The sequence below is a fragment of the Emys orbicularis genome, chromosome 18, assembly GCF_028017835.1.
Source record: "Emys orbicularis isolate rEmyOrb1 chromosome 18, rEmyOrb1.hap1, whole genome shotgun sequence".
Taxonomy (NCBI): Eukaryota; Metazoa; Chordata; order Testudines; family Emydidae; genus Emys; species Emys orbicularis.
This window is the reverse complement of record NC_088700.1, coordinates 9,431,703-9,575,044: the sequence shown is the minus strand read 5'-3', so window position 1 is coordinate 9,575,044 and position 143,342 is coordinate 9,431,703. Positions and strand designations below refer to the sequence as shown.

Sequence of the window (143,342 nt, the reverse complement as noted above, 5' to 3'; positions counted from 1 at the left end):
AGTTCTTACTCCAAAGAACATCCCGAATCAGCCCAGTGGGCCATGCAGTGTTGTCCAATACCCTGTCTCCAACAATGGCTGGTACCAGCGGTTTCAGAGGAAAGTGGAAGACTCCCTGCCATAGGCAGTTAGGGGTAATCTGCCCCCAGAGAATGTTTCCTCCTGACCCTAACAGGGAGAGGTTGGCTGATGCCCTGAATCAGGAGGGTTTGACCCCTTAAAAACACTTTTTTATTTTTTTAGTATTTCCTATTGTAACTTCCATTCCAAAGAGGCCAGGGAGCCACACGAAGGGAGTAGGACAAAGCTACAATATAAAAACACGTCAAAAATGTTGTCTGAATTGAGGAGGCAGCCAGTTCTCATGTCCCCCATAGTGTAAAGCAGTGGTCCCCAAACTTTTCAGGGTTGCACCAGTTCTTACCCCTGTTCGTGTCCCCGCCCCAAGCTGGGGCCGGGAGTGGGCTTGTGACTCCAGGGGGGATGTGGGGGACATGGACAGGGGTAAGGGGGCTGAGGCTGGGAGCGGGGCTGGGTCCGGGAACGGAGCTGCAGCCAGGCCATGGTGAGGGCTGGCAGCTGGGTCTGCGTCCGGGTACGGAGCTGTGCCGAGGCTGGGGCTGGGGCCGGGGCCGGAGCAGAGCTGGGGGTGGGGAGGGGCTGGGCAGCACTCCCTCCCCGCCCCCTGTGGGGGCTGTCCCGCGCTTTCCACACCCTGCCCAGAACATTCCTCCATGCCCCCCTAGGAGGGTGCGACCCATAGTTTGGGGACCTCTGATGTAATGGAATAGGGTCACATCCCTTCGAATACTTTGCCAGCTCTCTAGTGGCACTTACTCTGTTCTATGTTTTAGAAGCTGCCAGGACCCAACCAGAGCAGCAGTGTGTATGTAGCTAGGCCAGGCAGGTTGTGTATGTCCAGCAAACAGCCTGTCTGGTTCCTGTATCGTATGTGTGTTGTGTAATGAGCAAAAGACACAAAACCCCATTTATCCCAAAGATACAATATAAAAATTCTTATCGATAAACTAGGCAAATACAATTTAGATGGGGCTACTATAAGGTGGGTGCATAACTGGCTGGATAACCGTACTCAGAGAGTTGTTGTTAATGGTTCCCAATCCTGCTGGAAAGGCATAATGAGTGGGGTTCCGCAGGGGTCTGTTTTGGGACCGGCTCTGTTCAATATCTTCATTAACGACTTAGATATTGGCATAGAAAGTACGCTTATTAAGTTTGCGGATGATACCAAACTGGGAGGGATTGCAACTGCTTTGGAGGACAGGGTCATAATTCAAAATGATCTGGACAAATTGGAGAAATGGTCTGAGTTAAACAGGATGAAGTTTAACAAAGACAAATGCAAAGTGCTCCACTTAGGAAGAAAAAATCAGTTTCACACATACAGAATGGGAAGAGACTGTCTAGGAAGGAGTACGGCAGAAAGGGATCTAGGGGTTATAGTGGACCACAAGCTAAATATGAGTCAACAGTGTGATGCTGTTGCAAAAAAAGCAAACGTGATTCTGGGATGTATTAACAGGTGTGTTGTGAGCAAGACACGAGAAGTCATTCTTCCGCTCTACTCTGCTCTGGTTAGGCCTCAGCTGGAGTATTGCGAACAGTTCTGGGCACTGCATTTCAAGAAAGATGTGGAGAAATTGGAAAGGGTCCAGAGAAGAGCAACAAGAATGATTAAAGGTCTTGAGAACATGACCTATGAAGGAAGGCTGAAAGAATTGGGTTTGTTTAGTTTGGAAAAGAGAAGACTGAGAGGGGACATGATAGCAGTTTTCAGGTATCTAAAAGGGTGTCATAAGGAGGAGGGAGAAAACTTGTTCACCTTAGCCTCTAAGGATAGAACAAGAAGCAATGGGCTTAAACTGCAGCAAGGGAGGTCTAGGTTGGACATTAGGAAAAAGTTCCTAACTGTCAGGGTGGTTAAACACTGGAATAAATTGCCTAGGGAGGTTGTGGAATCTCCATCTCTGGAGATATTTAAGAGTAGGTTAGATAAATGTCTATCAGGGATGGTCTAGACAGTATTTGGTCCTGCCATGCGGGCAGGGGACTGGACTCGATGACCTCTCGAGGTCCCTTCCAGTCCTAGAATCTATGAATCTATGAATCTGTTGGCTAAATTCTTGTAGGTGTCCTGGCAGCAGTAGGGAGAATAGTAACCTTGAACACTCGCCCCGTGCCGTGAGGGGCATATGGGGCAGCATGGAGATGATTGTTGGAGAAGCCGATGAAAAGCTTAGCAAGGCTGGCGTCCCTGGCAGAGCAGAACGGAGGGGGTGTGGAATGATGCGGGAAGGGATGAGAGCGGAAAAGGAGGGGAGGGCAGAATTATGCAGCATCTTGAAGGGGAGTTCAAGAGGCTTCAGCTGGACTCATAATCCTTGCATGTTAACGGGTAGGAGAAACACTCTCAGTCTGAGTCCTGAGGGACTCCTGGTTGCATACGGCATTCAGTTAGTTAGGGACTAGGCAGGATTTACCAGTTTTCATTTCAAAGCGGTCTTTAATGGAACCGTTAAGAAATTAACTAAACCAAATCGGTGTCTTAGGGCTCCGGCTGGATACAAGCCAGCTCTTTTCTATATCTTTAGTGCTCACGCAAGAGAAGGCCTTATAGCACTGACTAGACCCTGGCATAATGCGGACAAGTGCTGTTCATACCTCTGCATGAAGCTCTGCCAGTGCACCCCAATCCTGACCCATCAGATCTCTGCTACTCCAGTCCTGGGCTCTCCCACAGCTCTGCCAATGCACCTCCATCCTGACGTGCTGCCCCCTCTCCTGAATAGAGGTGGCCCAGTTCTGCAAAGATGGTTTTGGTGTTGCAAGGAAGGGAATAGGATGGGACCACCAACCCTGTTTTCCCTGGGGGGAACAGACTTTCTTTCTTTCTTTCTTTCTTTCTTTCTTTCTTTCTTTCTTTCTTTCTTTCTTATCTCAAAACTATAAAGTGGGCTTTTCAGAAGTGCTCACTTTTGGTGTAATGCCATTCCCTTTGAAATTAATAGTAAAACGGCCATTGAAGTCAATGGGAACAGTTTTAGGCCAATGCTGAGTGCTTCTGAAAATCTCCTCCTTAATAGGCAGCAGATTTAAAAAAACAAAAGGAAGTATTTCTTCACACAACGCACAGTCAACCCTTGGAACTCTTTGCCAGAGGATGTTGTGAAGGTCAAGACTATAACAGAGTTCAAAAAAGAACTAGATGAGTTCATGGAGGATAGGTCCATCAATGGCTATTAGCCAGGATGGGCAGGGATGGGGTCCCTAGCCTCTGTTTGCCAGAAGCTGGGTATGAGCGACAGGGGATGGATCACTTGATAATTACCTGTTCTGTTCACTCCCTCTGGGGCACCTGGCATTGGCCTCTGTCAGATACTGGGCTAGATGGACCTTTGGTCTGACCCAGTCTGGCCGTTTTTACGTTCTTATTATTTCATGGACTAGGGCCCCATTGTGCTAGGCACTGAAGAAACACAGAACTAAAAGACGGTCCATGCCCCAAGGAACTTACGATCTAAGTATAAGACAAGAGACCACAGATGGATACAGACAGACGGGGGAGTACAAAGAAACAACCTTGAAGTGTGCTTGTCCTTTGAAAAAAGATCTTTGGTTGCTCCTCATTTGAGAGTGAACGGGAAGGTTCAGCTTCTGTCAACCAGGATCTGCAGGCCACTGTACTTAGTAGATGAACCTAAGCTTTTCTTTTCTTTTCTTTTCTTTTCGCATTGCTAGCATTTTAAATGAACTCAACTCTTATTAACACTTTGCACCTTCTCCTCCGAGGATCTCAACATTCTTTAAATGACTTTGCTGGGCAGTTTGCCTGAGCAAACACCGAGTAAGGAGAGGGCCAGGATTTGGCCCTGTATTTGAAGGGCCTGGTCACTTGTCAATGTCAGCAGGCCAGGCGTTGCACATTTGCAGTAATGACTTGCTCTGCCCAAAGATCCATCTACTAGAGCTTTGTCACGTGCAGCCTTGATTACTGCAATGTCTCTCTGTTGTTTGCAAGGGTCGTGTTTTCGAGACCAAGCAGCCAGCTGTGGCAAAAGCAGACCAATGTGGTACCACTGGTGGATTGATGGATGTAGGGGTTCAGAGGCCAGGGTGGAGAGCTAGGGAATAAGGCAGAGATTTAAAAAGGTGCGGACAAGAAGCTTGAACCTGATGTGGTAGGGAAGAGGGGAGTGACATCATCAGAGTGAGAAGCCAGGGAGATGATCACGGCAGCTCTGTTTTGCATGGACTGGAGGAAGCTCAGAGAGAAGGGGGTGGCAGTGATCAACATGGGGGGCAACAAGGACCCAGAGGAGAGTTTTAGCTGGGTGGACAGAAAGAAAAGGCTGGGTCTTAGAAATATTATGGAAGGAGACGTGGGAAGATTTGGACACTGCTGCTGCCCATGCTGTATTTGTTCCATGGATAAACAGAGACCTTTGGACCCAGGCCCTGTCAATGCAACACTTTGCACCCGGAAAAATCTATCTATCTATCTATCTATCTATCTATCTATCTATCTATCTATCTATCTATCTATCTATCTATCTATCTATCTATCTATCTATCTATCTATCTATCTATCTATCTCTAATCATCTTGAGACCATAACGACGACTATACTGGGTCAGACCAATGGTCCATCTAGCCCAGTATCCTGTCTTCCAATGCCAGATGCTTCAGAGGGAATGAACAGAATAGGCAATCATCAAGTGATTCATCCCCTGTCGTCAGTCCCAGAATCTGGCAGTCAGAGGCTTAGGGAGACCCCAAGCATGGGGTTTCATCCCTGACCATGTTGGCTAATCGCCATTGATGGACCTACCCTCCATGAACGTATCTAACTCTCATTTGAATCCAGTTATGGTTTTGCCCTTCACCACATCCCCTGACAATGAGTTCCACAGGTTGACTGCGTTGTGTGAAGACACAATTTATATGGTCCCCATTACCAAAACTAGCTGAGCACCTCACAATCTTTTTATCCACCCTATACCCCTGTGAGGCAGGGCAGGGCTATCACCCCCATTTTACAGATGGGGAACTGAGGTACAGAGAGGCTAGCACAGGACATCTGTGGCAGAGCAGGGAACTGAATGCAGCTCATCCATATCTAGGCTACGTCCTTAACCACTAGACCATCCTCCCCCCCCCCCCAAGAGCTGAATTTCTCCCATAAATCTTAATATGTCAGTTTTTTGGAATTCACCATCTAGGTAAACAAAAACAAAGGCAGTTTTAGCACCATTTCTTTTTTTTTTTATATAAGATCACCTTTTTTTTTTTAAACAGGAGACAGACGAAATTTAAAAGGCACCCCCCTCACACACACACGGAACAGATTTTCATTGCCCAAAACCTCTTGAGTGTGTTTATTTTGACTGGGGCCTGACATTTCATGGGTCGAAAAACTGAAAGTGACGGAGAGGCGCTCTGTCGACACAGAGAGATGATATCATCAAAACGCTCCGGGGTCAGGCTTGGGGGTGCTCCAAGCATTACTAGAGGTCTGGATCCCCATCCAAACGAGACCATTATTCATCATTCCTGCTATTTTCTTAACAATTTTGCTTAAGTACCTTATTTCTACCAAAAATGTTTTTTTGCCAAGCAGTTGGCTTGGCCTCTTGTATATGCATATATATACATGCTCATTATATATCTATCCATCCCTGTGTGTGTATATAGATATGTAATGTGTGTGTGTATGATATATGTATTCCCCTCTCCCCGGACAGCTACCATGTGTTTGGAATTAGTGCAGTGATTACAGTGGGGAGAAGTCAGCTGGGTTCCTCCTGAACATTTCAATGCTTAATCTCTGAAGAATGCAGAATGTCTGTCTGGGCATCCGGGCCAAGATCAACTCCACGGCACGGGGAGGCCAATATAAACGTTCATGTTTTGTGTCATAGAGATTTCATTAGATATTTTTTATGTAATTGCATAAGGAGAACTACTGTGATGAAAATGCCACAGCAAGCAAATGAGATGAATCGCAAAATCTCTCTTTCGAAGAGACATGGGCCTCATCCAGACGACGCACATGCAACTTCTGCATATTCCAGCTCAGTTGTGACCTTTTCAGATAAATAATGGGCTGTCTTTCCCACCCCGCTTCTTTCTTATACAAATGGTCTGACGTCATGGGGAAGTTTGAATCTCTTTTTTTGGGGGGGGGGGGAAAGGGGGAGGTCTCTTTAGTGCAATGGCTTTAATATGCTAACTGGTCACCTCTGGTGGCCTAAGTTTGAATCCTCATCCTCAGTGCCTTACCCATCCACAGCTCCAAGTCTGGCAATCTGAGCTCTGGAGAAGCCCAGGGCTGGAGAAGCAGAGGTATGTTTTGCTGCTCAGGATGGTTGAGGTGCATTGGCAGAGTGCTGTGGGGGCTGAGGATGGGAGTAACAAAGGGTGTTGCAGGTCAGGATTAACGTACTTTGGCTAGGTTTTGTCAAGGGAAAGCTTGCCTCACTATGCCTGGCTCCAACCAGACCTATCAGCCTGTCACTGAAATTCAGGGGGAAAGGCGGCGGGAGAAGGGGGGGAAAGAAAAATCTCCTTTTTTTGGCTGTCCACGGTTCAAGTGCTTTTCAGCATCTGAATGATATCATTGTGCTCTTTGTTCCTAGCTTAGCTCTTTGATGGGGCTGGGGGTGGAGAGAGATGTATTCCAAACTCACTACCACATGCCACAGGCTTAGTAAGGGACTTGGAGTTGATTTACAATCTGTAGCAGAGCTTCTCCATGTCCCTAATCTCTACCCACCGACCCTGCCACTGATTTAGAACGACTTGGTTAAAGTGTCACTTAAAAGGCCTGGCGGATGTCACCAATTATACAGATTAATGTGCATTTAATTAGGTCTTAATCACTGTCTGCTCATTTAAAATGAACACAGATTCCCAGGCGACCAATAATTCTGTGGTTCGGTCGCTGCATGGCTCATCCCTGTGTCAGTTAAGCTTTTTGCAGCCAATCACAGGAGAGAACTATGGTCCCTGAGCTCCTTTGCCCTGACACCTGCTGGATTCCCCAGCCGAGCGACTGTATAAATTGCAATTCAATAATGAGCCATAGCATGTAAACGTAAGCAAATAACATGACTGGGCACAAGAGCCAGTGGAGTGGGTGCCATCCATGCTGGTGGACAGCTCAAGCGTCATATACTTGCTCGTGAATGAGGCCAGCGATGTCTCTGTTAGAGCCTTCTCTGGTCCTGCATAGAGAGCCTGTGTAATATCCTTGTTAGGAACTCTCCCTGCAGGGCCCCCAAGATGACAGGCTGTTGTCTAGTGTCACTTGTGTAACCGGATGCTCCGAGTCTGGCCCTGTCCCAGTCATCAGCGCCTGATGTCAAGCAGCTTTTGTGAGCTGATTTGGAATGTTCACCTCTCCAGCCCCATCTCGCCCCAAGACACATCTGGTGGGTGGGGACGGCATGGAATTTGGGATATTGTTTTTCTCCCAGGCAGTGGTGGGTGCCAGAAGCCTGATAAATTAATCACCTCTGACGTGGGTCAGTTGAGGCTCTGGCATGTGACCCACCCAGGCCCCTGAACCACGCAGAGGAGATAGTGTTGTTGCAACTTTACCTTGGGCATGGAAGTGTGTTGTGAAATAACAAACTGGAAGCAGTAGCTCGTGAAGAACTTTGTTTCACAAGCTCTTGGATGGCGAATCTCGCTTATAGGGGGAGAGTGTTCTGGCCTGAGTCACTGTTATTTGCATATCTAGTTTACTTAGATGGCGGGCTTGTCTACACAGGGAAATTGACCGTTGGAGCTATTGAGGAACAAGCTATTTTGCAAACCACTGTGGGTGATTTTATGCCTGAATAATTACTCTGTTTTGGAAGCACACTAATTATTCCGGAATAAAGTGATTTTTATTCCAGAATAGAGTGTCGACATGGGGAGCTCTTCCACCACGGCTGTGCTGGTCAGTTTCCCCGTGTAGGCAAATCCAAGCTCTATTGAGTTTTTTTGTTCTGTGTGCGTACAGGGCCTAGTCCAGTGGAATCCTGATGCATGACTGGGGCTGCTAGGTGATACTGGAATACCAATAATAAATCATAATAATATAATTAGGATGTGGAGGTGGGTTTGAGGGGGGGAGAGTGGGCCCTGTAGCTGGGGTTTTGGAAGAGGAGGGTGGTATGCTAACTTGTCTCAGCTTCTGAGAAACGGGCTCAATTCCTAATATCTAATCTCTATCTCCCTTGCTGCATATTAAGCCCATTACTTCCTGTTCTACCTTCAGTGGACATAACCCTTCTCTTTAGAACAGTCCTTAACGTATTTGGAGGCTGTTATCAAGTCCCCCCACAGTCTTCTTTTCTCCAGAGTAAACATGTCCAGTTTTTTTAACTGTTTCTTATAGGTCAGTTTTCCTAAACCTTTATCATTTTTGTTGTTCTCCTCTGGACTCTCTCCAATTTGTTAAATCTTTTCTAAAGTGTGACACCCAGAACTGGACAGAGTTCTCCAGCTGAGGCCTCACCAGTGATGAGTAAAGTAGGACAGTTTCCTCCCATGTCTTGCATATAATCTTGTTAATACACCCCAGAATATTAACCTTTTTTGCAGCTGAATCACATTGACTCATGTTCAATTTGTGACCCCCTATACCCCCCCAATCCTTTTCAGCAGTACCACCACCTAGCCAGTTATTCCCCATTTTGTAGTTGTGCATTTGATTTTTTCCATCCTAAGTGAAGTACTTTGCACTTGTCTTTATTCCTCCCATTTGTTAAGGTTGTTTTGAATTCTAATCCTGTCCTTCAAAGCGCTTGCAACTACTCCCAGCTTGGTGTCATACGCAAGTTGTATAAGCATACTCTCCGCTCCATTATCCAAGTCATTCATGAAAATACTGACTAGGATTAGACTCAAGACTGACCCCTGTGGGACGCCACTAGATACACTCTCCGAGTTTGACAGCAAACCATTGATACCTACTCCTTTGAGTGCCGTCTTTCACCAGTTGTGCCCCATCCTATAGTAATTCCATTTAGACCACATTTCCTTAAAGCCTTACTAAGATCAAGATATATCCCATATACGGCTTCCCCTCTATCCACTAGGCCAGTGACCGTGTCAAGAGAAGGAAATTAGGTTGGTTTGGCATGATTTGTTCTTTACAAATATGTGCTGGCTATTCCTTATAACCCTATTATCCTCCGGGTGCTTACAAACTGATCGTTTAATAATTTGTTCCAATATCTTTCCAGGTATTGACGTTAGGCTGACTGGTCTATAATTCCCCACATCCTGTTGTGCTGGCTCTCACCCAGAGGGAGCTGAGCACCAGCCAGTGGCAGCTCCTGGAGCCCAGTGGTACATATTACCAGACGCGAAAGGTCTCCTCTGAACTCAGGGACCAAGAGGTCCTGGTGCCCCAGAGTTCCTGCCTTCAGCAGGTGTGAGTGAATGGCTACTGGATATTGTGTTAGACATTAACTCCTGTGCAGGTCCACTCTCTTGTGGAGTAGAGCAAAGAAAATGGTCTCTCTTTCTCCCGCTGACGGTGTAAAAATTAAGCGTTGCCCTAGCTGGAACGTGGGCCACGTGGAGAGCCCTGCTATCAGATCCCAGGCCTGACCCCTTGTTCAATGGTCTGGCAGGGTTGGAGGAAAGCAGACTGAACCCATGTTGCACCAGAGCTGCCTAGTAGATTAATAAGGTGGCCCATCACCATTGTATCTCAGTCCATTAGCAAATGGAGGCACCGAGGTTAAGTGATGTGGCGGCAGAGCGTGGAGTAGAATCCAGGGGTTCTTTCTCTCAGTTCCTTCCGTATATAACATCCCCACCTTTTGGTACTCCTCATTGTTCCTATCTCTGCTTCACCTGCATCTGAAATGCATACAGTGAAAGGGCACCAAAGAACCATTGCAGTGACTCCATTCACTGCAAAGAAATGAGATTTTTTTTTAATGAATTTACATACCTTCTCCCCCCCACACCTTTATTTTTCTCTTTACTATTGACTTTTACTCAGATTCCTCAACAACTCCCAGTATTTGCCATCTTGTCAGGAATAGTATTTGTTTTATCTTTTTCCAGGCTTTCTTGGGACTTTTATGTTGATTTAAAAAAAGGGGGAGGAGGGAAAAACCCTGAAGAAAGATTCCCATTTGCGTCCTTGAAAACATTACAGACTCTGTGTGCATCTTTATTATTGCCAGCTGAATTGCTCTGCGGACTGGCTTATATTGATAGGATGCTTCTGCTAAGCTGAGTTACATTGTTCTGTGTTTCATAAGTGGTTTAGAGCAGTAGGTGTTAAGATACAAGACATATATCTATAATCTTCATTTTGTAGCTGGGCAATTATCAGAATTATGCGTAAATTTCTTTCTGCCTGTCTGTCCAGATATAATTAATGTCAACCAAATGCTCTGAGCAGAGATCCTGGCATCCTGAAATAATCTTGTGTGCGGTCTTTCCTTTAGCCTGAACAGAGATGGAGCAAACACTGTCTCTGACCTGCTTGGGTAGAAACTAGCATCTACTGCACAATAGGCACCATTAATCTCCACCTTCCACTAGTGGAATGGAGTTATTCGGGGGCTAGGCAAATTGTTTTGGATAAAATAATCCAACTGTCTAGAACCTTCATCCTCCAAAATCCAGCCAAACCCAAATGGGACTTTTCCAGAAAATTTGCGTAACTGAAAATGCAAATGTCTTTCTAGTTTTCATGGCTGCCTCTGGCACTTCCTGGTTCTATCCAGAGCTGGAAGCTAAAGTACCAAAGCTATTGCAAAGGAAGGCAGTTTGTTCTTGTGATTTTTCTAGTCGAAGGACCAAATCCTGATCACCTTTCTCACTTCAAATTTCCACAGAAATTAAACGATGTTTTGCATGGAGAAAACAAGCAGGATCTGACCATCATTTTTCAGTTTCTAAAGGTCTGAGCAGCTGAATCTCTGACACACCTTGGAGGTTTTTCTGACAATGATTTGTATGAGACAGGCTCAGTGCTGCTCTCATTTACTGCAGTGCCAATCCAAATGAACTCCGCTGATTTCAAGTTGGCTGGGTGTCAGACTGGAGTGACTCCATTGACTTCCGTGAAGTCACTTTGCATTGATGAGTGCAACTCAGAGTAGAATTTGGTCGAAAAGGAAAAGCAACAGTCATTTCAAGCCTATGTTAGATGGTTCTTCCACTACTCATTGGTCCAAAATAGTCATTTAAAATGCAGCACAGCTTCTGGGATAAGCAGCTCTCAAGAAAGAAGAAAATTTGCAGATCGCTTTGTTCATCTTAGAATCATAGAAATGTAGGGCTGGAAGGCACCTCCAGAGGTCATCTTAGTCCATCCCCCTGCACTGAGGCAGGATTAAGTATACCTAGAACATCTCTTACAGGGGCTGGTCTAACCTGTTTTTAGAAACCTGCAATGACAGGGATTCCACAACCTCCCTAGGTAACCAGTTCCAGAGCTTAAATATCCTTGTTTTAGAAAGTTTTTCCTAATATCTAACCCAAATCTCCCTTGCTGCAAACTACACCAATTACCTCTAGTGCTTTAAGATCTTTGATGGGAGGCACTAAATACTAGTCGACACCTTGCCTTTATAGAGTCTTTTGTCTAAAGATCTTAAACATGGGGAATTATCCCCATTTAGTAGATGAAGAAATGGCAGCACCCACAAAGCAACTGACCTGGCCGGCGCCATGCAGTGAGTCAGTGGCTGAACATGTTGCAGACAGTTTCACAACGTGGGATCCTCTGACTGGCGTGGTATGGAATTGCTAAGGATTCCAGGGTGATTAAGATACAACAGATGCCTAAGAAACAAGATAGAGGGAGGTTTATTTATATTACACTGGTTGCTATAGAATATAACCTCTCTGAGTTGTTCACCTTCAAAGTAGTGAGGGGGAGAGTAAATAACATTTGACTATTGAAAGGAAATACACAACCTGAAGGTCTCAACTATACCCACACGAGAGAAATCACTGAAGCATGTTTATTCCAAGGGGAAGTAGGTGAGACACCAAAAGGGTTGGCAGCCTGATCAAAGGCAAAGTCCTGGTCCCATTGCAATCAAAATTGGAGTTTTGCCATTAACTTCAGTGGGGACGGGATTTTGCCCCAAATTTCCGAGTGATCGTTAGGTTGAATCTGCCAAGCTTCGAAGCATATCATTTGATTTTCAGATCTCTCCTGGGGAACTCTACCTTCCCTCTTGTTGTGACTATGGTTCAGGGGCCTGGCTTGGTTGTGGAGCCTTTCCCCCACCGAATCTGGTTGAGGACAACAGTGATTTACAATCTGATGGCTGTTCCGTGACTGAAAGGAATGGGTTTGAGGTTCTCAGTCCAGCCTCTGAAGGACAGAATCTTCATCACAAAACCCATCATTATAAGAAGCATCCTTGTGTATGGTCTGGACAATGAGGCCAAGCACTGAGTAAGCATAGAGACCAAGCTGTCTTGTTATGTATACCGATGACTCCCTCCAGGGAAGGGTTGAGGCTAGAGTTGTTCAAAACATGGCCTTTTTTCCATGGGAAATTTAGACTTTTTGATGAATAATCAAAAACAGATATATACTTTGACTAAAAACGGAAATATTTGGCTTTGGAAATGCTGCTGTGGTTCCTCATAAGACTTGTAGTTCAGGTGCCTCATGCCCCCATTCTCCTTTATAGGTGGTGCTTCCTGGTTGGACTACATTTCCCATGGTGCACTATGATTTTCCCTCATAGTGATGGGAGGTGGTTGCATCATGAGCACCTGTGACCATGATGCAGTATGGGAGATGTAGTATGTGGAAGAAGCCTGGCCCAAAGAGGAGAACAGGGACGAGAGGAAATTAAATACAACACCGATGAGATACCACAGTGAGCTATCCAAATTGAAATATTTCAGTTTTCAGGTGTTTGGGTTTTTTTTTTTTTTTTGACAAAAAAGCAGGCACTTTTCGAGAAAAATGTCATTTAGTTGAAACCCCAATCTTCCATTAAAAAAAAAAAAGTATTGATGGAAAATTTTCAACCAGCCATGTTAAGGTACACTGTGAGAAGAGCGTGAGCTGCCTGGTAAAGCTGCTGTCTGTTCTTGTGCTTATCTGTGCCTAGTTGGATGACAGTATCCTGGGGCACTGTATTTATGAAGAAATGAAAACCCTCTCTCCAAAAACGACCAAGCCAAGCGCCAATGTACTGTTGCTCACTGACTGGGAAATAGACTGTGATGCTGCACCAGAAAAACAGTTGTCTAAACACACTGCCCCACAGCTCCCAGGTGATGACAATTTTAAATGAGTGAGAGGTTGAAAAATGGCAAGTGAGATTTTTTTTTTAAAGGTTTCCTTGGCAAAGGCAGCCAAATTCTTCTTTGTGAGACTGAGATGCTTTAAGAGCTGCCTTAAAATTAATCCCAAACATGAGTCTAGCTCCAAATGAGTGGGACTTGGCAGGTCTGCTGCATACATTATCTTGAAATACAGGCAGGAGTCATGTGGTGATGGTGGTTTTTCTGGTCAATTCTGATTCCCCCGCCCCCATCCCTCTGTCTATGTTAATGTTTCTTTCAAGCTTTAGCCTGTTGTATTGTTTGTGGAGGTGAAAATGCCTAAAGTCAGGCATGCACAAAGAGGCGCGACTTGCTGTGTTGTAATATTTTGCTTGCTAAAGTACATTTCTTTTTTAAAACAAGGTGTTTGCGTGTGAGGGGCTTGGAGGATTGTTAATGAGGTGTAGAGTCTTTCCCCCTCAGGTCACTTTTTCAAGTCCAGCCTAGATCAGCAGTGGCTGATGGCTGTTTCATAGACTGCGGTAGATTTTCAAAGGCACAAATGGTAGCTGGCAGCTTACTAAGCGGGTTAAGTCCCATCTTCCAAAGTGTCTTAGCCCAAGTTTTGTTGTAAGTCAAAACTTGGGCTAAGACACTTTGGAAGATGGGACTTAACCTGCTTAGTCACTTAGGTGTGTTTGCAAATTGTACCCTAAGCTCTGGGGAAAAACCGTCTTTCTCTGTGTCTTGCACAGCTAGATCTGAGTACATTCTCAGCACCTAACAAATAATAATGGTAACCAGAAGCCTAGATACGACCCTCCCCCACTCCCGTGAACTTTCTGTGTGTGGATCGGCTGCACCTGGGACCCATCTTTCATAATGATAATTTGCCCTTAGTAGTGTCTTTCCAAAGAGGATCTCAAATAACTTTACAAACATTCAGGAATTATGCTTCAAAAGGCACCTGCTAGGATGGTATTTTTGTCCTCACTTCACAGATGGGTGAACGGAGGCAGAAAAATGAAGACATTTGTAGGATCATAGAATATCAGGGTTGGAAGGGACCTCAGGAGGTCATCTAGTCCAACCCCCTGCTCAAAGCAGGACCAACCCCAACTAAATCATCCCAGCCAGAGCTTTGTCAAGCCTGACCTTAAAAACCTCTAAGGAGTCGCTCAGTGCTGATTGCCTGTCCCCTGCTTTAACAACTACCCTGTGCCCCTTCTCCTCATTATCCCAGTGTGGGGGCTGGTCTCACAGGGAATGTTTGACTCATGAACCACACCCGCACCAGCTAAGGGAATGGAGTTTGTGCTTGTGGTGGCCAGGAGTACGACAAGGCAGGGCAGGGACATGAGCTGCAGGTAACATTCTTCCTACCGCTAGCTGTTATGGGCATATAAGGAACGGAGAGTAAGGTGCATAGTGACTGTGGATTTGCAAGCACCTCTCGTCATTGTATACTGTCGCTGTGCCGTGTGGGTATTATGGATGGCCGGGTCTCCATACAGTAATACAAATAAAATATAATAGTAATAATAATAGGTCATGAGGAGGTGAGTGTGGAACTGGAGATGCACACGGTTAGAGTGAAGAATAGCTCTGTGGAACGGAGATCATATCAGAACTCTAGAAGGAGGCTTGGTTCTGGGCACAGGAACATTATGATTGTTGTTCTGATTTAATATTTGTATTGCAGTAGCGTGCCCAGGAGCGCCAGGCATGGCCCACAACCCCTGGTGCAAGACACCTTGCAAGCAGAACAAAAAGGCACGACCCAAAGAGTTTATAGTCTAAGTAGCCAGCAAAGTGCCTGGGAGCTCCAGAAGGAAAAGAAAAAAGATCATTGTTAAGGAGCGTGTGGCTTTTCAACGAAGGACCACAGCCACCCGGAGGCCCGTCATTGATCTGTAGCCACAATCCAGAAGTCATGATTTCCTCAGTGAACTAGATCAGCCCTTAGAGCAGAGAGGATCTTAGGAGGCCAGCATAGCAAAAGGCTCAGAGAGATGTCGTAGAATTGAAAACTAGGACATGGAGGGGCGGTCTCAGCTTGCTAAAGCAAGTAGAGTGCTATTTCCAGGACAGTGACTGCTGAGGCTCCGGAAAGGGCACTAGGAGCACAGGCTATGCTGAAAAATATAGGACTGTTATCTGGCCCTGGTGGTGGTGGGAGAGGGACCTTGTCTGCACTATTTTTCAGACCTGTAATGCTCTACACGTGCATCACTAATGGTGGTAGCACTAGTAGAAACGAGTGCAGATTAGGTTCCAGCATTTTAACGGCTGTGCCGTCTAGAGCTGCTCCGAGCAGGGTTAGGAGGGATGGCGCTAAAGACCTCTCAGCCATGTTTAATCTAGAGTCTCCCCCCGTGGAGCTGGGAATTTATAGTCCCCAAAATCTCTAGTGTAGACACAGCCTGAGAGAGCTGATCATGAACTACTGACATGTCTAGGCAGTGAAGATCATAGATCCTAACCAAGCAGGGGAGAGAGCGCCAGTCCACTGGCCAGACATTGAAGAGTAACTTTGGGCAAGTCCTTCTTTGTTTACTTTCATTCTGAACTGAGACCTAAACCCCAGCCAGGAGTGCCCAGGCAAATCCCCACTGCATGGTTGTGTGTGTAAGTCATTTGAAAGGGTTTAGCAATATGGTAACACCAGAATGGGTATATCAACATGTTCTAGCAAACACAGCTTCCTATTGACTTGTTAAAACATTTGCTGTTTATCAGATTTTGCTTTTAAACTGTCTGTAACAGTCTGGGAGAACGTCTGTCAAAATCCCTTCCAGATGTGAAGGTGCTACCCGATACTTTGGCTATACCCCGGGCCCTCGCTCTTGCTCAGATCGGATTAGTTGAACTATTGTGAAAATAAAAATACCAATAAAGACATGCAAACATATAGGCATATAACATTTCCCCCCAAACGTTCCTGTCTACCTTCAAAATGAGTTCTTATTTAATGATCAAACTCACAACCTCTTTATAAATGTTTGCTCCATTAGAAAAACCCAGGTAGCTAAAGGAAAGGAGGTATATGGTTAATACAGTGCCAGAAGCAGCATGCCTGTGGTTTTCTTAGTGTTACTAACTTTTCCCCCATTTGTCTAATGCTCCTTAGAGTATGGTGCTTCCAGACACATTCGCTCTTTTTAAGAAATTCAGATTATGTGCACAATTTTAGGCCAGAATTCGTTCCCTAGCATTAAAAGCATGTGTCTCAGATAAAGATGATTAGTTAAATACTTATTGAAAGACTGTTATAGGTTTGGGGCTGTTTCTAATGGCATATAATATGCAGACATGCTACCTTGTTAGCCTCCAAATGGAGCTTCGGTTTCACAAAATATTCTAGGATTAAAAAAGAAAAAATCATCTAGCTCAGTGATATCGGTCAGATCATATACGATCTGATCCAGTCCCCATTGTAGTCAGTTGGGGGTTTACCACTGACTTTCAATAGAGTTGGATCTATAATCTTTGTGATATGCATCTGGTATGTGCATGAAGCACTCCTTGATGAGTGAATCTCTGTGAGATGGGCCTAAACCAAAACACTGGATCTGAATACTCTAGTATTTGGTTTGGGAGGGGTGGCTGGGTGGGCTGCAGGGATGGGGTAGATTTCATAAATGGAACCTGGATTTGGGTCAGAATTTTGCCGCTGCTCTAGTATCTCTGTAATGGGCCAAATGAGAGCTGAGGTCGAACAAACCCCGGACTGCAGAGGATTCCAAATTCTGATTTTGCAGCTTGGACGTGGCTCTAATCAAAATCTAACGAGCAAGCTCTGCTACTTGTGTGCTGTGGTATTTGTGCACCTCACCATCTTTAACGTGTTTATCTGCATAGCACCCCTGTGGCACAGCAAGTATAAGTGACTTGCCCACGGTCACACAGGAAATCTGGGGCCGAGCAGGGAATTGAACCTGGGTTTCCTAAATCCAGGCTGGTGCCTTTACTCCTGAACCATCCTCCTTCTCGAAAAGTCTCCGTTGTTGCAGCCGTCTGGGCTAATCACTAAAACTAGCTTTATAAATGGATTTGATCCTCCTTCCTGGAAACAATTAGAAGAAAATGTAGGCTGATCAGGAACAACCTTGTGCTATTTTGACTTTCATTTGGTTTTTAATACTGCCCACGAAGATTGGTTTCCCTCGGAGTAGGATGCCGGACTGGTGCGGATTCTTTGGATTGTCTTTGGAGCCCCGTGCAGGAAGATGGTCTGTGTCCAAGGTGGTAACATGTGAATGTGGTGCGGGTACTCAATGAACGCACCCAGCTTCTGAGATAAAGGACCACTGCAGGGGATAAAAAACCACAGCAGCAAATCTGTGCCCGTGTTGATATTATCACGAGTGTTGTGATTTGGGGCCCCTGTTGTGGGCACCTGGTGAGAAAAAGCTTGGCTCCTCGGGAATTTGGGCAGAGCTGTCAGCAGCTGTGCCGCTCCTACCGCAGGCAGTTATACCAGCAGCCACAGCCTGCCGCCCCAAGTTGCCTCTGAGCAGGGCAGAGCTCTTGAGCAGGTGCAGGACAGGGGAGCTGACCCCTCCAGTAGCTCTGCAACGCTGGCCTCACCACCCAGTACAACTGCAGGACGGGGAGTGTAGTGGAGGGGAGAGCCCAGGGGAAAGCCCTCCCTTGCAGGCTGCAGACAGAGAGCAGCTGCTGGAACCTGTCAAGGGGCTGGGGGCTAGAGCAGTGGGACGGCTGTAGGACCCCGTGGGAGAAGCCTGCCCAGGGGTGAGTGGAGGCTAGCAGATTGGGGAGGTATGGGAGCCTGCCAGCGGGGAGCTGGGCAGCAGAGAGGGCCCTGGGAGCTGGGGCCTGCATTTTTGTACATGCACATTTCATATGCATTGAAAGTTGAATTTTCAACCTGTGTCACACACACATTGTGAATGGACAGGGGGAGTTACAAAGCAATAGAAAACAGACCGAAAGATTATCATCTATTCTTTTAAAACAAATCTCCTGATTTTTAGCTCAATCTTAAGATCCCCCCCCCCCCCCCCCGATTCTGACTCATGATTTTTACACTCAGGGGGACTGGCAGGGCCCAGGATATATCTAGTACCATTTTTGAGGATCTGGCTCAAAAACGGTACTAGATGTAAATGGCTCAGTCACTGAGACTTACGGGCAGTTTACACAGTTCAATAACAAAATTAGAAGCATCGGAGAACTTGGTAAGTGAATTATCATATGTGCTTCCATTGGAATTCCAATTCTGTAGTCGATCCGACTCATGCAACATTAAATTTAAAGGGCTACTGGGAATTGCTACCGACAGGTAAAGATGATCCCATCTTGCAGAATGTATAGAATGTTTTGGATATTAGATTACCAGCCTACCTGTATGCCACAATATCTAATTCTCAATCGAACTCCAGGGCGCTACACACATGCTCCCACATTGTGGGAAATTGGTAATCTCATCTAGATCAATATCAAGAGGGCAATAAACATTTGGACAGGGAGCCGACTGCTAGGGGGTATGTGCCTCCTGCATCGCATTTTGTGCTTCCTCTTAATTTTACTGCTTGTTGCATGTGTTTTTTAAAAAAACCTTATGTCAAAATCAGACTCAATCCTATCTGGATGTCAGTGTAGCTAAATCTGGAAGCATTATAGACTAGCATATTAATACTGGATTGGTATCACTTTTCAGAACAATGTAGTAACATCTGTTCTAAATCCATCCTCTACGCTGCCCCATGTAGTTTTACAGATAGTGGGACTTTTTATTCTTATATTTAAAACCATCTATTTGAAAGCTTTTATTATTTCTGTATCGCTGCACCATAGATAGTGAATCCCGTCCTGCATGCTGGATGCACCCAAAACTCCCACTGAAGCCACTAAGACTCTCGGGTGAACCAGGAATGCACAATCAGGCACCATTATATATGGTTTTCAGTGATTTGTGGGGCAGGTGGTGAGGTTTAGTGCATAGTGCACAGGCCTGGGAATCAGGAGCCCAGAGGACTATTCCTGGCTCTGCCACTGATCTGCTGGGTGACCTTGGGCAAATCGTTTGGTTTCTCTGTGCTTCTGTTTCCTCTTCCCCCTTTGGTCTGTCTTGTCTCTTTAGACTCTAAGCTCTCAGAGGTGGGGACTGTCTCTTACAGTGCATTTGTCCAGTGCCCGGTGCAAAGGGGTCCTGATCCCATTTGGGGCCTCTGGGGGCTAGTCACACAGATAAGAAAACCCTTTCACCTCTGTAGACACAGGTTCAGATCCCTCAGGTTACCCATGAAAGTGAGCTTTGGTTGGTGGTCTCATCTCATTCCTTGTTCTTTCCATGTTGTAATGGTGCCAGATTGTGTGATGGATTTCTGAAGCTCAGAGGCTGGGGCCTGGAAGGGAAGGCCACGTGTCAGGATTGGAATGTACTGACAGAGGTCTGAGCGAGCCCCTCGTGTGGTGCTTCTCACGGTGTCCCGGCTGTCTCTGCTTCTCTCAGTCGCTCAGTTCCTTGAGGACTCACATTCACGCTTGAATTTTGAGGGAATTAAAAGCAGGATTTCTCTAGCCTTGCAGCGGAGACAGCAACCTTTCCTCAAGTGTCCTGTTCGGTGCATAACCTTGGGTTGTTCTGTCACTGTTCATAACGAGCTTGTATGTCACTGCTCAGAGTGATGGACCTTGGAGGATGCCGTGGTTTGGAGGATACAAAAAAGAAAAAGTTAGGAAAAAATAGACCCTGCTGTCTGTGAAATAATGCAGTGGATTTGGCTGGGTGTCTGCTGCACAGAGAGAGAGGGGTGGGGAACGACGTGTGGAAAAAACCAAGCCAATCTTTCAAAGCCCACATGCTGATAAGACATTTTATTGAGTGCCCAATATATCTGGCAGCAGAGACCGAGATTATATGTCTTCACCTGGCTAGTCCTGCTTCACGCACCCACATAACTGGTGGGGGGAGGGGCGATCTCACTCCCATTGCCCGCTGGGAGCGGGATCAGGTCCTCACTGCTCTTCCAAATGAAACCTCTCACCCCTGAGTTTGTGGCCTCAGTGACCCCAGAGCATTTGCAGTCGCTGCACTAACCTGTGCAGTGAGAACCCATTTTACATAACGGAGGAAGGGCTAATAATTGAACTAGGGCGGGAGCTGGAGTCTGGCCAGGGGGTTTGCTGTCTTCAGGACCTTCCCACTTCCCCAGCGTGATTCTGAAGCTCCACAGCCCCCGCTGAGCCCTCCTTCCCTCCCACTTCCCAACTGCTGTCCACATCTCTACCCCCGAGTGCCTCTCGGTTGCCTTCTCCCACTCCCGACTGGAATCCTCTCTTTCCTGGTGCCTAGCCCGTGTGCTTGGAGCAGTCTCCCCGTCCTTCTCTGCCAAACGCTCTCCCTCTCCAGCTTCAGAGCATTTCGAAGAGCCCTTTTGTTCCACAATGCCTGCCAGCTGCTCCTTGGCTGTGCTGTACCTGGGCCATTAGGTTGGATCCTGCCAGGTGCTGAGCACGGATTTGAAGGGGATGTTGAGAATGGCCAGCACCTAGCAGGCTCAGGCTCTTAGAGTATAAACTCTTCAGGACAGAGACTTCTTTTGATCGCCTGGGAAGGGTGGGGTCTCGTGTTCTGCATAAAGGTCTGGGGGCCTGGCTTCCAATCCACACTCGGACACTGACTTCATCTGAAGCGTGGGGCCAGTCCCTCCCCATCTCTGTGTATCAGTTTCCCTCTCCTTAGAATGTGGCTAATGACGTGGACAGAAGTTTGTGAAGGGCTTTGAGATCCACCACAAACCAGTGCTGCACAAGTGCAACGCGTTATTATTTGTATCGCCGCAGCCCCTGGGGCCAGAGCCCCATTGTGCTGGGCCCGTTACTCTGTAAAATGGAGCTAATACATAGTCCCGTCACAGGGGTGGCATGAGGCATGGGAGGATGGAGGGTGCCCTGGAAATGCTAAGCATTATTGACCGTACTATGTACTTTTCAAGCTGTAAAGCACCATGTCTACCTACTGTGCCGGATAAAAATAACACCGAACACGTTTTTCTCTGGCCATAGTATGAGCTGAGCTGACGCTCTCAGCTGGGAGGGTTGGTTCTAAGGGATCTCTCAGGTTCTGTCTCCGTCGCAGCTGAACTGAGTTCTGGGCGTTTCCTGCTCCGAGTGTGTGACTGAAACCGCATTCACTAATGAATACAAAACCCTTTAAAAACTGCATCGGAGACTCCAACTCTGCCTCCCCATGCAGGAAATGAACTTGCATCCCTCTCGATAGCTCCTTGGGCAAAATGCTTTGCGGTGCCCCCAGAAGGTCAATGAATCCAGTCTCTTGGGGGGGGGGGCAGTGGCGGTGACGAGTTGTAGAGCGGCGTGTGCCCTGTCACGAGCCCGTCCCATTTAATTCTGTGGGCGGGTGTCTCTAACTCCTCTGCGTGGCCTGAGGAGCCAGGACCCAAGCTATACAGAGTTGGATTGTGCTCAGTCCCTGCTCAAGTGCCTGGCAGGGGACGTGGTTTCTTCGCCTGGCACACCTGTGCTCAGGAGAGTGTAGAGATTGACGAGGTGCCAAACCTCTCCAAAAGGGAGGTGCAGAGGACACAGGGGGAACAGGGCCATAGCCTCTTCTCACCTGTCAGCAGAGGTGGCCAGAAGCAAAGCCACCTCCTGAGCAATGAAGCCTACACATTCCTGAAGCTCAGTCTGTTCCAGACTCCACCTGCCCTCAGTGTGGGGACGTGGGTCGTGTAGCTGCTTCAGCCCCTAGAGCTGTGTAAGTTGAACACCAATGGCTGGGAAGGAAGCAGAAGCCAGTGGAGACCGTGGAGCCTCGATTGGATTGTAAATTCTGTGGGGCAGGTGGCCATCTTTGTTTGTTCTGGTTGTCAGGTGTGTGTGTTTGTCCAGCGCCTCGCATGGTGGGGTCCTGGTCTGGGACTAGGGCTCCTAAACCCTACTGCAGTGCAGATAACAGGGAAAGACGCTCCCTGCCGGAAGCACCCCTCAGCAGAGAAGTTGTGGCATTCTGCACGAGCTGTAGTGCCTCCGCGCACCTGGGCAGTAGCCGAGAGGCGTGATAGCGGCATGCTGCACATCTGATAAGGGCAAATAGGAAAAGAGAAAAGGGGAACCCTTTAAAACCATCACTCCGCCGAACCAGGCTGAGGGTATTGCACAATTTAAAAGACAGGGCGGTGCCGCTCCCCCCCACCTTATTTATCCCCGGCTGGGCTCTGCACCCCATCCACATACGGAGTAGTACATGTCTGCATGAATGAGAAGCTAACTCCGCATGAGTAAAGCTTGCAGAATCTTGCCCTGTATCAGCCGCTCATGGTGCCTGTGCCCTGTACACAGACGCAGAAGCCCTATTAAATTAAAACGCAGAATCTCTCCCATCTCATTTCTTTTTTCTTATCCGCCCCCTCCCTTAAAAAGCCCAGGCAGTTTGGGCTGTGAAACCCAAATGCCTTTTGCAGCGTCAAGCACAGATCCCATAAGTAATATCCCAGTGTTGGAGAATAAGACACTATATGAAGTAGACGGGGAGCTATAAAGACGCTTTAAAAGGGGCAATAAAAGTTTTGGGTTTCATATCGCCTTACCGAAGAGGAGAATAACAGAGAGGCAGGAAATTTCAGTAGCAGACATGACAAAGGTCACAGCACTCAGACTGCACCTTAGACAAAAACACCTACTCTTATGAAAACAGCAAGAATTTTTGGCAGAGGCTCAAGAACTGTTACAGGCAAAACTCTCCACCGCGCTAAAAGGTTACAAGAGACTGTTTTGTCTACGTTGCTGTAAATGTTTATAATATTTCTCTGCATTTGTATTGCATGGGATATCCTGCCTCCGAGATACAGAATTCGGCTGTTGTGCCTCTCATAAGAAAGCCTGACTTTTGCTTGGTAAAGAGGGGAGCGGGTTTGCTTTGTTCTGTTATCTGTTTATAGGAAATATTGGCACCCGTGGTAGGGGGATGGCACTATGGGTATTGTACTGCATGTCAGCTACGTCACGTATGTGGGGCCTAATCCTGCGCCATTTAAACCAGTGGGAGTTTTGCCTTGATTTCAGTGAGATTGGGATCAAGCCTTTATGGCTGAGTCCTACAGTCCCAGCTCTGCCCTGGCATGGGCACATCTCCTTGACATCAGTGGGGTCGTATTCTGCTCTCTCGGCTACCTTGGGGCAATTCCACTGCCGTCAGTAGAGTTGCACTGGCATAACCAAGACCAGAATTTGGCTGGGTGAGGATTGCAGAAAGCAGCTGCTTGTGTGGGCTGAGGCGGGGGGGAAGCTCCCAGAGACATTGGGGGAGATCCTCAGTGGCTGAAATGGCCGGTGAGCACCTTGCTGTCCCCAGGAAGCAGACAGGGCCACCTCGCTGCCATTTGTGCCTTTGAAAATCTCCCTCCTAGTTTTAAAGCTCAGCGGCTGTATTTTCTACAGCGGCCTCTGTTTCCGGCTGCCTTGGTTTTTGGCTGTCCAACCTTGAGACTGATTTTTGGAGGTGCTGAGCTCCCACTGGCTTTAACCAGGCTAGGCACCCATTAAAATCAGGCTCAGGATGTCTCCAGTTGGGCATCCAAAACTGGAGACATGCAGAATTAGTGGCCTCTTTTGAAAATGTCCCTGCTTGTGCTTAAACTGGCTGAGGCACCCTCCCCCCAGGCCCTGCTGTAGCCGTTCAGATCCCCAGGGACGCTCCTGCTATGCGTTCCGAAGACGGGCAGCAGGGTTTTCTCATTGGGGCCCCAGACTTCAGGCCCCTGACAGCTGGATGTTTTGCCATGGTTTTTTGTTTTGTTTCGTTTGCCAAAGTCCGCTGTGCATCGGTAGAACAGGGACAGCCTGGGCAGCAGCAGAGCCAGCTTCCCCCACACCGTCCTGCCAATGTAGAGGGCTGCTTTTAAGGCCAAGAAGGTCCCACACTGTCCCCCTTTAGCAACAGCAGCACGGAGGGTGGGTGGAACAGATAGAGATGGAATTAAAGAGTAGTTTGTGCAGAGTGGTTTGCAATGTCCCGAGCAGTGGGGCATCTGCTCCTTCCCTGGGGTGAAATATCCCACTCTCTTTGAGAGCTCCCTGCTGGGACATGTCCCCGGATGTTCAATGTAAATTTCCCTTTCTGCTCATTGTTCCCGGCTGATTCTCTCCACGGTGCCACCCTCGATAATTCTTCTGCTTCCTTTGTGTTTTAAACTGGCATAGGGTTAGTCCAGCCCCCTTTGATGCCGCTGCACCGAGCTTGCATGTGTGTATGAAGCTTTTCAAAGGCATGAATGGGAGGTGGGATTTCCAGATGCAACAAAGTGATTTAGGAGCACTGGTGCCCTTGACTTTCACTGTGCTCCTAAGTCACCTTGGTGCCGTTGAAAGCAGGGCCGGCTCTAGGATTATTGCCGCCCCAAGCAGAAACAATTTTGGCTGCCCCCTCCCCCCCCGTTTTTTTCTTACCCCACCCCCGGCCCCGCCTCAGCTCCGCCCCTTCCCCAAATCCCCAGCCCTGCCTCCTCCCCCCAGGCTCTCAAGCCTAGGAGGGAGGGGAGAAGCCGCTGCCACTCGGAGTCTCCCCCTCCCTCCCAGGCTCTCAAACCTGGTAGGGAGGGGGAGCAGCGGCGCGCGAGCGGCAGCAGCGGAGGTGAGCTAGGGCGGCCGGGGCACATTTTTAGGGGCGGCATTCTGGCGCCGGCCATGCTGCCCCTAAAAATGTGCCGCCCCAAGTACCAGCTTGTTTTGCTGGTGCCTAGAGCCGGCCCTGGTTGAAAGTATCACTCGAGGCTCCCAGCTCTCACTGATTTTCAATGGAAGCTGGACTCCTTATCTGTCCTTTGTGTCCTTTGAAAATCTCCCCCTGAGCTCCTTTAACCTCTTTAAATATTTATCTCCTAATCGTTTTGAATAAAGGGTCAGGTTTTTTACATCCTTCTGCTCTTTTGTGTCCCTTTTAAGGAGGCAGTTGCTATTCCAGAGACCCCCTTGCCATATATTACAGCAGTTGCTAGCGTAAGTGCTTTTTTTCTGTTTTTGGAGGTTTGCACAGTCAGTGCAGATCCCTGTTGCATCAGCACAAGGGGCAAAATGTCCCTTGCCTGGTATTTTATTACTATACAATAGACCGGTAAACTTTTTTTTATATAACACCTAACTACAGGGCAGGTGTGAGCAGCAGCTTGATCGGCTCATGCAGCTTTAATTGACTTAGCCGTGCTTTCGCTTCTTTGCCCTGAGTTTGCCAAACTGCTTGTTTGTTTGTTTGTTTGAAATGCATAACATAAGCATGTCTGACTCCCGTGCCTTTATGGATCCATTTGTTTCCTCGCATTCAGTAATCATAATACATTGCATTTATGTAACAACTCTTAGTAAGGACATTAGAGTGCTTTGCGCACATTCTGTCCAAGTAATTGGCCGTCTCTTACTGTATGTATATAGAGCGCCTAGCAGAGGGCAGCCCAATTTTAGTGGTAGCCCCTCAGGGCTACCTTAAGAAGAGTACTGTGTCTGTATTTAAGTGATAAGTGTCTGTATTTGGAACTGTTTCATTGGCTCCAGTTGATAGACTCAGTAATATGTGTTTTTTTTTTCTAAAAAATGTGGCCTAAATTTTTTTGAAAGGGACTAGTGATTTTGGGGGCCTAACTTGAGACAGTGTAAAGGGGCCTGATGTACAGAAAATACAGAGCGCCCGCCTCCGGAAAATCAGATTTCTTTAAAGTGTCTCAAAAAATCCCGAAAATCACTAGTGGCTTTTGAAAATGGAGGTCTGTAGAAGGCACATGCTGTTTGGTCCAAATGGGTCCATAATACACGTTTAGTAGAAAACTTTAATTATGTAGGAACTAGTCCACTTCCTTGTGCTACAAATACATTTTTTTAAAGCCTTCCATAAAAGGTTTTCCTCCCCACCCCCCTTAAAAAAACAATTGCAGAACGGGCAAGTTAAATACATGCAAATGGTTACTTTGAAATTATTTTTCTGCAGCATGCTCATAAATCCAGCAAATTAAACTACAGCTGATTCTCTGCCCAGAGCTCATGCTTATGGTGACTCTGATTGTTCATATTGCAGAAGCATCTAGGGCCCCAGTCAGGGTTCAGGGCCTCTTTGTGCTAGGGGCCAAAACAATGGCAATCTGTGCTTCAGAGAGCTCACAATCTACGGTTAGGACCAGGTGCAGCAGGTGAGTAAAGAGACAGCTGGGGGTTGGGTGGAGTGATGCAAGCTGAAGGCCAATTGTCCTAGGTAGCTTTGAGTTGGTATTGGATTGTACGGTACGTTTGGTTGTCGGGTGTCTTTTAAAAATGTGTGCTCGTTTAAAAGCTAGAGTTAAGATTAGATGATTGATACAGGTACTTGTATAGACCCCAATAACTTTAGTATCTGAACGGGGGTTGGGAAGTCTTATTGTCCCACTTCTACAGATGAGGAGCTGAGCCAGAGAGAGACCGAGTGACTTGCCGGTGGCAGAGCACCTGCTTTCCAATCCAGCAGCGTAGCCACAAGATCATCCATTTCCTAAGCAGGAGGCTGTGGTCCCTCATGCATGGGAAATATATTCTGTTTGGGTGCGGTCTTCTGTTTGTTCATTGGCTATTGAAGTTTGCATTTGACACAGATTTCTAAGGGCTGGGCAGTGTTCCTTTGCAGAATGCTCCTTCGGACGCTAGGCAGGAATGCTTATCGCGTGCTGCGGGTAAGAGCCCTCCTCTCCCCCAAATAACCTTAAGACCTCCATGTGCTCTAACGAAGACATCTGAGCCATCTAATGGGCACTCCGAGCAACCTCTAGATGGGGAAGGATCACTTCAAAAACCATGCTTGCAAGGGACAAAATGTGAATGCCTGGTGGGCATGTCTGCTACCCAGAGGCTATACAGCATGGGGCAACCAGGGGACCCACCATGCTCATCTCTTTGGAAAACCACGTGTATAGGTGTCTGATTGAGTGATAAGCTGGGAAATCTAGCCCTGCATGTGACCCTTGCTGTAGGCACAAGACTATGGGATGTCTGTGTGTACCTGGAGGCAACAGCAGCATTGGTGGTACCCTGGACGCACCAGTCTCTCAGTGGCGGCTGGGCCGTTGTGCTTTTTCATTTATTTGTGTTTTTATTGGAAGCTCATTCATTTTTGGTTGTCGCCCTGCAAGCAGGAGGCTGCTCTGATGAATGACCCCCATGGAGTTCTGTTCCCAAGGCACCCAGGCTTAAGGCAGGCCTTCAGTGGACATCACTGTATATCAATACTACTCTAATTGTCCATGACATATAGTCTTGGCTTTTCTCCCAGACAGTCTAAATTAATCATACACTTCTGCTAGAGTAAATAGTCTATTCGATGGGATGTTATAGGGTTACAGCTCTTCCCCGCCCTTCCAGGAGCTTCTTTCTGTGCCTCTAATTTTCCATGTAGTTTACATACTAATGAGCTTCTGTGCAAGCGCACCTGGTGGATGTGTGAGCCAAGCAGGTTCGCAAGCACAAAGTGCCCAGTGTTGCCGCTCACTCTGAGGCGGAGTGGATTTGGCAGAGGAGAGGATGTAGCCGGGGGCCAAATCCTTCAGCTTCTCATTCGCTCGGGCAAAACTGCCATTGACTTTGCCGAGCAGTTTGGCTGAGTGAGGAGTGAGTCTGAGCGAAGCCAGAGCATCGGGGGTTTGCTCAGTATTTGCAAGAGCTCCAGGCACCAGCTGAGAGAGTCGACGGGAGAACAAAGACCTGGAGGCTCTGTGCACCAGAGTTCCAAGCTACGCTACCCATGCCCCCCCCGGAACCCTGCCAGTGCCTCCGCAGGACCTTCAGAGCAGCAGGCTGGAGTCAGATCCTCTCCCATCTAAGGTGTATGTAGCCTCAGATTTCAGCCGGCCTCCTCGGTCATTCAGGGCCATGGCCTTTGGGCCAATAGTCATGCTGCTCTTTACACCTGGGACAGTCTCTCTTTGTCCTCTCTCCTCCTTCACATTCCTCTTCAGTCAATTCCTCACAAACCTTCCCCTCACCCCTTCTGCACAGTTGTCTTCTCTTGTGTTTGTCAGGGATCCTGTCTCCTCTCTCTGTGTAAGGTGCCCTGTACATTCGTGGCTCTCTCTAAACATCTAATCATGACATTAAAGCTAGGGTAGTGGTGTGACCCTCAACTCCGGTATTTGCTCTGTACCCAAATCACAGTGTTAAAGGTTCAGTTGGGCCAGACTTACAAAATCAACATGTTAAACATATAATGTTAAGACAAGCTGTAAATAAAATAGTAAATTTCTAGCAAAAATACAGGCTCTGTTATTTCAGTGTTACAAAAAGCAAAAACCCACTCAGGCTTAGCAAACTCACACTTGCAAGTGTGCAAAGTGCAACATTAACGCTCATTTCCAAAGGCAAACGAAATGTGATGCCCCATAGGGAGATGTGGCCCACCGAACTCTCTGGGGGAGGCAAAGACCTGCTGGATTTACTCAGTAGCCAATGGACAGGATCACTTGCCAGCCAGGACTTCTCTAAGGTGGACAAAAGTTTCTCTTTGGGGAATATACACACAGTTACGGAGAAAGTTATCAGCTGGCTACATGGGCACATGGAAGCCTCTGTTATGAATGATGGCCAAGAGACAAGGCCTTTCAGGTTGAATAGGACCAGTTTTGTTCATCAGCAAATTAAAAATTTGTAACAACCTGCATTTTGGTGTGGGGGGTGGCAGTGGAATTCTTTTCCACCGTAGGAAAAAAAGCTTCACAGCTGGCAGCTTGTTTCTGGTCACGATCCCAACTGGAATAAAGAGCGAGTGCTGCATAACTTTCATACGGTCCTTCAAGGTGGTGAACAGGTGCATGTTGAGATACAGACGCCCCAGTCTCCAGGCAGGGGGAGAATCTTATCACACGCAGCAGCAGAGAGTGGAGCAGTCCAGTTTGGCGGGGTTTCCTGCATTCCCTGCCTTCTTGTTCACCTTGGGCAGCAACAGGACAAAGGACATGGCCAAGGCACAATGGTAGAAGCTATGCACATAGGTGTAATCCCACTCCTGCAACCAAAGAGACCGTCAGTGAGAGTTTCCAGTGCTGGAGGATTTGGGTCCTCTCTGGGTTCAAGATTTTCACATCTCTGAAATTTTAGTATATTTCATATACACCCAGGACAGATTTAATCCCATGGTTCTCTGCCCTGGGACCCCATTCAGCCTTTTTCCCTTCACTTAGTGCTTTGCTATTTGAAATTCAAGCTGTGCTGCTTAGTTGCGATTGGTCAAATAAATCACATGGTGTTATTTCTGTTCCCTGACTGGATGAGCAATGCTCTTATAGGGCCTGATCCAAAACCCACTGAAGTCAGCAGCAGTCTTTCCATTGACTTCAGTGGACTTTGGATCAGACCCATCAGCAGATTTCTGGTGTGAATGCTGCTGCAGGAACCAGATTTAAAACGAGTTCTCTGCCACTGTACTACATTTAGCTCTCTGCTGATGCTTGGATGTGCATGCTGAAAGGTTGCACTCTGAGGGCCACTCATGCTAGTAAAGGCCAGTCACATGGATGCTCACAGAACGGGAAAACAAAAGAGAGGTGGACTGTTTGTGGCACTTTTTGCTGAGCTCTGGCTGGCTGTTGCTGCTTGAGCCTCCTGTGTGGGAAGCTCTGGAGATGTGCCGTGTGCAGTGTCACAGAGATACCAGTATGGCTTGAGGCTCTGAGATTAAGAGACCATGGGATAGCATCTAGCAACTCACTATCAACGCCTTTTGAATCATCCTAACGGCCAGAAATTGCAGTACCTCTCACCTAAGATGGTACAGCAACCTTCAACTGCTTTGGTATGCCTGAACTTAGACCCAGTATTGGCCAATCCCCACAGACATGGAATATGCCCTCATGAGGCTGGTCTCTGGTGTAATTTCACCCTTATGGTGTGAACATATTTGCTACTCGTGGTCTCCCACAAAGGAGCTGTGTCCAAATAGGCTCACAACTACCTGACCCAGTGTGGTTTGCCTCCGTAACAAGACCAAGTTTCCAAAAGAGATTGGCTTCTATTCTGGCCAGGATGAATGCAGAGGACTTCTGAAAATGGGACCTTTATTCAGGTGCCTCAACGAGAGCACCGAGCTCTTTGGAAAATCTCGCCCTTCGAGGAGCATCACTGAGAAATGCTCTGTGTACACGGCCTACCCGTCCCCTCTTCTTTCACCATGTTACAGGCCATCTGGGCAATACTGGCCACGCCCACCACCCCAGGAATGAGATCCTGAGACCTCTGCCTCCCTTCAGTGTTGAAAAAGGGCTTCCAGCCTTAAACGGGCAACGGTGGAAAAGTAAAGTGGATTTAACGCCGGCAGATTTGCACATTTCCCTGCTCTTGAATGAAGTGTTTCATTACAGTGCTTAGGAGAAGCTCAAGCAAAAGGAAGGAGGAGATTGTGGATGGGGGGGAGGGGAATTTGTGCTAAGTGACACTTTTACGTTCTGCTAGAAGTTGCAATTACTTAAAGCTTTGAAAAATAATCCTCTGGCATCCCTGAGAAGTCGTATCGATTTGCTCCCAATGCACAAAATGGCAGTAACACAACAGCTGAACACAGGCTCAGCTAGAGGCTGTGTCAAGAGTGTTATCTTATTCCTCTCCCTTTCCTTCATGGACATTGGTGACGTGGGGCCTTCTATACAGGAAAAGAGTATATTCTACTGGTTACAACAGAAGATTTAGGGCCCAATCCAATGCCCATTGGAGTCAATCAGCGTCCTTCCTCTGAGTTCAGTGGACATTGGATCAGGCCCTTCATCAGAACTCCTGGGTTCTGTTCCTCACTCTGACACTGATTTGTGTTTTGACCTTTGGCTAAATCACACATGGCCAGATTTTCAAGAGGCCCCCCCACCGGAGAAAATTGTGAGCTGTCCACAGACAACTGGAAAAAGAGGCAAAAAATCTTTATCAACTAAATTATTCGCTGTCAATTCTTTGCCCAACTCTGGTTACAATTAATAGATAGAGGCCTGCGCAGATACAAAATTTGTATCCACATCCGATCTGCAATCTGCAAACATAGTTCATGGATATCCGTGGCTATAAAGCGGATATCTGCAGATTTGCAGGGCTCTATTGATAGACCAGTTTTTCTCCTTTCAAAGCTGTTCAATGCACTGGGTGGAAGGCATTCCCGTGGGGAGCTGCGTGAGAGGGTGGCATGCCCACAGTGAGAAGCCATCAGTTTAAATAGTCTTGTTAGCACCTCTAGCAGAGCTTCCCCGGGCACGGTGGTGCAGTGAGTTAGGGCACGAAGGGTTGGATCCATGAAGGGATTTAGGCGTTGCAATACACAGTGTCGCAGAGCCCACCTTTTAGATGCTTAGAAAACAACACTGCGATCCACAAAGCCTGAGTGAGGCACCTAGGAGCCAATAAAATGCATGGGGAAGATAGGGGCCTTAGAATGCAATCCACAAAAGCCAACGCGCCAGGTGGGGAGCTGCTTAAGCTAGCCAATGGGAGATACCGACAAGGAAGGGAATTGAACCTGGGTTTCTGAGAGTCCAGGTGAGCACTCTAACTGCTGGGTAGTGGCCCCACCCCTTCCTCCTTCAGCAGGATTTCGTATGGGGCCCAATCCATTACGTGGCCTCTGCGTATGTCTACTGGATCGGGCCCCACACATGATTTAGGCAGATGAATACCCGGTTTCCCCTGGTTCGTGAGTTGCTCTGGGGCTTAGGCGGGAGATAGGTCTCCAGACGCTTAGGGTGAGGCAGCCACACACACATTCAGAGGCAGTAACATGGGCACCAAGGGACCTTTCACCTGACACTTAGGTGCCGAGTGAGTTTGGGGGCGTACAGGGTTTGGCGGGAGTCTTGGGGATCGCAGGGAGCCAAAACAGGGATGTAGGCCCCTAAACCACCACTCAGCACAGTGTCTGCTCAGGTGAGCCTCTGGCAGTGGTTTTTATATGTGAAAAAGACACCTGTCCGCTGGCACCTGGACTAAGACTAAGACCCGCTGACTAGGCAATAATTTTAGATGAATTCTGGCCTGGGCTGTATTTGAGCCAGAGATCCTCTTACCCTGGGAATATCCTTCACACCCTGTCATTATCACCGTAATTTATTGTGCAAACAGGTACCTCAAAAAAGAATCTCAGCATGAGTGCTAACGCCCCAAAGCAGAAGCCTGGGCCTATCTGTTGCGTGTAGACGCTCTTGTCTGGGTAGAGGCCTCTCTTCTCTTTCATCTTCTGCAGCTGGAAGGGAACAGAAAGCATATGAAGCCCTTTCACCCCACGTTCAGTGTCGTCGTTCAGCTTCTGAAAGATCCCATGCAAGTAAAAAGCAAACCAAGCAAAACTTCTGATCGTGACTGGCTGGTGGGTTACTCTCTTTGATCCTAAAGCTCTTAATGCCTGGGACCAGACCAGAGGTTCACTTGAGCAGAGACTATGCCGGATAGTGGACAAAAATGTCCTCTGATTAAAACACCAATCCACGTATTCATTTGTGATCGAAAACAGGATTTTAAAGCCAGCGCTTTGGAGCTGAGAGGTCCCCAGTGCCCTGGAGATTTCTGCCAGAGGCACTGACTATAATTTGGGCTTTAGAAAGTGAACAGGATAACTGAGAAGCAAGCATCCCATCCTCGTATGCAACTGCCCACAGGAGTGCCATATATTATTCTAATGCCAGGATATTCTTCATCATTCTCTTTTCATGGGTCTTTCACTGCCGGGCAGGTGGGTCAACGGACTCCATATGTCCATGTCCCATCTTCATGGTGGCCAATCCATTGAATAGCTTCCCGCCATGAAGATTGAACGTGGACATATGGAGTCTGCTGACACACCTGCCAGGCAGTGAAAGACCCATGAAAAGAGAATGATGAAGAATATTCAACATGGCACCTGTAAGAGAGACGTGTTTGGTTTGAAGTTTTCACAGGTCCATGGGGAATGAGGCAGTCTGGGTGAAGGGCCATCTTTATCTCGAAGGTATATTGGTTTTTCAGGGTTGGGGTGTGAGGCCTCTAAAATGTGCATGGAGAACAGTACGCTGGGGATGGGTGAGCCATGAGATTTCTCTGGGTTGGGCAGGAGGCTGGTCTTGTGTTTAAGGCAGTGGACTGGGATTCAGGAGATCTAGGTTCAATTCCCATCTCTGTCACAGACTCCCTGTATGACCTTGGGCCAGTTACTTAGTCCTCTCTGTGCTTCAATTCCCATCTGCAAAATGGGGCTGGCTGCTGCATGTCTAGCTGTAAGTCTTTGGGCCAGGGACTATGTGTTTGCATTGTACAGTACCTAGTACAATGTGACTCTGATCTTTGTTGTGGCTTCTAGGGGCTCTACAGTAATACAATAAATACTAATAAAGGCGTATTAGCTCTCTGCAGGGTTTTAGGTGAAGGTTAGTGACATTATTAACTTGGGACCTGGCTCACTGAATTTCCCATGATGCTTGATGCTTACACAATCTATGTTCTATCAACTTTACTCACACACACTCACTCTCTCTCTCTAATAACTCTGCATCCGACGAAATGGGTATTCACCCACGAAAGCTCATGCTCCAATACGTCTGTTAGTCTATAAGGTGCCACAGGACTCTTTGCTGCTTTTACAGATCCAGACTAACACGGCTACCCCTCTGATATCTAATAATTCTGACACTCTCTCTAATAAATCTGACCTGTGGCAATCTATGTTTTGCGGCATGATATGCCCTTTGTAAGGCCACTGTTTTCTAGTTACCCCCAGAATTTGGAAACCACGTGCTGTAGCCTTAAAAGAGAATCAGGCCTGTGTTTGTTCAACCAGAATTATGGCTCTGCGGTACCACCTGTTTTTATGCAAATCTTCCATTGATTTCAGGGCAATTCACCAGACCACACGACCTCCTGGTTATTGTAAAAACTCCATGAATATATTCTTGATGACTAGAAACATAAGAACATGAGATCCGCTAGAGTGGCTCAGACCAATCAAATCTGGCAATTATCACAAAAGCTTTTTGCTACTTGCCCGCTTTCCGTTTTCATTGAACAAGAAAAGCTATTTATTCGTCTCCTAGAATAACTCCATTTCCCTGCTGAATCCAGCCCCAGTGTCATAATGCACAGCAGACTTTGGTTTAGAAAAGAAAATTATTCCCCCTGCAGTGTCTTCTCTGTAGCTTGAAAGCTTTACTGGGAAATTCCCAATCTGTTCTTTGATGGTAGCCTGAGAGGTGGGTACAAGCAGAACTCAGGGCTTACGTGGGACTGATGTGGTGGATAGAACTCGGCAGCTCTCTGTCCAGAAGTGACTTTTAGCCCATGTAAAGTGGCCAGCTTACCCATTTCACGGTTATCACAAGGACGGCCGTCCCGATTGGTCCCGAGTAGACGCCATATCCCCATCGGTCATGGTAAATCCTCACGGCTATAGTGAGCACGCCGAACATCACAAAGGTCGATCTTTTAGGCTCATCGAACTCTGCCAGAGCTGCAAGGCACAAACCAAAGGGAGGATCAGATCATCTAATCTTCCATTGCTTTGATTTTCCTCCAGATACTTGGTGTTTCTACAGCACCTTCCATCCAAGGGTTCACTTTGGGCTAAACATGGCTGACGGAAGCCCTGAGAATTTGACCCTAACCCCACCACATCTCTATTAGGTTGGTATTATTATACAGTGCATGGGGAAAGTGAAGTATAGAGAGGCAAAGTGGCTTGCCCAAGGATGGGCAGGAAATCTCTGGCAGAGTTGGGAGTAGATCCCAGATCTCCTGACTCCCAGGCTCTCTGAGGGGAAAAAAAAGGTAATTTAATGTCTCATGAAAATGTTCTGCCCAGCAGTTCATTTCCTTCCTTCCTTCTCAACCGAGGCCAGCTTTAGTCAGAGGTGAGAGAGGCACCTACAGTGCTGCATCTAAGATAGCATCGAAGAGCACTGAGATCACCAGAGCTACTTGCCTCCAGGCAAGCAGGGGTTAAGGGGAGGTTAGCAGCACACCTGCGAAGCTTTTGCACAGAGAGTGAGATTCGAGCTGCAGACAGGGCTTTGGTGCACATTCTGGTGCAATGGGGACATACTGAGATTCCTAAATGTATCTTACACAGGGGACACCAACTGCTGTCCAAGAGGATGGTGATCAATTGTTCTCCACGTCCGTTGAAGGTAGGACGAGAAGTAATGGGCTTAATTTGCAGCAGGGGAGATTTAGGTTAGATAGTAGGAAAAAGTGTCTAACTTCAAGGGTAGTTAAGCTCTGGAACAGGCTTCCAAAGGAGGTGGTAGAATCGCTTCCATCGGAGGTTTTTAAGAACAACTGTAAAATGGAGCGATCTAAGACCAGCTAGTTCTAAAGCACCTGGCCCTCTCTGCACGCAGAACAAACAGGGCTAGGAATATTCATCCAGTCTGATGGCCCACTCAATGCTTTATAATATTTCACGTGGCGGCTTTCCCAGCTGACAAACTGCCCAGGATCGGATCAGTTAGCACTGTGTAGCTGGCTACCTCCTTCCCCCAAGTCATCAATTACAGACCGAGAGAAGCAGTAGGAAGCTGGCCTCTGACATTTTCTGCTTGTCTGTCAAAACAATTAAAGTTTGGAACGGCACAAGACTGCATTGTATTGTACTGGGCAGTGGCACAAAGGGGATATTTCCCATTGTCCCACATGGTGGCATGACATAATTGTGATTATTATTAATTATTTGTATTACTGTGCTGCCTAGGGGCCTGAGTCATAAGCTAGGACCTTATTGTGCAAGGTGCTGTACAAACACAGACCCACTAACAATATTAGCCATGATGATAATTTCTTCCCAGTAAAGTGCTATGAGGAGATCCAACTGCAGAAATCTTGTTAATAGTTTAGGCAGAACTTGGGCCCATCTAGTTCTTTAGTACCCTAGCATGAGACAGGCCTTGCTGTGTTATCTGTAGGGAATATAAACTGCACGATTATTTCAAACCCACAGCTGGGCAGACAAGCGCTCACATGGCTCAGAGGTCTCGTGTGTGGGGCTTTCCAAGGCACCTTTGCAGAAAGAGACGAAGGGTAAAACTTTTCAAATGTCTCAGAGATTTAGGAACCTAAGTTCCATTTTCATAAGTGATGCAGGCACTCAGGAGCCTGCGTCTCATTGAAAGTCAAAGGGATTTAGGCTCTTAAGGGACTCAGTCCCTTTTGAAAATGGAAATTAGGCTTCTAAATCAATTAGAGTGGCCAAATTTACTGACCCTCCGAGACACATACAATAATCTTCAGAAGTTCAAGAGCCACAAGATACGCACAACCAGCCCCAGGGGGTGGCGCCTGCCGGGGCCTGGGGCTTCTGCCCCGATGGCCACCTGCGGGGCTAAAGCGATTAGACACCCCTCCATGCAGGGCAGAAGCCCCGAGCCCCCCCCGCCCCGTCTGGTAGGCAGAGAATGGGGGTGTGTGGAGGGGGAGCTCCGCGAGCCGGACTTTAACCGCATGCGGCTCACGAGCCACAGTTTGGCCCTGCCTGACTTAGACACTTTTGAAAGGTTAAGATTTCCACCGCTCCCATTAATTTCAGTGGGACTTGTGTTGCTAAATTCCCCTAGTTGACTTTGCAAGTGCCAGCCAAACTCTAGAGGTTTCAGGGGGTGGTGGTTGATTTCACTTTCCCAGGAGATCCTGGGGAACGACGTAATATTCAGTTTTCCAGGCGGACACGCCAAGGCACTTGAGACAATTGAGCCAGTGGTTCAGCCGTGGTAGGATCTCTAGCTTCCTCCTTATTCTCTTCACTTTGAGCCCTCCGCCCTAACGACTTTGCACCATCTTCTACATGTGATCCTATAGGACTATTCTGGCCCTGTCCACCCTAAGATCTGAATCCTGTTAACTAGCTCTGGATGCAGCATAAGCTGCACAGACACCTGCTTGAAGTTTGGAACCTTGAAGTCGCCAATGCAAGTAAATTATTAGAGGCTTTTGTTTAGCACAGAATCAGGTAATAACTGATTAAAAGTTATGGCTCCCAGTGGGCTCCATGCGTTTCCAGCTTACCCAGCTGTGTTATGGCTGTCCTGGATTTGCATTCCAGGAAACATGCCCAAGGGTCTGGACGTATGCACATGTGTGTTCAATCTTTACAAGCAACACGGTGAAAAGCTATCCCGCATTTCAGTCACCACACCTTCTATGTCCTTGGATCACATTTTTACAGGGATAAATGTCCGCATTTTAATTTGTTTCCCTGCTGGTCAATAGTTTAAACCTCTTAGTTCTGATTTTTTTGTAAAATTCAATAATAAAGCAATCAAGTTCAACCTAGCTGCAACCAGCCAAGATATATAGATTAAATCTCACTTACCTTCAAATTGCTATAGTCTAGTGGAGAGTGGCCCTGGAATCTTATTTGCCTATTTTTTCAGTCATCACTATGGAGAGTTCAAACATGATGGATAGACTAGGAACCAACTGAACCCTTCCCTTGATACTCCAACTGTTGTTGAGCTCAACCATATTTGTGATTAACTTTTCCCACACTCATTTTAACATACAGAAGGTTTATCATGTTCCTTGTTGTGGGGTGAAGTACTCCTGTCCCCCTCTTCTGTGTAAATGCTGCATAAGCTCTGGATTCCTTGGCCTTGAAAGGCCATGGAAAGCAGGGATTGGCCAAGTCATCCTTCCATCAAAAGAGACCAGAGAGGTGGGGATAAAATGGTCTCAAGGCACGTTGGGAATGTGACTGTGTAAACTCTCACTTGAGCATTGGGAAGGTTGGTAGAGTTGAGTGATTTGTCAGTCGTTCATGTGAATCAAGGAAGAGAGTATATATTCTAGAGCTGGTTGGAATTTTTTGAATGAAACATGTTTTTGTTGAAAACTGGCCTTTTTGCCAAAATCAGAAATTCTTGTGAAAAAGTTTTTTCAAAGAATGTGTGGACAGTATCGGAGAGGGAAAATTTTGTCTTTTGTTTTTCTTCATTTTTTGTTCTTTTTTTTTTCTTTGCCCTTTCTTTTCCCTTTATGGAAAAAGGAAAAATAAAGCAGGGAAATGGGAAACATGGGGGGGAAAAGGAAAAAATTAAAACGCTCAAAACCCACAGATTTTAAATAAAAAAGGGTAACAAGGTATTTTTTCCATTTCCCAACACGCTCTGATATTTCCTCACAGCCAAAATCAGGCCCTGACAAACCAGGGGGATTTATTTGTTAGAAGAAATTAGTTTTGATTTGCTTATGTATGTTTGCCAGAGTTTGAAGAAATGAGCCCTGGCATAAAAAGATGTGCTTAGGAGTTGATAATGGTGGTGGACATCCATCTGTGGGCTTCTTGGCTTCCAGGGCGAGGAGTGTGGTACAAATACCTAAACAGACCTGTCAAGAATCAGTGCTTGTCTCCAGATCCAGAGCTTTTCCAGCCACTCTTTAGGACAGGTACTGTCTATTTGTTCGGAGTTTGTACAGCACCTAGCACAATGGGACTCTGGCCTGTGATAATAGGCCTGAGGCCCTAGCACAATTCAAATCATAGGAATCCACAGCTTGGGTTGGGTTCCGTAAGGGAACATCTCAAAGTTGGGTCCGATAGTCGGGGGTCAGAGGAGACAGCATCTCTCTCATGACTGAAGCACACTAACCAGTGTGACACAGACACCAATGAGTCCTGTACCTAAGACACCAACCCACAAATATTGCAACATGTTAAGAACCGATAAAGACTCTTGCTTACCCATCAGTGATACCCAAATGGACAAAGCCGTCCCGTAGATGCTGAAATACTCCAGGATATCATATCGCATGAAACACAGCACTGACAAACCAGGTCCATCACATGCATGGTAAATCTATTAAAAAGGATAATACAAAGGCATGTTACAAATGAAAACATGACCATTAAATTCGTTAGTTTCCATTGTATCTTTGCTCCTTATCAAGCCATAAAGTCTTGATTCAAAGCCCGCTGAAGAAAAAAGGAGATCCCTTTGATTTCAATAGGTACTGGATCAACCTTAAGGGTATGTCTGACACTGCAACTAGAGGTGTGGCTGCAGTATGTGTAGACATACCTGAACTAGCTAACTCGAATAACAATAGTAATGAAGCCGCAGCAGCGTAGGCTAGCTGCTCAGATACATAGCCAGGGTCTTGGGCAGGCTTGAACAGCCCAGATCAAATGTCTACATGTGTTGCAGTCACATCTCTGATTACAAAGTAGACATACAGTAAGTCAGCGGTCCAGTCAGGACCAGAACCCAGGAGTCCTGATTACAGCTGGGTGATTAATTCAATAATTGATTCAAGAAATGTTGCCTTTATTCCTGTTTGCGAGTTGCCTGTAGACAAGCATCCTTTTCGCTAATGAATTCATTGTGAAAAATCGTTTGCTGAAAGTCTTGGTCTGCAGCTGATCTGTGAACAGCTCATTGCCGGAATCTGTGATTGATGATCAAGGTGTTTTGAATGGAGACACAGATTACATGGTGAGCTTCCTTTCCCTAACTCTTGGGATCATGTTTCCGGTGTGAATGAATTCAAAATGGGTTTTCTGGGTGAAATTCTTCCACAGGCAGGGATCAGCCCACAACTGAGCCTAAATGGGATTTACACTTTGTGCTGTTTCGCCGTATAAGGGTGAGTTTCAACCTCTGCAGCATTCCCTTAAAATTCACTGGTTCAGTGGACATTCCTGCCCGTAAACTCATTCGCTACAATATTTGCAAAATGTTTTCATACACAATTGACATGAGCACAGGCAAAGGAAATTCACTGGAAAAATCAAAGGCATATTTGTGGGAATTCTTTTGTCGTAAGTATTTGCCTAGCTCTAGTTTCTTCCTCTGACAACTAGACTCCACTAGGTCCCCTCTCCTGATTTGGTCTCTTACCCGTTTGGCAACAAATAGACCTTAAACCATGCTTGCTGGCGTTTCTCTCTGGGGATCCCAATATCGTTTACGGTGAGAATTGTTGCAAGTTCTTCCGCCCGTTCTCTTTTCTATGGCAGCTTTTGCCATTGAGATAACTCCCCCCCCCCCCCCCGCTTGGTGCTGGGCTTTGAGAAGGCTGGAGATGGGGAGGAGAGAGCTGGAGAGAGCATTTCTGGCTGAAGTAGAAGCACTTGTCTAAGATGGACAGATGCTTTCACTGGTCTGAAGAATTTCCTGTGGGGGAGTCCGAGTGGGACTATACAATGCAGCAGCTGCTGCAACACTGCATTGCTTGTCCTGACATACTCTGACCGTCCTGGCAGCTGTCTCCCTTTTCTTACATTTTAATATTTTGCATCTTCAGATTATTCTCTATGGGCCCAATCCACCTCCTATTGAAGTCCTTGGCAAGTTTTCTATTGGCTTCAGTGGGAGTTGTAATAGGTCCTAAAATGGTGCCGAATGTGTTTACGTGGCATGGTATAGTTTTATTAGCCAGTCTGGTAGGTTTTTAGATGCTAGAAGGATTTTTTCCCCCGGTTAACAAGGCTGGCCTTTATAGTGAGGGATGAGCGTGGTCCTGCGGATGGAGCATTGGATTGTGCATCTGGAGACATGTGTGCTACTCCTAGCTCTGCCACCGATGTACTTTGATGATGCTGGGTATGTCACTTAACCTTCCTGTGCCTGCGTTTCCCTACATCTGTAACATGGGCGTAACGATTCTTACTTGCCATTATAAAGCGCTTTGAAATCTATGATTAAAAAGGCTAAATATTATATTAGTTCAGTTATTGGGCATGGTGGAAGAAATCCAGTTCTGTTCAGGTTCTTATACCATGCTCATCCCCATGGTCTCTTAAAGGTAACTATGTCGATGATGCGAATGCTATTCTGTATAGTGAAGCAGTGTGTGTATATAATAATAGAGTGAACAGTTGTGCAAAGTCCTACTCACCTGCATGACTAGAGCAAGTGAATTCATTATTTCCGTGTGCGCATGTGAACAAAATAGCTTTCCTACCCCCATTATTATCATGGGAAGGGAGGGCAAATAGGTTTTCAGTCTAGGCTGGTACAATTTCAAGACTGTTCTGCCAGACTGGAAGGTTAATAATCATCTTTCTTGATAACTCTGTGGCATCTCCCTCAATCTTTCCTCTGCTACTCCATAAATCCCCCCTTTTCCAGCGTTAATTTACACCATAATTCAGCTACTGTAAAATCAATAATTCCACTGCATGCTTTTGTCTAAAATTACAAAACATCAGCTTACTTTAAATACAGTTTAAAACCAAAATACAGGATGGCCACTTACTAACTGTAACGGACAAACTGACAGACACTACCACACCCTAAATGTGCAATTAAGATAAAGGATTCAAATATATTTCCCTGTGATCACTGCTCTGTGTTACCATAAACTGAAGAATCTCATTCAGGATACTCAGGGCAATACACAGTGGGAAATGCATCCAATAGTGGATATTTTTCAGATACGCAATACGTTATGTTCCCTCCCAGTGTATGGTGTTTTCATAAGATTCCCATTAGTATTTCATAAAATTCCTGTTTGTTTGTTTGTTTGTTTGTTTTTAAATCTTTCAGCCCACTCGTATGTTTGTTTCCCAATGGAGACTCTGCAGAAAAGGGGTAAAATAGGACATTGCCAACGAAACAAACAGAAGGAATTCTTACCGCAACAAAGAACATAGTGAAGAAATAAACCATAGCTTCCATGTGGAATCTTCGCTTGGCTGCAATGCTGATGGTCGGGAGGAAGACGAGGCTGCTGATCGTTGGGAGAAGAAGCTTGGCAACTAATGAACCCATTGGGGGATGGGTGAAAATCACAGGAAAACTCGGAGGAATATTATTATTCAGAGGAATAAAATCTTTAAAAAAATCAGTAACAAAGTTGGTTAGAGAGGACTCAGAAGGACAGCATGGAGCAGCGCTAAGTGGGACTACAGAGTGTTGTGGAAACAGCTGTGGCAAGTGTGCTTTAAAATTTAAATGCCCTGATGCTGGGTTCGTTCTAGGTGATGTCAGCAGATGACACGTGCTAGCAGCTGAAGGGGAAGATGGCACAGCTGCTGACGGCTTGCCCTTTAAATGGTCTTCACATTCTTTCTTTTTTTTTTTTTTAACATTCCTGAAACGCATTGGAGCTCAATGGGGACAAATGCCCTGTACCACCAAGCAAAACACCCTTTGACACGTCTCACTCTTGCCCAGCATTTTTGTAAACAGGCTGTTATGGTGTCAAGAGAGAAGCAACATATATGGGTCAAGTTTTGTTCCCACTGACAGTAGCAGAGTGTACATATGTGTATTGGAAAGGAGACTAGGCCTCATTTGGGCCAGTTAGTGACATGGATTACATGCTGGCCCAAGAGGGTAAGGGGGCATAGGAATTCGGTTGTACCCACGCATGGGCCACGTGGACTTTGAATCCAGGAGCCCAGAAGTAAGCAGACTGCAGGCTTGCTTTTCTCCACCACCTCCCAGTTTGGCCGGGAATGGATGGATTAGCTCCACCTCCTCAACTCATTGGCCAGGCAGCGGTGTCAGCCTATGTGTACTGTATGTGCTGCTGGGATAGCCCAAGAGTAAATTACTCCCCGCTGCAGCTAGGAGGAAGCAAAGGAAGAATTCTGACTCAGAGGGGTGTCAGGGAGTCACAGTGCCCCCCCAGGGCTACTCTTAAAGTGGTGTTAGAACGGGTTGAAAATGTATTAAATAAACAAAAAATATTAACAAAGAGTCCTGTGGCACCTTATAGACTAACAGACGTATTATGCGTCTGACGAAGTGGGTATTCACCCACGAAAGCTTATGCTCCAATACGTCTGTTAGTCTATAAGGTGCCACAGGACTCTTTGTTGCTTTTTACAGATCCAGACTAACACGGCTACCCCTCTGATACAAAAAATATTGTTCGTTGTCACTTTGTGGATTTTTTAGGTTTTCCATCATTTTTGTTATTGAAAACTGAAAAAGTATGATTTTTGGTTTTCAAATAAACAAACCAATTTTTTTTTGACAAAAATGAAAAGTTTGGTGAGAAAATTTCCATTAGCTCAAAAAGCCATTTTTCCATTAAAAAAAAAAAGTTTTAAAGAAAAAACTGGGACCAGCTCTGGGAGGTGCGGTTTACATGCCACCCCCGCTCTAGCCCATTGCGTGTTAACATTCTGAGTAGTTTTCCATAGAAACCACTTACTTTAAAAGTATGGGTCACTTTACTCAATCTTAGTAGTACTTGCGTTCAGTTGAAATCATTGGACTGCTCTTGGAGTCAGGTAGAACTTGACAGAAGAAAGAGTGGCCAAACTTGGCCCTATGAGATGGCAACAGACCAGCTGTTTGTATTGCTTCTATCTGGCCTTAAAATCTATGAACCTTAAATGTACGCGGTCTGTGGAAAAACAATACATAGGAGTGTTTTTGTTGCTGACCTACAGCTTGTGTCCTTTTACTTATCTGAAGCTATTTAAGTTCCAGACTTAACAGTGGCCATAAGGGTGTGGACTTCCCTATGATCCACCACCTAGAAAAGAACATACCAGCCGCAAAGTCTCCTTCATTATTTTCTGCAACAAGCAGAGACCTATGATTGGCTGCAATCCTTCCATAATTTCTCAGGTAGGGTGTTAAGGCACACTAGTCATTCAATGGGAAAACCACACAGGATTCCAACAGGTAACAATCCGTTACATGTTCTTGTCTTGTCGTTTGTGTGTTCTGACCCAGTTCAAATTCATCCTGTTTCTTAGTAATGCCCTAAAGCTTTGCACCGTGGATCATATAGCATCTTAACTGCTGTCGATCTGTCTTAAATAGTGAAGCAGTAGAACTTTTCTGAAGGTAAAGAACTTCACCGGATCCCGGTGTGTTGAATAAAGCTGTATGAAAGGAAACCAAAAGCCAAGCAAACCTTGTGCTGCTAATCTACTCAGTGGCCTCTCTCGTTTATTATGGCTTTTTATTATAGCCCTGTGGCTCCCCTCCTAGCTTAATATCTTTTCCTTGGAACCTTGGAGAGATTCTCAGCATCTTTTCAGTCCAGCTGTTCTTGTGAAGCAAGGAATAGGAATGTAATGCTTGAGCAATAGTCCCTGTGGTTGTGGGCTCAAGTAGAAGATTGTGGGTCACGCTATGAGCTACCGTCTGTTTCTTGTACCGATAGGACAGGCTCTTTATCTCCCTGGAAGAGATCTTGCTGAAAGGGATGCTTGGAATGAGAGCCTTCTCTCTAAAACAATTTAGCCATGGTGGAAGGGGGGAGCTCGTCAGTTTGGATTAATGCATTCGCCTGCCCGCTTTGGAGGTCTATGTCCAAATCCTTTCTTAGGTTACAAGTGGAATGAGTTTGCTGGGTTTCATCCCAGTCCCCTCTTTGTTTGCATCACAGTAACCACCATCCAGCTTATCCTGACTGGCCATTTCTGTTCTGGAAAGGTGTTGGGGTGGCAGAGCAGCAGGCAATGCAGTCTGGGACTGACGTGCATTTGCAGGGCTGTGTGGGGTCGCAGACTGGCATGGTAAGGAGTGTTGTGCTCAGGTTTGAAGTGCATTGGGGGCCCAGGGAATGCTTTGGCAGACCTGTTTTCAGGAAGCTCGTTCAAAGTCTGCCCACACAATGCATGTGAATCCCCTGCTTTTATAAGTAATAAACTCACCACAAACATTTTAAAACTTACTAAATCTTCTCCAGTGTTCTCCTACCAGCCAACAAGGCAAAGCTGTAGGGGCGCACAAGCCACATGGTATTTCTGTTCCCTGAGATGGATGAGCATAATCCTGATAATCCTCTATCTAACCTCTCCATCCAGCTTTCATCACCATAGTACCTGGGTTGGAACAGTGTGAACGCTCCCAGAAAATGAATTTCACCACAAGGATCTAGATGAATTTTTGCCACGAGTATTTGGGCGTGCGAGCTATAATCGTGTTCTACATGAACATTTGTACTAGTGCCATCACACGAATGTTTGTGGGAAGCAAATTGTGCACCTGGCCAAAGTGAATTTGTTTAAAAATACGACTGAATATTTGTAGAATTATTTCCCCCCCCCCAAAGTAGTCTCTGCCCAAGCTCTACTTGGAACCCATTGGAAAGGAAGCCCAGTTGGCTGATGGATGCTGTAGGTGCCAGCCCTGGAAAGTGTTCTACCGAGCAATAAAAAGTACTATAGTTCTCAGAAGCAAGAAAACATTCCACAGGTTGTTGAATTTTTTTTTTTCACAGCTGCAAACCCTGGGCCTGGTGTTTGGTTTGAAGCCAGCACTTTAGGCACCAAGGGGGAAAAAAACACATCAGTTTGCACATGTGTTCCAGCGATTAACAAAAAAAAAAAAAAAAGGACACCAAAGAAAACAGCAGGGCTGGGAAGGCAGGTGGCTGGGTAACATCAGTAGTTGTAGCCCTGGGACTGCTGCTTAAAAGACCTTTGTTCAAACTACAGCCAATATAAAACAATGTGTTGGACACACAGGCCTTTCCAATGTAGATGGGAAATGTTCCATATGACAGAGGCTAAATTTTTTCTCTTTCTTAAACAAGTAGGCAATCTCAATGGATAAGCAAGTTTTCAGCTCATACACTCGGTACTCATGGAAAGCAAATTTTAGATTCATTTTCTGTGAGCATTTGCACCACTTAAACTCAGATACTAAGGTGATGAACGCAAGATGGAGTGATACACCCTTAGATAACATGGGATAGGCATGAAAATAAAATAGGGCAGTGGTTTTCCACCTGTGGTCTGTGGACCCCTGGGGGCCTGCAGACTATGTCTAAGATTTCCAAAGGGGTCCACACCTCCATTTGAAATTTTTTAGGGGGGTCCACAAATGAAAAAAGGTTGAAAACCACTGGAATAGAGGATAATTCCTGTGCAGCAAAGGCCTCAAACTCAGCTTAGGACCAAAATATTTATTTAGATCAGCCATACTCAGAGGCTTGAGGGCAGTCAGTGGTTCTTTAATGTGTCTCCTGTGGTTCTTTGCAGCACATGATATTAAAACACGTTGTGATTTAATTATTAACCAGTTTACGTTATTAACCTAGCAGGATGCTTTTACTATGTTATTAAACAATTTTAGTGGATAAAATAATAATACTTGGTCAGTCATTTTGCTGTGAGAATTATATATATATATATATATATATATATATATATATATATATATATATATATATATATATATATATATAATATATAATGAATTCACACTGCTGTGGCTCTGGCTTCTGAACCACTGGAGGCTGAGTATCATTGACTAAGGGTACGTCTATACTTACCTCCGGGTTCGGCGGAAAGCAATCGATCTTCTGGGATTGATTTATCGCGTCTTGTCTAGACGCGATAAATCGATCCCGGAAGTGCTCGCCGTCGACACCGGTACTCCTGCTCCGCGAGAGGAGTACGCGGAGTCGACGGGGGAGCCTGCCTGCCGCGTGTGGACCCGCGGTAAGTACCTTGTAGTTCGAACTAAGATACTTCGACTTCAGCTACGTTATTCACGTAGCTGAAGTTGCGTATCTTAGTTCGAACTGGGGGGTTAGTGTGGACCAGCCCTTAGATTGTAAGCGCATTGTGGCAGGGACTATGTATATAGAATAGCATCCTGATTTTGGTTGGAGTCTCTAGGCACTACCATGCTGCAAATAATTTAATATGTTGATGACGACGATAATGAGAGAACCATAGAGGGGCCTTCGTTGTAAGAGCGTTTCCTCTAGATTTTGAACACCTCTACAATAGGGGAGGTTGGGATCTGAATTTTGGTTCAGCCCAGATTTGGACCCAGTTGTTCACATTCCAAGCTCTCCCCAACATTTACGGGAGTTTGAGTTCTGGAGTCTGGGCTCAGGCCCATCTATTAAGAACTACAATGTAACCATCCATGGGGCCAGTTGCTCAAACTGGCTAATAACCCACCCCATTGGATTCCATGGGACTCCACATGTAATTGCATGGGAGTATGGTCCTTTCGGCGAGGGCCTTAGTAACTTGCCCCGCATAGCAGAATCTAGCACACACCATTGCAAGGTTTTATTAAGCCTTGTTGTTGCTCAATGTATTCTGCCAAGCATAAATATCTAATATCAGGCAGTTGGTGCAGATCCTCAGAGCAGAACGTGAACAGCTACCCTTCGACCAGTAGGTGGGGCTCTAGGCAACAGGAATTACTGTGGGTGATTCCTTTTGGTCTTCTACAGAGAACCATGTAGCAGCTGAATGCCTTGTGTTGAGATGCAATCCTGCTGTACTGCATGGACTCAACCACATTTTGGGTTGATTTTGCAGTGTCTTTGTTAGGAGTGATGGGTCCCTTCTCCCCCAGTACATCTTTCTTCTGTGCCCCCCCCTCCCCCCGGTCAATCAGGCAGAAGATCAATGTTATTTTGCAATATGGATAGATACGTTTGGAATTTCTCTAGACTTTCCTCTGTCTTTGCAAGACAGTTGTCTGGCTTTTCCATTTCTTCTCAACTCCAGCTGTCACATCTGTTTTCTTGGAATTTTGAAGCTTTGGTGTTCCAGTGAAATTGAATCTCCGGTTGTTCCTTAGGGAATGGAGCTCACTCTCATTCTGCTTCTGTTGTTATGTGTATCACATCTTCATAAACAAAGCATTGAGGTTTATTGGGCTTGCATCGTCAATCAGAAGTATTTCCAATCAGCTAAGTAGTAACTTTCTCTTTGGCTTTAACTTATATTAGAAAATAATCTTTTCCTGCCTCCCTGGAGAGGGGAACATAACAGTATCTGATTAAAAAAAATCTCTCATTACATACATCGCTCTTCGGGGCTCAGAGCCATTGCAAGCACCCGAGGTGTTTGTGGTACTTAATAAAAATATAATTTACATGCATGCTCCAGCACAAGGATCACCAGAAATACACAAGCTGACAGGTGTGCCTACAATGCATTCAGAGATCCTTTTTGCAGGCACAACTGTGAGCTAATGAACCTTGACTCCTGCTCTTGCCAGTTTCCCTTACACAGCTCTGCCAATGCACCTGTGTCCTTCTTTTTATTATTAGTGGAATAAATTGCCACTTAAAAACCTACATACCCTGGAAGGTCTGGCCTCACTCTAGGTAGCTTTAGTTGAATATCTGCCCTTTAAATCCCCCCTCTCCCCAATTCAATAAGCCTATTATGCAATCCGCTTTGTCTCCCTTTCTTAGGCACAGACCTTTTCCACGGTTCACTTTCCCCCACCCCATTCAGTGTCTTTTGTAATCATGGCAATTTGTCCAGGGGAGAGTGTTTTTTTGAGTCACAAAAGTTTTCTGTCACTCAGACACAGGGTCCTTGGAACCCCCTACTCTCCTTCCCCCAGCAAACATCATTAAACAAAAATACTCTGTGCAAACAGTACACACCACCTTAATAATGGTTCCACTTCATCCCCCCGATTTCCACATCCTTTGGCCATTGTTCAGTACGCTTGACAGCCACTGCTCAGGACAGACTGGCGCTGGGAAAGCGGAGGCGCAGCATCACAGTTATGCGGGGATCCAGGAATAGGATAGGGCAGGAGACAGGAGTAAGCTGAAAGGGCAGAGCTGGGTTGCCGGGGGAGATTGGAAGGCAAGAATTCAGATGCATTGGCAGAGCTGTGAAAGGGTGACCAGGACTGGGTTGCAAAGGGTATTAATAGATTAGGATTACCTACCCATGCTATTAATCACTCATTTTCAGGAGCCCCAAATCTACCCCACAATCCCCTGGGCGAAACTGTTCATTAGCGTGCCTACATGTTCCTGTCAGAGCCCTACATGTACACAAACCACTTCCTCACGAGGCTGGAGCCACCATCATTTTAGATGGAACTCACCATCCAGGGCCCATCGGCACTGCTTCTCTGTCAGCTGCAGGGGCTCGGGACCCTCACACACAGGTTAGGGATCCAGCTCCTGCAGAGAACAAAAGATCAGAAGCACAAATGTCTATTGTGTTATGCCCCCTTTGGCACTGTTGTGCCACCCCTCCCCTGTTCTCCTTTTGAAACCCCTGTCAGGGCACCATTGCATCCTGTCTGTTCCCAGCTGCCAGAGCAGCCCATTGTGGGAGACCCTGAGGCTGCCTGGGGTAACACCACAGGCCCAGAATAGGGGAGCAGGGCCGGCGCTTCCATTTAGGCGACCTAGGCGGTCGCCTAGGGCGCCAGGATTTGGGGGGGGTGGCATTTTGCCGCCCTTGGCGGCAATTCGGTGGCGGGGGGGGTCCTTCCGCGCTCTGGATCTTCGGCGGCAATTCTGCAGCGGGTCCTTCACTCGCTCCGGGACCCGCCGCCGAAGTGCCCCGAAGACCGGGAGCGCGGAAGGACCCCCCCGCCGCAGAATTGCCGCTGCCAACCGGGAGCGCGGAAGGACCCCCGCCTAGGGCGCCAAAAACCCTGGTGCTGCTCCTGTAGGGGAGGAGCAAAAGTGGCAGTTGAAAGCCCCCTGAACAGTGACCCAGAGAGTCAAGTCCCTCTGACAAGCCTATTACAAATGCTTAGCATCTAGGTAGCCCATTCCATCCTCAAAACACCTCTCCTGCATTAACTCATCAGCTCTTTCAGACATCCCTGTGGTGAGGGAAGGATCATGAACCCCATTTTACAGACAGGGAAATGGAGGCACCCAAAAGCCACAAAAATGAGTCAGTGCCAGAGCTGAGGAGCTGCAGGCTTTCAGGTGGGTAGGCCTTTGCTATCATTCCCTTTGCTTTGCATGGTGGAGGGAGGGATACTGTTGCCCATGGCAGTGTGGCTGGTAGACACTCTTCCTGCCTGGGTCCGGGTTATGGGATGCTGCCTCTCCTGAGATAGGTAAACTCACTCAAGCCAAGAGTAACGCTTGCCCAACGCCGTGGCTGATACATCATCCTTGTTCCTGTGCTCTCGCTAGTTCTGCGTAGCCACAGGTAATGATCTAACATGAGGCTAATTTGACCATGTGTGGCCATTGTTCAGGAGCCGGAGTCTGCGACGATGGAGGGAAGTCTGGGCTGAGGGAAGTTGGCCGCCTCCCCACTGGACACTGAATCTGTATGAAAAGGTGTGTTTCCAAAGCACGTATGCCAATGAGGTTGGTCTTGCTCTTGCCGAATTTGCGGAGTTTTGCAGATGAAAGTCTGTTTGTGGTCTCCTCAGAGTGGGTTTATAAGCACTTGGGCGCATGCGCTCGCTCCCTCACGTGCGCTCACACACACTTCTGTCCTCTCTCACGCACTCGCACGCTCTTTCCCCGCTCCTCTCTAGGCCACGCGAAGGTAGCTGACCCAGGCCAGCACAATGACCAAAGGCCACATCTTACTTTTAGTTACATTTATAGCGGAAGTGTGCATTGGCCATGCTGATAAACATATCGGAGAGCTACCTTTACCAGACCTTTTCTTAAGGTCCGGTGGGTTGATTTTAAGCCTATAATTACCTTGACAGTGTCCCGTTGGTCCCATACAAATGAGGGTCGAGGCTGACCCGCGAGTGCCTTATTCATGTTATCCAAGGAGATCTTTTTTTGGCACTAGGTTTCTGTTGTTTGTACCCTTCTGGACATTGCAGCTCCTTCGAGTGTCCATCTTAACTGCCAGATTCTGTGGTTCTCTGAGCACAGAAGGAAAACCTGTAAAAAGAGAGAGCTGAAACTAGCCTTTGAGAAAGGGAGATAAGCGGGCAGAGGCTGGCCTTGTGGGGGTGGCCTTGATCCTTCAGAAGAAAGACCCTCCAATGTCCTGAAAATAGGGTGACCAGATGTCCCGATTTTATAGGGACAGTCCCGTTTTTGGGGTCTTTTTCTTAAATAGGCTCCTATTACCCCCCACCCTCTGTCCCGATTTTTCACATTTGCTGTCTGGTCACCCTGCCTGAAAATGCCTCTCTCTCTCCTTCCCTTTGCCTCACTGGCCACAGTTAAGAGCAGGTTCCTATACTGAGATATAGACAAGTCAGCTTTGCCCAGGGTTCCTTGGGATAATCCAGGGTAGGTCTGAAACAGCGTCCCCCAAAAGAAAGTGCAAACCTTGTAATAGCACCTTAGCCCCTTTGCTTCCGGCACTTCTAATGAAGGTGCTGAAGGTAAAAAATAATGAAGGATCCTACACTGGGACCCAAGGGCCTAGCTTCAGCCTCTCCCCACCCCAGCAAAGATGAGCGATCCTATCCCCATTGTCACTTCCATCCGAGCCCGTAAGTCTTTCATACCGATGGCAGGTGGTATCTCACTATGTAGATTGAGGGCTTCTGGTGTTCTCTGCTAATCTCCTGTTATCCCCTGCTTGCCTGGTGGTGAGCCCCCATGTCAGTCTCTGGGCTAGTTAGACACCACCTGACATCTGGGACTTGTGGATGCTGCATATATGTTACCAGTGCGCCATACCTGGCCCTCTTGGGAGGAGTAAAGGAACGCAATTATTATTTGTTTGTTACCTCTTGGTGATATATCGAATAAGCTCTTCACAGGGTGGTGGAGTTGGGAGATCTGGCTTCTGTTCCAGGATCTGCCAGTGACTTGCCGTGTGATCTTGTGGATGTTACTTAACCGCTCAGTGTCTCAGTTTCTCCATCTGTAGCGAGAACACTCATGTACCTCCCAGGGGGATTGTAAGGCTTGGTTCACTACAGAGGTGATAGGTTCTTTGGAGCAAGGACTTTACCCAACACAATGAGGCCTTGGTTGCTCTAGGCACTAGCACAATACAAACAATAAATAATAACTAATCTCTGTCAAGTGTTTTCTTGGAATTGAAGATGCTGTAGATGTGCAAAATATTATTTTTGCAGAGGTCTGGTCCAATGTGGTAAATCCAGTGTTGCCAACTCTCATGATTTTATTGAGAGGGTCTTGATCGTGCTTTTCTTAAAGCGCCTGCTCCTGGAGTCTTGTGATTATGTGCGATTCTCAGCTTTCATTTTTTAAAAAAGGGAATTGTTTCTGGCCCTTACGGTTGCAGAGAAAAACTTGAAGATGTGACCTGCTAACGGCTTAAAACCCAGAAAGCAAATGCAAAGAACCCTGAATTTATTATTTTTAAACCAATCTCATGATTTTGGGGAGTCTGACTCATGACTTTTGAATGCTTGGGGTTGGCCATACTGCATTGCTCAGATTCCTAAGCATGATTGTACAAAACTTCCAAGCAGAAGCTGTTTCATTAAAGGAAAAGGCCAGGCACTTTTTCATTTTCACAGCAATAAGACAATCCCGAGCAAACTATGATTCACAAGGGAGTTCCTCTCAATTTTGTGTAGGAATATGTAATATTTGGGAGCAAGTAAAATGAACCAGAAAAATCTGCCATAGAAAAGTGGCCTTTAAAGCCAATGGAAATATGTGGTCATGACTATAGTATACACCAGAGATCAGGGTGGCCAACTTATGGCTTTTGATGTATTCAGAGATGCTTTTAATATAAGGCTTATGATGATAGCAACTTAGTGGCACTGGCTTATTTAATTTGACTAAGCACATTGCGAACATTGATGGCAGGAGAGAGATCACTTGATCATTGCCTGTTAGGTTCACTCCCTCTGGGGCACCCGGCATTGGCCACTGTCGGTAGACAGATACTGGGCTAGATGGACCTTTGGTCTCACCCAGTACGGCCTTTCTTATGTTCTTATTACATTAATGACTAAAAGTATCATACGAATGGGAGGTAGGTTTCTATTGTCCCCACTTCACAGACAAGTAAACTGAGGCACACGGTGATTGGGACAGTGGCAGAACTGGAAAGAGTATGAAGTGTTTTGACACTTAGGGTTTAGTTGAAACATTACTATTTATTATTTGTATTGAGGTAGTAGCAAGGAGCCTGAGTCATAGACGAGGACCCTAATGTGCTTGGTGCTGTACAGATATAGAACAACAAGACAGTCCCTGTCCCAAAACCTCACTCTCTCTTGATTGAGGTGTGGGTGTGTAGACCAGCTCGACTAGGAAGTGGGAATGTTTTTAGGGAGCACACTGACCTTCCATCCCATCTCTCTCCTTTGGAGCATTAAGTACATTATGACTCAGATTCTGGGGAGCCCCGTACTGGTTATTGACAAAGGACACAGCCACAGACAATGAGAAAGGTAGAGTTTGTTTCCAGAGTCCTTTGTTATGCTGGTTGCATCTCATCCCATCTTAAGTCCCTGGGCAGTGTGTGCTCTGTACAAGAACGGAACCAGAAACAGGAGCTGCACGACAGGGTCAAAGCTTCCTGGGAAATGGATGGGTTATTATGAACACCTGTACAGACTGTGCATCTTGGTCACCCCTGTAGATGTGTTTTTTAAAAACAAAAAACCTTCAATCTTCAAATGCCCAGCTGAGCAGGAAGCTGCCATGTGGTTCTGAGCTGGCAGAATCCATTGCCTAACCCTGCTTTTCTGCAATAATACGTGCCTACTGCTGGGCTAAAGCCAGCATTTTGTCATGGGCCACTTATCACATCCTGGAAACCAAAGCCAATGCCTAAGTCAGATGTGTGTTAGGGATGGGCCTGAGTCATGGACTTCAAATCCGAATGGAACTTCCTCCAAGCTCAGGGGGTGCTTGGATCTTGAGTTCAGCTTGAACGTAGGGATTGGCCTGAGACATAGCATTTGGTTCTAGCGGGCAGCTCTCCGGAGTTCACTGGGTACATTCCAATTTTGTGTCTTGATCAGAGCTGATAGCTGCTCTGTGTGCTTCAAAGTTACAGGGCGATGGGACGCTAAGGGCTCGATTCAGCCCCTTTAGATATACAGAGCTGGACCCAGTCCCTAAGGGTCTGTCTACACAGCAACTAGACACCTGCGGCTGGCCCGTGCTAGCTGCCTCAGGCTTGCGGGCCTCGGGCTGCCGGGCTGTTTCATTGCTGTGTAGACTTCCAGGCGCAGGCTGGAGCCTAAGCTCTGGGACCCTCCCTCCTTGCAGGGTCCTAGAACCCAGGCGCCAGCAGGTGTCTAGTTGCTGTGTAGACATACTCTACATCACCCCCTGCCCATTGCTGAGTGCCCTCAACTCACATTGAGAGTAGAGGATGCTCAATTCAAGCCCTTAGCGGGGTTAATTTCAGTTAAGGCATTTTTAAACCCATTGCCTCTGCCGGCTGCTCCCTGGCAATACACACAGTTGTCTTTTGCGCTCATTAGGCAGGATAGGAGATGATTTCTTAGTGTCTGCCTTTGCCTTCGTTTGCATTCTAATTACGCACAGCACCGTTTTAGAATGGAAATGCTGACAGGCTGTATAATGTACAATTTCAGAATTTTCCCTCAGGGCTGTAGTCAGGATAAACGCTGTTATTAATATTGATGTGACAGGCTCGTATTGCTGCGGAGACATGACATCATGTTGACAGCTATGTGGCTTGTTTACAATATGGGAAGGTAACCAGCAGACTCTCAGAGATGGCTTGTTTAAGGAGACTTACTAATAGTCACTTTAAAAACTCAAGTATCAGAGGGGTAGCCGTGTTAGTCTGGATCTGTAAAAAGCAACAGAGAGTCCTGTGGCACCTTTAAGACTAACAGATGTACTGGAGCATAAGCTTTCGTGGGTGAATGCCCACATGCATCCGACGAAGTGGGCATTCACCCACGAAAGCTTATGCTCCAATACATCTGTTAGTCTTAAAGGTGCCACAGGACTCTCTGTTGCTTTTTAAAAACTCAGTAAGTGTCAGGCCATGAGCTGGAAGCTACACATTGCAGTAGGTCGGGGGGCATGTGATTTTAAACATACCCACTTATTGTCTTGTTAGGGTCTCCCCAGGTTGTGAATTTTTCTCCATGTGATAGAATCAAGTTGCATAATCTTGATTTGGATTTCAAACATGGAAAGAACCCATCACCTTGGGACACTACAGGGGACTGATCCCTAGACCTTCAGAGCTAAGAGTTTGAGTTGCTACAGCTTCACCTGAAGGCTGGCTGGGACTGGTAGTTGGCTTATATCTGTGTGGACCGTGTGCAGAGAGGGAGCCTAACACACACACAACAACGGGGTACATCCATCCAAAGTTGAAGGTGTTTGGAATTGGTTCATTATGCATATACAGGCCATTGTCAAAATTAGAATCTGGATCCAGGTTCACCAGATGGAACTTCTTCCCTGGTGCCTGGGGTACTTGGATAGAGGTTCTAGTTCTGACACCACTCTGGAGTGCCCGTCATAAGAAACCACCACTCAATTTGTTCGCCCCTACTGAGATGCTAAGAGTTCCATGGGCTTTCGTAGAAGTGACTTGAAGTTCCTTGTTGGCAGGCCAAGGGAGCTTGCACTGCCACTGTCTGTGCCGTGCATTATCCAGTGGATACAGAGAGGATTCCAGTCTCGAGAGCTATCAACCCGACACTTTTCAGAAGCCCTATATTTACTTTCAAAGTAAAACAACAACAAACACACACCCTCCAAATATGTATGCATCAGAAAATGTGTTTCACTATTTCGTACAGATGCATCTTTGTCTCAGTTTGAGCACTGCATTTACTATACTCTCTCTAGTGGTAAATAGCATCTGGTGCTTTTGTTCAAGCCCCAATCAATGGAGTTTTGCAGATTTATAACAACTGAGAATCTGGCCACAGTATATAATTAAACCCGTTATTAATTCATATTAAATGGATTATATGTTTGGGTTTTTCTTGCACACACACAGAAAGCTAATGGACCATCTCTATTCTCCACCAATACCCAACAGTCACAAACAGCCCCAGCGTGATAGAGAAAAGTCTGAGACCCTCAGCCTACGTAGATCTGTTTAGCTCCCTTTGAGGATCTGGTCCTTCATATCTGTGAATGAAAGTTTCTTCCACTTTAATAAAAATAATTATCAAGGTTTGGTCTACACACAGATTTTGTAGTATTTCAGCTAGGAGGGTGATTTTTTTACCAATATACTTATACCCGTACAACCCCTAGTTTGGAGGCAGTTATACTGGTGTAAAGACGCCATACATTTTGTCTTTATGGGGAAATTGACTGGCATAGCATAGTTGAACAACTTTTCTGCCATAGCTATTCTGGAATAATGTACACACTGTATTTCAAAATGAAACTGACTTTATTCTGGAATAATCACTCCACTTAGGAGGCAGAGGAAATATTCTGGAATGAAAGTGATTTTATTCTGGAATGGAGGGCTCTCGCTGGGGGTGCGGGCTCTGGGATGGGGCTGGGAATGAGGGGTGTGGGGTGCAGGAGGGGGCTCGGGGCTGGGGGTTGAGGTGCAGGAGGGGGTTTCGGGTGCGGGGTCCCAGCGGCACTTTCTGAGGCTCTCAGGAAGCCGCCAGGTCTCTGCATCCCCTAGGTGCATGGGCAGCCAGGGAGACTCTGTGCGCTGCCCTCGTGCCTGCAGGTGCCACCCCCGCAGCTCCCATTGATTGCAGTTCCCAGCCAATGGGAGCTGCAGAGCAGGCACTAGGGGCGGGAGCAGCGCGCAGAGCCTCCCTGGCCGCCCATGCGCCTAGGGGCTGCTAGGACCTGCTGCCACTTCTGGCATTGGCGCAGAGCTAGGGCAGGCAGGGAGCCTGCCTTAGCCCCGGCCCCTATTGCGCCCCCAACTGGAGTTTTAATGGCCCGGTCGGTGGTGCCGACCGGAGCCACCAGGGTCCCTTTTTGACTGGGCGTAAAGCAGCACAGCTTCTGTGTGTAGACCAGGCCTTGGGTCCTTCCTTGACACGGTAGGAAGGCTTGCGTGTTCCAGTGACCCTGAAAGCAATGCCGGCGAGAGACTGAACTCCTAGTAGGGCCACCCACGCTGGACCGGTCAAAGGGCTGTGAGCAGGCGAAGAGCAGTCCACTGGCCCGCCGGGCTGGGGGCTGTGCGACAGGCCAACAGCCTACCCTCATGACAAAGCTGAGTGAGAGCAACCCAGCAAGGCGCCCGTTCCGGGACGGCAGAGCCTTGTTCGTGTCCTTAGCGACGTCTGACGGCTCGGGGAAGGATTCCCATTCCGACGGCCTCAGATGCCCTTTGCTTCCCTCTGGCTGTGCTATAAATCTGCGCGCCTGGCTGTGTGTCTTGCGTCGGGAGAAGAATGTAGCTGTGCTCTTGGACAGCGTCGCCCGCCCGGCCCTCTCCTGGAGACGGTGGGGCTGTGATTGTAGGATAGCGTAGTCCTTTCTGTCGGCCCCACCGGCAAGCCCGTGCGGCTGTCTCGCTCAGCCTGGCCTGGCCTGCCTTCTTCCCCGCTAGACTCCAGGGGTGAACACTTGGCTCTGCTGGCTCTGTGTATGTGTGTGTCTGTCTCTCTCTTGGTGAGGAGAAACGCATGCGTACAGCTCCCCGCTCCACTCCTCCACCAGCCTGGCTGCAGGAAACCGGCTGGCTGCTGCTGGCCTGCATCGGGGAGCTGAGCGGGTTAAACCCTGGGCTTGGGGGGGGGGGGGGGGGAGACATCTCAGGGTGAGAAGTGTGAATTCCTCACAGTCTGTCTGACAGCTATAAAACCGACTAAAGCTGACTTGGGAAAGCCACTAGGCAGCTCCTCCTCGCTGGAAACCCAGGCTCTTTGGCTGCCCTTTGAAGTTTGAGGAGAGAGAGAGAGAGAGAGGGAGGGAGAGAGAGAGAGAGAGTTTGTGTGTCTGCAGCTCCTGCTCCTCCTTTTGCTGCTGCTGCTGCTGTTGCTGCTACTCACTCTTCCCCCCACACACAAGCCTTTGCACCTGGTGTCTGGAGCATCTTCAGCCTTAAAGCAAACCCCTTGCACCTTACTGGCACTTCCCAGTTTTTCAAGGTATGGCTTATTTATTGTACTTTCATGGCAATGATACACACGTTTTTAAATCTATTGATTTAGAGGAAGAAGAGGAAAAAAAGAAACCAAAATATGAAAAGACAACCCTCTTCCCCCCCAAACCAAGCAAAAACTGGTTGAAGTGCCAGAAAAGTAACCAGCCCCTTTAGGGTCAGAGAGGGCTGGTTTCCCCACCTGGATTCCTCGCTTTGGAGCTAGGTTAGACTTTGTTGGAGTCATGTTATGTGTCAGGAGACAGTTATATAACCTTGTAGAATTATTGGATGGGAAAGATGTTAAAGCTGTCTCTCTCTGCTTTGCCATTAGGACACTGCATTTCTCTCCTGTCCATAGACTCATTGATTGTCCTTCAGTTTTTGATAGGTTTTTATTTTAGCTGGGGTTTTCTCTCCTACTCTGCTCCCCTAAAGATTCGGTTTATTTTTTTGACTGAACAAAGGATAACCCCATAGCAAGTTGTTTTATTGGCTTGGGACCAGCAGTGTCTGGAAGTCTTAATGAAAACCAAGTGTAAGGCAAGTCTCAGCCACCTGTCCCCGGGACACACAGCCAAGAACTCTGGGCTTCAGTTAATCAGTGGACTCAGCTTTGGAAACCATCTTCAGAATATTAAGTCAATACATGGGGGGGGGGGGGGAGTAGGGGAGGAGAAATAAGAAAACTAACTGATGATCCCGTTAAATCAGACACCAGCCAAATTTGTGTTGACTTTACCCCTAGGGCCACCTTCCCAAAACTGCTACAAAAGCTCAGGTGGGGAAATGGGGAGAGTATTCAAGGGGCGGAAGAGACACTTTTATGCTCCAGACCTGATTGCAATCTTTCTCCCCCTCTCCCCATGGGCAGTCTAGGTCTCACTTACCTTCCCACTTTATTGAATATTTACTTTTTAAGGGAAGTCTAGTGTAGGAGAGAGGTTTTTCCTTTCAAACATGTGGTGCTTTGATTGCCTTGAAACATGATTTCCTGAACTTGCTCATCTCTGTCTCCCACAGTGGGGGTTCCACTTCACTCTAAAATGGACTAGGGTATTGCACTGCATTTTCTTTAAAGTCATGTCATTCTGGGTTGCTGGGTTTTCTTTTACCCTTCCTTCCTTCCAGAGATGCTGTAGGGGACAGAAAGGAAAGGCTGACATTTGTGATTTTAACTTTGGAGGATTTCTTTGCTATAGGAACAGACTTTTCCATCCGCAGGAACTAGCGTAGAACAAGAGGAACCGCTATTGAAAAAAGGAAAAATAAGGGCTGTCAATTGTAATCCCTTTTTCATTTTAATTATTGAGTGACAGTAGCAGAAAATATTCAGATGATTTTGCTTTTTAAATGTCCAGCCATTTCTTCTTCTTCAATGTTTCCTGCACAGCATTTGCAACTCTTCACTCAACTTTTAAAAGCACCGACATGCTCTACATTTTGGCTAATTCTCTTGCTGTCAAGTGCTTTCATGCAATTCTTTCAGAACCAGATCCTCAGCTGGTGTAAATCGATGTGACTCCATTGTCTTCAGTGGACACAAGCTGGTGATGGAGGGACCAAGAAGTGAAAATAAATTAGACTGACTGCCACATTGAGAGGAGACGTTGATCTCAAATGGAGCTACGTCGATTTATGCCTGTTCAACATCTGCCCCTATATTTTCTTTTAATTAATTAACTGTGTAGCAATTATGGCCATTGTAAAAGTCCATCAGTCCTTTTTACAAGGGAGTGGTTCTTGCCAGTAAACAAATCCTTATTCTTATTTATGATCATGGTTATTTTGCCTTTTGGTGCTGACACAATAAAACAGGCTAGCTGATGCTGTGCCTTCTATCTATCCCAAAGCGCAGTGGCTCTGACACTGTAGTGTGAATCTCATCGCTAAAAATCTGCCGCTAATGAAATTACACCAGTGTTTTGAATGGCATACATTTGGGCCTGTTGCTTTACAGAATGAAAATAATCAAATGGCGCTGGAGCAGCATCTTCATCTGTGAAAGTTCTCACCTGAAGGGGACCCTGGCCATTGTCCTCTTTGTAGGAAACATTGCCTTTGTGATATCTCAGGTAAGTGTACCAACTTGGCAGGTAAAATGCTGGTGCTGAAAGGATAGCTCCGTGTTTACCTGGCAGACTGATTTTCTGAGCTCACAAAGGGAAATAGGCATGTCCCATTGAGCCCAGGTATTCTCCAGCACACACATCTTATTTTTGACGCTGTGTTTTGGAATCTGCAAGCAAAGACTCTTGAACATATGTGTTAGTTATTCCACTGGCAGGTTTTCCTTCTGCAACTTGGTTCTCATTAAGAGGGAATTTCACCTTATCCACAGTGTTTACATAAAATGACACATAATTTTGCATGTTCGTTAGGTGGAACAGTTCATTCTCCCCGGTTCTTGGTCAGTTGCTAGATTTTTGGATTCCTTTTCATAGAACGTCCTTATCCTTTCTCAAGAAACACAGAATTTATCGAGCTCCATAGCCAGGAGAGTGGATGGAAACATAACCCCCCAATGAAAAATTAATCTTCTAACCCCCACGGAGATGATAAATCCTATGTTTATTGAGAAAGACACTTGCTATGCATGTGTGGGTGCAGAGTGGCAATCCATTAAGATCCCAGAGCCAGCCATAGGGATGGGTGAGGATGAGCGGGAATGGTGGCAGAACCATTGCTAGCATTCCCTACTACTGCTCCCCGATGGAAGCAGTGTGCATCACCCCAGCACCTGTTAACAGCAGTGTCATCAAAGGAAAGCTGGGGCCTGGGAACATCTCCCAAAGTGTCAGGCCATGCACCGAAACTGGATGCATTAAGTGCACCCACAGCCTTTGTAGCATCCAGGGAGATGGTTGGGAAGAGATTTTCTGTTCTCTCTTCTACTTCACCACCCATGCATCCACACAAGGCAGGCGAGGGTTTTGCTTTGGGTTTGGAAGGTGCTGTTTCCATTGCTTTTGTAATTAAACCGAAGAACTGCTATATTGGGTCAGACCAATGGTCCAGCTAGCTCAGTACCCTGTTTCCGACAGGGGCCAGTACCGGAACTTCAGGGGGAGTGTACACAACAGGCCAGTTGGAGTGATCCACCCCTGCCTTCCACTCACAGCTTCTGGTAATCAGAGGTTTAGGGTTGCCCTGGAGCATGGGGTCCCATCCTTATCATCTTAGCTAATACCCATTAGTGGACCTATCCTCCATGAACTTACCTATTCTTTTTTGAACCCAGTTATACTTTTGACCTTCACCACATCCCATGGCAATGAGTTCCACAGGTTAGTTGTGCGTTGTATGAAAAAGTACTTCCTCTTGTTTATATTATACCTGCTGCCTATTCATGTCATTGGGTGACCCTTGGTTTTTGTATTGTGGGAAAGAGTAAATAACACTTTTTCCCCACATCATTCATGATTTTGTAGATCTCTGGCATACCCCCCCTTAGTGATCTCTTTTCAAAGATGAGCAACCCTAATCCTTTTAGTTTCTCCTTGTATGGAAGCCATTCCATACCCGTTGATCAACCTAACTCTTCAACATCCTGCGTTTTAATTCAGTGTGGACCAAGGATCAGAATGTACTGAAGAGTTAAGGGTACTGTCTTCGTCTGGGAGGTTTTGGGGCCCCTCCTGACTCCATCACACCTCCCATTTTAAGTTAATGGGAATTCTGATTGAGTGAGGACTGAAGGGGAAAAGCTATGCCTCTGGGAAGTGGGTGGGGGAGGTGTAGAAGTTGCATAAGGCCCTGGATTAGAGCTGGTTGAAAATTTTCTGACAGAACAGTTTTCCATTGGAAAATGCTGATTCCACAAAAATGTTTTGCAGGAATGCGTCGATTTCAACGAAATTTCATTTAAAAAAAAATCAAAATGATTCATTTGAATGGGGTCAAAACATTTAATTTCAATCTTATTGAAATGTTTCATTTTGATTTTTTGTTTCAAAATTACTTTTGCATTCTGAAATTTATTTATTATATTATATTATATTATATTATATTATATTATATTATATAAAGTAAAAATCAAAATGAAATGGTTAGACTGACCTGAAACACATTTTTTCAGAAAATATCACGTCATGGGAGTTTCTGAATGTTGACGTTTCGTTCCAATTTGGAACAAAAACACATTTTGAAATTGTGGAATTTCCCACGAGACGGCACTTCCAGTTCCTGCACATTGTAGTGGGAAATGCTGTGTCTCTTCTGTGTATAGGGGTCCATGCCATGGAGAAGCCACTCAGGTAGACTCCTCATCCCCTCTGCGCTGTGATTCTGTGCACGAGTGTGCAGCATGGGGCGGGTTGAGGAGAACGTGGCCTGTGAGCTGCATGGATCCACCACATGGTGGAGCAGCACGGCAGGCTGCAGTTACAGCTACCATTATGCTTGGATACTATGGTGATGGGTGCTATAGAAAACCCCAAGATAGGGAAGTTCTACAGGCAGACTGTTCAGAGTCTCCATGCCCTGTTCCACAGTTGGAGGGTGATCCCATTCCCCTAATACTCTCACCTTTCCCACACTCAAAGCCCTCTCGCTTGGGCTTTGCCCCAGAGGGTCCAGTTTTGGCCCTGAGTGGGGTCTGCTGTCTTGGGGCCTGGTATCTCTGAGTGCAGAACTCCTAGTCATGCTAACTTGGCAGTGTAAATGTTTAACACCTCTTCTCTTCTGAACATGAATGCCCGGCATTGCGAATAGGATAACGCGCAGACGTCAAACAGCCTCGAAGAAGGAGCAGATGTCACGGCATACTGGTGGGGGGAGTGGACCAAATGGACAGCATGCACAAGAACCTGTGGGGGAGGTGTCAAATCCCAGGAAAGGCACTGCCTCCGGCAGAGGTACTGTCAGAATAATTAAGTGACACACGTGTACTACATGGACAGAAAATTGTAACACCATCTACCTGACCTGTTAGGCAAACTGCACAAAATTCGGCTCTCGGTCACATTCTGGCAACCCCACTGAAATCTATGGATATTAGCCTTTGTATCCCAGCGGTGAATTTGGTCCAGTAAATTACACCATAGTAAATGTGTCATTGGTGAAATGTGCTGGATTGAAAGCCCTGGAGAATGAACATCTATGTCTGTCCATAGAACAGGGACACACACAAGCGTGCTGTCATGCTCCACTCCTGAGCAGGAAGGGCCCCCTCCGAGGGTGAGAAGGCTGTCACCTTGCTCTCTCCATTCAATGAACCTGCAGCCTTTTTGCTCCTGCAACCAAATAGAGTGTCTGTCAGTGCCAGTGAGACTGGGTGTTTTTATGATGTGGATGTTTGTCTTCTAGAAGCTGGGCTAAAACCACCATCTCATTCCTCTCAAGCCACTAAATTAATAGAGTCATAGATTTTATAGCCATAAGGGACCATTAGATCATCTGTCTCACCCCCTGTATAATACAAGTCATGGAATTTCATGAAGTTATTCCTGTATATGCTCAATAACTTGTGCTTGACTAAAGCATATAATCCTGAAAAAGATCTATCTATCTATTTATCTATCTATCTAATCACATTTCATGTCTAAATAGAGTAATTAACAAAAATTCTGTGAAAAGAACAGGAGTACTTCTGGCTCCTTAGAGACTAACAAGTACTCCTGTTCTTTTTGCGGATACAGACTAACACGGCTGCTACTCTGAAACCTGTCAAAAATTCTGTGGTGGCTTGAACTGTAACTTAACAGTTAAATAGAAGCCTGTTCCTGCACCCACTGAACTAGATTGCCTTTGGGGCAAAGACTGGCTGTCTTTTTAGTAAATGTTCATAGCACCTATCACAGTGGGGCCCTAGCACACTGGAGCCTCTGGGTGCTACCATAATAAACTTAATAAGCAATGATAGTAATTGAAGTAAATGGCATCATGGTTTAAGGCATTGCCACTATTTACGGGAACCCCTACAAAAGACAGGGAATGTAGATTTTATTTGTCAAAGATTCTAACCATCATTTCTTTATTCAGAAGAAAGTCAGTGAGTGGGCTTGCTAACAAAACTTGCACTGGGACATCCAAAAGATACCAGCTCTGCAAAGTACAAGTAAGAATATTCTTTTCTCATTGGAAATGTTCCGAATAATATATTTTTAATCCGGATCTCTTAATACAACAGTATTTCTGGGTAGCTGGGAAACTCACAGGCAGTCATCTTGTCACATGTCCTAAACCAAGTGACTGTATTTTGATTCTTGGCTTTTCGATGGCTCCCATCACTGCAGTATTTGAACACCTCACAGAACCCCTTTGTGGTAGGGAAGCGGCATTGTCCCCCATTTGACAGATAGGGGATTGAGGCATAGAAAGATGAAGTGACTTGGCCTCATTCGCAGAGTAAGCCTGTAGAAGAGCTGGAAACAGAACTCAGTTCAGCATCTTAGCCAGTTATAGCCCGTGGTTGGTGGTAGCAGCTGCACCCCGTAAGTGGGGATTTTGGTTGGTGGAACTGCCTCTTTCCTTGCCCACGGGTTGTGGGACCACAGAGAAAGTTTCAAGCAGTGCCTGCACAGCCTCCCAACTCCCCCGCAGCAGAACTGCCCCAGCACCGCTGTGTGTCAGGTGCTCTGATGACAACTCCGGTGGGAGCAGAAGGAGCCGAGCTACCTTGCAGAAGGCACTCAGCACTTTGCAGTACTAGGCCCTTTAAGACATAGGTAGCAGCCAGGCTCCATGGACTGGAGCAGGCTGTGAAATGCTAATTGTGGAAGCGGCCAGTTGAGGTGTGCCAGAAACCTTTACTGCGTTTTGTTTTCATCAGGATATTAATGTATCCCATTCTAGGAGTGCCCTCCCACCGGAAGGAGCTTTCGAGAGGAACAGTGTTCATCATTTAACTCCCATGTGTATAACGGAAGAACGTATCAATGGAAACCTTTATATCCTGGTAACAAGACATTCTTTGTGTGTTCTATAACGCTTAGCCAAAATATTTTGATAGTTACAATGCTATATCCTTCAGGAAGACTCAGGGACACCACCTGCCCAGGCTCAAAGGAGCATTCTGCAGCCACAAAGCACTTGTAAAAAAAGAAAAATTACAAATTAGCTCAAAGGCTGGATCCTGCAGTCCTCTCTCGGGCAACACTCCCATTGACTTCGGTGACTCTGGACTTGCAGCTTGAGTGTTAAAGATCTAATAGACGAGAGAACATGGAGAGATTGACTGTTTCAGCAATTAGAAGCTGGTTTGCCCAAGCAAAATGTCCAATGAAGAGTTCAGTGTGGCCATGGAACTGACTCATTTCATTTCAGTGACATTTGGTCACACACACACATCACCTCTGTAAATAGCTCTCTGTTTTATCTAGTGTCACTGAAATGAAACAAGTCAATTCAATGGTTATATAGGATGCAACTTTTTAAATTGCCTATGTGACCTTGGAGCCTACATCCCATATTCAGAAATGACTCAGGCACTTAGCTATAGATTTTTCCATCAGACTTTGGCTCCCAAGGACCAGATTTTTAAAGGTTTTTATTTAGGCAGCTAGAGATGCAGACAGGACTGAGTGGGATTTTCAAAAGCATCTAGGCACTAACTCCCATTGACTTCAATGAGAGTTAGGCACTTCTGAAAATTCCACCAAGTCCCTATCTGCATCTTTAGTTGCCTGGATAGCTTTGAAAATGATCTTTGACAATCTGGCCCCGAGTACCTAAGGCTCAGATTTTTAAAGGTATTTAGTTGTTGTTGCACTCAGCATTGCAATGCCTAACTGATTTAGGAGTCTAAATCTCATTTTCAAAATAAGAGTTAGGCTCCTAAATCAGTCAGGCATTGCAACACTGAATACGGCAACACCTAAATACCTTTAACAGCCTGGGTCTAAGTCTCTTTTGAAAATGGGAGTTCGCATCCCAAGGTGCTTTTGAAAATTTTACCCATCATGACTGGGCCTTGTCTGGGGGTGCCAGGAGAACCCTTGTGTCACTCTGTGCAAGAGCCAGGGACATTCAGGGGAGCATTGGGAGCGCTTGCATCACCCTAATGGGGGCAGGGAGGAGGTGGAGCCAGGAACCTGCCATTCCTTTTGCATTAAGAGTGGAGCAAGGTGCACCATCCAAAAAGAAGGTGCTGCCTGCAGACCTGTACATAGCAGGGAGCACTGGTGCCTCATGCCTTCTCTTTGTCTCTCCTACAGTGATACAAGTCCATGGTGCACCCCAACCCCTGTCCAGGTCAGGCCTGTCTGGTAGAATGTGGCCCATAATATGAAGGTGGATAAATGATTCATAATCAATCATTTCTTTAGCCTCTTTTCTGTGGCCAGGTGGAAATTTCCACAAATATATTCACTATTGGAAATTATTCACTGGATAGTTTCAGTGAATAATTCTTGATCTGTAGCTGATATGCGAGCAGCTCATTGTGAGATTCTGAAAAAGGCTATTTTGAAATTCATGCTGTTGTAATGGGACATATAGGCCAGCTGGTATATTTCTGTTCCCTGACTAGTTGAGTGTAACTCTTAGAATCAGGTTTCTGGAGCAAACATGAATTTGCAATTTGCTTTCTGTGAATATTCTTCAATATCCACTTAAAATTCACTGTTTCAGTGAATGTTCCTGCCAGTGGATTTAGCCACCTGAATATCGGTGGAAAGCAAATGCAGTGGGGGAAGGGGAGTGGGGGTGAACACAGCCCAAATGAGTTAATTAACAAATTCAAATTAAAACGCGTCGAAGAGTTTGCAGTGCTTGTCCATATACAGCTGTAAATCTTATTTTATCTCTGTGTTAGTCTACCTATTTAATCTCCATAGATATAAAAGTATATATTAATATATATAGTTATTAGATATATAACGTGTATACGTATGACATAGCTATATATCATGTATAGATATATTTAAGCACACATTTGTATTATACTGCAACCCCTTACACGGGTGAGTAGTCCTTACTCCTGCAAGTAATCCCATGGATTAATGTTAACTCTATAGTTTATAAATACACAGATTTTTCAAAGCTGCCTTGGAGATGCCCATCCGCTAAGCAGCTTTGAAAATTCTCAGCCCTAATGTATATATAATTGATAACATTAGTACATGGTATGACGTGCAGGAGGTAAGGACCACTTCCCAGTGCAAGGATTTGCAATGCTGGGCCTGTCCTGCTCTCAGAACTGCAATCCCTAATCTGGTTTCCAAACCCTGAAGATGGTAGCTCCTGAAATGTGGCTAACTGTGCAGTTCATCATACCATTGATGTTGTTATCTCTCTTAGCAGACATTAGTTGACATTGGTAGGATGAATGATTGTGTTTCTCCTGTTTTGAATCTATGTTTATATCCTTTCCCCTTAGATGACTATGTTCACATTTCTAGCAAGCCCTGTGACCTCCATTGCACCACTGTGGATGGTCAGAGACAGTTAATGGTTCAGGCTCGGGATGGAACATCCTGCAAATACACTGATTTCCGAGGGGTTTGCGTGTCTGGAAAATGTGAGGTTGTTAAACATTATAGCAAAAATATTGTCAGTAGCATTCAGAAAATTACAATGGGTGCAATATTTGCCTGGCCCTCAATACTCTATTTACCATTTTTCTAGCCAATTGGATGTGATGGGATTCTATTTTCCACCCACATGTTGGATAAATGTGGGGTTTGCCAAGGGGATGGGAGTAGCTGCACTCATGTAACTGGGAGTTACAGAAAAGGAAATTCTCATCTCGGTAAGACTTTACATTACCCTTTCCCATATTTATAGCATATGTCTTTTAACGTAGCTTTTTTGATACATTAGTTTCAGTTTCAAAATACTACCAAATGCCCTGTTGTTTTCTGGGTTTCTTTCCTTTTTTCATGTTCTGTCTTTTTTTAAGACTGTCACTCTTATGTTTTAGGACAGGGGAAACCCTTCTTTTAAAGGATACAGGATTGAGAATTACACTGATCCAAAATCTGAGCCTCATTACACTGAAACTTGGAGCAGCAGAGTTATACAATGGACCAATCTCAGTTTTAAGGTTTTATTTCTAGCTACCACTAAAGCGAGGAATAAATGCTTTACCACAATGGGAAGCTAGGATATCTTTGAAAAACTAGGATTCCCAGAGTTAGTACAGCATAAAGCGTTAGAGCCTAATTCTTCTTTCACTTACGCTGGTGCAAATTAGGAATAACTCCATTAAAATCAATGGTTGACATCTTCAGTTGGTGTGAATCAGCACAGCTCTATTGACTTCAGTGGAGCGACACCAATTTACACCTGCTGAGGATGTGGTCCGGCAGTTACACTGGTATCAAATCAATGTAAGAGAGAGGAGAATCAGGCTGGTCATCCCAAACAATGGTGGCTCCTGAGTGACCCGCCAAGAAATGCACCAATGTCCAACTACCAGGCTAGCTGCTGTAGCTAATAAAAGTTCTCAAATAGCCCTTCTTACAACAGTTCATTGTATTTGATCTGCAACCTTCAGACTTTAGATGCAGTTATGAAGATCTCAAACACTCATATATTACCCTTAACACTTTTGTGGCTTTCTCCCTTCTAATCTACCTTCTCCACATCGCAGGGTAGCAGTTCTGTACTTCTGAGGCCGTTTTCAAGATCATATTTCAGACTAGTTCAAGAAAATAATTCTAGGAACCTAGGATTTTTTCCATACTGGATCTGATAACTAGTTCATTTAGCCCGATATCCTGATTCCAGTAGTGGGCAGCAGGGATGTCTTTCAGAAGAATTCTGTCGGGTCGTAAAGTTGTGTTAGCATGGAGAACTTTACGTGGGATTGTTTTCTAGCTTGGAAAGTCAGTGCGGGAGGGTGGAACATACAGGGTCTGTGGGGGGCAACTGCTGCTCTAACCCCACAGCAAATGGCAGTCCTAATGATCAGTACTTGATGCTTCTAAATAAGGTATAACCCTCCACCCCCATAATATTCATAGACAAGTGTGCCTGGATCTATATGGAAAAATAATTTCTTCCTGCCCAATATGAGGATCATTTTACACATTGATGAATGTGATTTGATTTTCCTTTTCTTAGTGTGTATAACTGTAAATCTTATTATTGGTCATAACATTATTCTGATTTAATTGCATGAGAAATATAAATGGGGTGAACAGTAGGACACAAACTATGGGTTCAGAAATACTGTTAGTATTTTTCTTAGTGCAATCAACACAATTGGAGCTACATTATAAGGCAAACGGATGCTGGTTTACAAATAGTTTTCAAGATCAGTCTCAGTGTGCGAAGGTCCAGTAAAATGTGCCTTTGGGTCTGTCTCCACTGCAGCCATGTCTTCATTGCTATTATTATTTAAGCTAACTAGACCAAAGATAGCTTGCATATGTGTACATGTGCTGCAGTCACATCTCTGATTGCAGTGGAGACAGACTCTTAGTCAGAGATTATGGGCGAGATCCTCAACTGGTGCAAACTGATGTTGCTCTGTTTAAGTTGATGAAGTAATGTCAGCTTACTGCTACGGAGGTTTTCACCCCTGGAAAAAGAAGCAGGAAAGCTACCTTATATGGATGGACGTTATGAGTAATATGATGGTTATTAACGTCTATCGTAAAAAAATGTAATTGGGAAGGATCAAATGTTCAGAAAGCCATCTTTCCTGAAAAGTGGCCAAGCTTGATTCTTGAACATTTTCTTTGTTCATATTATCGGTTACAAGGTTTTCCTTTCATTAATGTATAGTTTTCCGTAGGCTATTCTCTGGTAACGCACATTCCTGCTGGAGCCAGAGATATCCAGATAGTAGAACGGAAAAAATCGGCAGATGTTTTGGGTGTGTATAACCTCTTGGTACTTCGCTAAAAATTGTGTGTGTGTGTATTCATTTTTTCTTTGCAAGTAAACGCATTTGTTGAGAATACATTTGCAGATATGGACCAAATCCTCAACTGGTGTAACTCGTCATAGCTCTGTTGAAGTTAATGGAGCTACACTGATTTACACCCGCTGAGAATCTGGCCCAGGCAGTGGCTTTAACTCTGAACCATTGAACAATGTATATTACTGTTGTTGCAGAGAATTGTAACAGATGCACGTCCTTGATCTCAAATAATTGCCGTGCACCTTCATTTCTTTCTTGATCCCATGGAATTTCTGCATTTCAGTGAAAGTACATTGGCTACAACATGCACTCAGTAAAAAGCAAATATGACTTAGATGTTTGCCTCGTTGATATTGTGGTGGAAGGTGGCTAATGCCGATGACTGAATGCGGGTTTCAGATCGGTACAGGAATTGGATGGTGTGGGCAAATTGACTCTGCTCAAGTGACTCACACATATGCCTCAGCTAGTGTCAAGTTCTGATGCTGCCTTCAAGCTCCATGGTTATTAGAACCATGGCTTAGGTGGCAAGATTTCCATGTGCCAAGAGAAGGATAATCTGTTTCATTTTCTAAAAAATGGAACTCCTGGTGCACAGAGTCATGAAACACAACCAGTTTGTCTGCAGCATGTGAAACCTTTATTATTTTAACATGCATACTGGGGCCAAAAGGCTACATTCAGGTTGGGGCCCCTTGTGCGAGGCCCAGTACAAACATGTAATAAATGACTGTCCCTGCTTTTTACAGTCTTGCTCACGTGCACAAAATACTGATGTGGAAATAAAGTAACAATGGCAATAAACTTATTATGATATTAATAATACTGACCTTTGTAAAGCACTTTGAGGTCTATGGATGAAAAGCACTATATATGAGATCGGTATTATTGTTATTGCTTATTATTGTAAAATAAATGTTCATTGTGATATTAATGATGTTTGAGGATATTATTATAAAACAAATATAATAACTAAGTAAATGTCAGATATTATCATCATCCAGGAAATAAAGATACTTGAACTTTGTATGAGAAGCAAATAGCAACGATTAAGACATAATCAGCTTAATCTGAAGCAAGGGAGATTTAGGTTAGATAGTAGGAAAAACTTTCTAACTGTAAAGATAGTTAAGTACTGGAAATAGGTTAAAACGGAGGTTGTGGCATCTCTGTCCTTGGGAAGTTTTTAAGAACAGGTTCGTTAGACAAACACCCATCAGGGATTATCTAGGTAGACTTGGTCCTGCCTCAGCGCAGGGGACTGGACTAGATGACCTCTTGAGGTCCCTTCCAACCCAACATTTCTGTGATTGCATATTTCTTTCTCATTAGATGAAGCTGATTACCTGCTCTCTCTGTCTTTTTAAGCTGTTGCAGATGAAGCTGGGTACTATTTTTTCAACGGGAATTACAAAGTCGACAGCCCAAAGAACTTCAACATTGCAGGCACGGTGTTCAAGTACAGGAGGCCTATGGATGTTTATGAGACTGGCATAGAATATATCGTCGCCCAGGGGCCGACTAATCAAGGCTTGAATATAATGGTGTGCTCTGGCTTTTTATATTTGCAGGGATAGGAATTACAGGAAGAGAACAGTTGAATCCTACTGATATGTTTCCTCTCGTGTGTTTCTTAACCACATTCGTACTGGTGGTCAAATCCTCTGGATGCAGCCCCAGTAGCTGAGCTACATGCTGGGGATCTTTACAGGTGGTGCTTGAATTACAGGTCAGGGTGGGAAGCACCCTTACTTCTCACAAATGTTGAAATTAAAGCAAGCCACTTGACAGTCAAGGCCCTCCTATTTCCCCCCTATAATTTGAACACTGTCCACAGGGCTTGGGAGGAAGTTTTCCTCTCCCCGGCCATAAAACAGCAGCTACTCCATGACTGCAGAGTGGCTTCTTTGCTGCTAATGCAGACATTTCCCCACTGAGTTTTCTAGCTGTGGCAAAAATGCAATTCAGGGAGGAGACTGTTTGAACATGACAAGCAAGGAGAGGTGAGGCAGGTCAGAACCAGATTCTCCCCCGGTATTGGATTGATAAGGCCGCAGGGAGCAGAGGTACAAGCAGCCTGCAACTTGCACTTTACATGGCAGCCCTCAGAGCAGGCCCTTGATGGGGTGGGGTCGGACAGCTGAGAGTTGCATTGATTCGATGGCTCCCTGGGGCAGCCCCCTAAGGAATTTGTAAAGTTTCCCCTTCCCGTGGATGAACACCCCACTCAGTAAACTTACTCCCCACAGGGAAAGAGGATCTTGGGGGTGAGCCTGGCCCCATGTTGCTGACTAACACATTGTTTTACTGGCATCACCAGTTCAGAGAGAACATGGGAGCCTTTCAGAGGCAGATCTGGCTTTAATGAATGCTGGTTTATTAAATTATTATTTTGGATGGATGACAAGCCTGGGCATTGGGGGTGTGTGTGGGGGGGTTGTCTGTTCTTCTCCTTGGCATTAGTATCTCAGTCAACTGAAAAGGGGAAGACAATTGGGCCATCAAACAAAAAACTGCCCAAATCTTAAAACACAATATTACTGCTATTATGGGTTCCACTGCAAGGAAAGGAAAGGAAAGAAATTCATCCCTATGCAGAGAACCTGCATACCGGCCATGCATCCCTTAAATGGGCCTCTTTACGGGGTGAATTTCACCCTCTGAGCCAAATTCTGTCCTGGGTTCCCTATACATGGCTTGCATTGAAGACACTGGAAGCCCCTTTATATCTCAGGGAAATGATTAGCAAATAGCCATGGGACTGCTGGTGCCTTGAGAATTTTCTCCAGCACCGCATTATCAGATGTTTCTTTTCTTTTTTTTTTTTCCCAGAAGGGATGATGGTAACAGTAATGATGGATTTCAAGGTCTGTGCAGCTTTTTATTCAGTCCCTCAGGGTTTAAGTGAGACTTAAATGGTGCACTGCCTTTGTAGCAGCCCTCTGCACAGGGCGGAATTCCCCCCACCTCTGTGGGTTTTACAATGATCAGAATTGCTGAATGACTAATTCATAGCACGTAATTCATTGGGCAAACTGAGCTTTTGTTTTCTGTTGGCCAATTGTCTGTGGGCAGCTGATGATTTTTTCAGAATGATTCATTATTACCAAAGTCTTTCCCCACACCTTTCATGCGAAGATCTCCAAGCGCGGGAGAGAAAAAAAATTGTAAAGTATCATTATCTCCATTTTACAGACTGGATGAATGAGGCACAGAGGGGATAAGTGGCTTGCCCAAGTCCTTACGATCAGTCGGTGGAAGAGCTAGGACTCGGACCTAGATTTCCCAATCTAGTGCTGTATCCACTGGGCAACACTGCCAAATAATTTATGATAACTTTCTGTGGTGCCAGTTACAATAGATATATGATATGAACTCATTCCCTAATGATATGGCAAAAGGCACATTAAAAATGGATAAATAGGTACTAACCAGAAGCCATTTTGAGACAATAAGGCAAAATGTAGAATTCTATGCCAAAAATACATTACATCTTGGTTAACAGTAATTTAATTTGCTTTCTTTAGGTATGGAACCAAAATGGCAAGAACCCATCCATAACATTTGAATATACTCTTCTAAGGAAGCCACATTCAAAAATTATTCAGCCTATCTACTACACCTTTTCTGAATCCGAGAGTGAGGAGAGCAGAGAGTTTGATGGAGAAGTGCCTTTGGGGTTTAGCCAGCGCAATGCCAGCTACTTCGGGAAACTCTCCAGGGAAAGGATAGATCTGGCGAACCAGGTGTTTGGGAGGCAGGACACTGAGGAAGACCTGAACTTGAGCAAAGGTCAGGAAACGAATGAAGTTTATGAAAGATCAGAAGCAATTGACTGTGAACCAAAACTGAAGGGCAAACAACCCAAAGGTAAGGAGGAGACCTGGACTTTGCAATGCTGCTTTTCCGAGTTTTTGATGAGACAAGTTCTGCTTCCTTGGTTAATTTTTTTGGAATCCTGGGAGAGCTCGTACAAAAGTCTCTGCTTATCCATCCTCTTTGCCCGGAGGGGTCTGGTTTCTGGCTGGGCTGTAGGGATGGCTGCAGTTGCACATCCCAGCCGCAGGAGGCCATGGCAGTGTTTGCTTTGCAGGCTGCCTTTCTATCTCCCTCTTCCCAATGTCAGGAGGCAGCTGCACTAGGCTCTTCTCCCAGCCCTCTCCCCAGTACCTTCCTACACCCACCCAGAACCCCTCTACCCCCACCCAACCCAGCACCCCTCACCTCCCACCCAACTCACTCGCCCCAGCACCCCCTATGCCCACCCAGCACCCAAACCTCCTCCATTCAACCCAGCACCTCCCTACATCCACCCAACCTAGGACTCCTCATCCCCCATCCAATCCGCCCCTCCCCCAGCACCCTACTACACCCACCCAACACAGCACCCGTCACCTCCCACTCAACTCACCCACCCCAGCACCCCCAACCCCCTAGTACCCTCCTACACCCACCCAGAACCCCCCTACACCCACCCAACCTTGCACCCCTCTCCTCCCACTCAACTCACCCACCCCAGCACCCCCAACCCCCTAGTACCCTCCTACACCCACCCAGAACCCCCCTACACCCACCCAACCTTGCACCCCCTCCTCCGACTCAACTCACTTGCCCCAGCACCCCCTGCCCCCTAGTACTCTCCTACACGCACCCAGAACCCCCCTACACCCACCCAACCTAGCACCCCTCTCATCCCACTCAACTCACCCACCCCAGCACCCCCAACCCCCTAGTACCCTCCTACACCCACCCAGAACCCCCCTACACCCACCCAACCTTGCACCCCTCTCCTCCCACTCAACTCACTTGCCCCAGCACCCCCTGCCCCCTAGTACTCTCCTACACGCACCCAGAACCCCCCTACACCCACCCAACCTAGCACCCCTCACCTCCCACTCAACTCACCCGCCCTAGCACCCCGACCCCCTAGTCCCCTCCTACATCCACCAGCACCCCCCTACACCCACCCAACCCAGCAGCCCCCATCCAGCACCTACACTTACCCCTGCCCAGCATCTCCCATCCCTACCCAACCCGCCTCCATCCAGCTCCCCTCTATACCCTCCCAGCCTGCCCCCACCGAACCTAGCACCATCTCCCGGCATTCCCACTACCCCGGCGCCTCACCCAACCCAGCCTCCAGCCCCTGGTTGTGGTAGGACAGGGAGAGAGTGGCTTATTCTGTCTTCTCAGTGCTGGACAGAACGTCTGCAGTAGTGGGGAGTGGAGCAAAACCACGATTTTTCCTTAACAAAAGCTTGCTCCTGTGACACATGTAACTGAAGAAGCTCTTCAGAACCTGGCAGCTATGAACACCCAGTCCTCCAGTGTGAGTAAGTGTGATCCACAGGGCCTAACTGCCTGTGAACTACTGCCACAGATACCACCAGCCACTCCCGCTGTCCCTTGACGCAGCTGTACAGACCCATCGCCTGCACTTTCTGCTTCTCCCATCTCCCGTGTTGAGTTTATTTTGTGGTTGTTGTTCTGTCCCCCCCTTTGCTCCAATCCAGATTCAAACGCAACCAGGTCTGCTTACCTGACAGACAGAGATGACAGAGACTTTGACTCGCGATTCACCTCCAAGGAGTTCCTGTCAGAAAATGCAATTACCGACAAGCTTCTGGACAAAACCTCGGACTCGAAAGAATTAGTTCGGAACATGACCATGAATAGCATCTTTGCCCAAGGGGACCCAATCAACTCTGTGGGGTCGCACATAGACAGCCTTTACGTCGACTACGAAGACAATGAAGGGGTGGTGACGTACAGCATCAACGGCACCTACATGGAGCTGAGCAGCGACAAAATAATCAACACTTCATCAGAGACTCAGTTTTCGAACGCTACCATTACCCTGACCAGCCCCCAAGGGAACAGAACCCACAAAGCAAGGTAGGGGACACGTTTTTAATAATATTCAATCCCATTGATTTCTGTGCTGTTCTCTTACATGCATTGCACGTAGGGCAGTCCAGGTTACACATTTTGATCTATAAGGTAAGTGGGATGAAGACATCATAAAAGGTTTCTGCTAGAGGTTAATTTGCAAAGAAAATTCAAAAATGCTGTCAGGGGAGGGAAAAGAATTGACACCTTAACAGGATAAAAAAACACTATCCTCATTAAAGGGACATTGGCCAGTGTATTTTTATAGCTTATTGCTCTCTGTCTATTGTAGCATTTCATTAGAGGACTGAATATAATAAAACCTCTTTTCCTACTAATTTTGAGTGCTCTTATTTGACCAACACTTATTTTCCCCTGCTCCCCTTTCCTTATATTTCTAATGCAGCAGAAGTTGGTATGGCTCCTTTTTGTGTACTTGTGGTCGATTGTCATCCACCAGCATTGTCATTGATGTCAGCAGGAATGTGCATACCGTAGCTTCCGGGAATAACCTCTGTTAGTTAACTATTGCTCGAGAACCAGAGGGGGGAGGATAACAGCTTTTGTGCAGGTCCTACAAAAATAGGTTGGTTTGTTTCTTTTATTTAATTTCTTGCTGAAGAAGCACTGGTGTTAGTTGATATTTATTAAGAATACGAAAACACTAACTACCAGCTGCTTGTTTTGAGCTAGGTCAAATATGGGGCATGAACTACAAAGCCCCTTGACTTGGTGTTTCCTATTGACTCTACTATGAAATGTTATTGGTTTTTAAACAAGGCATAGAGTGTATTTAACAATTATCTGTACAGACAGGCAGGGCATGGATTAAGGGGCATTTAGGGACACACGGTTCCCCTTGTTAAGTAGTTTACTAAGAGAGGAATTCCCCGTAAGGACTAAATTGTGGATCTTCATCCATTTCTTCCCCTATCAGATAGTTATCTTTGGGGCTAACAATACAGAGAAACAGTACAATTTACTGTAAAATTGGCACCAATTTTAGTGAGCACACTGCCTTCTTTACAGTTACTTTATGTGCTGGGAGAGCTGGCGGCAGATGCTGTCCCCTGCCGTAGGGGTGCATTGGGGCTGGAATCGTAGAGCAAGGGGCCAAAGGGGTGAATTCCTTGATCACAAGGACACCATAAGGCAGTCAGAAGAGGTCCTGCATTCCCCCTCACAACCACTGGTGCAGGGGCTGCTGGGGGTGGGGTCAGGGACACAAGGGTGTGTGTTGGAACAGGAGAGGGTGTCTGTAGCATACGCAGCTAGGGAGATTCTGGGCTATTCTGGACTGCAAAGCATCCAATAGGCAGCGCTCAGGATGCTGCCATCAATTAGAGCACCTCCAGGACAGTTCAGATTTATCCCAGAGGCTGTTTCGGCTCCTGGGGCAGTCCAGAATCCCCAGGGCAAGAAGTGGATTCAAACGACCTTTGCCTGCCCTCCTCCTCAATTGTGCTGTCTGTGCTGTGCCCTCGGGAGACAGAGTGTACAGTCAGTCTTGGTGTCCTTGGTTCGGCCACTGATTTACTGTGTGACTTTGGGCAAGTCACTTCATCTCTCTCTGCCTCGGCTTCCCCACCCGTAAATTGGGGCTAGTGATGCTGACCTTTCAAAGTGGCTGTAGGTCTGTGAATTGAAGGCACAATTGAAGTGCTCTGTGGAATTTGCAATCTTCATGTCAATATATTTAGGCCCAAGAAATAACCATTAAACCAAACACAAACTTAGCTCCCTGCTAAGAGCTTTAAAACACTGCTGAGGTACATTAGGTGTTAAGCCTATCAGCTTTATTCAGTACCTGGCGTAGGAAAGGCTTTGCAAGGATTTTCTCTTGCGCTGCCTAGGAAAACGCTGTGTGTTTTGGGAGCACTTTCTGCAAAACCGGACTAGTGTCACTTAGCATCAGTGGCCTATAATTTAAAGATGAACGATTTGGAGAGAGTTGATGGCCCAGTGGTTATGGTGCACGCCTACAACTTGAGAGATCAGGTTCCATTCCCCGGTCTACTGCTGACTTCTTGTGTGACCTTGGGCCAGTCTCTTAGTCTCTGTGCCTCAGTTCCCCATCTGTAAAATGGGGATGATAGCCCTGCCCGGCCCTCACAAGGGGGCTGTGAATTTTAAACGCATTCAGATAGGGGGCCAGATAGGCACCTAAAATAAAGAATTCTGCATATCAGCTGTGAAAGCCCCCAGTGACACACGGAACTTAAAACACGCTGTCTGTTCTCCCCGCCCCGCCCCAAAGACAGCGTTAGTAAGGGTTAATCCTGTTGAACAGGGTGCCCCATATCACAGTTTTCCAGGAAGCTCCTTTATTAAAATGTTCCCTTTTCCCCCACTCCCATTGAACTGAAGCAAAATGCTAATTTTCAGATCAAAATAGTCACTGATGGTTTAAACGAGTTATTGTTTTCTCAGATTGAGTTTTTATACCTGGGCGTTGAAAGGCTCTGATTCTGCGTGGCGGTTGAACTGGGCTCGGCACATGCTGGGAGTGTAGAAAGATGTCATTCACACCCGCCCCGCTAGTCATTGTCTGGCTCTGCATTGGCTGACTTTCAACTGTGCCAGTTACCAGTGGTCCCCTAGGGGCCATTCTGACAGCCATAGATTGTCAGGGCACAGGGATGTCACAGCCATGCCAAATGTTCACCAGCCACACCCTGTGTGCTGGCAGCGAGGGGTGGCTTAGGAGTGCCACAAAGGCCCAGCTAGGCCAGAGGTAGGGCAGCTTTGGTGCCACCAGGGCAGTGCAGAGCTGAATCCACACAGCTGAGGCTCTGGCCCCAAAATCTCTCCTTAGGAAGCAGGCAGTGACAAAACGGCGTGTGCTTCATTAAAAAATTTTTTTTACACACTTCACTGAAACATCGTTCTCCAGCGTGGTTGTTCAAAGGGTACTTATGACATAATCGGCAACTTGTTCTTCCAAATATAGCGCCTGTGTGTGTGTGTGTGTGTATGTGCGTGTGTGTGTGCGCGCGCCCGAGCGAGCTCTGCCAGAAAAGGCCAGACCACACTCCAGTGCATCTCGGCACATCATGTACTGCATAAATCCACAGTCCAGAGGACGGTGGATTGAACAGATAAAGAATATGATTTATGGGGACAGTTTCTGGAGATGCTAAGAAAAGCTGGCAGAAGGCAAATTGGAATTTTGTTGTTGTAAAACTGCTGGAGCCTTGAAAGCTTTGCCTCACTTGGGTACAGACTGGAGCAGAATGTGGCGGGATGGGCCCCAAACCTGCCATGGATGGAGATCAACAGCTGTGCTGGAGAGTCACTGGCAATTGGAAGCCACTCCATAGGGCTCAACAGTAGAGGGCAGTGACAAGAGGAAGCGGGAAGCAGTGACTCTCTGCAGTCTGCTCCCTTCAGATCCAGGCAGAATTCTAGTCAGTTGACCCAGTACTGACTACTCCTTAGGGGGAGTTTTGATCCCTGGATTGCATGATGTCGTGGCTTGCTTAGGAAGGGTGCAGCTATAGGGGAGGAAGGAACCAAGAGAACAACTGTGTTCTGTGTTTGTCCTGAGATCTTGGTTCAGCTGCAGGCTCAGGGGATGGAGACCTCTGCCAATTCCATGTGGGTTGGGAAATCCATTCTCCCGATAGAGCAAAGCAGAGGGAACTCTGTGGCCATGCCTACACTCAGAGAAAAAGTGTATTTTTAACATGTTCACTAGACCACATGTTCACATATAGACCAGGCAACTGTAGTTTTAATAGGTGTTGCTGGTCCAGGTAAACCCAGGCGCCCGCTGGTGTTGACCTCCACCAGTTAATGTGTTAAAACTACAACTGCCTTATTAGGGGGGAGGGATAGCTCAGTGGTTTGAGCATTGGCCTGCTAAACCCAGGGTTGGGAGTTCAATCCTTGAGGGGGCCACTTAGGGATCTGGGGCAAAATCAGTACTTGGTCCTGCTACTGAAGGCAGGGGGCTGGACTCGATGACCTTTCAAGGTCCCTTCCAGTTCTAGGAGATAGGATATCTCTATTTATTTGCATGAGGATTTTAACACATCTTAAAACCACACTAGTCTGCAAGTGAAAACACAGGTTATTGGCAAACCTTATGTGGATTTTCCCAGGGGCAACTTGTGGCCCTCTACACTGAATTCTGCTCTCTGCTGAAGCTGAAAGGGTTACGCAGTTGGAACTGAGAGCAGAATTTGGCTGGTTACTGTTCTGATTTTCTTTTGGAAGAGAAGGTAAAAAAATATGGACCTAATCCATATTATTCCATTTGTACCCATAAAATATACAGGTATCTGATTCTCAATGAGCCCTATCTCATTGACTTCAATGGCAGCAGGATCAGACCCATATCTGCTGGCTGATAACATCTTGGGCCTGAATCCCCACTGATCTGTTTCTTGTACAGTCAAGTTCACAAGTGCAAAGTAGGTGCAAAATGCTGTTAAATCGGAATGGTTACTGAGGTTAATCTCCTTCACACTCACTTTGCACTGGTGTAAAAATCTGGACTAGAAAGCAAAAAATATGAGTTCAAATTCTTTGAATATTAAGCCTCTGCATTCACTTGTAGTTGTGAGGGTTATTCTTCTGCTGCAGAGACCCTTGCTTGAATCCGGCAGCCAAAACAATAACAGATTCCAGGATGGTAATTTCTGCCAGAAAGAGATGTTTGCTTCTATGGCCCCAGGAAAGCAGCTCAGTATAACGCCAATATGGGTGCGCCTGGCCTGTTGCAGAAAGGGGGGGGGGTGTAATTTTTGTTGTTGTTGCTTGCTTCAGAAACATGGACACAAAAGCTCAGAGGGGGAGGAAAATGGGTGACCTTAGCGCAACCCATAATAATCATCATAATTTAAAAAAAACACCAGCCTGGTTGTATAACGACTCACTGCTGTTTGCATTTAGAAGAAAACAAAACAATAGTTATGTCTGTGCTCTAAATAGGAAGAGAACTAACTGTTACCTTATGACGAACTGTCTAAGTTATCTAGAAGTTGTTTCTGCAACATCGTTACTTGTAGAAGAAGCTCTTTGAGTTCCGATCACATACATTAAAGGGACACTGTTGAGGGGGGTTCTAATCTCCAAATGTGATGCAAGCCTATTTTGCGTGTGTGTGTGTAGGAGGAAGAAGGGAGTAATGCCATACATATTCCAAAGGTCAAATTCTGCACTCAGTTATTCCAGTTTCAGTCTAGAGCAGCGGTTCTCAAACTGTGGGTTGGGACCCTGTTTTAATGGGGTCACCAGGGCAGGCATTAAACTTGCTGGGGCTCGGGGCCACAGGCAAAGCCTGAGGGCTTCAGCCCTGGGTGGCGGGGCTCAGGTTACAGGCCCCCCTTCTTGGGGCTGAAGCCCTTGGGCTTTGGCTTTGGCTCCCCTGCCCGGAGCGGTGGGGCTCAACCTTTGCCCCCCTCACCTCCGCTGCCCAAGGCAGCAGGGCTCGGGGGCTCAGGATTCAGTCTTCCCTCCTGGGGGTCGTGTAATCATTTTTGTTGTCAGAAGAAAGTCGCAGCGCAATGAAGTTTGAGACCCGCTGGTAGCGTAATCCTTTTGAAGTCAATGAATTCAGCGACACGGGTGAAAATCCAAAGGGATCCCCAGTCATTGAAGTTATTTTGGAATTGCACTGGTGTGACTGAGAAAAGACTATGGCCTGAAGTATATAGGCGGAGCTATCTTTCTCCAGATACATTTTAAAAACGTAAAAAGAACAGACGCTGACCACCATTTTTATGGGTCCTACGGAAAATCATCATTTTATGCCCCTCTCCCCCCCCCGGCTGGCTCAACAGCAGTAGCTAGTGAGAAGACAATTGTTGGGACTGCGTTGACATCAATGGGTGATGCTGGTCGGCAATCAAAGCTGTTTGGGCCAGAGAAAGCATTATTTATAGCAAGCCAAGGTTGTGATTTTTAAACAAAAATAGCCATGTTAATTTCAGCTCCATTTCAAACACAGGAAGCAACTGTTTGCCAAAATGACAGAGGCAAAATCAATGGGGAAAATGAGATTGTTTTTAATTCTCCTGAGGTCATTATTAACAATGAAAGGAGGGTACGTCTAAAAGGGAGACTATAAAAATACTCAACAGTGTCCTTTTAAAGCTTTTATGTGACAGAATGGACATGAACTTTTCTCATGAATGCATAAATAAGGCAATTTCAGAGCTTCTGCTGCCTAGAAATCACACAAGCTGCATATCTTGCTAAGCCCGAGACAGCTGGAGATCAGGATATAACCGTATATACAATTTTAAAACATGCTAGCAATTTCAAGGGTTTAAACAAAGTTATGAGTGCAGTATTTAAGATTTGATTGTTGTAAAGGTGCAGTATCCCTGATGCATTATAATGTTACATTATATACCTATGCAATAAGGTTGTGATTCTTGGTTTTGTAAATGCTTGTATGTATACCAGGAGAAATTCATAATGCCTTTACCAGTGACATTACATTTGTGAATATCGTGTCCTAAGAGATGTACATTATATAAATAATCGAGCAAGAGTGACATAGAGGCAAATATGAACTTGGAATGCCTGTATGTTTAAAAACCAAGGTTTGTTTTGAAAAGCAGTCTGAGCGAAGTACTATTCAGCATTTAGGTTTTCGAAAACAGTAAGTTTATGGGATTTGAAAATCTCAAGTCTGTATAGGGAATGTTTGTGGTACCATATCTGAGCAGTAGCAATTAGCATGGCATATTTGTATTTCATGCCGATATCACCAGGAAGGAGATACTGCACCTTTAATTACTGTATATTTAGGGTCAGGTGTATTTGAGCAGAAATGCAAAACTTTGTTAAATTCTGAACTGTTTCTACTTGTGGGTATTTTTATCCCATTCTCTCTATTTCTAGACAGTGGAAGCTCTGCCTCTAACCGGGCTGGGGATTCTACTTGGGGATCAGGACAGGTATGTTGTAAAAAACAAAAAACAACCAACCAAACCAAACCAAACCCCCCCAAACCGAAACAAAATCCCCCCAAACCCAACCAAACCGCAACTGAATCAGTTTGAGTGTTTGATGTGACGTATCGAGGCTCTCCTTGTAAATGCTTTTTTTTTTTTTTTTTTTGCTTATTGCTAGAAACAGATTGAAGTTGTTAAGAAAGGGCCAAGGTGTGAGTGCTGCTGACATGTACAGGTGGAAGCTTTCCTCCCACGAACCCTGCAGCTCTACATGCACTACAGGTAGTTATCAGAAGCAGCCAAATTCAACCTCTGCAGAAGTACTGAGATCACCCGCTGAGTGAGTCGCTTTTATGTTTGTTAGAGATGGGGAGAACCTGGTAATGTTTAGGGGCCTGATCCGAGGCCCACTGAAGTGAATGGCCTTTGGATCAGACCTCAGGTGAAGTTGCCCTGATCTGCTAAAGCCCAGACCCTGCAATCAGATCTGTGCAGAGGAACCCTGTGTCCACGGGGAGCCGCTTTCTGACTTGATAGTACTTTTAGTTCACTCTGCACAGGTGTAAATGCAGGGGAGAGGAAAATCAGGCCCTGTCAGGAACCAGCAGGCAACATTTTCAAAAGAGCATCAGTGACTGAGGCGCCTATTTCCCATTGGCACCTAGGCTTCTGAGTCATTTAGGGATTTTTGAAAATAGTACCCATTTCCACTCCACTGTCAGCTCATTCCTTGCAATGTGTCACTTTAAAACCAATCCTAACAATGTGCTTTTAACACTTCTAAATGGATACAGGCAGAGCCTGCACTGCACATTGTATATGAAACATTGGTATGATTTTTGAAAAGTTCCCTTTCACATACTGATTAACGTTTTCTTAATTTACTAGCCCAGCAGGGCTACGCTGCGGAGTATGGTGTCCTGCACGATCATAAAGCTTGCACCAAGTTTTAGCATACTGGCTTCTTGAACTGAGCCACTATGCCAGTGGAATGATTGAAACCCATGTGCCTGGCTTGTTTTTTTCTTTTTAAACTGCAAGGCTCCGTTTCTTTCTGACAGAGAAACTGTACAACTGTGGCAGAAAACGAAGTAGCATTTGTTGTTTGAGTTTGTTTTGTTTCTCTCTTTCCTGATCTGGAGTCTGATCTTAGTTACATGGGTGGAATCTGGAGTAATCCCATTGATATCAATGAGTTCAGAATCTGGCCACCATCTTTCCCCCTATTTCCCTCTCAAGGCACAGTTTCAAATTACCAGATCTCCACATTTCATTGATTAGAGGGGCGGGGAGTAATGTTGCTAATAGGTCTGGCCTGTGACAAATCCATGACTTGCCTTGAAATGTGCATATAGGTAGAATGTTCATCTGATAGTGGAGTTTGCCTGTATCGTTTCATACATAGCACAGTAATTAAAATAAGTCGGATACGTCATTGCTTCTGGAATTAGAGACGAAAAAAAAAGGGGAATAAAATCTTAGGAGGGAGACTTTTTAAGGGAATGAATGCACAGATCTTTTTGTAAGCATGCCAGAGCGGTTGGCTATGGCCCTACTATGAAATGTATAGGGACCAGGAATGTGGACAATGGTTCCTCAGTTCAAAATCCTGGAACCCACAAAGTTCAAGTATGTCCTTGAGCTCTGTGATTCCTACTGAACAGCCGTCTCCTAGCTGAGGCAGGCTTTCAACCCGACCCAAACTGTAGCCAGTGGGGAATGTCCTATCCAAACCACTCCTTGATCCTCACCTTTTTCTGTTGACATGTTGCAGAGGAGTGCTGCAGTGTCAGGAGTTGGTAGGTTTCTTTTAGTTTCATGCAACCTTGTGTTTCAGAAACCTGGCTGGAAGAGCTGGAATTCTTGGTACCTGTAGTCAGATTAGTCTCTTGATCCCAAGCCATGTCCCAGAAAGGACTGAATAATATTTATTCTGGCTAACAAGGCTGGAGGGGAAAAAGTCTCAGCATGATGACATTCTGCTTTCTGTGCTTAAACAGGGGAGGAGTGATGGATTCCTCTTTTAATAATCATGTAAGAACCAATACTAGGCCAAGTGCACTGTATATCTCTTGCAGGCAGTAAGGTGCAATTGTGGCATGAATTGTGTCGATGTACTGGGTGGAGGGAGGGAGATGGGAACCTCTTCCCCAGCCCCTTGGTGCACCCACACAAGAACTGGACAGAATAAGAATCTAAAACTCTTTTGAGAGCCAGAGGGAGGGACCCTGCTCACATGCCTGCAGGCCTTTGGCAGCATGGTGAGACTCCCTGAACATCTTGCACCTATGCTAGCATTGGTCGCAAGTCCTGGTTGGGGTGTCATGCTGTTCCGCCTTGGAACAGCACTAAGGAGAACTTCAAAGTGTGCTACCCCCGGCATCCCCAGGGCCGCCCTGCTCCGTACAGGCAGGAAGAATTCTCCATTGTTCCACTCCCCAAGTCCCATCCTCTTCTGCCACCAGCATCCCTGATGACTGTCAGCTCAAGTCATGGCCCTTCAATTTTAATTTGGAAAGACATTTTGGAACATGCAGCTCACAAACAGTTTGGGTGTAAAAATCACCAAGCATGCATTTTGTGTGTGTGTATTTTTTTTAAAAATAGGAGTGATGTCCACATATGCAATGTGTGTTCGTTATGATGGGATCGAAGTGGATGATACGTACTGTGATGCCATGACCCGTCCCGAGCCTGTCCATGAGTTCTGTGCTGGAAGAGAATGCCAGCCAAGGTACTATATCAGTAAGGAGCTCTTCACGGGGCCATACATTTTGTCTTCCTTAGAATTATTTGGAGTTGGTGGGGATTCTCTTCTAGGTTCTAAGCAGTGATGGGCCCAAGCCACCAAGTTCGGAACCTCCCCAAAGTTCCCAGGGTGTTTGGCTCTGGGGTTTGGTTTGGGCCCATCTCTAATTACAAGGGCTATCTCCTTCCCAGGCCAGCACAACAAGGGGGAGAAGAACTCTTTGGTCAGAGCCAGATTCTTCACAGTGAGTTAGGCTGAAACATGCTTTATTGATCCTTGGATGTTTGCATTAGTCAGGGGCGGGACAACCCTCTTGCGCCACAGGCCTTGCTCCTGTGGTGACATGGTGGATAGGCTGGGAAGTTAGAGCTCTTAGGAGCACTGTGTAAGGGCCTTGCCTGGCTAATGGTGTAAGGGGAGGAGGCTTCCTGATTCCTCTTCCCCTCCTGCACCTTTCCCAGCAGTGACTCACATGGCAGGATTCAACCTTGCTCCCAAACAACAGCTCCTGTTGATATAGAACCTAGACCAGTTTCATTCTCCACTCTTGTAAGGGGAAGCGGAATCAGCCAACAAGTGTTACATTCCCAGAGCTTTGCTAGCATCAGCGATCAGGTTAATGCACAATGAGACGCATCAGCAACAGCGTTGGGTCTAAACGAGAACCCTGGGTTTGATCCTCCAAACTCTGGGACAGTTCAGACTCTGACCCAGTTTCTGATATGAACTGCATGGTTCGGCTCCATCTCTACAATGGAACACCAAATCCAAAGATCTTTCTGTTTCGGGGAAGTTGAGCTTCCAATCCAGATTCAAACTTTATGGCGTAGATCCATCTCTAATTACATTTTTTAAAGGGTTTGTTCTTTTCAAGGTTTGCTAGAAACACAAGTTATGGGTGGGATAGATCAATGCCTGCCAAAAGGAAAAGGACTAAAAAGGCAGGGAAAGGAATGTTACTTGTTGTACTATAGGCGGCACAAAGTGAAAAGAAGCAAAACTGCACGATGCACATTCTGTAATAGTGCCTTGTTGCTGAAATAACACAAAGGTAGGCTAGAGCTGTGTCAGAGGACTGCATAAACTTGCAAACGCATGGAAAGGGGAAGTTTGCATTTTGGCAATTGGTGCTGGGTTTATTGTATTGGAAAGGGGTGTGTGTGTGTGTGTGTGTGTGTGTGTGTGTGTGTGTGTGTGTGTGTGTGTGTGTGTGTGTGTGTGTGTGTGTGTGTGTGTACACACTCCCCTTTTCCAATGGCAAAATCTCTCTGGACCCAGGATATTGAGGCCACCCACGTTCACCCACCCCACTGTGCCCATGTCCTGCTAACTGCTTTAGTGTCTCCTCTGAATGTAAGTGGCACTTCTATGTGTGCAGTGTCTTTTTAGAGCTGCCCCGCTCATGGCACCGGAGCTTACGTCCAGAAGCAAATGTGTGACCCCTTGAGTGTGTACCGAGCACAGTGACCATTTTGCTTGGAGACACTAATGCTCTAGAACCCTGGTGCTTGACCTTTTCAGGTTGGCCACTCTTATTGGAAGTCAAAACTTTTTGCGACCCCCATCTATATTTACTATAAAAGCCAGGGTAAAAATGTCTCCGTGTTAAGCCTAGATAATTGCTTTGCGTGTGTGATTCAAGAGGTTGATGGAGAATTCTTTACCTTGAGGGATAGTGGTGGGGAGCTCGGGGGGAAGAGCGAGAGTTTCACAACACCATGCGACCTCCTGATTGCCTTCGTGACCCCCTGCCCTGGACATCATGACCCATCAGCTGAAAACCGCTGCCCAAGAACCACTTCTTTTACCCTCATTTTCCTAATGGGTCGATTTTTACATTCAAAACAAAGCATGTTTCATCAAAATACCTGTAACATCGTAGCTGTGCTTATACTCATTGATTGATACAGCCCTGTCTTATGCATGTGTTTATATAACCAATCAAACGGATTAGCTTAGCACTGACTTCTGATGTCAGTGGAATTGAACCTGGGGTAAATGTGGCACATTTGGCCTACTGTAGTTTTTGAAAGCTGTGCGGGTACTCTCTGGCATTGGGTAAGGGAGCATGTAACCTAGGCAGCTCTTTTAAGTGTACCCCAGGGCAAAATATGAGGGTCCAGTCCTTGGAGATTCTGTGGTATCCACACCTCTTATTGATTTCCAGGGATAAATCCCAAAGCTTGTTTAATAATGAGCTGGGTGGTCAGTTTATTTCTCCTGTTTTAGAGATTTTTAAAAGTATTTTCTTTAAACTAGGGGCAAATATTGGTGCTTTTGAAGGCATGGGCTATGACATCGATACCGGGTGTAGATGGGCAATGCACACGCTTCCCTTCACCGTCCAGACATGGATGCCTGGGTCTGCAACAGTAATGCGTTTATCTTAAAACTTCTGAAGTGAATCTGCCAACTGTGTGGAAATGTGCTCTGGATGTATGTCCTTTTAGGGCTAGACTGAGACCACAAAGGTCATTTTCACATGGAACTATCTGGCTCTCTATCTCAGGGTTTTGTTCTGGCGTCTGTTACGGTAGTGTCTGTGCATCTTACAGTTCATGTGAACTCAGGTCTCCAGGGTGAAATATTAGTAGATTGACGCACAGCAACACCTAATCCTACCTTGTATGGATATATCTGAGACATTTACAGCCCCGTTACAGAATGTGCCTATTGCAACAATCTCCGTACAAGATTTACCATTCACAGGGTCACTGACAGCCTTGAAGAACCATTGCTGAGCTCCGATAACCTTCACATAATACTGTTTTCCTAATCCACTATTATGCTCATATCTACCGCACGTCTCCCATTCAGACTGTGAATACTCCAGTTAGAATCTTTCTCGCTTCCTTGCAGGTGGGAGACGAGTAGCTGGAGCGAGTGTTCCCGCACCTGCGGGGAAGGATACCAGTTTCGCATCGTCCGATGCTGGAAGATGATCTCTCCTGGTTTCGACAGCTCTGTCTATAGCGATCTGTGCGAATCTGCTGATATTACCCGGCCGGACGAACGCAAAATCTGCAAGAACCCAGCATGTGGGCCTCAGTGGGAAATGTCCGAATGGTCAGAGGTAAATCCCCAGAAAAGTGTTGGCAGCCTGTGGAGAGACAGCAGGCAGCAGTGACAAGGGATCAGCCCCCACGTGCTATGTACATGATTGCCTTGCTTCCAGATCCCAAAAGAAGGGGATGCAGAGCTGAAAACTGAGATGCGAATCCACTGACTTCCACACAGACCCACATAAGCCAGGACTATCTTAGCATTGTTCTTAAAACCAACCCCCGGTGTGGCCCTGCTGGTGCTAGCAATGGCAAGAGCATTCCCATGGACCAGGCCCTAGTGTTTTAACTACTGTCTCCTAGACCTGCTCCCAGTGGTGTGCCAGCGTTCACATTTGAATGAGGCCTGATGCAAACAGGGTCTTGGGGTGGAGATGTTTCCACAGTGCCTCTCTGCACCTCCCAGGACATGGCTTGCGTAAATCCCCACAAGCTTCCTTTAGCTCACTGATGGAGATGATTATGTGTCTCCTTTGCAAACCTCTAGCCAGAGATGACCTCAGACCAGGTCTCCAGACCTTTGAACTCCAGGGAGTTTGGGTCAAGCCTGAGAGCATCTCTGCTCTTAGCCAGAGTTTTAGATTTTGAGTCTGGTTCTTAAACAAGAGGACTTTTCTCCCACAGGAATCGTGTTCAGCTGCACAGTGGCTGTGGGATATAAGAACGGCCCTACTGGGTCAGGCCAAAACCTTAGAACCTTAGCGTGACTAACACCTGTCTTTTCGTCATCTTTCCTGACCTTCCTGTGTGCTGACTATTGAAAAGGGTGGTGATGTTTGATTCTGCATTTGCTCATGCCACTCCCTGCCTGTCCTCTTCCACTAGGAGAACAGCTCCTGTGAATCCTGCTTCTTATCTGGCACAGAGAAATCTGAAAAACAGTTGTGCCTAATACATTTCTGAGTGCCTGAAAAATAACAATAAACCTGTGGAGAGGAGGCTGCATCTCATAAACAATGATATTTTCTTATAGACATCTCTTCTTCCCGTCAGATTTCACTGCACCACGCGGAACATTAAACGGTCATAGTTCTGCTGTAAGCACATTGCTAAACCACTTGGAGGACGTTTCTGTGATATGTCTAATGTGGAACAGTTATTCTCTCGTCTTAGTTTGTCAGTTTACATGTAAAAACCTTTGCGACATGGCAGAGGCATTCTGGAATGTTTTTAGCTGCGAAGTCATTCTCAAGATGGGTCAGTCTCTAGGCTTCATAGATCCTTTTCTCTCTCCTCCTGTAGAGATCTTTGAATTCATTTACAACCACTCCATCCTGTTGTGTGCCAGAGAATAGCTGCCAGCATTCCAGTATTTAACTTTCTAACATAAAACTCTTTAAATGATAAAACCAGTGTCCTTTCTTTGGGGGCCCAGGGCCAGATTTTGGTCTCAGGGTAAATCTGGAATAACTGCATTGACTTCAGTGGAGTTATCATGGATTTACACCCAAGTAATAGAGACCGGGCTCTAGCATGGATTTTCAGTAAATGTGTAAAACACACATGCAAGAGTGCAGTCATGCTCACACACATTGATGGAAAATAATCCCTAACTCTTAAGGGGTTTTTTTCAATTTTTAAATCTTGAAGTCACAGTACTGGTCCCTCTGCACAGGAGTGAAAAACAGCAAAGTCAAATTGCTCCAGGATCCTAAGGAAACACAGGAGTTTACCCTTCCAGTTCAGACAGCTGATCAGTGAGTCAGATATCCTGCCTTGCTCAGTGGCTGATAACTCATGTGTCAGAGGATGTCTAAGCAGCCCCATACAACAGCTGACAATGATGCACTGCTGCACGTGAGGAGGGGAATAATTTCCTGCCTGACCTGGGGGCTGATTAGTTTGTGCCCTGAAGTATGAGTTTTGGCTTTCCTTAAGCATAGATACATTATTGCTGACAAATTAATCCAGGCCCCTTTCTAAGCAAGAACAAGCACAGATCCAGGCCAAATTCTCTGCTGGTGCAAATGGCCCAGCTCCACTGACTTCAATGGAGCTGCATCAGTTTACACCAACAGATAATTTGACCTCTTTTCTCCCAGGAGACACTTGAAATGCCTCTTGCTGATATTTTAAAGGCCGTCTTTACACTGAACGCCAGTGTTAAGTAGCTTTTTCTCCATAGTGGAAAGTCTGGTGGGCTCTTTTATTTTGTAGGATGTTTTGACTTTTCCAGTTCAATAGAGAAAAGCTCCCCGAGCACGTGCTGATGCTGTCGTTTGACTGGCTTAGCAAACCGAAGTGGCGTATGTTATAGAATTCCATCTACTCCTCCAGCATGTGTTGGGGACAGATTGCTAAGCATCTCCCAGAGTAGCTCTTCTGTAGCCAGCAGCAATGCTAATCTAATTTGGATCAGCATCTGAAGCTGGGTGCCAAATTGGCTTGGATGATAGATAGAGAGATAAAAAAGCACATTTCAGAGAGCTGAGGATTAACATATCAGAGCATGTGTGTGAGCACTGGGCTGTTGACACTTTTGCCTGCTTCATGTTCAGGGCCGGCTCCAGGGTTTTGGCCGCCCCAAGCAGCCCAAAAAAAAAAAAAAAAAAAAAAAAAAGCCGTGATCGCGATCGCGATCTGCGGCAGCAATTCGGCGGAAGATCCTTCGCTCCGAGCGGGAGTGAGGGACCGTCTGCCCAGGGCCGGCTCCAGGCACCAGCTTACCAAGCAGGTGCTTGGGGCGGCCACTTCGGAGAGGGGCAGCAGGTCCAGCTGTTCGGCGGCAATTCGGTGGACGGTCCCTCTCTCCCGCTCGAATTGCCGCCGCAGATCGCGATTGTGGCTTTTTTGTTTTTTTGATTGGCTGCTTGGGGCGGCCAAAACCCTGGAGCCGGCCCTGCTTGCCAAGCTGGTGCCTGGAGCCGGCCCTGTTCATGTTGCTTATTGAGCAAATTTGTATATGTGACACTGCTGTAATTCAAATCCACTTCTAAATAATGTCACTGGTTTGGATGTTGCCAGATTTACTCACGTTATAAAAATCTCAGTCGCTGTGGTTTGGAGACAACACTTTCAAAGACATGGAAACTAGCAAGCCATTTCTTTTTAGAAAGCGAGCGAGCGAGAGAGATGACACACCAGTTGTAGACCACAGCCACACTTTCAGCTGTAGCCATAGCTTCTGGGTGCCTTGGTTTTTGGACCTGTAGGCTCCAGATGGAAGTGTGTGTGTGCACAGCCTCTCTGAAAGTCAGGCCCAAAGCATCCCCACTGGGCTCCTAAAAAATGGAGGCGCTTGCACCCCGTGGCCACTTTTGGAAACTGTTGGCCTTCAGGCCAAATCTTGCTCTCAACTACAGGTGCATTAATAGGAAGGGAGCCACATGAGTATAAATGGGATGGGGTTGCACTGATGGAGCTGAGAGCAGAATTGGCCACCCTGAGTGGGAGCAGGCTATTAAGACTGGGCAGAGGGAGGTATTTTAGTGCATTCTTTGCTGCCCCCCTGAACAAGAGCAAAGTGCTTCCTGAACTGTAGCCAGCTAGTGGACTGGATGGCTGGCCGTGCCCTCTAACCCAAACATCTTGCCCCCCTGAAGATATTTTGCACGGGGCCAGTAAATTAGGCGGGCAGCTGTCTGAGAGCTCTCGAGCGCTCTGGAGAATATGTGTGTACCGTGGAGAGGAGACGTGCCACTCTCAGCCCTGCCTGTGCTTAGCACGAAGGCAGGATGTAACCCTTCCTGTACATTCAAACGTGTCTGCCCATGCAGCACAGGGCTGGTTTTGCCATCTAATATTTTACAAGCAGAATAATACAAATGTTTTCCCTGCATTTTTAGAAAGTTTCATGTTAAGAAATAAAAAAAGGCCAACATAAATCACACCTTAAACCAGATGCTTTGGCTGCTGCCTGGGCCGCGTGTGCCTCCTCCCTGTCAGGAGGGCGAGAGCGGAAAACAGCTGCGTTGCATGGCCGGGGCTGTACATGGACTCTGCTGACCCTGTCCCATTTCATTCTGTGCCCCGCTAGTGTTCGGCCAGGTGCGGCGAGAGGAGCGTGGTGACCAGGGACATCCGGTGCTCAGAAGATGAGAAACTGTGTGATGTGAACACCAAGCCGCCGGCTGAGAAGAACTGCACCGGGCCCCCCTGCGACCGGCAATGGACTGTGTCTGACTGGGGACCGGTGAGTGAACTCTGAGGGGGGAGGGTTGGGAAGGAAGGGAACAGTGGATCCTAGTTCGTTGATCATATTAGCTGTTTGTGAGCAGCTTGAGGAGAGAAGGAGACCATTGTAGGCCATGCTCTATTGTGTCATTTACAGTTCACAGGCCAAATTCTGCTCTCAGCTGCACAGCCAACCCCAGTGACCTCCGTGAAGCTGCGTGGGGACAGAGTTTCCCCTTCCCACCCCTATTATCCTGACAAGAGTTGTGAGGTCTAATGGTTACAACAGGAGAGCAGGAATCTGGACCCCCGGGGTCTATTACCAGTACAGTCAGTGACCTTCTATGCCAGGGGTGGCCAACCTGAGCCTGAGAAGGAGCCAGAATTTACCAATGAACATTGCCAAAGAGCCACAGTTATACGTCAGCAGCCCCCCATCAGCTCCCCGCCCCCCAGGCCTCCCCCCCACTGGCAGCTCAGTTGATCAGCGCCTCCCCCCCACAGCAGGCTCAGGGGAGGGGGTGGGAAGGGGTGGAATGGGGGCAGGGCCTGTGGCAGAGCCAGGGGTTGAGCAGTGAGCAACCCCGGCACATTGGAAAGTTGGCGCCTGTAGCTCCAGCCCCGGAGTCGGTGCCTATACAGGGAGCCGCATATTAACTTCTGAAGAGCCGCATGTGGCTCCGGAGCCACAGGTTGGCCACCCCTGTTCTATGCAACCATGGGCTAGTCATCAGTGGAGTGACAGCAGGGCTACAGCTTTCCTTCTGTGCCCGTTTCCCCGGCGGCAGGATGGCTTAGTAATACTTTGCACTTGCCATCTAGGGCCCCAAAGCACTTTGCAAGGGCTCAGGCATCATTAGATACATCTTACAGATGAGGAACCCGAGGTCCATGGTGGCAAAGTGATGTGCTGTGACCAAAGTCGAACAAACGCCCTGGTCTCCTGAGTCCAAATCCTCTCCTCTAACCACTAGACTATGCTGTCTCTCAGCAGTAATACACCGCCAGTGTCATACTTTCCTCACCGGCAAGCTGGGAGGATTAGTGTCATGAGGATGGTAAGGGTACTCAGCACTGGAAATGCTTCTCCTGCCGCCACCCTTCTGGCTGGGGAGGGCAGGGGACAAGCATTCTGAACCCATCGGTGATGGAGGAGTCACTTGTAAGGGGCATGATCCAAACCTCTCCACCCAATGGCTGAGCATCCTTTCCTTTGAAGTGCTCCTCCTAGCCCAGCGTGCCCCAAGAGAGAGGGAAGGGAGGAAGTGGGGGGACACACAGTGTTTTAATGGCATGGACAGCAGCAGCGAGCCTGAGAACGGTCCCTCCCCGTTTGGTAGCACACATTGAAATGATTGGAGTGGTGCAACTCCAAATATAGTCATGTCCCGTGCAGCAAGACAGTCGTGAATCAGGGCAATAAACTTCCCGAGCGCCGAGAAGCAGTGTCTACAGCATTAGCAAAGAAAAGAGGAGAGCGCTCCGAAACCCAAATGCTCCTTTTGTGTCAGGGTCTGTGAATATTCTTGCCATCTGAAAACTCTCAGTTAAGCTGACCTGGCACGGCTTCCCACTGTATGGGGATTATATTGAACTTGTTATAGTTTGGAGATCTGGCCTTGGCAGAGACTTGCAGGCTTCCAGTAACATCCGCATCTCCAACGTGAGCAAAATACTGGCTGTAGAGCTCTTGCACCATCGCCTGTGAGCCAGTCCATTAAAGGGAGATGGAGTGTGTGAAGGGAGGTGATTACGGCTGTCATCACAGTCCTGGGCTTGGGGGAGGAAAGGCTGCCAGCTCAAAGTTTGCAATCCACAAATGATTTGTTTTGCCCTTGGGCCCTCCTGGTCTGGAAGGAGAGACCCCAGGAGTCCTGTGTGGAAGTGCAGGTCCCAAGGCCAACAGACTGGCCCACATTCCCAGCCTCTTCCTGCCTTTGTTAGGTCCATGTGGCTGAACGATTTCCAGGTCTGTTGAGGCCCTTATTTACAACACTTCCCACTAACTGCAACTACACTGACACCTGCTGTTATCGGCTGCTGTTCAGAGGATGAGAGGCAGCCAGTGGGCTTAGAGCCACTGCGGGGTGGGTGGAAAGCTCTATCCATCTCCCTGTCCCGCAGCGTCTTGCTTGAATAAACAGCTGAGCGGCTCTGTTCCAAAAAACAAAGGAATTTATGAGCCCTTTATGAGGCTCTTGTGCAGACTCACTCCTAGAGGGGGCAGGGTCCGCCAAGGGAAGGGGGAGAGCGAGCACCTAGGCTGTTCCTCACAGCACTTCCTTGGGTGGTGGCAAATGGCAGACGGTTTGGCCTGCCCCTGAGATGTGCCAAAGCTGGAAGGATGAGCAGTCGCTACACAAGATATTTTTTCCCCTCTGCCGGCTCAAATGTACAAAACTAGCAAACCGCACATGAAAACCAAACCCCTGCAGCAGCCGTTCCGAGTGCTTTTTGTCATGGAAACCCCTTGACGATGAATATGGGGCCTTCACTTCATCCTGCCTTTCCTTCGGCCACCTCCCTTCCCTGAACGTGCAGCAGACAAGAGCCAGGAAAACGATTATGCAGTCATGCCAGCCTCCTTTCTTTGCAAACTTTGCAGACTTTGCTCCAAATTCTAACCTCTGTTCCACGAGGGCCCTCCCATCGACCTGTGTAACTGAGAGCAGAACTCAGCCCTGGGAGATGAACAGGCGTGTGTTATTTATCGTGGGTCAGTTTGGGCAAACCAATGTCTGCCTATGGGTTGCTCACAAATTCTGTGTCCCTGAATAAGCTGTTCACCCTGTGTGATTGGCTGGTACCTAAGTCACCTGGTGCAGTTTCTGCTCTCCAGTTAGTTGCCTCTGAAACCCACGCAGTCCTTTGCAGATGGCAGTACAGATGCTCCAGATGTGAAATTTTAGGTGGACATGCATTCGCACAAGTGGCAGTGAAGTGGCCTCATTCTTCTGACCAAAAACTAGCTCACAGTGGAGGTCAATCAAAGGGCTTTGCAGATATCAGCAAAGAGAATTCACCATTTTCAGTCCAATCAATACATTTTTGGGGGGGGGGGTAGTATTCACCCTGGTTCTATTCAATCAGGCGGTCAAGTGACATAGAGATGCTTTTGTAGTAATAATCTCCAGTTCTTTCTCCCCAGAATGATTGCCCTTTAAGAGCAGCGGTTAGCAGGGTCTATCTTAGATGGTTTGGTCTGTCGTATTTAGGCGAGCTAGCTGTGGTCTCACCCTCTCTCTGTCTCGGTCGTATCTGAGTGAGTGAGAACTTGTCAAGCTCCGAGCTCAAATCTATTGTTTTGGTTCTGCTTCAACTCTAAGTTAAAGAGGAATTCACTGGGGAGGGTTTTGGAAGGAGAGGAGCATCTTTGCTGCTGTTACTTTAGCCTGTTCTCTTGCTCAGCGTGAGTGGAAAAGGAGTGTGTCCCTACCTACACCCAGGCTGGTCTGTTTGTGAGACTGACCAGAGGAAGTGATGTGGTGAACATAGCTGAAATGATGTGGAGTGTGAGAGAGATGAAGCAATAGAGCAGGTTTTCTATCCCGATCGTTAAGAGCTCCTGGGTGTCTTACAACTCGTAGATCAATGGTCATTTAAGGGAAGTGGCTTGCTTGCTTAATCAATAGATCCAGGGATAGTAGGGTGACTAGTTAAGTGACACAGACTTATCACCTCCCCACCTGGCAGCCAACATACCTTCCTCTGCTCTGTCTTACATTGGTGAGGCTCTTAGTTGGGAGATCTCTCATGCCACATGAGGCCTCCCCAGCACACAAGCCCTGGGGTGCAGGAATCTCCAGTGTACACGTGCAGAAAAGCATGGCCCTCCTTTGAGTTTACAGTCAGTTGGGTGTGCAAAAGCGGATGTGCAAACTTTGAGCGTGGTTTGTAGCTAGCTGAAAATTTGATCCACAGATTCAAGGCTCATTGTGCCTGTTTTTGCATTATCTCCCCCCAGACCTTTCCATAGCTTTGATGTGATTTTTCCAGTTAAGTTAGGGGTGTACTGCCGCCTCCTTGCACAAGTGAAGCCCATCGTTAAAATTGTAGAGGTTCTGATTCAGATCTGGATCCAGCACCAAACTTCCTCTTAGTTTAGGAGTGTTTTGATGCAGGGGTCAGGTTAAAGAGCATCTCTAAGGATCACACCCGTGTTTTCCTGGCTGCAGCACAAAGGTCTCCCCCTGCAGGTGGATCCGAGCCTAAATCCCTGCTCAGTTCTTCCTCAGGCAAAATTCCCTGGGACTTGACTGTTAGAGGACTTTAGCATTTTCCATCTGCTGCATGAAGGTGACAGGGTCTCTTATCCCTGGCTCAATCACCTCTAGGTATAATCTTTGCTTGACATTGCCAAAGTTCATGTGATTCAAAACAACTTTCCACCCAACCCCCTCCCCCCCCAAAAAATGTTCTTAACAAAAAAAGGTGCTGTGTGGTTGTGTCACATGGACCTTGTTCCCGAGCTATTTTTATACAGATTTTGATTCATTGGCATTGTCTAAAAATAAGTGGTCTCCATGGCGACGGCTGCACTGTGGGATGTAGCGCATCTCCTTAAAGAACCGCAACAAAAGCCCATGGGAACTCTCGGTGTTTAAAATATAGCTCAAGACAATACCTGTGTGGGGTTCCTTTTATTTAAATGCAGGGGATATATTTATAACCATTTACCTTATTTTTCATGGTCTCTTTGAAAGCTGCCACCTGTTTCCTCTAATGCAGGCAAAACACTTGCCTTTCTCTATTCCCCTTATATCCTCTCCCCTGCCAGTGAGACTTGAGTTTAGGGGTGACCAAACTCCATTTCCCAGGGATGCATTGGCAGCCACATCCCTCATTTTGTGCCGTATTCCTGACTAGTCCCATTTTGTGCTGCTCAGTGAGCATAGGTGGCAGGGTCCAGCCCGTCATGGTCATATGCCATCGATGTCCTTACGTTTTAAAAATAAATGGCTACCACCATAATATTTGGGGGCCTCTAACTCGGGGGCATATGTTGTTTCTTGGCTGAGATCACCAGCAATCAATGCAGGGGATTGGTTTCATACGGAAGGATGGTCTTGTGGATAAGGCTCTGGGCTGGGACTCTGGGTCCAATAGCCAGCTCTGCCACAGACCCCCTGTGTGACCTGGGGGCAAGTCACCTAAACTCTTTGGCCGAGATTTTGTGATTTTTTTTTTGGGTGCCCAACTTGAGACACCTTAAAGGGTCACTGACTTTCAGAACACGCTGGGGAAACGAAGACTGCGGCTCTTTGTCAGGCTTAGTAAAATTCCAGGGTTGGGTCAGTTCCTAGTTAGCCTGAGGTAGCTCATTCCATATTGTTAAGAGCCGCCCATAAGGCAGCTGATTTTGCCCAGTCAAAAATGTACACACACGGTCCCCGCCCCAAGGGACTTACACCTGAGGTCAGATTGAGACACACAGGAATCCCGCCCACTCCGCTATGGCCCCGTCGAGATGAGGGTCTCATGGAAGGCTTCCCAACAACCATGTGTTTGAAGAAGGGATCAGGGAGGAGCGGGGCTGCTCGCAGGAATGTGGGGGTATTTGTACCCTCCCATTACTCACCAGCACCTCTCTGCTCTTTTTGTTTCAGTGCAGTGGCAGCTGCGGGCAAGGGAGGATGATCAGGCACGTGTACTGTAAAACCAGCGATGGCCGTGTGGTGCCAGAGTCCCAGTGCAACCTGGAGACCAAGCCGCTTGCTATCCACCCCTGCGGGGACAAGAACTGCCCTTCCCATTGGCTGGCACAGGACTGGGAACGGGTAAGAGCCAACCCACCTCGAGACGTGCCTGTTCCAACCGATGGGGGTGCGGCCGTCCCATCCATATGAGGGAGCGAGCCTCGGGAGGGAGGGTGCTGAAGGGGTCTTGACTCCTGGGTCTGTTCCCCAACTTTGACCTGCTATGAAGCATGTCCCCTGTCTGGACCTCAGGCTCCCCAAGTGGGGATAATACTAGAGAGCTCAAGTGCCTCAAATGGCCTCATTGCTAGGTCACTAGTGTGATTCCACCCCCTGCTCCCCCGTGGTGTTGGCAGTGGGTGATGGAGGGCCTGCGTGGGATCCTGGGCAGACTGGTGGCCATTCGGGTATGTTTTCCTCTCGGCTGTGGGGAATATGCCTGTGGAGCAGCACTAGGAGACATCATTCACTTGGAGGCCAGGAGTGAGCCCAGGCTGGGAGCGCGGTGAGCTCCAGGCTCTTCTGCCTGAGGTCACACAACATTGGACGTCTCTCCAACGCTTCATTTTGGTCTCTCTCTCTGGCTGGCTTCTGTCCTTGGCAGTGCAACACCACGTGCGGCCGGGGGGTGAAGAAGAGGATAGTGCTGTGCCTGGAGATTGTCAATGGGAAAATCAAAACACGGAACCCCATCGACTGTGACGTCACCAAGAAACCCATAGAAGAAACCACCTGCTTTGAACGGCCTTGTTTCAAGTGGTACACGACTCCCTGGTCTGAGGTAAGGTGCAGCCTGTAGGAACTGGAATTGCTGAGGTCTAGGGTGTATTCTGGGGCAGCCGGGGATCTGATTAGAGCAGGGGACTAATGGATGGGAGGCAGCAGCATCCTGGTGAGAAGTAGGAGAGTCCAGTGGATAGGGCACCAGATTATGAGCCAAGAGATGTGGGTTCTGTTCCTGTCTCTGCTGCGTTAGCTTAGGCAGGTTATTTCCCCATTCTGTGCCTCAGTTTCCCAGTCAATAAAATGAGGACAATGGCACGTGTGCAACTTTGTAAAGCGCTGTGAGCTCTGCTGCTGGGAAGCAGTAGCTGAGTGCTCAGTAACATCATCGCTGATGGGCACTCTGGTGGGAACCCTCAGCAGAGCCCGGCGGCTTACCTCACAGGGGGAAGAGGCAATCGTGTGGCCCTTCCTGTGCAGGGCACGTGGAAACTGCTCTTTCCGGAGCTGTAAAATGTTTTCAAACGCTCACTCTGCTGACGGCTCAGTGGGGTTGATCACATGCCTGTTATGTTCATAGGACGCCAATCTCCGGGGTGGTCAATCTAGAGCCGTTCATGGGTGCTACAGCCTCCCTTTCGCTAAAGATGCGGGGGAGGGTGGAGTCCCATTCCTTTGCAAGGCTGTTTGAATATGTGCACTGTGAATGAGTGACACCTGCTCATCAACACAGCAATCCTTGGAAAACGCGTCCCCCTCTCCCAGCCCTGCCCCCACCACGAAAGAGCCAGATCCTTGCCCTGCTCTGTCTGGCACGGCGAAGCCTGCGCACCTTAGGACGACGGTTCCAGTTTAGCTCACATGGCACAGCCGGCGATGGATCAGCCAGAGAGGCGTGGCGTGATTGCCAAGAGCTGATTAGGAGTTGGCTACTGGTGCCAAGGCAGCCTTAGCGGAGTGCGGGCCCTGCCAGGATGTAATCAGTCCTCTCTGTGCTTTTGGAGAACAGCAATGAAAAGACGTGTTTGGGTTATTTTATTTTTGCAATCGCGTGTAGGAGTCTGGCTTAGTCTGCAGAGGCAGCCGTCGTAATTGTGTAATGGGACAGAGGGGGGAGCTGTAAAAGAGAAGGGGGAGATATTGGCAGAGATGGGGCTGGGAGAATTGGGGTCAGCACATGGCGCTCGGAGCAGGAAAACACTTCCCGGTGTGCGCTCTGCTGATGAATCAGTGGAATAGGCAAAGATTTCCCTGTGTGGTACTGGGGAAAGCATTGCTGGTTTTGCTTGTAGCGTTGTTGCAGTCATGTTGGTCCCAGGAGATGAGAGAGAAGGTGGGTGAGGTAATATCGCTAATTGGACCAACTTCTCTTGGAGGGAGGAATGAGCTGTCGAGCTTCACAGGGAAAGCGTGGCCCTTCCACCAATGGAAGTTGGTCCAATAAAAAATATGATCTCACCCACCTTGTCTCTTTGTCGATAGTTTTGGGGCAGTTCCCAGTGGGGAGCCATCTGCATCTCCATGTCGCTACTGCTAGTGTGAAGTCCCCCTCGCCTCCCTGCAAAGAGAGAGCACGGCCTGAATGGTGCATGGAGGAGGAGCTGACCTCTCGTGCCTAAAGATGGTCCCTACAGAGCAGGGTTGAGGCACATTGGTAGGGGTCACTGCTGAGACGCTTTGCCCTGCTACAGCCTGTCCTGTGGTGACTGAGGGTGTACCAGTCACAGGGGCTATTTCTCGGGCATGACATGTACGAAATCCCTAAATCTATCCCAGGAAATCGTGTAACAAGTCAACTCCCTAACCGCGTGAAAACTCAACCGTGGACCTGACTCTGGTTCCGACCACGTGTCAGGAGCAGCTGTAGGCCAACTCCTGTCTTGCAGTCGGTGGCCAGAATCCAGACCCCAAAAGCTGGGTCTGGCTGTGGGGGTTCCTGGCCCAACTGCTGCAGCTGAGCCTCTGTCCTGCCTCGCACAATAGCTATGCATGGTGCTTCAAAGGCAAATCAATAACCACAGGTCCCTGTCATTATAGTATAGCCCTTTCCTTCAGAGGTCCAGACAGCTTGTTGAGTTTAGTTTTTAAAACCAGTCATTGGTGTAGTCTGGAATCAACACAGCACCTCCCACTGCAATGCCAGTGTGACAATGCAGCCAAACGTCAGTAAACAGAGACAGGCCGTATTCAGGGTGGTGTTGGCTTTGCCACATCTGAACGAGGCCCGCCGAGCCGCGGGCCCTGTTTCGGCTGACATCCCAAAAACGGAGGGGACTGGGACGTTGGGGACTGGGTGTCGCCCAGCGTGCTTTGCTGCTCCCCTTGGCTACACCAGCCCCAGGCGTGAAACCCGCCCGGTGCAGAGGGTCAAAGCAAGACCTAGATGCTGCCGATGTGGGACATGAGTGATGCCCGGCTCTGCATGGCGGTGGGATGTCTGTGTTGTGCTGAGGGAAGGCGGGCAGGTTTTTGGATTGGTTTCGCAGCCACCAACGATTTGATTTAAAAGAAAACTGTTGCACTGTGACGGGGTTACTTGATTCTTTCTGAAAGGGGAGCAGTGAGTCGCTGTGCACCCCAAAAACAGGGCTCGTCAGTGTCTAGTCGAGGTTTTCAGTGCACAGCCCTTGGAGGCCTGCTGCCTCTGCCAACAATATCTCTGTCTCGCTCTGTTCCCCAGTGCACCAAAACCTGCGGCGTTGGCGTGAGAATGCGAGATGTGAAGTGCTACCAGGGCACAGATATTGTTCGTGGCTGTGACCCGCTTGTGAAGCCTGTTGGTAAACAAACCTGTGACCTGCAGCCCTGCCCTACTGAGCCACCAGGTGAGGAGAAAGAATCCAGATTGTCTTGCCAAGACAGGGTTTGGGGCTGTGTTTTCAATGCAAGCCAGTAAGGAACAGGAGCTAAACTAAGGCCTTGTCTACATGGGAAAGTTTTTACCATTTATACAGACTATACCTTAATACAGGCTAAACCAATATGGTTACACAGGTATCGGTATACCGGTCTAACCCTGTGGGGACACAGTCTGCTATAGGAGTGGCCGTTATTGGTTCACTTATGTTGCGTAGGAAGGGGCTTAAGCTAAACTGGAATAAGCCATTTTCACACTACTACTTCCCAGGTGCATTGATCCTCCGAGGTGCTGAGCACCCTCCACGCCATTCCTGTGGCACTTTTCGTAAGAGCAGAAATCTGGCCAAGACGTTACTTCCCCTCATTGGTACATAGTGCTCGGGGCACTTGTTATATGCCTCGTAGCTGCCCTCCACCCCAGAGATGGCTGCTTTTCAGTGGCAATGTATGTGTATTGTTTGTACAGTGATTTGGGACCTATGCATGCATCTTGATTCATGAGGAACACTAGCTACTGTGCAATTAGATGCAGCAGAGGCAGTATGGCTTTTGGGACAGAGCACAGGCCTGGGACCCAGGACACTTGGGTTCTATTCTTGGCTCTGCACTGGGCTGCTGGGTGATGTTGGGCAAGTCACGGCAATGCTCTGTGCTTCAGTTTCCCTATCTTTAAAATGTGGATTATGATACTGACCTTTGTAAAGTGCTTTGAAATTTACTGACAAATGATGCTGTCTACAGGGTTTTTCTGGATTTATTAATTTAAATTTGCGGGTGGGGGTGGATTGTTTTAGCTATTTTTGAGTGTACTGTAGATAGCAATAATCGGGGGTTTTTGGGGCTGTTTGTATAAACACATAGTACTGTTTCAAACAACACTACATTAAAGTGCACTAGGGCACATTCAGAGCACACCAGCAGGGTCTACATGGACCAATTAATGCATAACACATTAGCACACTTTAGAACTCATATCCCTGTAGACTCCATTACTGCTCCCTGTAGACAAGCCCTTCAATACAAACTAGGGTGCAGAGTCAGCCCCTTTATAAACAAACTGCACTGAGAAAGGGGTGAGGTCAACACAAACTGAGTCACCGTTTCCAGTGTTTTTCTGGTGTTTATTGGTTAAATACCAGTTTCAATTTTTTGTACCAGGGGTGTTTTATAGAGGTTTATCAGTTACATCAGAAGCCCAAGCTATATACGAGTAGTATTATTATATTGTATTTTTTCCAACTGAAAAAAAATCTGCATTCAGCCCAGCAAACGCGTAATGGTGGCAGGTGCCCATCAGTGTCTGGATAAGTTGGCCTCATACATGCTATTCCTGCAGATGGCCATGTTACGTTAAGGGGTGCCTTTCAAAGGAATAAAACTCTGGCCTGAAGACAAAAGCTAACTGTGCGCAAGCTAACTCTGGTAGCATGCGTCTCTGTGAATTCCCACTAACGTTCGAGTAAGTTTTCATGAGTTTGGTCTCCGAATGTACTGGGGGATTTGTAACGATCTCATTATCTGAGTGCAGTCTGGTGGTTCAAAGAAACCGTGAGTGTTAGTGAGCATTTAGTTCTAATTCACTAATAGGATTTGGGAATTAGAATAGTCCTGCAGCTAAAGCACAAACCTGGGAGTCATATTTGAGTTCTGTGCCTGACTCTGCCATGGCTTTGCCGTGTCACCTCTGGTAACCCAGCTCCCCCATCTGTCACCCAGGGAAAGTGATGCCTGCTCGCAGTCGTGAGGTTTGCAAGGCGCTTAGTGACCCTGGGCCAGAAGGCAGCATGGAGGGGCAAAGTATTGCTAAAAAAACCAGCAATTAGGTGGGATGCTTGTGCACCAGCAAGTCCTTCCAGCCGTCTAAGTGATTGGCCCTTGCTCCACTCAGCAGCCTCATTGTGGGAGGAAGGTTTCCCATTCATTTGTCCACTCTCCCACCTGCTCCAAGATTCCCCACAGCTCCCTTTATTGAGAGCGAATGTGTGCTGCGCCCAGATGGAACTGGATCGGGCCTCCTCCCGCCGTTCAGCTGGTCTCTCACTCTGATTTTTTAGCATCATACTGCTGCACTCCTGATCATTTCAAATGTGTATTATGACACGTACATTACTGTCTTTATGTTACGTGTCTGTACAGCGCCAGGCATGGTGGGGTCTTGGTTGTAGAGCAATAAAACCGCCAAGGAGGCAAGGAGTTAAATAGCGTGGGAGAAATGAGCTAATAACATAGACTGTAATTTTTTTTCATACTGTTGCCTTCTGACCTCACTCATCTGAGTGCCAATATGTGTTTCTCTTCTCTAGATGACAGCTGTCAGGACCAAGCTGGAACGAACTGTGCTTTGGCAATCAAAGTGAATCTCTGCAGCCACTGGTATTACAGCAAAGCCTGCTGCAGGTCCTGCAGGGCTCCCCACTCCTAGTGGAGAGATTAGACTAATTACTGCAGCACTTGGAGATGGAAGGAATTAAGGGTAGACTCATTTTGAGCATCCAGCATTTGGCAGGAGAAGTAACATACACCAGGGTGATGCTCCCGGGTTTGACGTAACCACTTACCGATAGCTCATCATACCGGCATTATTAAGCGTTAAATGTGCCGCAAACTTGGGGTAAGGATGTTTTCTTCCACCACTGCAAAATTGCTATTCTGATTCCTCGTAACGGAGGGAAATGGCATCAACATTTTGTTTCGAAGCTGACATGAAAGCTTCGTTACTACTGTACATTGGTAGCATGTGATTATCAAAAGCTGTACATAGAATCTTGTATATTTGATTCACTCTTAATTCCAAACAGTCACTTGTTTTAAAAGGTCCGTTCTTTGTTTTCTGTGCGAGTTTCAAATTGAGAACGTCAAAGTGTCAACCATGTGAAATTCAAGCACCATTATGTTTGCCTTAGCAGAGGATCCTATAACCTGGTTTCTAATTCATCCCACAAGCCTGCTTTCTAGCCTTAATTTCCTTTAGGTTTGGGAGCTGAATTTCATTCCCTAAATGAGTGCAAGCCAAAGCCTTTTGTAATATGTAGGTGTATACTTTTTCAGAGAATTTTATCTTATAATCAAACTTTAGTTTCATAGGCCTTATAAAAATCATAATGCTGACATATTGTATATAATAATGAAACATAACTGCACTTTATATCACAAAAAAGACGTGCTCTTTTTAATATATTTGTTTACAAACAGTGAACTTTATCCCTATAATCATTCATTTGTACTCGTATGTATATTTTAATAAAATTGTCATATTTATGGTGGTATCTAGTTTTATTCTTGAATTTTTAGCGTGTCTGTCCCTGGATATTGGCGCTGATGAAGAGGTATTGGATAGGCGTCACTGTAAACGTAGGGCCTGATCCTGCAAACAAGCATCACTTGCGTTACTACGGGAGGAGACCTATTGAAGTCAATGGGATATAAGCTCTTCGGGGCAGGGACTCTGTTCACACAGCACCATGGCATGACTGGGGCTCCTAGACATTATGGTAAATACAACTAGTAAGTAATAATCATATGACTCTGTGGATAAGTTGCCTCCATGGCGCACCTTCCAGGACTGGGGGGGCCAATCCTGAGCGCTTCTGGAAAAACCCCTCCTCTAGGAGCCCACATGATTAACACAAGGCAATGAGATTCCAAACGCCGCCAATCAAAAAAAGCGCAGCCTCTGAAATCATGGCAAAGAGTCGTTTATTTTTTTTATTTGCCTTTTTTTCCCCCCTCAGTGAGTCCAGAAGTCCTGTACAACAGTTCACCATGTGAAGGTTAGTGAAACAGACGACATCGCTTGCTTAGTTTCAAAGATCTACTGGAAAAAAAAGAGGAAAGATGGCGCTATAAGAACAGCTACCGGAAATGCAAAGAATCCAAAGGCTAAATGCAGCTGAAACAAACTCGAATAAGACTCGTACAATGGAAGAGACCTGTAGAAGCAGCCGCTGTTACATCAGATCACTTAGAAGACGGAACATTCCCAATGAGCACATTTACAGCAATGCGTCCCCTATTAGGGAGCTCAGTAAGGAATAAATCCAGCATATTTAACGTGTTACAAACCAAGACAAAAAAACCCAAGATGGTCTAAGCTATTAAGTCCTAAAGAATGACGAGTACTTTAGAAGGTCTCCCATGGAATTAAAAAAGCTCAGGGTCAAAAGTATCATTTCCAGTTCGGCTGCATACAGTGGTTATAAACAACCGCTTTCCTTGCCGAGAGCATGTCTGTAATGAAGCAACCTGAACCAGAGCCTGGTGCTGAGCTCATCAGAGTCTATTTGCAGCCAGTCCATGCTCTGTAGCTGAACGAGTCGTTCTGCAGTTACAGAGCAATGCTGTTAGCCTGAATAATGTCCAGTGCCATTACAAAGGAGATGGTTCGTAGAACAAATTGTATGCACCAGATAAACAAGCCTTGAGAGAGTGAGTTGCAAAAGACCTTTCGATAAGCTTCGGTCACTGCTGGTTACTTCTTCTGCTAAAGAAATTGTAGATGGTTTGTTATTTAAATGAATAAAATGATCCCTGTCGTGCTTTAGCCAGGGAAGTGCCTTACTACATCAGCATAGCAGTCAACTGCCCTCTAAAGCTTCCAGAGAATTTGGTGCTTATGGATTTGCAGCATCAAGAAATTACAAGCCTGAGCCTAATTTCAGTGCCCATAGGCAGCAGTTCACCTCCTCATGTTAAACTACCTAAACCAGGCTATTGATTGTGTTGAGACCCGCTGGGGTCTAGCTCTCTGGCTGCTAGCATTACAGCAATGTGGCAGGGTTTGAACTGTTATCAAAACAAAGGAAAATAATGGTGCATTTTTACTGTTTGCGGCGAGCGTGACCTTGAAAACTCGGACAAAGCCTCTTCCAGAGCAATCCCTGTGCAAAGCCACGCAAGGAGAAGGGAATGGGAAAACAGCTAATTGAGGCCGTGCCCTGGCCATTAATGACTGCACAGCTGCCCCAATCTGGGCCATACATGGCCTTGGCTACTGCTGCAAATTAGCAATCCTATTTAGCTGAGCGCTGTCAGTGACTTGTAATTGCGAATGTGACTGTTGCTTTGTTTTAAGTCTAAAATGTGACAAATTTCCAGACGGAAAAAATAAAATGTCCTCTTTTATTTTTGTTTAGCCCTCATTTCCCCAGTTTAGAAAGAGCGTGTGGCATTGTTGGGGTTTTTGGGTAATATTTGCAAAACTAAAACTGCTCAGTGCACTGTTCTCCCGTTACATAAAAACCTGAAAGTTCTTGCGTGTGCTATTTAAAAAAATACTTTCCATAGATTCCAGATGCCTGATAAATTTCAGCTCTGGGGACTTCCACTAAAGGAAGAGACTTTACAAGAGTTGTGCATCCTTAACCTCAAGGCACTTCCCTTCAGCACTTGTGACCAAAAAGAGGGAGACAGAGAGCTCCTGCTTCATAGAAAGCTCATGGATAACCGTTAGGATTTACTAACCAGTAAATTAAGCTGATCTAGGAAATTCACCCCTATCTAGAGAGAGACTGCACAAGACTCTGCGTGACAAAATCCCAGTTGGTCCTGCTTTGAGGCCGTCAGTGGTGCAGAGACCTGGTTGCAGGTCCCCTGTGGGGGCGTGAATTTCATCCACAAAGAGAGGCTGTCGAGTCCTATTCACCTGTGCAGTGCTCGTCCGCTTTGTCAGCCATTGCAGGAAACCTGCCTTTAAGATTGCAAACTACCCCATAGCAATTGTCGATGATGGGTATGGAGGGGCCTTTTTAGGTGTAGGAAAGGATGCACAATATCAAAATCTCCTCAGTATAAAAAGAAAACATTTTCAATGTACAGCGCTAGAAAACCTACCACATACAAGCTGCAACCTCTACAACCATCTCTCTCTGGCTTTTTTTGCTTACCCTTTACCTAGTGATTTAATATACTTATATGCCTATCTAATGTATAAATACATTCATCATTTTAAAACACTTCCATGGATTTTAAAAGTTTCACCGTTGTTAAAAGCCACAACGGCATAGAAAAAGCCTCACACTGAGGGGTCATTTGCTGGGCAGCCCACCGGTGTGGGGCTCCAGCCACTCAGACGTCGGTGCTTATGCTCCGACTGCGCGAGAAAGCTTCTCGCATGGCTGACAGCCGGTTGGGGTTCAGAGCTTGCAGGTTGGTCACGTTCACCGGCAGTTCAATATCTTCCTGGCTGATGGTCTTGTAGCTGACCCGGTCGCCTCCATTGTGGATCTCATCCGGCTGCTGCAGAAAGAAGGTAGGTGGATCATAGTGGGTACAACTGGGGCAGACAGTCCTGCACTGGGAGTGCTGTTTGCTGAAGGGTGAGGAGGAGGAGGAGGAGTAGAGCGAAGGCCCATTGGTCAGCACTACATTGCGGTTGCTGTGAAGCGGAGGGATGTGGGAATGCACGGCAAAATCTGGCTCCTCCTCATCCTCTTCAGATTCCTCCTTCTTGCAGCAGTAATACTGAAAAGCCAAGGAAACAGGAAACCATTGATTACTTAAAAGGGACTCGAGCCTACAGCCGCGTCAGTCTAAACAGTAATGGATTTGCACATGGATTGGGAACCTACCAACGTTTTCAGGGCAGCTTTGGTTCAACCTATGAGAAAAAGATGGGCCATTTGCAACATCCTGTGCTGGATTTGAGTTGGGATTTTGGACGTTCCCAAAGTTCAGGGTCATTCAGTCCCAGGCCCCATGTCTCACTCTGTATTCTGGATAAAACACTACTAACTGTGCTGTAGGGCACAATCCGCTGTTAGCAAGGGAGGGACCAGAGAGGGCTGAACAGGACTTCCCAGCGCCAGGCTCCATCAGCCTCAGAAACTGAGCCCCTCCCCCCACCACGACATAAAGTTTGAGCCAATTTAGTGAAGGGCCAGAACTTGAAGGGCTGAGAGCCTGACTCACAAGGGCCAATAAACACTTCAACCCACATTCATTCCTGCTGTGCTTAGCCTGTCAGCTCCCTGGAGCAGGGACTTGTCTATGTTCATGAGTCATAGTTTTGCAAGGGCACCTGCACAGGTGCTGCACCTTATGTCGCTCCAAACACTTCGGTGACTGGAGTTCATCAGGAATGAACTTGCCCCCATTTCCCCTCCAGAAGCAGTTCCTGTCCCCTCTCACCAAAAGCCCCTTCAATCATATGTCCCTTCTCCCACCCCTCACGTGTCAGCTGCCTCTCAGGCCGGGCAGCCCTTGTACAAACTAGTCTCTGTCACGTTGAAACAAAGAAGCATGGGCTGACGTGCAACCCCGTGAGGAGTACCTGAAGCCTACAATAGCAGAGAACTGCTATAATGCAAAGCAAAATGACAGTCGCTAATATTCCACCTGTGATGACCACGGTCCCGGCTGTCATTCGACCTCTTCTCCATTAACCACCTGGAAGACAGAACAGGCGTTCAAACACAGGTAAATGGGCAGTATCCTCATACAAATTTCTACTGCAGCCAAGCAAAAAACAGGGGGAGAGGGGCAGCTCAGCACCTACCAGCACTCACTGTGCCCCAGGGGCATGCAGGGGGCTGACCCCAACCGAAAACCCAGCTCTGGTGGGTTATGCCCTTCTTTGGGGCAGGAGCCCAGCATTCAGCACCACCCCACCCCACCCCACCCCGTGCTAGCGCGCCAGTGGGGCAAGTTGAGCGGTGGCCATTCGCCCCTCGAGCGTTGCCCAGTCTGCCCATGCTGAGGCTGCTTAATACTGAATTTGCTAGTGGGTGGTTTTTTTTTTTAACCATGTGGATGCTGGGCCACTAGGGACTGCAGCAAGCAGGAATGGTGACAGCTAGAACTTCCTGGAGTAGGCTCCATCATGGCTGTGACTTAAGGGCCAAGGCAAGGCTCACTTGTGGGAAGGGGGAACGGGCTCTGTTCCCCTGACTGACAGGCCAGAGGCAAGCCCCTTGAACTATGGCTCATGTAACCTCTGGCTTTGTGAGCCAGGTAGTGTGGGGATGGCCATGGAGCAGGGCTGTGCTTTTGGCCAAGGGGTCTCTGAGCTGCAGTCCCATGGGGAGGGGCTACAGGGGACCCACATGTCTCCTGTGCCTGTGGCCCTGGTTACCTTAACCCAGCCTGGTGTAACGGGATGAAGCATCTAGATTTCCTGCAATAACAAAGTCAAATGCCAGCAGAGAGAACGGCGCCATCTGAAGCCTCTAGACCAAGTTCTGTACAGTTTCCTGTCTTTGACACAAGCCCATCAAGCCACTGACCATCCGTGCGCTAACTGGCACGGGATCGCCAGCATGTCCGTGATGAGTCTTCCACTTTGTCCACTTTGGTGCAGCCAGCTGGTTTTCTGTCTGGTGCCTGCTGTCAGGGCCGGCTCTAACTTTTTTGCTGCCCCAAGCAGCAAAAAAAAGCGCCGCCCCCCGAGCGCCACGCTGCGCCGCCGGAACCCCCCCCCGAGCGCCGCGCCCCCGCGCCGCCCCCCCCGCTGAGCGCCGCGCCGCCGGAGCCCGCCCCCCCCGCCGAGCGCCGCTGGAACCCCCCCCCAGCGCCGCGCCTGCGCCGCCCCCGCGCCGAGCGCCGCGCCGCCGGAGCCCGCCCCCCCCCCTGCCGAGCACCGCGCCGCTGGAGCGCCCCCCCCGCGGAATGCCGTGCCGCGCTCCCCCGCCACCCCTTACCAGGTGCCGCCCCAAGCATGTGCTTGGTTGCCTGGTGCCGGCCCTGCCTGCTGTCCATGCGCGCGGTAGGAAGGCACACTAACAAAGAAGTGCATGGCCCACTGCTTATTTGGGTTCTGGCCGACAGTACACACACCAGGCTTAATCCTGCTGTCCCTTAAGTACACACAGCTCGGTAGAGCAAAGCCTGACTTCTTTCCTCAAGCAAAACGCCCAGCTAAGTTAATGGAACTGCAAGCTTTGGCCACTTGACTTCTCTGGGGTTGGTGGGTGGGCCTCAGGATCAGGCCCATTATCAGGGTTGCGGGGCAGGCCTGCAGGCTGCCTTTCCTGAAGCCAAACAAAGGCCTGTAAAATCCATCTGGAACCAATCTGTGCATATCTACTTGTTTCACTGTGATGTTGGCTTGGCAGCAGCTACTAGGCTGAACATGATGGAGCTGGTATCACCCATCACCCTGAGTCCAGCCAAGTGCCACCTGGCAGCTGTATGAAGGGAGGATGGAGAAAGTAACCACACAGTAGATGTAAGATTTAATGTGTGTCCCGGCAGCCAACAGGTAGGAAAAAAAAAATGTCTATGACTTGGAGTCTAGGGAAAATTTTAATGATTCTCTGGGCTGGTTAACGCCATATAAAAAAATCATATAATGAGATGAGCGAAATTCTCTGCTCAGTGATGCCGTTGATGGTTGTGCAGGTAAGAGAATTTGTTGCAGTGTCTTACAATATAAAACTCACTAGAAACACATTGGAAGCTTCCCGTTCATGTGGTTCTGCTGAACAATATGCAGGGCCTTTGTATCTGCCTCACTACGGTTCAGCAGCGTATGCGACTCATTTGCAAAGGAAGCAAAAAATATATTTCAGGTTCACGATGATTTGGTCCAGGCTACTGTATTTTAATTGTCCCCTAACTCTAATGTGTTTTAAAAGTGGCCCCTCATGCATTATGGCTCAGAAAAGGAGCTGGCTCTCTGTTAATTTCAAAGGCCTACTCAAGTGCGTAAGGGTGCAGCAATGTAACAGTTGCACAGTCTAGCCTGATAACACTGGAGAGTACATTGTTGATCGTTACACGGAGGTGATACCTTTGGGGTGGGGGTCATGGGCCCCTCCAGATTTGCTGCTGGGCTTGAACTGAGCATGCTCACACAGACTGAGCACGCTCAGTAACACTGCTGAAGCTGGCTGCCCTCCCCCACTATCGGCAGGCACGGGGCGTCTCTGCCTTTACAGATAAGCTGGTGTATTAATAAAACAAAATAATGATTATACATCCAAACCTTGATCACTTGCACTAATAACTAGGGGCGCCATTGCAAATTATGGAGCTTTGAGAAACACCAAGAAAGACTAACAAACCACCTCTCAACCTTGCAATAAAGCACCGCCCAGCAGACAAAACAAAACAGGAGACCCCGTAAGCATCTTGAGTGTCACCCAGAAAAATGCCAAAGGCAGCTGTGCCCTGATTCAGGATCCGATGCTGCAAACTCTTACCCACGAGTAGCGCTAGTGACGTCAGTGGCACTACTCAGCTGACTAAGGGTTACAGGATGGGGTTGTTTCACTATGGAATGTAAAACACCCTGGCAGGAAAGTAAGTGAAGCTGATGCAGGGCATCGTGAAGAGCATGAGACAGTTAATGCGTCCATGGGTTGGCCTGGTGGCCCAGGGGACAAGACAACCACATGGCCTTCATTTATGGAGGCAAATGAATGGCAACTGCAAGAGGGTAGACAACGAATGGCTGGCTTTCCAGCAGTTACAGGTCATAGCTAGGCTGAGCCATGCATGTCCGCTGAGACCATCACAACCTCTTCCCCATATGGTGGAGTAGCTGAGTGGGCAATGGTGATGACGAACCATAGTTGCATAATGTATACTATGATTATATTTATATTCTACAAAAGGGGGCTATATTTTTTAGAATCACCCTTGGCCAAACCCTCAAAGAAAGGCCCTGATCCTACAGGGTGCGGCACACTTTCAAATATCAATTTGGGCTATTCAGCATCCCAGAAGACGGGACCCCTGGGAAGGAAAAAAACCTTCTGCCTTGTAATTAGACCAATGTGGTCTCAGCAGGACATCATAGACAATTCACAGTCTGTCCTGTGTACCCATCACAATGACAGCAATATTACCTAGCGTGACGGGCTCTCGCTTGCGCTAAGATTTATAGCTTCAATGTTAGAGCGAGCGGAAGAGCTTTATACAGTAAAGAATTTGAATTGTGTCAGTTTGCCTCTGAGCCTGTGATCTATTTTCCATATGAAAATAATGTGGACTTTAATTTGGAATAACTGGAACTACTAAATGTTCTCCTATGATGCACTCAGGCATAGCCCAGTTCATTTGCAGAGCTTCAGTTTGCAAAAACAGATGCATTAAATTATGTAACTCATGCCTTTGTATGAGCAATGCATAAATGTGTGTGCATGCACGCCCATGTGCTGTTCATATAAAATTTTAACCTTTGTATGAGTAGAGGGCACACACACACAATGCCAGAGAGTCCAGATTCCAATACTATGTTGTTTCAGGCCTGGGGATGGATTCAAGCACCCGTTCTAGGGAGCAGCTTTGCCTCAAGAAATGATGCCGAGACTTGGTGTCCCAGGCTGGGGGTGGGGAGAGGCAAGCTGCCCCCCCCGGCCATTTCCTAGTTTGAGCTGGTGAAAATGAACATATTGTTCAAAGCGCTTTGGAACCGTTTTTGCCAAGCCAGGCCTTGATGGCATGGCTATGATGGATTGCATTTTGAATAATGGAAAGACTGTAATTTAGCCTGGGCCTGGCACCTGCCTGCATATTTGCCTGACATCAGTATATCACCAATTTCCTTTGACCACTCTTTTTCCCCCTCACTCGTTGGTGTGTGGTTGTTTTTTTCCAAAAAGTTTCCACACAAAACCTTTCTAATGACGATTTGCTCTGTCTCTCGCTCTCTCTCGCTGTGTGACGGTTAAGTATCTGCGTCCTGCAATGGTTTAGGGCTGGCATAATGAGAAGGTGAAATACTGAGCAAGCTACGGAGCTGGACTGAGACTGGACTAAAGCAGCGGCTATTTTAGCTCTAAGCTGTCAGGTCCTGCTTTATACACATATCACAACCTTGTGGGTCCAGCACCAGGTGAGAGCAGGTCAGGAACACCCATTTCTTCCACTAGGCTACTCACTAGCCTCCCACAAAGTGTCCGTTGTAAGATGACTTGGAAACTGGGGTGAGCAGAATGGTCACGGAACAGGGGCTCAGTGTTTCCTCTGTTTGGCTGATGAGGAACGCTGCGCCTGATGCCATCCTGCCAGTTGAATCCGGTTCCCTTCCTCTCTCTCAAAGCAACAGGGGGAGAGAGAGAAAACTCCAGGGACAAGAAATGCAACATGACTGTTCTGTTCCGTGAGAGCCTAGGTGGGTGCGGGAATATCTTTTACAGGACCATCTTCTGGGGGTGGAAGGTGCAGGCTTCTGAGCTACACAGAGCTCTTCTTCAGGTCTGGGGAAGGAAATCAGAGTGTCTGAGGTCTGTTACATTACAGTCACCGGGGCCCCTCCTGTCCCCACTGATGTCAATGAATCATAGAATCATAGAATATCAGGGTTGGAAGGAACCTCAGGAGGTCATCTAGTCCAATCCCCTGCTCAAAGCAGGACCAATCCCCAACTAATCCCCTATGCATGCATGGCTGGATGCATAGGCGCCGACGCTGTGGATGGCTGGATGCATAGGTGCCGACGCTGTGCATGGCTGGATGCATAGGTGCCGACACGATCCACCCAAGTCAGTGGGACATCTTTGCATCATTGACTTTAACGGGAGTTGGACTGGACTTTACCTATTAGAAACTGTATTAGGTGCTTACACATGGGAGCATGTGTCTTGACCTATAGGCGATGGTAGACCCCCAACCAGGAACCCATGGAAAAAAATAGGGGTTACTCAGCACCCACCAGCCACAGGGTGCTGGGGCCCCAGGGCTGGCTACTGCTCAGTGAGCAGCTGGTGGGAGGCACTCGGGGGAGAGGGTTTGCAGAGGTGTGAGCGGCAGGCAGGTGGGGTGGGGGGCTCAGGCGAGGGGGCAGAGTGGGTGGGAAGAGGCAGAGTGAGGGAGGAGCATCAGGGCAGAGCAGGGATGGAGCACCCAGCGAGAAAAGGAAAAGTCAGCGCCTGCGGCTGGATGTGGCCCTTAGTTTATAACACTGGTAAGTGGGGCGGTTAGATTGGCAACATGTGTGTAGCTATTAATGGTTCCAATGGAACCCCACTGCCACGGACTCCGCTGCCCCAGAGGGTGTTTCAGTCTGTGATGTACCCGGGTGTAATCCAGACCACTGAGGGCTGTGTCTTGGGGTGCCTTGCAGTGACTAGCTGTTGTAGCTTCCAACCTGGACTGCTCACAACCCGCCACCACCACCACACGCAGGCCACTTCCACATGTGTTTGTAGCCCTACGGCCTGCCAATCACACTCTGGTTTTCACCAGCCTTGCTTATACCGCAGGGTGACCCCCAATACACTCCCAGTCCAGGACCTTCTCCCCAGAACTGTACGTCCTGCACTGTCCAGCCCTCTCCCAGACAGCCCAGAAAGATTCAGTTCATTATTGCTTTAAAGAAATAAACATACACCAGCTTATCATGAGAAATGAAGTTACCCAGACACTTTAACCTAAACACGCTGGATTAGGTGACGCAATAAAACAAGTTTATTAATTACAAAGGAAGAGATTCTGAGTACAAATAATGAGGCATACTAGTCAGAAATGGTTACAAGAAAAATAAAGATAAAATAGTGCCTGACTTAACCAACTGTATTAGATTCAAGCAAAATTTCTCACCACATGCTTCCTGACCAAACGCTTCAGGTCACGCCCCCTTCCCAAGTCCAACCGCCATTCTCCTTGTCTTCTTAGGTGCAGGGAATGTGATGGGCAAGGAGAGAGAGGGGGGTGTCTGCCCTTTCTTTTTATAGTTTCAGTCCCCCTTTTGAAAAACATTTCCAGTTGGGAACTAGGAGGAAAGAGTCTGTGTGGAAGGTTGTTCCCTGCTGGTATTTTTTTCACCTGTTTGTGCTGCCTGTGTTTTCCCTTCCGGCTGGTCAGGTCTCCCCACTCTGCAGTGTACAAAGATTATTACAATCGTGCGTCGGGTGTGAATACAGGGGTGCATTCCGTCACACACACCATGGGGGCTCTGCTGGAAAACCTCAGGCTCACTGGGGTCGCTGTGGAGTTGGTGGAGGCAATGCTGCCCGGGCCAGGGGCACCCTCTCTCTGTTCCTCCCCAGTCCTCCCCCTTGCCATTGACCCACTCCTTCCCCTGCTTCACAAAGAGCCACATGTGGATCTGGGGGGGTCAAAATTAGGGCCCATGGGTCTGATCCAAAGCCCAGTAAGTTGATGGAAAGACACCCACGATCTCCACTGGGCTATGGAGCTGGCGCTTATGTTTATAATGCAGGGGTTGGGTCAGCAACCTCTGAAGCAGGTTTAAGGCCAGGCAGGATATTGGGGCTAACCAACGACCGGCTTGGAGACAGCAAATCCAGTGTCTCTGTGAGCTAACAGCGTCTCTCCTTCGCTCTGCTCATTTGGGTGCCCTGCTAAATATTTTCCTGTTACCTAGACAAATCATCTTGGGTAAGGTGGGACTCGGGCCTGTCCTGTCAGCTGGGACAGGCTCGGACACGCCACAGGAACGCTGGTGCTGCCAATCTCCATTGCTGAGCCCTCCTGAACCACAACTCAGCTCGCCCCACAGCGGGACTGAAAAGCTGTGAGAAGAAAGTAAGGGATTGTTTGGTTTGGACGCGAACCTCCCTAGCATCACAGACACAGGCTGGTGCATGCACACACACACGCGCACACACACCCCGCCTCCCAGAGTTCTGGACAGCCTCCCACCCATGCCTCCAGCTCAGAGCACAGTGCCAGCTGGCGGCACCTTGGAACGGCTGACTGCACGTCAGTAATGAAAGCGCTACTCGGCCTTCGGGTACCTGGAGCCTCTGGGAGCATTAAGCAAGCTGCATGCAGGGGGGCAGTGTGGGGAGGCCTGACCAGCTGACAAGAGCCCTGTCCAAATCAGCTTCATGCTCCTCGTGTATAAAACATCATAATGAACCTGTCCTGCGGTTTTTCTTCCCCCCCGCCCCCATTTTTTCCTTTTTGCTTTTGTCAGGAGACCGTAGCCAAGTGCTGTACAAGGGCCAATGTGGCCCCACCGAATCTGCAGCTTTCTCGGCCTTTAACCGTATCAAGTCTTTAGTCCTTGTTAAGAGCATCCTGCCGGTTAAAAAGGTAAAAGACCCTTTTAAATACCTTGAGGCCTCTAATTCTGCTGCTGAGCTCACACTGGTTTGCTCCATGATGCGAGCTGGGCTGCGCACATCTGCCTCACCCTGCTTGGGTTCAGTTATCCTAGCTCAGCCCAGGGGCACAGCAGCACCACAGCTTCCTTCAAGCGCAGAGCAAATGCTCGGGAGCCCGTATGTTCAGCAGGTGCCCGGATTTTCAGGTAGTGCAGTAACATGCAAAATGTCTTTCTCCAACACCAGGTCCAAATGCAACTGTCCTGTAGATGTTAGCGTCTTAGTGCCAGGTCATACCCAGTCCAGGGAGTAGAGCTCTGTGATACCTGGGATAGGTCCCAAGAGGTGATGAGCTCCTATTGACATTACAGCCCTTCTCTGGATCAGGTGGATTGCAGCCGAATTGTGGTGTTCCTCCAGCCACTCCACTGGACACCCCCACATCTGAGCTTGGGACAGGGAGCATCCAAACATAGAAACCTGGTTCCTTCAGCAGGCCTATGACCTAAGAGACAGGTCTGGCAAGAGAAAAAAGGCCGACCGGTCTGAGTTTATTACATGAGCCTGCTTGGGCTTTGACGTGTGAGAGCAATGGAGATGCATACGCTACAGCATCAGCTGGCAACAGAGAAGCCAAGGAGTCGAGAATTTCAGCACAGGCTCCAGGCCTGGGCTTGCTAACACAGGGCCCTGCTCAGAAGAAGGCCACGGCCCAGTTTGTAACAGCCTCCCAAGGGTAATCACTGGATTAAACAAAACAAAAAAGCCAGCTGGCTCAGTGTCTCGATCCTGCTGTCCCAATGGAGGGAATAAAAGCATCCCTGTGGGAACTCCGTGCAGCGCAGCCTAGCCACTTCATCTCCCATCATTGCTCTGTCCGTCTCCCCGTGCCAGGCTTGCAGGCAGATCAGCAGAAACCTAGGGCTGAAAGCTGCTGACAGATACAGCAGCATTAGCATGGATGTTTGATCTCTCTCCCCAAAGCTGAGATCATCACCCACCAATGGGCCCGGAGTCCTAGCCAGGTTTGAACCCCAGCTGGAAGAATCAAGTGCTATGATACCGCTGGAAGTCAAGCACTGTCGGATAACATTGCCACCAGTTCCTCTGTCATCTGACCTAGGAAAGGCAGCGGTTGGGTGAAATTCTCAGCTGGTGTAAACTGACGCAGCTCTGTTGGAGACAATGGACCTGTGGTAATTGACATCCGCAGAGAATCTGTCACCTCCCTCCTGTATCATATATTTATCTAATCTATAGCTGTATAAATGGAATAAAAACACTTCTGCAAGCTTTACCATAGGTGTTGTTCCACCTATAACACTCTGGCTGGCGCTGGTGTAGCTGCATTGCCATCCTCGGCGTGGCAGAGGAGTTACTGAGAGCGGCCCCCAGTGTTTGCATGCGTACCAGCCAGAACAGGAACATCTCTGTCTAGGGTGTCCAGATAGCAAGTGTGAAAAATCGGGACGGGGGGGGGGGGGTAATAGGAGCCTATATATAAAAAAGCCCCAAATATCGGGACATCTGGTCACCCTATCTCTGTCAGCCCACTCGCCTGCAATAACATCGGCGCTGTTATAATTATAAATCTTTAGCAGCCCTCTAGTGCTGCGAGCGTAGGACAGGGCACAGGCTGAACTATGTAAATTACCCAGAGCATGCCTGTTCTGAACACCTCCTTCAGAAGTGCTTTGTCGCAGCTGGCCTGCAGCAGGTTAACACAAAACCACCCCCCAAATTACTACAGCACCAGAGGAAAATCAGCCTTATCTGTTAAGGATTTGTTTGGATTCCAAAGAAAATAAACCGACAGTCCTGCTAACGTTGGTAAGTACTGACTGGAGAAAGCAGTATCATATTTTATGCTGGTGCTGAATGGGACTGTAGGAGAAAGTGTAATTTATGGTGCTGCTCTCTGCTGGGTCTGCAGGCCGTCTGGCATGAGGCTTCCACAGGGTGAGTGCTGGGCCAACTCCTGACATCCCGCACTGGCATGAATGGGCGTCTTACCTGAATACAGCCTGAGGGGGACATGGTCAAAAGCACCGAAGTGCTTAGGAGCCTAAATCCCATATTCAGCTGTGATGTGCCCACACGCAGGGCCGGCTCCAGACACCAGCATTCCAAGCAGGTGCTTGGGGCGGCAATCTGCAAGGGGCGGCAGTCCATGTGTTTTTGCCGCCACAAGCAGCGCGCCGAATTGCCTCCACGGACGGTGGGGGCAGTCCGTGTGCCATTAGGGCAGCACACGCATTTCCGCGGCGGCAGCAATTCGGCGGCAGCTTCTGTCTTCAGCTGGAGGACAAAAGCTGCCGCCGAATTGCCGCTGCGGGCAGCTGAAGACAGAAGCTGCCACCGAATTGCCGCCGCCGCTGCGGAAACGCGCGTGCCGCCCTAACGGCACACGGACTGCCCCCGCCGTCCGCAGCGGCAATTCGGCGCGCTGCTTGGGGCGGCAAAACAGTCGAGCCGGCCCTGCCCACACAAGAGTCTAGTGCCACTGAAAAACCAATGACCCTTCGGGTATGGCACAGTGGAAAGCTGCGTGTTCAGTTAGGAGCTGTGAGCTCCATTCCCAGCTCCTGAGGCTGCCTTCAGTGCCAGAATGCTGGGCCAAAGGCATCCCTAGTGCAAGTCTAGTGAAATAATGGGAATTACACCAGGGATGAAATTGGTCTATTGTCTTTATAGCCTAATGGCAGAAAATGTCCATTGCATGGAGTGAATCGGGGTGCTCCAGCTGTTCCACATCGCCAGCCCCCTCCAATCTAGCTGTAATGCCCCTCCCCTTCTCTAGCAATATGGGCAGGGCATGATGGTTGCAACCTCCCGGCGCCTGTCCACGTATCCCCTTGTGGAGTAAGCAGGAGGCTGCGGCCGTCTGTCTGCCTGTCTCCTTGGCTTTCCAGCAGGGGAGTGGAGGTTCCATGACCCAAGCCAGGCCAATCTGATGTGGATTGCATGTCACTGGTAATTTCTCCCTCTGGACCATGCTCACTTTAAAAGCTTTGCCCCGGGTTTTCCCTTACAAGGGGGGAATGTCCAACTGGAGCAGCAGTTCCTCTGCCCCAGCCCGATGGAACGGCATGGTCGAATCTCTACGCACCGTGCCCAGGGAACGCAGTGCTCCTTCAGCAAAATACACACCAGGGGAGAACGCTGACAAGCACCTGCCCCCGACCACACGCCTCTGGGAGTGCCTGTGTGCATAGAATCATAGACTATCAGGGTTGGAAGGGACCTCAGGAGGTCATCTAGTCCAACCCCCTGCTCAAAGCAGGACCAACCCCAACTAAATTATCCCAGCCAGGGCTTTGTCAAGCCGGGTCTTAAAAACTTCTAAGGATGGAGATTCCACCACCTCCCTAGGGAACCCATTCCAGTGCTTCACCACCCTCCTAGTGAAAAAGTTTTCCCTAATATCCAACCTAGACCTCCCCCACTGCAACTTGAGACCATTGCTCCTTGTTCTGTCATCTGGTACCACTGAAAACAGCCGAGCTCCATCCTCTTTGGAACCCCCCTTTAGGTAGTTGAAAGCAGCTATCAAATCCACCCCTCTGCCTTCTCTTCTGCAGACTAAATAATCCCAGTTCCCTCAGCCTCTCCTCATAAGTCATGTGCTCCAGCCCCCTAATCATTTTTGTTGCCCTCTGCTGGACTCTTTCCAATTTTTCCACATCCTTCTTGTAGTGTGAGGCCCAAAACTGGACACAATACTCCAGATGAGGCCTCACCAATGCCAAATAGAGGGGAATGATCACATCCCTTGATCTGCTGGCAATGCTCCTACTTATACAGCCCAAAATGACGTTAGCCTTCTTGGCAACAAGGGCACACTGTTGATTCATATCCAGCTTCTCATCCACTGTAACCCCTAGGTCCTTTTCTGCAGAACTGCTGCCTAGCCACTCGGACCCTAGTCTGTAGCAGTGCATGGGATTCTTCCGTCCTAAGTGCAGGACTCTGTTCTACCAGCACTGGGAAAGGAGGGGCCATCAGCACCCCTGCTGCCCCGCACCATGGGCAGCTAGGACGGCTTAGCTCAGATACGTGCAGATTCACACAGCTGCCCAGGCACTCTGAGCAGTAAAGGGGCCAGCCTAGATTTTAAACACACCCATTCAGTCCCAACCCGTCCTGTCTGGGGGGCGGTCCTGCAGATCCCACTGGCTGAGCTGGAGTAGGGCAGTGGCAAGTTAGGAGAGCATAGACTAACATCTCCCTGACAGGGCCTAGATGCCCTGCACCTCCCACCTGGAACAGTCACAGGCCCACCCTCCAATCTCTAGGACCTATGTGGATGCGGGGGAGGAGAAGGGAGAATGGGGACAGGAGGTGGTCAGGGCTCCCCATCCTGGCAGTGTGGCTGTATTACAGTCTCCCTGACAGGGACACCCCCCCCTCAGTGAGTGTACTGGTTGTATTACACTCCACACAGCTGGATGTGGCACAGAGCATCTCCTCTGCCCACCTCTGGGCCCGTCTGCCCAGTCCTCACTCCCTCTCCACTGGGGATCCATCAGACCCACAAACAAGCTTCCAGCTCCTTGGGGTCCTGGGGAAGGGGCAGGGCGGGAATTGTTACTGTGGGAGTGGCTGACCCCCTCTTGCACACACGAGGGGGGTAGCTCGTGACTTTCCCCCAGCAATGGCCACAGGTCAAACCTCAGGGCCAAGTTTGCCCTTGTTCTCACCCACGCAAACCCTTGTGTGACTCTGTAAGTGAAAGGGGGATTTGCCTGGCCGTTTCCCTGCAGCTGGACATTGGTCTCCTCTAACTTGAACGTTCAATGGTTAAACACCATTCATTGTTAAAGGGTAAATGTCATGTTGCGGTTGTTTATTCAGAGTAGAGACTAATTTACAGTCTCTTACAACTGGGCTGCCAATAGCATCATAAACATTGCCGCCAGCAGACCAAATAGGCAAAAGTTTTCAATAGTGGCTAATGATTTTAGGTGCTTTGCTTTCTGGGGTTTCCAACTTGAGACCCGTTAAAGGTGCCTGATTTTCCTGAGGCTGTTCCTGAGACGTGTCGTATGTTGGGCCCACAGAATCACTGGACCCTTCTGAAAATCTTGGCCATTGGCTGTCCTTAAAAACTGGGCCAAATTCAGTTCTTGATTCATCAGAGTTCGGGATGTTCAGGGAACACAGAAACCTGGTGCCCCAAGGGGGAAAATCTGCAGAGATCCAATTTGGGGATGAGAAAGGGTGAGGGGCAGATCCCAGCAATTCGGTGACATGCAGGAAGATTCCATAGACTCGTTTAATCTCCAGTGCGTATATATATTGATTGCTTCCCTTTCAAGTCCGATGCAGCTTGTGTCGCCCAACCGCCTCTCTTCCCATAAGAAGGTCTGAGAAATAATCGTGGGGCTCTGTAAGGATCACAGAATCCCTAAACTCAGCATACCCTAGGCTTGAGTCTTCTCTCACCAATTTCAAACTGGTCTATCTCCACTGACTTCCTGACTGACACTGGTGGAGGGGGAAGGAGAGTCAGACCTTTGGGGTCATCCTGCCCCAAATAATTGTCTTGTGATGGCCAACCTGCCAGAACATCCTCCTCATTTTACCCCTTCCCTGCCAGTTCACTCCATCGCCCTGCCCGGGAAGCCTGTGCCCTTGTGCTCTCACAGGCTGGGCTTTGCAATGAATACTCTCTCCTGGAAGGAAAGGTAACTGATTAATTAGGGATGGTCACATATCATCCACTCATGAAAGGACATCTATGTCCTGTGGCTGAAGCAAAGGGATCAGGAGTCCCGAGGACTGGAGTCTATCCCATGACTCTGCTGCGTGACTTCAGGCCAGGCACTTCACCTTTCTGGACCTCAGTTTCCGCATCTTTAAAAGGGGGATAAAGTTATCAACCCGTCATTGTAACGTGCTTTGAGATTCCCCAAATACAAGTAAATTCGACGTATTTTGATGCTGATGCTGATTTCCTTTCTTTCGCCTCTCATTAAACAAACGACCATTCCCTCCCTCGTGGCATCAGTAATGAAGGATAGCACATGGTCCTGCTTCCCCTATGGCCTGTGCTTTCAAACACAAAGCTACACGCAGCCAGCCATGTATACAGCATAGTTAGGAAAATCCCACGTCAGGATCTTTGGAATTCTTAAGCACCCCTCAGTTATACCTGAAGCCATTTGGAGTTTGCCGTTTTTTTAAACATATTGTCTTATGAACAGCATATACCTGGAAGCTTTAAACTCTCCAGTGTGTGAGGGGGGAAAAAAAGAACAGAAAAGCGCAGCATATGGAGGCCCACAAGCAGAATAGTTCCTGTCTAGACCGCCTTTACATTTGTTCCTAATTTCACGCTCCACAGGCTCCCAGATTCATATATTTAGTAATAAACACACTGGTAAAAGGAAGTGCTTTGCTGCTCTGCTGTGGTCTTGGAGAAACTATGCAGAAGCCCTGGTAAGAGGAACACAGGCGCTGTGAGGTACCACTCACAATGTAACTCCATATGGCTCCTTCCTCGTCATTATGTACTATTAGGAGCCCTAGAGCTACTGTGGATGCCTGAAGACTCTCCCTGTCCAAATTCATTCCCCCACCCAGCGCATTTTCTTTTATTGCCAAGAGTGAGGAAAGACCTGCAGCCGAATGTTAACTCCGCGTGGTCGGAGGTGGACATTCTCCTTTGTGCTCAGGGGTTCTCTATCGCCCCCCAACCCCAAATCCACATCTGCTCCCCTTGCTATCGGCCTACGCGACAATCTGTCCTCAATGCAGCCACTCTGTCCAGTTTGTCGGGACTCCCCCAGGCGCTGTTCCTATTTGGCAAGCCTATCTCCACTCAGGCTCGGTGCTCGGCTCTGGCACTGGTCAGAGCCTGACGTAAAGGAAAGTAGGGTGACCATATTTAAGGTTTTAAAAAAGAGGACACTCCACGGGGCCCTGGCCCCGCCCCTTCCCCGCCCCCGGCCCCAACTCCGCCCCTTCCCCAAAGTCCCCACCCCAACTCCCCTGAGCGCCCCACATTCTCCCTCCTCCCTCCCAGCCACGCGAAACAGCTGCCCGAGCGCTACCGGCTTCATGGTTTGCCAGGCAGCCCCCAGACCTCCAGATCCGCTGCGCTCCCTGCCGGGCGCTTCCCCAGCGCAGCCGGAGCCCGGGAGGGGAAGCGCCCGGCCGGGGGCGCAGCGGGTCTGGAGGTCTGGGGGCTGCCCGGCAAACCGTGAAGCCGGTAGCGCTCGGGCAGCTCGGTTCTTCAGCTGCACAGAGCTGAGGTGTCTGGGGGGAGCAGCAGCAGCCGCCGCCGCAGCGGGGAATCCGCCTGCAGCTCGCAGCCTGCCGGAGCCACTCAGGTAAGCAGGGGACTGGGGCAGGGATGCCTGCATTTTCCCAGACATGTTCGGCTTTTTGGCAATTCCCCCCGGATGGGGATTTGAGGACCAAAAAGCCAGACATGTCCGGGAAAATCTGGATGTATGGTAACCCTAAGGAAAGCCCTGGCCTGGTCCATGGCTGTGAGGTGGGAACAGCTACCAGGGATTGTGACACCGTCCCACAGCTGGTGTGGAGAGATCCCGGCTTCTGGGCTGTACCTTGGAGCTTCACAGCAACAGCCGGGATAGAACTTCCCGATCCCTGTTCCAGAAATACAGGCCACAGAGCAACTGTGCGGTAGGAGAATCTCCTGCAGCTAGTAACCATAGAGCATCTAATGACACACAGGTTTCAGAGTAGCAGCCATGTTAGTCTGTATCCGCAAAAAGAACAGGAGTACTTGTGGCACCTTAGAGACTAACAAATTTATTAGAGCATAAGCTTTCGTGGGCTACAACCCACTTCTTCATGCATCCGAAGAAGTGGGTTGTAGCCCACGAAAGCTTATGCTCTAATAAATTTGTTAGTCTCTAAGGTGCCACAAGTACTCCTGTTCTTTTAATGACACACAGTAACTGCTCTGACTCTGGCCCAGAGACATGGGTCTGTTTGGTTAATTGCTCATTCTGGAGAGAGAGAGAGGGGGCTGCCATTCAACCAGAAACCAACTCCAGACAGAGGCCACGTGAGCTCCCAGCCCCCAGAAGACACCTTCTCTTGTTCCCTCTTGTCCTGGCACATTTTGAGAGTGGCTCCAGTCAAGAGGAAGAAAAGAAACTAATGGATTTGTAAATGGAAGAAAACGTCTTTTCCCTCAATAAACAATGCTCATCTGCTGAAATCGGGGCAGATGTTATGTCAGTCTCAGGTGTATAAAACACTACGGAAAAACACTGCCTGCTGAGAGAATATGAGAGAGACAAGGTGGGTGAGATCATATCTTTTATTGGACTAACTTCTATTGATGGAAGGTGCCACAGAGCTTCACAAAGCTCTTCAGGCCTGCAGGAGGAAATCAGTGTGTCTGAGCTCAAGACGAGTTGGGAGAGATTGTTAGGATTGATTTCCTTCTCTGGACCCGAAGAAGAGCTCTGTGAAGCTCGAAAGCTTGTACCTTCCACCAACATAAACTAATCCAATAAAATATATTACCTCACCCACCCACCTGGTCTGTCTCAGGTCCTAGGACCAACACCACTGCAAAGAGAGACTATAACCGTTCAAAATGTCATAGATCACACAGTCCCTCTAACAGCAGGGGGTGAATCCGTGCTGAAAGAACACCACGGTGTGCACACTTTTCATCATCAAAGCACTTTGTAAATATTAACTAATCCTCACAAGCTCCAGTGAAGTAGGTAAGGATAAACAGCTCGACTTTACAGATTGATAGAGTGGGCCAGAGAGGGTACAAGTACCTGATTTTCACACACGGCTCCAGTTCTGTGGTGCAGTTTTACACCTGCAAATAATTTAGCCTGCATTTTTGCCCTCACAATGAATTGCAGGCACAAATTTTAGTAGGCTGGCATGTTACCTCCTCTATATGTGCCTGCATCTCAGCTTGTTAGATGGCTAGCCACTAATATTTGCATAATATTCAGTGTAGGAACAATTATGCACTAGCAAAAACTGAGGCTGGGTTAAGAACCAGCTGAAAGAATCAGACCGTAAGGTCACTGCAGAACTAGAATCCAAGGAGCTTACAGATACTAGAGCAAATTTCCTCCTTATACCCCCGCAGACCTGCCTTCTTGCTGGGTCCCCCTGAATAACCCAGGAGTAGCAGGAAATTTTCTGAGCCACTATTAACAGAAAACAATTATTTTTAAAAAATGGAACTTCTAAAGCAAAGTCCCAGTTCCTCACCAAGACACTGCAGAGACTGCTGAAAAACAACCACCATAACAATGCTAATGCACAACACGTCTCCGAACACCTGCGTGAAAAACACCGAAATTACCCCAGGCACAAAGAAAACAGCATCAGTACAAAAAAAGAGCACAGCGTCAGAGGAGGAAAAAGTCTCCTTGGAACCATTAGGTGCCAAAGGGCTGGATTAAAGACAAACTCATTTAGAGCCCATTGATGTCAGTGGGAGTTTTGTCATTGACCCCAATGGGCATTGGACCCGGTCCTTCAGTTCTGAACAGGGACTGAGTGGGAAAGATGGGGGAGAAGGCAGAAAGCAGGGCTTGGGCAAGGGGTGAGTGGGAGAGGCTGGGGCTTTCACAACCACTGTGCGGAGCCAGATGCCAGTTAATGCCGGGCTTGTGGACAGCAAGACCCAGGAAGGCAACAGCAGCTACTTAGCCTCCTCCTCCTCTTGGATGTCACTGAAGTAGGTGCCTCCCTGGAGTCAAGTTTTGCCATCAGTCTCAGCCAGGCAGTCTGGCTGTGGTCAATGGGGCGACTCAGGTGTGAGTCTGAGCAGCATCCAGCCAAAAGCAAGGAGCACGTTTCACAGCTACCGTTCGTTAACACAGTTGCTTGGCTTTGTTTGGTGAGTGGGCGGGGGTTGCTTCTTCTGCCCAAATGGCTGAGATTCCTCTGTGTTTGGGTGCAAAAAAAAACAATAAAATATGTTCAGTTTCCAACAACCACCTGAACAATGTGGTGTGGAAAAATTTAGAAGGAAAATGAAGCTTTTTTCAGTGTTGTCAAAAAATAATTTTGGGGGAGAGGGGAGTACTCCATCTCTCATCCAGCCCTACAACGTATAAAAACAAACTGTGCTGAGTGTGAAGCACATGGAGACAGGATAAGTGACAGAAAACACCACTGCACTGGTATGACCTGGCCGAGCTATCAGGTTTCGATGCAGATACAGTCCCCAAAGACTTTTGCTTGGCTAGCCTGTCCCACTGCATGATGGGACAGGTTTTACTCTCCCCACAAAAGCCAGGCTCCCAATCACTTCAAGGTGGGGTTTTGTTCTTATAGGGGTTCCTGGAAGCTGCCCTGACTTGCAACCCAGGCAGCTTCCCCCCCCCCCCCCCAGCGTTAACCTCAGCTCCTTTATTCTGCACCAGATGAAGTGGGGACGAAGCCAACGTCAAGCTTTAGAAACAGCAGGATGAAGTGTGATGGGCTCTCTGAGCCTCCGTAGGGGAGGCCCACCGGCACGGAGCCGTTGGCTGCTGCATGCAGGTATTCACTGTTGATGGATTCCAGCCGCCTGGAACGTGGACACCCAATGGGCCAGCCCCAAGCATGACCGACTGACTGGCTGAAAACAAGCATCTGAATTTACAGCGCCACTGAACTGCTCCAGTGATTTTTGTCCCGAGTCATGACGTGGTGTCTTTCATTACCAGTCCGACGCCCAGCCGGCTGTCCCTTGACAGCGTTGCTGGCTTACGCAGGTGTCTGCACGCAGCTCATTTCCAATGGGCAGATGAGCTCAATGCTAACACGCTGGCTCTAGGCCGTTTACTATCACCATTGTGCCGGGCTGCTTGGAAGAAGGTTGTGTCTGGTTCATAACCCTTCCCGTGAAGGCCCAGGAAGGGAGGATTTACATTTTTTTGTTGGGGGTGGGGGGTGGGAGAAGGGGGAGTGGAGAAAGAATTGCAAAAAAGCCTGAAAAAAAACATGCTCTGCGAACAGTTTGGGAATATCTGAAAACAGCCCTGCTGCCTAAAACCTGATTGTTCCTGTCTTCATGTTTCTCATCAGTTCTTCCTTTCTGCTTATATGTCTAATTCTCAAGGGCTCGGTATCCAAGAACCTGAGTAGTCTGCCAACTTTAACAGTCTAGCCCTCAGAGCACCCTCCTTGATGTTATCTCCGCTGTCCCAGATGGGGAAACTGCGGCACGGATCGTTTTTGTTTTAAGGCCAACATTTTCAGACGTGGCCGGTGTTTTCGGGGTGCCCTACCTGAGACTCCTTGGGCCTGATTTTCAGAAGTGCTCAGAGCCTGCTTGTTGTTATTGTAGTTTTAACCCATTAATATAGCTGAGGTGTGCATGCTATGTGGGCTAGGAATGAAAGCAGTGCTTGGCCAGCAGCATGCTGAGATCTTTTGAAAATCCGGACCTTGAAGAGCAAATCTGGCCGAAAGGTATATCAGAACAGATGTGTCCTACATCGCTTCTGAAATTTGGGCTGCCAGCGTCTTGCCCAAGGGTCACACTGGAAGTCTTTGGCAAAGCTAGGAGTTATACCTGTACCCCCTGATTCATAAGCCTGGGCACTAACCACTAGACCACACCAGCTTGTGCTGATGGAGACAATTCTATTGCTCAGTTCCCCGAGTGATGGCTTATTTGGCTCGGGGTGGGGTTGTCTGGAAGGAAGGGGGATTTCTACAAACTGTGTAGCAATGTGGGAGATGTGGGGTTTAAAAAGGGCCAATTATGTAATTTAGATGCCTGGCTTTAAATAACTCCGATGTTATGTATTCTCCTAACAAATATCCTTATGATCACACCCACAGGTTGTTCTGTGTTACTGATTATTCCAGCTCAGAGCTTATTTTATTTTAAATGTAAAATAACCCACCACCAGCAACAATAACAACCTACCACACTTATTATGTCATTTAACCCATAAACATAGCTGTTATATGGATGCCATGTGGGCTAGGAGTTATTATGTAGCTTCAACCCATAAACAAGCGGTTGTCTGCATGCCATGAAGGGTAGAAATGAAAGTAGTGCCTATTAATCAGAGCACTGGGAACAAATAAACAAGCTACTGTATGTGCCAAAATGTATTTTTCGGTACAAAGTGGCATTATGCACAAAAGCTCTGGCCTGTGGTTAACTGTGAGATCAGAAGTGTGGAACGCAGAATGTCTAGGTCCTCTGCTCCACCACTAGCTCAGCAGGTGACCTTTGTCTCTCTGTACTCTGTCTAGCTCTATTAGAAAGAAGTGGAGCGATTTCCCAAGTGCAACCTCGGTATATCGTCCAACATGTTTTTAAATTAAATTAAGTATCAGAATACCCCACTACCCCAAATCCCCACCCCTCCCTGGAAGCTAAGAGCCAAATGCTGTAACTTCCATGAAAACCAGACCAACCTGACTTCTCCCTAATAAAGGGAAGTTGGCTGCCTGCTATGCAAATCACAGTTCAGACCTGGGATATGAACGTGGCAGGCCAGCATAAATCACGAGTGCTTTTCTAATTGTGAAGGCTGCTTTCAACCAAAGCAGCCCACAGGGCCAGGTCTCCCATCCAGAGTCCTGCTGAAGCGGGGGAAAGAGGCAGCTTTCCAACAGGTAACAGAAAACAGATCGTCACCAAACGGCATGTGAAAGTCAGAAAGGAGAAACAACACCCGCACAAGTGAACTCCACAGGCCTGCAGCTGCTTTGCTAGTTGCCGGGCCTGATTTCCAAAGCAACAGAGCACCCATAGTACCCATTATCCTCCGTTGGATTGGTGGGTGTGCCGCACCTCTGCAGTATTAGACTTGACATGGCAGAGTTTCAAAGGAGCTCAGTCTGTTGGCCACAGGTGTCTCCATGGCAGCTGCTGGGTGCTGAGTACCTTTGAATGTCTGGCCCCAAATGTGGGTGCCAGGCTGTTGAAAATCAGGCCTTCAATGAGAAGGGGGAATGAACTGCTTACAAACACAGAGTGGATACTTACTACACCCCATTATTTATGTGGCCTTGACACTGCTGTCTTCCTTTGTCTTGTGTATCTGGCCTCCTTTTTTTAGTGAGCTTGTGAGGAAAAAATAACTGGGGTGTCAACAACTCCCTCTCATTTTTAAATTAAAGCGAGTTGCTAAGATGTGTTATTGGGAAACACCATAACCTAGAATAATTTTAAACCATTCGTTCCAGTGCCTTTCCAAGGCTAAAAATATTCCCGCTCATCTGGAGGTGTAGGGAGAGCGTCTGGCACACCTTCACTATAGGTAATATCACATCTCCTGCCTGGCAATGTGTATCCCCAGGCAAAGAAAGCGCTGAGCGACAATGATGCTAATGCAGTTTGAGTGTAACCAAAGCTATCTGCCTTTCATGGACACCACACACAGGGTGTGCCGCTCTGGACGGCAGCTGAGGCCTCATCTTGACTGGGGGAAAGTCTGAATATAACTCAGGCTCAGCTCATGTGATCTAGCTAAGCCCAACCCAAACCTAATCACTTTTCCTAGGAGACATGCGCCTGTCTAGGCATGAACTTGGCCTTCTAAAATTGGGCTAAAGGCGCTACCTTGTGTCTACCCTGGGGAAAGTGGTCGAGTTTAAGCTGGGCTTATTTTATATTCGTTAAGTCTCACCTCAACACGGCCGCTTTTCCTAGTCAGGACCAAACTTGAGTGGGTGACTCCAAAGCGTGAGCAGTGTGTGAACACTAAAGGCCCGACTAGCATTAGTGAGCAGGTACTCACACACCTAGGCCTAGCCAAGCCACTAGGACTGCCCAGGTGACTGCAAGGAATTTACCTCCCAGCCCAAACAAAGTCATTCTCCCGACCTCCAAGCCCACCATGTCGAGGAGGAAATTGTTATTGTACAGATGGGGGGTGGGGGAGAGTAGGCTGCAGAGGGATTAAATGACTTGCCCAAGGCCACCTAGTAGATCAAGGTCAGAGCTGAGATTAGAGTTCAGGAGATCCTGGCTCCTGCTCTCGTGCTCAGTCCATTAGACCATACTGGCCCCATTTCCCACCTACCCAGGGCAGTTGAATTCCATCCTACTACAGTATTATAACAGCAATAAGACACAACACGGGGTCCCATCGGGTTCCCCAACAGCGACATTTTACAAAGAACAAACAAACAAAAAATCCACCTCGCTTGTCAGCAACCTTGCTATCCCCCCTACCAGCCAGCCGGCCACCACTGGCACATCCACAGTGCTGGCTTTGCTAGCCTTGTGTAAGCACAGGTAGGTACACGTGGCTGGAACAGGCACGTCTATCTTCCATGCCCTCTGTGGGAAGTGCTCTGGCCAGCCAGGTGATGCCATCAAAGGCCACTGTATAGATACAAGACATTGTAGAGCCAGAATTGAGGGCTGATTCTTAGCAGTTGCACCGCGAACTCCAGCCTGTATTATTCAGTCCACTTTCAGCCTGTGTTATTCCATAAGATTCAGGGCCAATATTCCTAAAAACGTCAGGTTGCGGACCTACAGTTCCGTGCCACACGAATAGGCAGCAAGGAAACTGATGGAGGGAAACTGAAACCGACAAGTTTCAAGCGCTCTAGCAGGAATCGTGTCATTTGCAATTCCTTGCTGGCTCACAACAGCACGGCTGGTGGGGGGACCGGAGAGGTGGCTCAGTATCAACAGTTGTTATTCGTGCACTGTTAGAGGCAAGCCAGTTGTTTAATGAATCGGAGGGAGAAGACAGAATGGAAGGCAAGTCTCACTTGATTGGCGTTGGCTGATCCAGTCCCGCTCGTGCCTACCTGGGCCATCTGGCCACCAGTTGGGGATGCTGATGCCTGGGAGTTTGAAGTGTTGCTAATTAGAGCTTTCCCACTGCGCCGTGATGTGCAGCTGCGGTTCTGCTGATATTTCAATCATAGTGATTGTCTCCCGAGCCTTGGGCTGCCTTCTCAGTTACATTAAGGCACCGCCGCGCACACAGGCCCTCCTATTGCACACAAACGCTGGGGGGAGGGGCTGCAGGGACAGTTGTGCTCAACAGTGGGGAGACGAGTGGGAGGACTGGGGGTGAGGGGAGGAGGAGGAAGCAGGGGAGGGGACATATTGGGGGGAAGAGGGGAAGCTGTGGCAGCAAGTGAATTGCACAGGAAGTCGTGTGTGGAGATAGGGGGATGCCAAAGGCGTCTCCCTCCCTACTTTGGCAGCGCACCGCTCTCTCCACGCTGCCTGGGGGTGCACACTATGCACATGGGGGGAAGCGGGGACAGGGTCATGGCTTTTCCATCTGCAACACCTCGCAGCAGGAAGCAGGCTGCCCTATCCTAACCCTCTTGTGTACCAGGTCCCCATGCAAGCCAGGGACCCCATCAGTGACCTTAACACACTGGTCTTCTCTGTCCTGGGCACCTCAGCTCTGCATCACTGGGCATTTCGAAGGACAGGGTGGTGCCCCAAAGAGACCCGGGGAATGCTTCCCTGCTGTGCTGCAATCTCCGTAAAGCGAGGCACAAAGCTCTGGCTATTCCTGACGGCATCACCACAGACACTGGTCCCCAAAGAAAAGTGTAAATGACAAGCAAATCCTGTTCCTTTCAAACTCCATCAGCGAGTGCTCAGCCCAAGAGCTGGCAGGGAAAGGAAACGTATTCTCCAGCTTCTAAGAGGGGATCAGTGACAAGGAGGGGAAGAAAACGCTTCCCTGAGTGCGGGGCCACGCTCAACATGCACTCACAACGACAGCTGTAAAGACTCCTGATGCACTGGGCTCCTTGGGAGAGCCGCGCTGAGAACCAGCAACGCTGTAAAGAACCCCAGGGATCAGCCTGGGTCCTGGGAGAGCAGAATGAGCCTGGGTGGGCAGGTCTAAGAACCCAGCCCCAAGCACAGCTCCCGGTCTGGGCCATGGAGCCTGCGTGGGGCCTTGCGGTTCCAGAGCTCCGTTCAGGGTTTGGGTGGACTCTTGCCGAGAACAGCTGTGGTGGAGGTTGGGATTTTTAGCAGTGCTTAGGGGCTTGAGGCATCCAAATTCAATGGGGCTGGGTGTTTTAACTCCTCTAGGCTCTCCTGCTTGTGACAGGAAGAGGCTGATGTTTGAGGTGCAGTGTAGGGGAGGGAGCTGTCGCAGATTGGATCCGGCACTGCAGACACCCGCCAGGCATCCCCAGGGCTTCTACGCAGCAGAGGCTGCTAATTCAGCCAAACTATGGGCAAAACACGGGGCCACGCTGACACCCCCCAAACTGATTTCATTTGAGAGCCAGGGCAGGGTTTCCAGAGTGGCCAGGTTAATAATCTGTAGCTCAGTGGTTCTCTAGTTTTTAATCTGTGGATCACCAGAGCTCCTCAGAACCGCCACTGCTTTTCGGGGGAAGAAAGTTTGAGAATTAAGCGGTGGGGCTGCAGGACAGCATCTCTCTTCCAAAGGCATCCACAGAGTGAAAAGCTAATTCATGGCTCCACCACGCCCCCCTTACAAGCAGATTGCCATTGTGCAAATAAAATACCCCACACACACTATTAATTTAATTGGAGAACTAAGCAGCAGAACAGGTGACAGGTAAGAGCCTGAGTGCGTGGCATAGGCGTACTGCAAGTTGCATAAAAATCAGAGCCAACTCCCATGGCACAGAGCCTGACACCTGTGGCGGGGCCTTCTTCTAGCTTGGACACCAGTCCAGAAGCTCTGCCACAGCCTGGATGGCAAAAGGAGAACACACAACTCTAGATCAAAGATGGCTATTGGACTTGAAACAGGAATTAATACAGGCCTGTGTTATGCAGGAGGTCAGACTAGAGGATAGAGTGGCCCCTTGTGGCCTTAAAAATTTATGATGCGGTGAAAAAATACTAAACAGGTGATGGACAATCTGGAAGAGACTTAAACAACCTCCGTATCTGGCATTTTGCTACTACGGCAAGGGATGTATTTGAAAATACCACAGATAGCCTAAGGGGCCAGCAGCAGAAACCTGAGGCCAGATCCTCAGCTAGGGTGACCAGACAGGAAATGTGAAAAATCGGGACAGGGAGTGGGGGGTAATAGGAGCCTATATAAGAAAAAGACCCAAAAATCGGGACTGTCCCTATAAAATCGGGACCTCTGGTCACCCTATCCTCAGCTAGATGTGGCTTCATTGACTTCCGGTGAGCTACACGGATTTGTTCCAGTGGAAGATCTGGCCCATTGACTTCAATGGAACTATATGTCAGTTTAAGAACATAAGAACAGCCAAACTGGGTCAGACCAAGGGTCCATCTAGACCAGTATCCTGGCTCTGATAGTGGCCAGTGCCAGAGGTTTGGGGGAGGGGGGGGGGAGGAGAGACAGGACAGTGCAGTTGGAGTGATCCACCTCTGCCTGCCCCTCTTGGCTTCACCCACCACGTGAGGGTCTGACTCTTTAAAAGTAATTATCTACTAAGCATTGGTACTGTCCTTTATGCTGCACATCCTTGTAATAAGATACAGTGCTTGCCTCCAAGTGCTTAGTTCAAACACAGACAAAACCACTCACGTGTAATACTCACATCATGCTCAAGATGGCAAAGAATCTGGGGAATCTTGCAGATCTTCTGCAAAGCCTTTTAAGGATGGAGTGTGTGTTTCAACCTACAGTGGCTTAAAAAAGCCTTCGCCGTGCCTCAGTTTACCTTTCAAATGGGCCTGACAGTGGGCACGATGCTTCTCTCCTGAGTCAGGCAATAGTCTCACTGAGATAAATACGATTTTTGCCTGAGTAAGGAGTGCAGGGTCAGGCCTGGTGCTTTGCCTATTTTACAGAATGCTGTAACACTTAACTGAGGTCTGTGCATTGCTTTGAGGTTGGGATGACAGGGACTATGTACGTGCCCAGTATTATAATTATAATATAGGAGAGATCCTTTCAGGATTGTTGAAGCAACAGAAAAGCTCACATGTAAATGACTAAGTGTCTCCATGTCAGAACTCAAGAGACCAGTCCATTGATCCCCCCCTCCCCATTAAAAGAAGGAAAAGAAAAGAATCAGAGAAGAAAAGGAAAGCCCTCCAACCCCACTGCACCCTTGTGAACATACTTGTAGCTAGGATGGTCTGAACTGAAATCCTGGACCTACACACTTCTTCCCTCCCGTCTCCATAATGGGCTGGTACGAATACAGATCATAAATCTGGCCCTCAAAATCATGAGATTTTTTTTTAAAAAAGGCCTCATGATTTTTAAGCCATTCTGGAATTTTTTAAATTTGCCTTCTTGTTTTCATTCTTTTTCTCTGCAACCATGAGATACAGAAATGTACTTTTTAAAAAAAATGAATGTTGTGATTCTCACTTGACTCCAGAAGCAGGGGCTTTAGAGAAAAAGCACCAACTATTGAGAGAGTTCTGATAAAATCAGGAGAGTTGGCCGTGCTCTGATCTGCACATCATTGAACTTTGGCAAAGCTTGGAGTTGGGTCCAAATTTCCTGGCTCCAAAAATCGGTAACTGAACACCCCCAACTTTGGGGAAGTTTGGATCCACCTTGGAACTTCTGCAGCTCAAACCTGTTTCTACTTACTATATGCCCCAGCGTTCATGCATGCGAGGAAAGGAGACGCAGCTCCTCCCTAGTCCGCATGGAAAAAATGAGAGCGGAAAAAAGAAGGGAGAAAAGTGCTTTGACAGTGACCTGTTGAGGCCAGCACTGTGTCCTGAACTAATGCCATCTGTTTTGGCACCACTGTGCACTCGTACATCACAGCCCATGCCACGTGCTTGGCAGTTATTTATACTACTGCCTCGCTGAGTGGGTGTCCTCCCGCCCCGGCTAGAAATGGCTCCTGGATTGGAATGAAAAAGAAAAGGAAATACGAAGTGGCAGCATGTTCCTCCTATGCGAACGCTGAACATTGGAAACAGGGAGGCGGGGAAGGGGGCTTCTCATGGGGCATAGCCAAGGCCATTTGTATTCACTTCTAAGGAGCCCAGTTGGCTGGCAAATCTGCAGCAACCCCCTGCTACAATAAGGATCCTCATCTGGAGCTAGCTGCTGCATTTTCTGAACATTCCTGCCCATATCTGGTGCTGCTGCACTCAGGGCCGGTTCCAGGCACCAGCGCAGAAAGCTGGTGCTTGGGGTGGCCCATGGAAAAGAGCGGCATGTCCGGGTCTTTGGCGGCAATTCGGCGGCGGGCCCCTCAGTCCCTCTCGGAGGGAAGGACCGGCCGCCGAATTGCTGCCGCAAAGAATGAAGCGGCGCGGTAGAGCAGCCACCAAAGTGCCGCTGATCGAGGCTTTTTTTTTTTTTTTTCTTCACTGCTTGGGGCGGCAAAAAAGCTGGAGCCGGCCCTGGCTGCACTTGTGGAGGTTGGCAGATACGGGAGCAGAGTAAGTCCCCCTATGCCTGCCTGCATGCCTTGCCAGCTGCATGGCAGAGGTGTTCCCTAGGTGCCTTCTGTCAGCGACCAGGACGCAGCTCGTAACTGGAGTGGTTATACACAGCTGGTTGGTGGGAGGCTGACCTCACCACCTTCTTCTCTTACAATGCAGGGAAGCAGTCGATGTGGGTATCTGCTGATGGACTGGGGGAGAATTTCCAAAGGGACAGGACAAGAATTTAGGCCTGATGAGATCCATTGATCCCGCAGTGTATCTGGAAGGAATCTGCCAGGGGGAGGTCAGGCCGTAGAGGAAAAGAGGCAGGACTGCACTCAGTGGGATGAGAAGAGGGGGCGAAGGTCTGACAATCTGCAAATGCTAATGGGCAGGAAACAGACGACTCTGGTAGCATAAAGCACCTTGGTCCACAATCTGCATTTCAGCCAGTTTTGGTTGCATAAGGATAATAGGCTCAGGCATCTTATGTGAAACTTGGGGGGGGGGGGGGTGGGTCTGAGGCTGTTTTTTAATTGCAAAGAAGTGCCAATCTTTGCTGAATATCCTGGCATTTGTCAGCTTGCCTTAACGCCCTTAATGTTAGTTAAACAGAATCTTTTGTCACTAATGTATTATTATAAACCAGATATAGCACAGAAATGAATATCTGACAAGCGTCTCATTTCTCCAGCAGCACCAAGCAGCTTTACCATCTAGTGAAAGCACTTATCCATTTGTTTTATAAATAGATGCAACTTTGTTCTGAACCAATTCACTTTCCAGCGTGCGAGGGGAAGGGCCGCATTGGGCTCTGTGCACAATTCGCTTCTTTAATGCGTGTGCGGATCTGCAGGTCAGTGACCACGCAACAATTCCATCTTCTGTGTGGGATAGCTGTGGGGCATGGCCTATTCCTCGGGCCAGGTGACTCTCACGGGTTAAAGCCACCAACCTGCTCTCTGCCTGTCCGGCTGCCTCAATTCTTGCAGTAAGCTGCGACACTCAGAAATCCGAGACCCAGCAGCAGGGGGTGGAGAAGCCCTGGCAGGAATTAAAAAGGCTGCAGAACTGAGGCTGAAGACAGGGTCATCGCTTCAGAGATGGGGATTCGATTAGCAGCGCAATCTGTGTTACTAGAGGCTTGCAAGCTGCAGGCACGGCCTCTGGAGTTCCTGGACCTACAGGTGCCTTTGCTAAGGGGCTGTGTTGTTAGGAAAGGCTGCCCCCTAGAGCGAGCAGAAATCATGACCAGAACGGGAAAACAAATGCCGGCTCTTTCCCCAGTAGAGCAGCGTCCGGCGTGGGCTTTGTCCGGCTCAGCTAACATGAGTATGTTCAGCAAAGGATTGATTGCGCTTGCAAATCAGGGCATCAGTTCCAGACAAACTTAATTCTGTGTCTGGTTTATTCCCCACCAAATGAATAGACAAGTGAAAAGCCTGCTTCTTCCAGGAAACGTCACCGTAGGCCACTTCTGAACTGCTATCTACCTGCGTAGGTGTTTGCAATGCACTTAACACCATGGTCCCTAGCTGATCTCCTCCTCTGCCCCTCTTCCTACTGATCACGAGGAGCGCTGTTAACGCTGATGGCCAGTGAGGCATAAAGAAACAAGCAGAAATGATGAGAAACATTTCCTAGGGGTATAACCACGGTCTATCCAATTTGTCCACCTAGGGTATTTCAAAGGCAGTTATCACTGTCGTATCTGAGGGCCAATCTACACTGAGGGGTTTTAGCCACTGATGTAGCAGTATCATTGCAATACCCTAGCGTATATATATCGCCCCGCTGTGGTTTTTGCTGGTTTACACTGGGGCAATAGCTAAAAGCCGCAATGTTAATTGCCTGTCCCATCTATTAAGGAATGCAAGCAGTGAAAATTGCAACTGACTTTTTATTTTATCACTGATCTTGCCCTCACCTCTAAAAGCCCTGTCGAAGTCCCATTAGTCTCTGTGTCAGACTGGAACGGAGGTGGAATTTTTCCTCTCAGATCTGAAGTAGACTGGCCAGGCTAGTCTGACAGTTCACACACATCTGGATTTCCTGTCTTTTTAATGGTGGCTGTTAGAACTGGTCAAAGCAGTGAGAAATTTGAATAAAATTCTCCTCAAAATGTTGATGAGAAAATGGGACGAAATTTTCATGAAAATTTTGACCATCTCTAGTTGCTTTATTTACTAACTGTTCTTCTAAGCATTTTACACTTAAGTTACTAATATATACTCTGAACCTTCACCTAACAAAGTTCTATCCAGCACCAAGCAAATGGGGCCCAGACTTGGCAGGGGCTTCTAGGTGCTACTGTAATAAACAAATACACAATAATAAATCGACATGGGCTGGTTTTTAGGCTTTGGTTTTTAGTGTTGCAAAACCTCTGGGTGCTTTTTACAAGTAAGACCGATGTTAAGAGCGGTCTGAAACTGGGATCCAAAATGCATCTGAACCCACCGCCAGTGGAGGTTGGAAACTAGGTTCCAGATTTGGCCCTTCTAGTTTCTTATTGCAGCTGAGCTCACGCAAGGCAGTGCAACCAAGTTGGTGCAGTAGACCTGGGCGCGTCTATTTGCTGTTGATTGAAGGGATGGCAGTTCTGGTGCAGTCTGGGCCAGCAGTGGGTGCGAGGAGATGCCACACCCCAAAGGGGATGTTCCAGAGCGGCAGCGTATTGGAAAGAGGACTAGCCCTGTGGAGAGCACAAGCATGGCACTGGACTGCCCCTTCAGCGCATGCAGTGGGTGTGGGTGGTGGGGGATGGGATATGACCATTCCTTCCAACTCTAACTTGCCCCTTTTGGATAAACCAGCAGCTGTGGACGCTCTAGCCCTCAGCAGCCAGTGCCCTTGGGTGAGCTACAGACATGGCTTGTCCCTGAGCAGGAGGCCCAGTGAGGGCATGAGGGTGAGAAGGCCCCACAATCTGGGAAAGCAACAAATTATAAGTTAGAAGCCAAGAAATCTGTGGTAGCAAATACGGTCCTTTGTCCTGCATTTCCCCCAGCTCCTCCTGTAATCCTACCCAGTCAATGGGCTGCTAGGGCTGGGTGCCAGCAGAGGGCTTTTCAGTTATGGAGCCAGCGGATGGGGTCGCTGCCAGACACACAGACAGGGAACGTGGCTTTCCATTAGAAAAATGCTTTAAGTGGAAATCCCGCATCACCTTTTTATTCTCTTGCTCTTGAGGGCAGCGCTTTGGGCTTGGGAGCTGGGGGAATGTATAAATAGCTGAGCGTTGCTGTGGTGGGGTGAAAAGGGGAAGGGATGCATTGGGCTCTATGCACGTGTGCTTGTAGGTGGCATAGTAGTGCACTCTCTGCTGGGAAGTACGAGCAGTGTGATCGACACTCACCCCTCTTCACCGCCTCTGGGATAGGGCTCCTTAGAACTGGGCAGCTCAGTGCTGGGCAGTTTTCCCTCTCAGTGAGGTGCCTGGTGTGATCTGTATGTGCACTATTGCCTCTAGTTTGCTGGTTCAAATCTGGGCCTGGTCAGCAGTGCTTGGAAGATTTTACTATCTAGCGACTGTTCTGTGAGGCTCTGAGAAACGCGTTAGTGGCCTTGGTCCCAGTGGGAAAGCTCGCCCCTGTGCCTTTGCTGAACCTGTCCCATGTGCTTCTGATTCCAAGCCTGTACATCTGACCCCTTTCATGAGCATTAAATTCACTCCCGCCCTTCTTCATTAAAGGAAGTGACAGAGGCATGCGCCCGTGGATTTATCTGCTGTGGCAACCAATAACATCTTCTTCTGAACCGCTACCTGCCTCTCCTTTACTGTCAACGTAGCGCTTCGTCTCCTCTCCTGCAGGCACGCCCGTTATCCCCAGCCTCCAGCTTGGATGGCTTTTCTGAGATCAAGATCCCCCTTCGAGAGTCCCTCCTCCCTCCCTTTAGCCACAGAAACCCAGCACACAACGAAAAGGTTGTTTGAAAAGTGTCAATCGCAGAGGGTTTCGTAGGCTGCCTGCAACTGCACAAAACTGTGCATGTGTCACCTCCACGCTCCTTGGGCTTTGTGGAAGGATTCTAGCAAACAGAGGTTGGAGGAGATGGCTACATGGTCTAACAACCTGATTCTCCTCTCACTTACACTAGTTTTACATTGTAATTTCAATGGGCCTAATTCTCCTCCCGTACACACTGGCTTTACGTTTATTGCAATGGCACTACTCCTGATTTACGCTGCTGTAAGCAAGGAGAGAGTCCAGCACGGAGCTCTTCGTTTGATCCACTTAGGCTTCCGGAACCACAGATTCAGGTCTCAGCCGGGCTGACTAATCTCTTCATTTTATGCAGGAGAGTTCCATAAATCCGATCCTAAGCTTGTGTTGTATGGGCAGTCAGGGTTGGACCTCCAAAACCAGCAAGGGGATCTGGAAGGCCATTTTCTACTCAAAGTCATGGGAAGTCCTCCAGAGATCCCCAGTACATTTCACACGAATGTGGCTTTGTCTCTGTATCCTTAACCAACATTCTCACTCCCTTCATTGCCTAGCATAGTTTGATGGCTGACTGCTGCAACTCAGTGGTGCTCTCTACATTGATTTATATAGATCTACAGATCTCGACAGAGCATTTTAATCTCCACTGGGCTTACAAAAGTTATACCGGGGCCATTTGATTAATAATATAACGGACATTAAATATCGCCTCTCGCCCCAAACTTAAAATGACACAGTGGCACATTTTAAGAAGTTCTTTTTCAGCACTAGTTTCTAGGGTGACCAGATGACCTGATTTTATAGGGACAGTCCTGATATTCAGGGCTTTTTCTTATATAGGGACCTATGACCCCCCACCCCCATCCTGATTTTTCACACTTGCTATCTGGTCACCCTACTAGTTTCTGACACCTTCCCTAAACTTAAAATGCGGATATTGTTAGAACTGGTGATCTCTAGACCAAGAAGGAACGTCTTCCGTGTGCCCACTGTGCACTAATATCAACTATCTACAAGAAGGACTCTCCCTGCTAGTGAAACACAGTCACTTCTGGGGTGCAATGTGGAAGCTGTTTAACATCACACAGCAACATGATACAACAGTTCAGAAGTGAAGAACTCCACATCTGACTGAAATGGCCTATCCAATTTAGGTAGCCAAAATGTGTTGAAATTTGACTACGAAATCAGGGTTAACATGCCCATTGGTTCAGGACTAATTTTATTAGCAAGGCATCTCTAATAGATAAATATTTAGTCTAGTCTTGATTCTATGCTGTGAGAATTTACCCACTGCTAACCTATCCCTTAGTCTTTGGCTTGCCAGAGCTGATTTCAGGACTTAAGCTGCCATTTGCATCTGAACCAGAAACAAATATTTTTAAAAGGCAGTTTATGTACAGTGCTACACTAAATTATTCAGCAATCAGGATACCACAGGAATAGTGCTGATGTCTGCAGAATAGGAGCTGGAGCTACCTACAGGCTATGATTGAAGAAAAATCCCCCACCAATCCCCCACCCCCCCGTAACCACTCTAACAATCTCGTCTGAAAGATGAATGTGGAAATAATTATCTCTTTGTAATAACAGCACACTGCATTTTTTTTAACCTGCAGTTGGCGTTTTGACAGTGGCATGATCATGTTAGACAACAAAGCAGGAGTAAACAAGACAAGGCTACAAAGCAAATCCCATTTCAGGAAGCATGACGCAGCACAACCGATCCTAATGCAGCATTCAGCTTCTTTACTGGTAGGAGAAAGAAGAGGATTTTGTTTAAGTTGCAGCCAGGACAAAATGATCAGGTTTGAGGGTGCCGGGCAGGTTAGAAAGAATGAGTGTACTTTGGTTGCAAATCTCTCTGGGTCAGGCTATGACTACACTAGAAACGCAACAGTGCTGCAGCTGCATTGCTGTACTCTGCACACTTACTACAGAGACGGAAGGCATTTTTCCGTCACTGTAATAAATCCACCTCTCCAAGAGGTGGGAGCTAGGTTGATGGAAGCATTCTTCCACCAACCTAGCAGTGTCTACGCCAGGGCTTAGGTTGTCTAAGGTTGGCATGAACTTTTTCACAGCCCTGAGCGATGTAGTTAAGCCGGCCTAATGTTGTATTGTAGGCCAGTCCTCTGGTCACTAATTTTACATTGTAAGACTAGACGAAACTCTGTTGGGATTCTGAGGCTGAGATGCAGTGATGCCACAATTAAGGATGTAAGTGTGTGTATAAAGGAGGTACTGATGAAGAGAGGGATTAACAGAGAGCTGTTCTGCCATCTCTTACAGCAACCATTTTAATAAGACTTCGTTCTTTCATCTGAGGAACTCAAAATATCTTAGAATCATTAGTTAAGCCTAACGCCACATGGAGAAGTTCAGTGATTTGCCAAAGGTCACAAGAGGAAGTGCCAAAGGTGGGAATAGAACCAGGCTCTTACTGCTCACCCACATTTAGGACTGATTAACAGGAACTATGGGAAGGAGGAGCATGCACAGAACTGGGAATCAGGAGATATTAGTTCTTTTCTCAGCTCTGCCACTGCTTCCCTGCAGCCCTTGGGCAAGTGACATAGAAAACCTCTCCTCTGCACTGGAGTGGCCCCTATCAGCTTTAATGGGAGCTGGATCAGAGCTAAAATTTTCAAAAGAGACAGGCCAGTGCCTAAACACCTTTGAGGATCTGGCCATTAGGGCCTCAATCACATGGGAAGTTAATGGGGCTCCCAAATCACTTAAGTGCCTTTGAGAAATGCACCTCAACTTCTTAAACCTCTCTGTGCCTTCACTGCCCCCCGAAATAAGGAAACGGCACTCTAGTCCTTATCTACCCCCCAGGTACACCATTAATGTTTGTACAGTGCGTTGGGATCCTCAACCCCAAGGTGCTATAAAAGGGCAAAGTCTTATAAATTTTCTAATGATTGTGGTGTCTAGATATCACAGTGCCAAGTGCCTTAGAAATGCTGAGATAGATGAATAGTATCTGTGATTGGGTTTGTGGAGGGGCCCCCGTGGCAGACCAGGCTGACATTGTGCTAGGCGTGGTACAAACACAGAACAAGGACAGCCCCGTTGCACTGGACAGACTACGTAGTTACACAGTAATTTCAGAGCAGAAGCAGGGTGCTGGCCCTTCGGGTGTGGAATGGTTTATTATCAGCTTTGAAATTTCTAGCCTCTATCAGTTTACACCTCCCTCGGCTGTTGTTTTTGTCACTTTAATCCTAAGCATTCTCCCCTTTCACCCTGTGTTTACCCCACGATGGTGCTAGCTAATAAACCCCCCTGAGAGCTCTGGCTATAATCACCCGTTTATTGTGATTAATGCTCCTCGTTGTAATGCCCTAATGACTTTACTATTCGTTTGTGCCAAAATGTAAATAATCCTTAGCACCAGCCACAGGTTCTGCCTCAAAAAGGGAATTCTCTGCTTTACATCCAAAAGTGCAAATCTCCGGGCAGCACGCCCTGCTCTGAGCCCTTTGCAGTGCCTGGCAGTAACCACAAAGCTAG

General features: G+C 47.6%; 3 protein-coding genes across 3 annotated transcripts; 1 reads left to right on the top strand and 2 right to left on the bottom strand.

Moving 5' to 3' along the window:
- Positions 1-29,128: 29,128 nt before the first annotated feature.
- Positions 29,129-41,966, bottom strand: MYMK (myomaker, myoblast fusion factor). Its single transcript, XM_065419009.1, has 5 exons — positions 41,832-41,966; positions 38,936-39,050; positions 34,566-34,714; positions 32,366-32,482; positions 29,129-29,275 (listed from the first exon to the last, which is right to left on the bottom strand). The coding sequence occupies exons 1-5, from the start codon at positions 41,964-41,966 to the stop codon at positions 29,129-29,131; spliced, it is 663 nt and encodes a 220-aa protein (XP_065275081.1).
- Positions 41,967-59,805: 17,839 nt separating this feature from the next.
- On the top strand, positions 59,806-104,077 carry ADAMTSL2 (ADAMTS like 2). The gene is made up of 18 exons (XM_065418908.1): positions 59,806-59,919; positions 62,558-62,700; positions 63,827-63,902; positions 64,640-64,742; positions 67,164-67,309; positions 67,412-67,535; positions 69,528-69,608; positions 71,025-71,200; positions 73,184-73,526; positions 75,170-75,551; positions 82,632-82,735; positions 85,061-85,187; positions 88,062-88,275; positions 92,241-92,396; positions 97,984-98,154; positions 98,678-98,854; positions 101,477-101,621; positions 103,959-104,077. The coding sequence occupies exons 1-18, from the start codon at positions 59,806-59,808 to the stop codon at positions 104,075-104,077; spliced, it is 2,901 nt and encodes a 966-aa protein (XP_065274980.1).
- A 3,641-nt stretch (positions 104,078-107,718) lies between these two features.
- Positions 107,719-109,015, bottom strand: FAM163B (family with sequence similarity 163 member B). The gene is made up of 2 exons (XM_065419013.1): positions 108,923-109,015; positions 107,719-108,114 (listed from the first exon to the last, which is right to left on the bottom strand). Exons 1-2 carry the CDS (start codon positions 109,013-109,015, stop codon positions 107,719-107,721), a joined length of 489 nt encoding a protein of 162 aa, XP_065275085.1.
- Between the last annotated feature and the right edge of the window lie 34,327 nt (positions 109,016-143,342).

Excerpts from the sequence above, each read along its gene's own strand:
- MYMK (XM_065419009.1), bottom strand. The coding sequence starts at position 41,966 with ATGGGTTCATTAGTTGCCAAGCTTCTTCTCCCAACGATCAGCAGCCTC. Across the intron at positions 34,715-38,935 it reads CATTTGGGTATCACTGATGG|CTCTGGCAGAGTTCGATGAG; the intron begins GTAAGCAAGAGT and ends TGTGCCTTGCAG. Across the intron at positions 32,483-34,565 it reads TTGTGATAACCGTGAAATGG|CTGCAGAAGATGAAAGAGAA; the intron begins GTAAGCTGGCCA and ends GTTCCCTTCCAG.
- ADAMTSL2 (XM_065418908.1), top strand. The coding sequence starts at position 59,806 with ATGAAAATAATCAAATGGCGCTGGAGCAGCATCTTCATCTGTGAAAGT. Across the intron at positions 59,920-62,557 it reads TTGCCTTTGTGATATCTCAG|GATAACGCGCAGACGTCAAA; the intron begins GTAAGTGTACCA and ends CATTGCGAATAG. Across the intron at positions 67,536-69,527 it reads AAAAGGAAATTCTCATCTCG|GCTATTCTCTGGTAACGCAC; the intron begins GTAAGACTTTAC and ends AGTTTTCCGTAG.
- FAM163B (XM_065419013.1), bottom strand. The coding sequence starts at position 109,015 with ATGACAGCCGGGACCGTGGTCATCACAGGTGGAATATTAGCGACTGTC. Across the intron at positions 108,115-108,922 it reads TCTGCTATTGTAGGCTTCAG|TATTACTGCTGCAAGAAGGA; the intron begins GTACTCCTCACG and ends TTGGCTTTTCAG.